This window comes from Leucoraja erinacea, chromosome 34, assembly GCF_028641065.1.
Source record: "Leucoraja erinacea ecotype New England chromosome 34, Leri_hhj_1, whole genome shotgun sequence".
Taxonomy (NCBI): domain Eukaryota; kingdom Metazoa; phylum Chordata; class Chondrichthyes; order Rajiformes; family Rajidae; genus Leucoraja; species Leucoraja erinaceus.
Window position 1 is genome coordinate 16,751,522 of NC_073410.1, and position 117,383 is coordinate 16,868,904.

The following is a 117,383-nucleotide window of genomic DNA, read 5'->3' on the forward strand; positions in this document are numbered from 1 at the left end:
ACCATAACCTCCTATAGCAGTCCTAAACTACTGTACCTCATTCCTCGGTTTCCTCCCACACCCCGCCAAGATGTGCAGGTTTGTAGATGAATTAATTTCTGTAAATTGTTCCTAGTATGTGGAATAGAACTAATGTACGGGGTGATCGCTGGATTCAATGTGCTGAAGGTGTAGAACAGAACTGCAGATGCTGGTTTACACTGAAGATAGACTCAAAATGTTGGAGTAACTCCGCAGGACAGGCAGCATCTCTGGATAGATGGAATGGACCCTTCGCCAGTCTGAATGGAGTGGAATACTTTATTGTCACCCGTGACAAGGCACAGTGAGATTCTCTGCGGCGTTCCCAATGTATACAAATAGCAGCCAACTACGACACTGACAAATTCCTCCTTTTCTTCTCCCCCCCCCCCCCCCCCACTGTTCTCCCACGCCGGGTTCGTCGTCCTGGCCGTCGTGGTCCTCCACGCTCTCATCGACCGCTGACCACGGGTCGACCTGCGAGGCTTCACCACCGCCAATGCCCCATCGTCACGAGGCCCCACCGCTGTCACTTCACGCCTTCGTGGTGCCAGCCCGGGCCTCAGCCGCGGGCTCCGTCGGCCACTCTCCACCGACCCGGACTCAGACCCGCGAGGCCCGGCTCCTCCATCCGACCGGCGAGGCTCGGCCAGGCCTTGTCCGGGCTTCTACACAGCGATCCGGGAGGCATCGAGATCTCGGCGCCTCGATAAAGGCCTCTGGCCACGTTCCCAGTCCACAGCCGCGGCCCATCGGGAAGCCTTCAGGAAAAGAAGCGTCTCCACCCGAAACATCCCCCATTCCTTCTATCCAGAGATGCTGCCTGGCCCATTGTGTTACTCCAGCTTTTTGTGTCTATCTTCAGTGGGCTGAAGGGCCTGTTTCCACGCTGTATCTCGAAACTAAATTAATCTTGCTCTCTGGTTTCCAGAAGCACAATGTAGAATATAGTGCCCTGAGATGTCGAGAGTAAATAAATGTTTCATTCACAGCAGGTAACGTAACCGTCCTCATTACAATGTCAGGGTTGTCTCAAATCATCTCAGATTGTGGTGAATTACCTGTGGTCAAACAGCACGGCAACACCCAAACATTTCAATGATTCCATGATACTATATTCTCACATGTACCCAGCGACAGCGAAATTCTTTATTTTAAATACAATCCAGTAAAATAGTAAGATTAAACGAGAACTTACCAGTTTGAAGTTTGATCTGTATTTTATGAGGAGTTGCGATGAGGGATTACGTGAAGAGCCCGCTCAGCACGCATGCGCGACATACTTCAAAGCAGCGGTGTGGAATCACAGATAGACACAGTTATTGAAATAAACATAGTAAAGAAAAGGAGACATCAGTTATCAGTTTGACCCATATTATTGAGGGTGGGAGCGGAGGGCACGTAATCCCTCATCGTAACTCCTCATAAAATACAGATCAAACTTCAAACTGGTAAGCTCTCGTTTAATCTTACTATTTTACTTCGGAGTCACGTGAGTGACTACGTGAAGATTTTAAAGCTCTGTGATTTCAAACCGTGTAACAGTTCTTACTTCACTCACTGCCGAAGTCCTTGAGGGAGAAAGTGTGTTATCGTAATCAACCAATGAATCTGTTTGTAAAAACAACAACAGTATTTATTAACAATAACAACAAAGAAATTAAATTGCTCCCCTGGGCTTAAATTAAATATTTGCAGACTGTAAAATTTTCTGTGCAAATGAAGCAGGTTTTGCCAACGGCTTATTATAGAAAGTTCGGAACATTCTTTCCCCTGACCACCCTGCTGTAGCCAGGATGTGGTCTATAAGCACGTCCATTCTTTTGGCCGTCGACGTGGATGCTGCCCTGGTGGAGTGAGATTTGTACATGTTAGTGTTTATACCAGCAGCTTTTAGCACCTGCTTGAGCCATCTCGAAATGGTTTGGCTCGTCACCTGACCATAAGGTTTTTTGTGAGTGACCCATAAGGCTTTTTCACTCCCTCGAATTATTTTGGTTGTGTCTATGTAGGACAGTAGGTGGGTCATGGCACATAACCGTGGTTCTGGCGGGTAAGCCCGGAATTCCACGACTGGGTTGGGTGTTCCTGGTCTGCTCTGTTTGATCAGCCCCTGGATAACGACAGAGATCTGGTCTGGAGCTGTGAGCATGCTGTCCAGTCGCAATAAGTGTAGTGACTGGACCCTCTGTGCAGATACAAGTGCCATCAACATGATAGTCTTGAGCGTAGATTGTTCCAGGGTGAGGGATCTGGCTGGTGGGCATCCCCTGAGGTATGTCAGGACCACACTGACATCCCATATATGGGTGTACCTTGGTCTGGAGGGTTTAGAGTTGTAAATTCCCTTCATTAGTTTAACCACCAGCGGATGGGACCCCATGGCCTGATGTCCTGGTGCCTGAGTTAAATAGGCGGACAGAGCACTTCTAGCTGTGTTGATGGCACTGTAGCTGAGTCCTTCATCGTGGTGAAGGGCTGCCAGGAACTCCAGTACGTTGGTAACTGTAGCGGTTGAGTAGGTGGTCCCTGTATCCAAGCAGTACTTCTCCCACTTTTTGATGCTGGACAAGTGCTGTTTTCTTGTGGATGTTCGGTGGGATGCTGACATGGTGTTGACGGTTTTTTCTGACAATCCCAGTCCCAGTAATGGTCTTTTCAAAATCTGCATCCCAGGAGTTTGATTTTATCATGGCATGGGTGGCTTATGCCAGATACTGGGTGGGTTAATAATTCTGGGTTACTGGGAAATATCATCGGGGTTTCAACAACCATGTCGTGGAGTAATGGGAACCATGGCTGTGTAGGCCAGTCGGGTACTTTCAAAATACCTGAAGCAGAGTCCATTTGTATTTTGCGTAGTCCCCGACTGATGAGGCAGAAGGGAGGAAATGCATAGAAGAAGAAATTTCCCCAATCCAGCACGAACGCATCTACCGCTGCTGCCTCAGGGTCTGGTTCCCAAGCGACATACATAGGTACCTGGTGATTTAGCCTTGACGCAAATAGATCGATATCTGGCGTGCCATATTGCTTGATAATTTTAGCAAACACTTTGGGGTTTAACATCCATTCGGTGTTGTCATTAAATTTACGTGACCTGATGTCTGCCACTGTATTTATCTTACCTGGCAGGTAAGTTGCTGATAGCCAAATATGTCTGTCGACACACCATTGCCAGATTGTGTTGACCAATTTGTCACATGATATCGATTTTATGCCGCACATGTGGTTAATATAGGCCACCACCGTAGTATTGTCTATTTGTAACCGTACATGCAAGTGATGCATATTTAATGCATATGCTTTTAAACCGTAAAAGGCACCCAACATCTCTAGATAGTTAATGCCCAGTGTAATTAGTAACGATGACTCTGGGTTAGTCCATCTACCACCTGTGCTGGATATGGAGTTAGTCGCTCCCCAGCCTTGAGCACTGGCATCTGTTTGGATAATTAAAGTAGGGTTAACGATGATGATAGGGCTGGAACTATGCCAAACGTTTTCTACCCACCACTGTAGTTCTGATATTGCTTCAGTGGGTAATTTCATGATACGATCATAATGACCTGCATGTCGTTTTAGTGCCTGTACCTTTGCTCTTTGTAACTTTTGATAGTGCAAAGGTCCAAATTGTGTAGCCGGAAATGCTGCTACCATTTTCCCAATTACTCTCGCCGCTTGTCGAATAGTTGGTCGCTCGTTAACCATATAACCATATAACCATATAACAATTACAGCACGGAAACAGGCCATCTCGACCCTACTAGTCCGTGCCGAACACATAATCTCCCCGTCCCATCTACCTGCGCTCAGACCATAACCCTCCATTCCCTTCCCATCCATATAACTATCCAATTTATTTTTAAATGATAAAAATGAACCTGCCTCCACCACCTTCACTGGAAGCTCATTCCACACAGCTACCACTCTCTGAGTAAAGAAGATCCCCCTCATGTTACCCCTAAACTTCAGCACGAGTCACTGTGGAGGGAGTGCCTGAACTCCCTCTGTGAAACTGCTCCTCACGAAGCACGTGTCGCTGGAGCATACGCTCCACGAGCCGCTCCATGCGGCTCAGGCGGCTGTCTCTGCCCCGAGTGGGCGGTGAGACGTCCCCATCCAACGAATCGGAAACCACCGGCCGGATGGTCTTCTTAGTGGCTTTACATCCAGTCCGCTGCTCAGGCGCTAGCGAGACTGGGCTCGGCTCGGTGTCGGGGATGGCGGAGCGCTGGGTTAGCGGTCCTACCGTCTCCTGCCCCCCACTGATGGAACGCTCCTCCGTTGGAGTCGAGCGGGGGACAGGCTTCTTGGAGAGCCTTGTTCTGTTCATTTTTCTTAGCTGTTGGAACAAAGCAAAAACTCTCCTTTTGCCAAGAAAAGCCGACCTCAGAGTAGACTTACCTGATGGTCCGTCTTTTTTAAACTGTAGCGGGAGCGCCTGACTCCCGCTGCGTCGCTGTTGCCTGCGTGAACGCAATGTCGCGCATGCGTGCTGAGCGGGCTCTTCACGTAGTCACTCACGTGACTCCAAAGTTAAATCATACTATGGATAACCACAATCATAGATAAGTACAAAAGTGCATCGATTGTAGTGTAAAAATAGAGCTAGGGGGCACAGTGGCGCTGTGATAGAGTTGCTGCCTTACAGCACCAGAGTGCCGGGTTCAATCCTGACTACAGGTGCTATCAGTACGGAGTTTATACGTTTTCCCTGTCAGTGCTCCGGTTACGTCCCACACGCCAAACACTACGGCTTTGTCTGTTAATTGGCCTCGGTAAAGATTATAAATTGTCCCTAGTGTGTAGTAGGATAGTGTAGTGTACGGATCACAGGCCAGTGTGGACCCAGTGGGCCGAAGGGCCTGTTTCCATGCTGTATCTCTAAAAAAACTAAAAAAGATACAGTCCTATCTTGGCTGTTGGCCTGGTGGCGGTACTAGCTCGGAGTTGCAGGCGTTGACCTGACCTGGCAATGCTGTTGGTGTCCTGCAACAGGTACATGGATAGAACAGATTTGGAGAGATATGGGACTAGTATAGATGGGACACGTTGGCCGGAGTGAGCAAGTCGGGCCGAAGGGCCTGTTTCATGCTGAATAACTCAATCATGCACATTGGGCAAAGAGATTTATGGGGGGAAATGGAACCAACATCAGGAAGACAACAACAGTTTTGTGTTGGTCTTGAAAGTGTTGGTAAAAAGACCAGCCCCTTACGAGAAAGAAATAAAGAGACATTGGTGACTATTTGAGATAAAGGAGAGGGGTGTGAATGTGATGATCACCAGTGAATCAAATCACATCAATGGATTTAAGAGGGATTCAGGAAAATAAGTGGGAGTTAAGGGCCCAGAAGAAAATGGGAACTGCGGAAATGGGAAAGCTGCATGACATGGTGTGGTGTACATCGGCTGGCAGAACGGCATGTTTCTATAAAAGGAAGACACAAAGTGCTGGAGTAACTCAGCGGGACCGGCAGCATCTCTGGAGAGAAGGAATGGGTGACATTTCAGGTCGAGACCCTTCTTCACAAAGTGCTGGAGTAACTCAGTGGGTCAGGCAGCAGCTCCTAATTTCATCTATTCACTGCCCTTGAAAGCAGATTCAGGGACAGTTTCTTCCCTGCTGTTATCAGGCAACTGAACCGTCCTCTCAGCAGCTAGAGTGTGGTCCTGACCTTCCATCTACCTCAGTGGAAACCTTTGAACTATCTTTAATCGGGTCTTTACCTTGCGCTGAATATTGGACCTATAACCATATAACCATATAACAAATACAGCCCGGAAACAGGCCATCTCGGCCCTACAAGTCCGTGCCGAACAACTTTTTTCCCTTAGTCCCACCTGCCTGCACTCATACCATAACCCTCCATTCCCTTCCCATCCATGTGCCTATCCAATTTATTTTTAAATGATACCAACGAACCTGCCTCCACCACTTCCACTGTAAGCTCATTCCACACCGTTACCACTCTCTGAGTAAAGAAGTTCCCCCTCATGTTACCCCTAAACTTCTGTCCCTTAATTCTGAAGTCATGTCCTCTTGTTTGAATCTTCCCTATTCTCAAAGGAAAAAGCTGATCCACATCAACTCTGTCTATCCCTCTCATCATTTTAAAGACCTCTATCAAGTCCCCCCTTAACCTTCTGCTCTCCAGAGAATAAAGACCTAACTTATTCAACCTTTCTCTGTAACTTAGTTGTTGAAATCCAGGCAACATTCGTAAATCTCCTCTGTACTCTCTCTATTTTGTTGACATCCTTCCTATAATTGGGCGACCAAAATTGTACACCATACTCCAGATTTGGTCTCACTAATGCCTTGTACAATTTTAACATTACATCCCAGCTTCTATACTCAATGCTCTGATTTATAAAGGCTAGCATACCAAAAGCTTTCTTTACCACCCTATCTATATGAGATTCCACCTTCAAGGAACTATGCACGGTTATTCCCAGATCCCTCTGTTCAACTGTATTCTTCAATTCCCTACCATTTACCATGTACGTCCTATTTTGATTTGTCCTGCCAAGGTGTAGCACCTCACATTTATCAGCATTAAACTCCATCTGCCATCTTTCAGCCCGTTCTTCGAAATGGCCTAAATCGCTCTGTAGACTTTGGAAATCCTCTTCATTATCCACAACACCCCCTATCTTGGTGTCATCTGCATACTTACTAATCCAATTTACCACACCTTCATCCAGATCATTGATGTACATGACAAACAACACTGATCCCTGAGGCATCCCACTAGTCACCTGCCTCCAACCCGACAAACAACCATCCACCATTACCCTCTGGCTTCTCCCATTCAGCCACTGCTACTGGAGTCTTGCTACTCCTGCATTTATACCCAACAGTTGAACCTTCTTAACCAACCTTGCATGAGGAACCTTGTCAAAGGCCTTACAAAAGTCCATATAGACACCATCCACTGCTTTACCCTCGTCAATTTCCAAAGTAACCTCTTCAAAAAATTCAAGAAGATTAGTCAAACATGACCTTCCAGGCACAAATCCATGCTGACTGTTCCTAATCAGACCCTGTTTATCCAGATGCTTATATATATTATCTCTAAGTATCTTTTCCATTAATTTGCCCACAACTGAAGTCAAACTAACAGGCCTATAATTGCTAGCCTTTATTTGTACACTGTGGACAGCTTGATTGTAATTTGACTGGATAGCATGCAAACAAATGTTTTTCACTGTAACCTTGTACACATGACAATAATAAACTAATCAATAAAATAATACATAAATCTCTGGACCATTTAAATCAGCATCTTTTAAGGCTCAGACAGAAGGAAGTGCAGATGCTGAAATCCTGCTTAGTCTGCGGTATAAACCAGTATCTGCAGTTCTTCCCAACACATTTTGTCATCTTTTGCAGTTTTTTCCAGTTTGATAGCATCTGGAATTTTTTTTTTTTTTGATTCTGAGGTTTAAATTATTAATGTAAATTCTGACCATCAGTCGTCTCGGCTTTGATCCTGTGCGTTGCTGTTAATCCCATTATCTGAATTTGTCTCAAACCTCGCTGACTATCCACTCTGCTGCCTGTTTCCTGACTGCACAATCTCTCATCAATCATCAGTCTATCACCGGACACCACATCCAAGGCCAAGAACAGGTGGAACAGTACAGCACAGGGCGGCACGGTGGCGCAGCGGTAGAGTTGCTGCCTCACAGCGCCAGAGACCCGGGTTCGATCCTGACCACGGGTGCTGTCTGTACGGAGTTTGTACGTTCTCCCCGAGACCGCGTGGATTTTCTCCGGGAATTCCGGTTTCCTCCCACACTCCAAAGACGTACAGGTTTGTAGGTTCATTGGCTTGGTATAATTGTAAATTGTCCCCAGTGTGTGTTGTATAGTGTTCGTGTGTGGGGATCGCTGGTTGGCGCGGACTCGGTGGGCCGAAGGGCCCGTTTCCACGCTGTATCTCTTAACTAAACTAAATGCTGGAACAGGCACGTCATCCCAAAATATCTCTGCTGAACATAGTGTCAAGATAGACAAATCTCTGTCCGCACATGATCCATACCGCTCCATTGCCTGTATATCCATGTACCAATCTAAAAGCCTCTTAGAAAAATGCCACTATTGTATCAGTCTCCACCACCACCCTTGGCAGCACGTTCCAGACACCAACTGTGTATAAAACTTGCCCTACACATCTCCATTAAACTTTGCCCGTAAGTTTTTAATACCAGAAGGATGACATCCAAAATAAGGGAAGATAAGATGATAAAATAATATAAGAGTGCTGGAGTAACTCCGCAGGTCAGGCTGCATCTCTGGAGGACATGGATAGGAGATGTTTCTGGTCAAGACACTTCTTCAGACTGATTATCTGGGAGGAGGGGAGAGAAGAGAGCTGGAAAAGGGGCGAGACAAGACAAAGTAATAGGTCTACTTTGGCAATGGGGGGTTTTGATAGTATTCGGTAAGTCTCAATGAGGTCCCCCTTAATTTATAATCCATTCCTATAATGAATTGGAAGTTATTGCAGTGGGAAAATCTGGGTCAATTCCATCAAAAATGATTTCATTTTCTTTCAGAAAATAATATTTAATGATCATTTAAGGCATCAGGCTGCAGTAAACTTGGCAGGAAGTGGAAAGAGGAAGGAACAGGAAGCCACAGTTGTTCCTGAAATTCTCTCCCATTCTCTTAATTCTGGATTTATTTCAGAAAGACTGACGGAGACTGACCTCCATCATGTCTTAAGTGATAGGAAAAGAATAAGGCCATTCGGCCCATCAAGTCTACTCCACCATTCAATCATAGCTGATCTATCTCTCCCTCCTAACCCCATTCTCCTGCCTTTTCCCCATAAACTCTGACACCTGTACTAATCAAGAATCTATCTATCTCTGCCTTAAAAATATTCATTGACGGCCTCCACAGCCGTCTGTGGCAATTCCACAGATTCACCACCCTCTGACTAAAGAAATTCCTCCTCATCTCCTTCCTAAAGGAATGTCCTTTAATTCTGACCTTCCTTGGTGGAGCGACTCACATTGCAGCGGCCCCTGCAGCCTGTCTGTCTTTTTTTTTGTCTATTTAAATGTAGTTGCTGTGGGTTTTTTTACAGTTTTTAACTGTGTATATGTGGGGGGCGGGGAAACTTTTAAAATCTCTTCCCTGCACGGGAGACTCGACCTTTTCCCTGTCGGGTCTCCGTTGTCGTTGGGGCCTAGTCCCGTGGAGCGGACTCCGGCCAGAACGACCTGGGGGCTCCAGCCGCGGAGCCTGCTGGACGGCCTCAGAGCCTTGGGAGCGGTGGTGGCTCGCTGCTGCGGCCCGACTCTGGAACTCGGAGGCTCCAGCTGCAGGTCCGGTGGACGGGACATCGGGAGCTCGTGGGTGCCTGGTGGAGACCGCTTTTCGGAGCTCCCGCAACGCAACTTCTCCCCGCCCGTGTCGCGGGGTTGGAACGACCCTGAGCGGGGCCATACATCGCCCGGCTAGGCTTTAATGGCCGCGGGACATTCCAGCGCCCGCTGGGGGCTCAAACTTTGAGACATTTAGGCCTGGAGCGGGGCCGTACATCACCTGGCACGGCCTTAATGGCCGCGGGATTTACCATCGCCTGCCTGGGGCTTCAACATCGGGAGAAAAATGGTGTAGGGGAGAGAAAAGACTTTGCCTTCCATCACAGTGAGGAGGAGATTCACTGTGATGGATGTTTGTGTGAATTGAATTGTTTGTGTGTCTTGTAGGAATTGTCTTGTTTGTATGGCTGTAGAAACAGATTTTTATTTGAGCCTCACTGAGGTTCAAATGACAATGAATAAACATTGTATTGTATTGTATTGTATTGCAGTACCAGACTCTCCCACTAGTGGAACCATCCTCCACACATCGCTCTATCGAGACCTTTCACTATTCAGTAAGTTTCAATCAAGTCCCCCCTCATTCTTCTAAACTCCAGCAAGTGCAGTCATCAATGGATCATGAGGACAGTCTGTGGCAGAAGCTAAACTCATGAAGTTAAACGCCCCCATTACAGGAAGGGTGTGGAGGATTTGCAGAAAAGCTTTACCAGAATGACACCTGGATTAGGGGGTACTAACTACAGGGCGAGGGAGACTAGAGATATGGAGGGGTAAGGTGTGAAAATGATAGATCAAAGCTGACAATGATAAGTCAATGTAAAATGGTTTATTGTTGGCTGAGGGGAAGGTGATAAGGAGGCACACAAACAGTAAAATTAATCAGAAGTGAAACGTTGGAGATCAATTGGAGGTCAATGTTCATACCACTGGGGTGTAAACTGCCCAAGCGAAGGATGAGGTGCTGTTCCTCCAATTTGCGCTGGGCCTCACTCTGACAGTGGAGGAGGCCCAGGACAGAAAGGTCAGTGTGGGAATGGGTGGGGAGGTTAAAGTGCTTGGCAATGGGGAGATCAAGTAGGCCAAGGTGGACTGAGCGGAGGTGTTCAGCGAAACGATCGCCGAGCCTTAAATATCGGAGTCCACACCTGGAACAGCGAATACAGTAGATGAGGTTGGAGGAGATGCAAGTGAACCTCTGCCTCACCTGAAAGGACTGTCGGGTCCTTGGACGGTCGAGGGGGGAGGTATAGGGACAGATGTTGATTTAGCTCATCTATACTGATAATATACAGCTCAGCAGTGCCTTATCGCTCACTCTCACGTATACATCTAGACCCACTGCTTTCTTCCCTCTGTTGCAAAGGCTACACGTGTGTTGATTGTTGTAGTTTTACACATGATGACAAAACTCTCTCCGCAAGGACAGACCCAGCCACTCAATCATTTGTAGAAATGCAGTGTGGTGTCACGGTGGCGCAGCGGTAGAGTTGCTGCTTTACAGCGAATGCAGCGCCAGAAACCCAGGTTCGATCCCGACTACGGGTGCTGTCTGTACGGAGTTTGTACGTTCTCCCCGTGATACGCGTGGGTTTTCTCCAAGATCTTCGGTTTCCTCCCACATTCCAAAGACGCACAGGTTTGTAGGTAAATCGGCTTGGAAAATGTAAAAATTGTCCCTAGTGGGTGTAGGATAGTGTTAATGTGCGGGGAACGCTGATCGGCGCGGACTCGGTGGGCCGAAGGGCCTGTATCCGCACTGTGTCTCTAAACTAAACTAAATTTAAGTCGCAGTCCGACCTTGACTTACATTATCTAGTTTCTTGGGTGATTTTAAGCAACTTATATCAACTGAGAATATGCCCACATTTGCTTTTAAGTTATCAGAAGTAAGATGCAAACACACTCGCTTACCAAATGGCAGCTTACAAATGTTTAAGTGTTCTTCAGGAAGAATATACAAAATATTTTACAAATGGACTCGCCTGTCAACGAAACTCAGATCACCAAACTGGAGCAATACCAGTGTGTGGAGACTGAAGTGGGGAAGAATGTCGAAGTTTAGTTTGTTGTCACGTGGACAGAGGTTTTGTTGTGTGCTAACTGGTGCGGAGGGACTATACATGATTACAATTGAGCCATTCGCAGTGTACAGATACATGATAAAGGGAATACCACATAGCACAAGATATAGTCCAGTAAAGTCCAATTAAAGATAGCCCGAGGGTCTCCAACGAGGTAGATGGTAGCTCAGGACCGCTGTCTAGTTGGTGATAGGATGGTTCAGTTGCCTGATAACAGCTGGGAAGAAACTCTCCCTGAATCTGGAGGTGTGCATTTTCACACTTCTGTACCTCTTGCCTGATGGGAGAGGGGAGAAGAGGGAGTGAGACTGATCCCGAGTCAGCGTGAGGTGTAGATGGAGTCAATGGAAGGGGAGGTTGGTTTGTGTGATGGGCTGGGCTGTGTCAACAATTCTCTGCAATATCTTGCGGACTTGGGTGGAGCTGTTCCCAAACCGTGCTGTGCTGCATCCCGATAAAATGCGCATCTGTTGAATGTCTCCTCGTCGGGGAAAGAAACATATCCCAGGGAATGTCCCAGCCAGCAAAGAACCGGGCGGACTGGATCACAAGTGGTTGCTTAAAGTCAGAGAAATATGCAAACAAAAAACTGGAGGAACTCAACTGGTCAGACAGCATCTGTGACGGGAATGAACAGATGATGCGTCAGGTCGAAATATCACCTGTCCATTCCGTTCAATGTTACTGCCTGATCTTTGCTGGTTTTACCTTGCACTAAACGTTATTCCCTTTGTCATGTTTCTGTACACTCGATTGTAATCATGTATTGTCTTTCCGCTGACTGGTTATTAATTTTAGTTTTTAGTTTTAGAGATACAGCGCGGAAACAGGCCCTTCGGCCCACCGGGTCCGCGCCGACCAGCGATATCCGCACATTAACACAATCCTACACACACCAAGGATAATTTTTACATTTACCAAGCCTGTACGTCTTTGCAGTGTGGGAGGAAACCGAAGATCTCGGCGAAAACCTACGCAGGTCACGGGGAGAATGTACAAACTCCGTACAGATGGTACCCGTAGTCGGGATCGAACCCAGGTTTCTGGCGCTGCATTCGCTGTAAAGTAGCAACTCTACCGCTGCGTCACCGTGCAGCCCTTAAACAGGCAACAAAAGCTTTTTCACTGTACCTCGGTGCCCGTGACAATAAACTAAACTGAACTGACCCACTGTGTTCCCCCAGCAGTCTGCCTTTTGCTCAAGGCTCCAGCATTTGCAGTAGCTTGTGTCTCCAAATAAACATCAATGTTTGGAGCAGGAATAGGACCTTTGGGGAGAAATAAAGAATGAATGAAGGAAGTTCTGATCCAAGGACCGCATGAGGAGTGGGTGGGGGAACTTTTTGTTCGTTCGATAAAGTAACCAAACCTCCGCAACAGTGTAATGAATGTTCACGAGAGCCAGTTATCGCGAGCATGTATTTACTGTCTCTCCTGCATAAATGTAATGGAACAAATTCAGGATGTCCTGCACTCAACGGGCTTGAAGTGTCAACGGCTGTTACATTGTTTAATAGATTAGAGACCATTTATTTGCCATACGCACCAGATAGGAAGTGGAACAATTAAATTCTTAAGTGCTGCAGCTTCACAGGCACAATAAATGCAACAACAGCGGCAATAAACAATGAATGAATGATTATTATTACTACATGTGATATGTCACAGTGAGATTCCTTATTCTGCCTACACAAGGTATGCAAAGAGTCGCTACATAAAGGGCACCGTTAAAATGGAATACAAAGTGTTCCATTTTAACACAAACCATTCCTTTTGTGGAACTCTTAGTTCTCGGCCGTTCCCTCATGCCGGGTCCTTCCTTGTTCTCGACGGCGTGTCCGACATTCGGACGTTGATGTGGTCACATTTAGAGTATTGTGTTCAGCTTAGGGCACCATGTTATAGATTTGCATGCAAAGTAAACCTAGACCATGATAGTGCAAAAACCAAACTACATAGAGCAACCCATCCTGGTGCAAGGCCCATGGTAGTTCAGGACTGAGGTAGAGTTAGGGTTAGGGTTGTGCATGGTGGTTCAAGAATCTCATGATTGATGGGAAGAAGCTGTTCTTGAAGCAGTTCTGTGATGCTTTTTCTGGCTCCTGTACCTTCTTCCAGATGGCAGCAGTATGGGCAGTACTGTGGATCTTTGATGATATTATCTGCCTTTTTGAGGAAGCAATTCCTGGAAATAGGCCCAAAGAGTGATACAGCATGGAAACAGGCCCTTTGGCCCACTTTACCCACACCGTCCAACATGTTCCGTCTACACTAGTCCCACTTGCCTGCATTTGCACTTATAGAGGTGTATTCATTCATTCATGCATTCATCCATTCATCATTCATTCATCCATCATTCATTCATTCATTCAAATCATCCATCATTCATTCATTCATTTATTCATTTATTCATTTATCCATTTATTCATTTATACATTTATTCATTTATTTATTTATTTATTTAATTATTTCGAACAGAATAAAAGAATAAAAAGCAAGTGTGAAACAGCATACAAAAAACAAAACTAGAATATTTATAAAGTGTCATAAACAATATCTATAAATAAATTAAATCATATGTGTCCGAAAAGGAGCAGGAAGAAGCCAAAGCTATAAAATCATGAGAGGAATAGATTGGGTAGATGCACAAAGTCTCTTGTCCAGAGTAGGGGAATCGAGGGCCAGAGGACATAGGTTTGGGGTGAAGGGGGAAAGATTTAATAGGAGCCTGAGGGGTAACCTTTACACACACAAAGGGTGGTGGGTGTGTGGAATGAGCTGCTGGAGGAGGTAGTTGAGGCAGGGATTATTGCAACATTTATGAAATATTTAGATAGGTACATGGATATGACAGGTTAAGATGGATATGGGCCAAAGGCGGGCAGGTGGGATGTGTGTAGATGGGAAGATGGTTAAATGGTTGGTAGACAAAAATGCTGGAGAAACTCAGCGGGTGCAGCATCATCTATGGAGCGAAGCAAATAGGCAACGTTTTCGGCCCGAAGGAAATACGCAACGTTTCTGGCCGAAACCCAAGGGTTTCGGCCCGAAACGTTGCCTATTTCCTTCGCTCCATAGATGATGCTGCACCCGCTGAGTTTCTCCAGCATTTTTGTATACCTTCGATTTTCCAGCATCTGCAGTTCCTTCTTAAACACATGGGTTAAATGGTTCTTTATTATCACATGTACACATGTCCAGTGAAATTATTTTTCTTGCATACAGTTCAGTAAAGTATTGCCATGCCTAAGCACAATCTCTGATTAGTACAAAGTGCAGAGAAATAGTAGAAATAATCCACTGAGACAGCGTGCAAGAGTCGCCTGGTTTTGGCGTAGTTTCCAAAGTCCAGGCCAGTCCGTGCGCTCGGTGTCCTGGAGCGGGGCCCGATCTAGGCGAGACCCAGGCTGCTGCAGGGCCTCTCGGCATTCTCTCAATCTATTAATAGATGAGAGACCATTCAGCCCATCCAGAACCAGGGCCCACAGTTTAAGAATAAGAGGTAAGCCATTTAGAACGGAGACGAGGAAACACTTTTTCTCACAGAGAGTGGTGAGCCTGTGGAATTCTCTGCCTCAGAGGGCAGTGGAGGCCGGTTCTCTGGATGCTTTCAAGAGAGAGCTAGATAGCGAGAAAGCAGGAACGGGGTACTGATTGGGGATGATCAGCCATGATCACATTGAATGGCGGTGCTGGCTTGAAAGGCCGATTGGCCTAATCCTGCACCTATTGTCTATTGTCTCAGTCTACTCCACCATTCAATCTTTAGACTTTACTTTAGACTTTAGAGATACAGTGCGGAAACAGACCCTTCAGCCCAGCGAATCCGCTCCGACCGGCGATCCCCACACACTAGCACCAGCCTACACATTAGGAACATTTACACCTTTATCAAAGCCAATTATCAACTATGTAGCTGGGCTGATTAGATGGTTTGCAGAGAACACAAACATTATTTGGCAGACTTGAGAACAGTGAGAAGGATTGTCAAAGGATTCAGTACCATATAGACCATTTGAACATATGGATGGTGGTGCTGGCTTGAATGGTGGTGGCCGATTGGGAAAGGGGGAGATGCAGCGAGACCTGGGTGTCATGGTACACCAGTCATTGAAGGTAGGCATGCAATGCAGCAGGCAGTAAAGAAAGCGAATGGTATGTTAGCTTTCATTGCAAAAGGATTTGAGTATAGGAGCAGAGAGGTTCTACTGCAGTTGTACAGGGTCTTGGCGAGACCACACCTGGAGTATTGTGTACAGTTTTGGTCTCCAAATCTGAGGAAGGACATTATTGCCATAGAGGGAGTGCAGAGACGGTTCACCAGACTGATTCCTGGGATGTCAGGACTGTCTTATGAAGAAAGATTGGATAGACTTGGTTTATACTCTCTAGAATTTAGGAGATTGAGAGGGGATCTTATAGAAACTTACAAAATTCTTAAGGGGTTGGACAGGCTAGATGCAGGGAGATTGTTCCCGATGTTAGGGAAGTCCAGGACAAGGGGTCACAGCTTAAGGATAAAGGGAAATCCTTTAAAACCGAGATGAGAAGAACTTTTTTCACACAGAGAGTGGTGAATCTCTGGAACTCTCTGCCACAGAGGGTAGTTGAGGCCCAGTTCATTGGCTGTATTTAAGAGGGAGTTAGATGTGGCCCTTGTGGCTAAGGGGATCAGGGGGTATTGAGAGAAGGCAGGTACGGGATACTGAGTTGGATGATCAGCCATGATCATATTGAATGGCGGTGCAGGCTCGAAGGGCCGAATGGCCTACTCCTGCACCTAATTTCTATGTTTCTATGTTTCTAAAGACAATTTACAATTTTTACAGAAACCAATTAACCTACAAGCCTGTTCGTCTATGGAGTGTGGGAGTAAACCAGAGCATCCGGAGAAAACCCACGCAGGTTATGGGGCGAAGGTACAATCTCCGTATAGTCAGCACCCTTAGTCAGGATCGAACCCTGGTCCCTGGCGCTGTAAAGCAGCAACACTAACACTGCGCCACTGTGCTCCCCTGCGCCCCTGGTGGTGAAAACTGATATAAATTCAACATTTAAGTCATTCAGACAGACACATGAACGGGCAAGGATTGTTGCAGAGGGATATAGATCACTTGTAGACTGATGTAAAGTTCTGGAGTAACTCGGCGGGCCGGGCAGTTTCTGTGGCTATCTTTGGTAAGAAGCATCATCTGTATTTCTTTGTTTCTAGATGTAAGGTTTGTTTGTTAGAGACGTTGTGGGCTGAAGGGCCTATTCCTGTGTTATGCTCCACGTCGTATGTTACTTGGTGCAGGGGCTGTGGTTCTGAGCATTGTTACAAAGTGAATGAAAGGAAACAAAGTCATTGTTTCTCCAGAAGGAAATCCCTGCATCTGGTCAGGTCTTCAGCTCAACCCAATACGCAGACCCATTGTAATTGGCAAACTCAGAGGGGCCAACAGGGAGCTCTCAAGGACATTCCCTCGTGCCGGGTCAATGACTGATATCGGGAGCCAGCTGGTTCATTGAAATTAACAATTCAGAGATGCGGCCAGTCCCGCTGAATTACTCCAGCTTTGTGTCCATCTTCAAATGACATCACGTACGCATTAACGGAGCAAATCTGTTTTTGCATGATAAGAAGGCTACAGGGTGAATGATTAGAGAGAAGCAGGCACAAGATGCCAGGACTGTTGGTCAACACTTCATGCCTCTACAAAGTCCCTGCTTGGGGCTGTGTGTATAATGTCTTTCTAGGTTTCCACTCGGGGTTACTGTGGTGCATAGATTCAGGGCCTGGTGTTTATAAAGTACTTCACTGTGTCAAAATATTTCTAAACAATTCACGCTCGCGAGCGATGGCTTGTGGCATGCAATTGTTGTTGTGCAGATTCCCCAGCTGAGCTAAGCTGAGACATACAGGTTTAGTTTAGCTTAGTGTAGAGATACAGCGTGGAAACAGGCCTTTCTGTCCACCGGGTCCACGTGGATTAGCGATCATCCATTCACACTAGTTCACATCCACTCCCTACACACTAGAGACAATTTACACAGGGCCAATTCACCTACAAACCCGCACGTCTTTGGGAGTAGTTTAGTTTAGAGATACAGCGTGGAAACAGGCCCTTCGGCCCACCGAGCCCGCACTGACCAGCGATCCCCGCAAATTAACACTACCCCACACACACTAGGGACACCAGGCCAATTATCTACAAACCTGTACGTCTTTGGAGCGTGGGAGGAAACCGAAGATCTCGGAGAAAACCCACGCGGTCACGGGGAGAACGTGTAAACACCACACAGACAGTCCCCCTTTTTAAATATCAAAATAAACAGAATAAAAAATATACACAAATTATGAACTGTGCAAAAATACCTCCACCATTTTCAGAGGCTATTCATTAGCATTGTATTTGGTAGCGTAGCATTCACAGAAATATCCTTCTGCCCAGTACCTTTACCACTCTTGTGCCCCCGAGGGTGAGATCCCTTCCCTTGTTTGAGTGGTGTCCACACCACACTGTGCCCCTCAATGTCCAGTCGTGGAAGGCCCCTTCACTGTGGTTCCCCCCACCCCACCACAGACCCTTGACTCTTGCAGCCCCTGTTCCGATATCTAAAGGGCTGCTCGCCTTCTGGCTGCACTTCACACCCACCATCCTCATCTGTGGACACCCTGTGTGTAGGGGAGAGGGTGGGGCTGAAGATGTCCTGGTCGGGTTGCTCCTGGGCCTGGCCAAGATGGCCATCCGCGAGTCATGGCGCCAGGCGTTGGAGGGCTCTGCTCGAGCCGGCTGCCTGCCCCTTTTCCCGTGCCCGGGTGGTGTTAGAGAGGGGACACGCGCTGTCCACGGGCACCCTGGAGGATTTCGGGGACCACTAGGCACCGCGGGGGGCGGAAGTCATCCTCAATGGAAGTTATTTAATGCAAGTTATTTAATACTCAGTATATTTGATAATTAAGAATAGTTTTGCTTTGTACTATGGAGCTGGGTTTATTTGTTATTGTATAGGAGCAGGGAGGTTCTACTGCAGTTGTACAGGGTCTTGGTGAGACCACACCTGGAGTATTGCGTACAGTTTTGGTCTCCTAATCTGAGGAAAGACATTCTTGCCATAGAGGGAGTACAGAGGTTCACCAGACTGATTCCTGGGATGTCAGGACTTTCATATGAAGACAGACTGGATAGACTCGGTTTATACTCTCTAGAATTCAGAAGATTGAGGGGGGATCTTATAGAAACTTACAAAATTCTTAAGGGGTTGGACAGGCTAGATGCAGGAAGATTGTTCCCAATGTTGGGGAAGTCCAGAACAAGGGGTCAAAGTTTAAGGATAAGGGGGAAATCTTTTAGGACCGAGATGAGGAGAACTTTTTTCACACAGAGAGTGGTGAATCTCTGGAACTCTCTGCCACAGAAGGTAGTTGAGGCCAGTTCATTGGCTATATTTAAGAGGGAGTTAGATGTGGCCCTTGTGGCTAAAGGGATCAGGGGGTATGGAGAGAAGGCAGGTACAGGATACTCAGTTGGATGATCAGCCATGATCATATTGAATGGCGGTGCAAGCTCGTAGGGCCGAAGGGCCTACTCCTGCACCTATTTTCTATGTTTCTATGTTTCTATTGTTTTGTAATGTATATACTATTCTTGTAATAATTGATTACATTAATTTTTGTAAGCTGGGGGGGGGGGGGTTCTATCCATTTCAGTAACGCGACAGTTTGTGTTAATCTATATTACTAAAAGTCTGATCTTGACTGTGCTGCGATTTCCAAGAGAACGGCACCACCTACGGCCATCAATTTTGGCCACCTCGCTCAGAGCCCCCCTCCGCCATCCGAGGAATTTTTCCCATTGATGAAAAATCAGAGAAATATTAATGTTTTTAAAATGTTCGCCATTATCTCTGCTGCCCCCGCTGACGGCAGGGGGGAGGGAGTATAAAACCCGGATGTGTAGTCCCTCACTCAGTCTCTGCCAGACCCAGGAAGTGAGAGGGTCACGGCTCTCTGAGCTGCGAATAACACTGAACACACGTCTACTCCGCGGTGAGTGCCCTCAATGCGGCTGTAAGGTGACTGCTGCCCAATTGTTTGCCTCGCCTTTTTTAAAAAAGTTTGTGTTCACAAAATGAATTTTGGTTGTCGGGTGGCTGCAGCCAAATTGTTTGTCTTTGCTTGGCATTGAAAATCATTGCAACAGTTGGCTGCCAGCCCAAGAATTTATTCGGCACACGATGTCTATACTAGCCCTCTGTGAAACTAGTACCTTTGGCCCGCAACACCCATACTAGCGCAACAGAAAGCCCCCCCCCCCCCACCCCACTGGCGATCAATATTGGAAATGGTGGAGAGGTGGAATATTGTGTTGGTGACCAGCCCTCCCGTGTGATGCTAGGACCCAACGGGTCCCACTTAGTCTAGTAAATTATAGTTCTGAAAATGAGGAGAAGATTTTTCCCAAAATTTGGTGCGGAGACGGAAGCCGGTTACGGAAATGGGGCCGAAAATTACCCATGAATCTGCCCATGACCGTACTACGTCTTTTCCATCGAGTGGACTATCTTGCTTGCTATAGGATCTTTGGTTGTGTCTATAATGACATGAGTTAGCAGGTGTGAGAAGTCTATTGGTGGTTGCAATGTGTCACAAAGCACACAGAGAAACATTTACATTTGAGATGCTGTCTGTATCATGGTCCCTTATCCACCAATACCATTGGAACCAATTCCCATTACGAAAACACACATTGACTGATTGATTGTAAGATACAGCATTGAAACAGGCCCTTCGGCCCACTGAGTCCATGTTGACCATCGATTACTCGTTCACACTAGGGGGAAATTTTCGCATCCATTTTCGCATCCACTCCCTACACACTAGGGGGCAATTTACAGAGGGACAATTATCCTTCAAACCCGCACGTCTTTGGGATGTAGGTGAACCTGGAGGAACCCCACGTGGTCACATGCAAACACCACACGGACAGCACTCGAGGTCAGGATGGAACCTGCATCTCTGGCGCTGTGGGGCAGCAGTTCTACCAGCTTGCTCCATGGAGTCCAGCTGTATCTCTTGGTCAATAGGGCTACCTGGGCCAGCATATCAGGTGCAAGTGAATGAATTAGTGGACAACATCTCCAGTGTGAAGAATTCCTTGCATTCTTTGCTGGGAAAAAAATACAGATTGTTTTACAATCTTCCCTCTTGGGAAGTCAGTTTGCAATTACTGCAGAGGTAAGGAAGTCCACTAGGAAATGTTATTTTTAAGTGTTCGTTTTATGTTCGGGCTTGAGTTATGCCTTGAAAGAGCGACATCTGGAGAATATCAATGGAGTAGGTCAAGCATTTACATCCTCTGTAAGGTTGCAACAGCGTCAGCATCAAACTGAGTCTCGTAATGTCCAAGTCCACCAAAGGCTATATGTGTTTTACAAGTCCATGCATTCCAGTGTAGGTAAGGGCCCCTTTCATTATAGGGCCTGATCTATGGGGTGGTACAGTGGCCTAACGGTAGAGCTAAATTTACAAGTTCACAAGTTACAGGAGTAGAATTATGCCATTCGGCCCATCTAGTCTCCTCCGCCATTCAACCATATTATCTAAATGGTGGCCGATTGGGAAAGGGGGAGATGCAGCGAGACCTGGGTGTCATGGTACACCAGTCATTGAAGGTAGGCATGCAGGTGCAGCAGGCAGTAAAGAAAGCGAATGGTATGTTAGCTTTCATTGCAAAAGGATTTGAGTATAGGACCAGGGAGGTTCTACTGCAGTTGTACAGGGTCTTGGTGAGACCACACCTGGAGTATTGCGTACAGATTTGGTCTCCAAATCTGAGGAAGGACATTATTGCCATAGAGGGAGTGCAGAGACGGTTCACCAGACTCTGGGATTCCTGGGATGTCAGGACTGTCTTATGAAGAAAGACTGGATAGACTTGGTTTATACTCTCTAGAATTTAGGAGATTGAGAGGGGATCTTATAGAAATTTACAAAATTCTTAAGGGGTTGGACAGGCTAGATGCAGGAAGATTGTTCCCGATGTTAGGGAAGTCCAGGACAAGGGGTCACAGCTTAAGGATAAGGAGGAAATCCTTTAAAACCGAGATGAGAAGAATTTTTTTCACACAGAGAGTGGTGAATCTCTGGAACTCTCTGCCACAGAGGGTAGTTGAGGCCAGTTCATTGGCTATATTTAAGAGGGAGTTAGATGTGGGCCCTTGTGGCTAGGGGTATCAGGGGGTATGGGGAGAAGGCAGGTACAGGATACTGAGTTGGATGATCAGCCATGATCATATTGAATGGCGGTGCAGGCTCGAAGGGCCGAATGGCCTACTCCTGCACCTAATTTCTATGTTTCTATGTTTCTATCGCTACCTCGTAATCCCATTTTCCGGCCTTCTCCCCGTAACCCTTGACACCCGTACTAATCAAGAACCAATCTGTCTCCGCCTGAAGATTGTGGAGGGGTTAGATAAACTAGAACAAACTAATGAGTTGCGAGGAGTTGATTGCTCGTCCTGTGTCACTTCCGTTCTTCTGTTTGATCCTGTTTTCTCTTTCTGTTTGTCATTCCCTTCCCCAGAATGAAAGGCTGCTCCAGGGTGGAACACAAGGCACTCAAGTCCAACCCCCTTGCTGTGTCCACAGCCTGGTGCCATTCGGAAGAACGGCTTTGCTTTTCAAAAGGACGACTGATCATCACCAGGCAATTGTATCTGAGAGTGTGGGGAGAGTTTGTCAGCTGGGAGTTAGAAAACAAAGTGCAGGCACAGCAATAGCACACACAATAGAATGAATGGCCGGGGTTCACAAGTTCATGTCAGAGGAGTAGAAGTCGACCATTCGGCCCATCGAGTCCACTCCGCCATTCAATCATGGCTGATCTTTGCCTCCTAATCCCATTTTCCTGCCGTCTCCCCATAACCCTCGACACCCGTTCTAATCAAGAATTTGTCAAAAAATATCTACTGACTTGGCCTCCACAGCCCTCTGTGGCAATGAGTTCCACAGATTAACTACCCTCTGACTAAAGAGGTGCCTCCTCACCTTCTTTCTAAAAGAGCGCCCTTTAATTCTGAGGTGCGAGACTCTCCCACCAGTGGAAACATCCTCTCCACATCCACTCTATCTATGCCTTTCATCATGGTTGGATAATAAGGGTTGGATTCTAGGCCAGTGAATTTAAATCATCACAACAGAAATGGGCAGCATGGTGGCGCAGCAGGAGAACTACTGCCTCATAGCACCAGAGACCCAGGTTTGATCCCGACTACGGGTGCTGTCTGTACGGAGTTTGTACTTTCTCCCCGTAACCCGTGTGGGTTTTCTCAGAGATCTTCCGTTTCCTCCCACACTCCAAAGACACGCGGGTTTGTAGGGAAATTGGCCTGGTCTAAATGTAAATCGTTCCTAGTGTGTGTAGCTTAGTGTTAGTGCGCGGGGATCGCTGGTCGGCATAGACTCGGTGGGCCGAAGGGCCTGTTTCCACGCTGTATCTCTAAACTAAACTAATGTAAACATATGAATGAGGAATAGCCTGAGCCTCCGCAGCCAATTTGCAGCTGAGACCGTATTTGGACTTTTCCCTGTTCATTCGCCTCTCTCCATCGTGCTCCAGGCTGTGTTGCCCTCTGCAGGCCCCGCTACAGAGACATATAAATCAAACAAAACCATGCAGAATCTGACTTGCAGCGCCTTGCAGCATTTACAACTCAAATTCTGGAATAATCAGGTCAGTGCAGACTCGATAGATTATCCTGGCTTGTCATTGAGATCCTGCCGCACAACTGTAGTTTTAAACATCTACACAAATTGTCCTTCGACAGTCAGCGTGTGTTCTTGTAAGTTGTCACAGAGAGGACCCGGTCCCTTCTCTCTCAGTCTGTAGTGGTCACTAGTTTAGTCGAGTTCTGTTTATTGTCACGTGTGCCGAGGTACAGTGAGAAGCTTTTTGTTGCATGCTGAACAGTCAGCGAAAATAAATTCCTCCTCGTCTCCTTTCTTAAGGTGCGTCTTTATTCTGAGGCTGTGCCCTCTGGTCCTAGACTCCCCCTACTAGTGGAAACATCCTCTCCACATCCACTCTATCCAGGCCGTTCAATATTCGGTGAGTTTCAATGAGGTAGATTCTATTGAAGCCAATTAACCTACATACCTGCACGTCTTTGGAGTGTGGGAGGAAACCGGAGCACCCGGAGAAAACCCAAGCGGCCACAGGGAGAACGTACAAACTCCTTACAGACAGCATCCGTTGTCAGAATCGAACCCGGGTCTCTGGCGCTGTGAGGCAGTAACTCTACCACTGCGCCACTGTTCAATGGTCTATAAACACATGTAATTTAAAAAGCTTTCTCCAGAGATTTATGCATTTGTTACCCCAGATCTCTTTGTTTCCAAATTGTATCTACTCGACACTCTGTGGAAGCTGAGGGGCAATCTTAAAGAGGTGAATAAGAGTCGTAAACTACCTCTTTTACTTTTCTACTAAAACGTTCAATCTTATAATTCCCTGTGCAGAAATTCATAAGCCTATTATTCCTCATACATCATTGTAGTTCTTCCTAGTTTGGTATCATTTACAAATTGATTTTGTTTAATTCTGGGGTCTAAATTATTAATGTCAATTGTGACTATCTGTGGTCTTGGCTCTGATCCGTGCGCATTGCTGTTATTTCCATTCCTCTGCCTTCTGTCTCAAATCTGACAATCTGCTCTGCTGCCTACTCCCTAAGCCCCTGTCCCACTTAGGAGACCTAAACGCAACGGCACGCCAGGCGGTAACGTCATCGCGCAACACCACGCGCTAGGCGTACGCCGTTAAGACGCTGCGTATGACGTGATGCGGCTGCGGGCCAACAGGCTGCTGACGCGCGGGATTTTCGGAGAGTGCAGGATTTTTGGGAGGTCGGACCAGCCCCGCACAACTCCATACGCCTCCGCCGATCGAAGTGGGACCGGGCCTGCAAGGCCACGTTTGGTCGCGCTAGCCGCATGCAATCGCATGCTGGTGGGACAGGCCCTTAAGGGTGTCGGGGGTTGTGGGGAGAAGGCAGGAGAATGGGGTTGAGAGGGAAAGATAGAACAGCCATGGTGGCGTAGACTTGATGGGCCGATTGGCCTAATTCTACCACTGTGACATGAAATTATTTGTTGCCTTTTTCTATTCTCTTTGCTACTTCTCCAAAACACTCAGCACAAGTTGTTCAAGTAAAACCTGCTGTTTGAAACGCACGTTGAATATTCAATGTATCTGGAAGTTGCAATGTTCTCTCCTTCAGAGGGAATTAGCTCGTTCATCCGACCAATGTTCAGCTGATTGGAATATTATTCCCCAGAGCTTTAATCTCTTGTAATTACAGGCATCATGTTAACTAACCACTTATTTTAATTGAATTATTAAATATGTTTTGTAATGTCTGCGGTATCTCTTCACCAGCTTGTTTATCTGCTGACTGGTTAGCAGGCAACAAAAGCTATTCACTGTTCCCCGTTACACGTGACAATAAACTCAACTCAACTCAACTAAAATATGTTTAAGAAGGATCTGCAGATGCTGGAAAATTGAAGGTACACAAAAAAATGCTGGAGAAACTCAGCGGGTGCAGCAGCATCTATGGAGCGAAGGAGATAGGCAACGTTTCGGCCCAAAACTTCGCTCCATAGATGCTGCTGCACCCGCTGAGTTTCTCCAGCATTTTTTTGTGTACCTTCAACAATAATATATCGATGCAGAGGGTTGTGAATGCAGCCTGGAACATCACGCAAACCAACCTCCCTTCCATTGACTCCATCTACACTTCACGCTGCCTCGGCAATGCCAGCAGCATAATCAAGGACCAGTCTCACCCCGGTCACTCCCTCTTCTCCCCTCTCCCATCAGGCAAGAGGTACAGAAGTGTGAAAATACGCACCTCCAGATTCAGGGACAGTTTCTTCCCAGCTGTTATCAGGCAACTGAACCATCCTCTCACCAACTAGAGAGCGGTCCTGAGCTACTATCAACCTCATTGTGAACTATCTTTGAACTATCTTTATTCAGACATTATTTTACACTAAATATTGCATCCTTTATCCTTCATCTGTGTATAAAGGACAGTTTGACTATGATCATGCGCTGTCATTTCACTGACTGGATAGCATGCAACATAAAAGCTTTTCGCTGTACCTTGTTACACTGGACCATAATAAACTACACTAAACTGAAAGAAACTAGATTGTAGACTTTAGAGATACAGCGTGGACACTTGGACACACCGAGTGTGGGTGGACCAGTGATTACCCCGTACACCAGCTGGTGAACTGTCATCCAGCCACCGCTCGGACTTCATGTCCCGGCAGTGCCTTCGCAGCCGGCCAAGAGCGCGCAGAAGGTAAAACCCCGGTTCTCGGGCCTGCTGGCGTCGCCATCTCTCTCCGGTCCCGCTCGCCATTCCCTGGTCCTCTGGGATGAGCAGAGGCCCTTCTCGACGGCTTCCCCAGTGAGGACGGGGCTTCTGGGCTCCACGGCGGGCGAGCCAGGCCTGCTGCCGTGAGAGAGGCACCATACCGCGTGGCACCAATGGGACTTAACTACGATTTACAAGTTTACAAGAATGACCCAGGGAATGAGTGGGTTAATCAATGATGAGCGTTTGTCGGCACTGGGTCTGTACTCGCTGCCGTTCAGAAGGATCAGGGGACTTCATTAAAACTTACAGAACAGTGAAAGGCTTGGATAGAGTGGATGTTTCCACTAGTGGGAGAGTCCAGGACTAGAGGTCATAACGTCAGAATTAAAGGACGTTCTTTTAGAAAGGAGACGAGGGGAAATTTCTTTAGTCAGAGGGTGGTGAATCTGTGGAATTCATTGCCACAGTAGGCCATGGGAGGCCATGTCAGTGGATATTTTTAAGGCCGAGATAGATAGATTCTTGATTAATACGGGTGGCAGGGGTTATGGGGGGAAGGCAGGAGAATGGAGTTAGGAGGGAGAGATAGATCAGCCACAATTGAATGGCAGAGTGGACTGAACGGAGATGGGCCGAATGGCCTAATTCTACTCCTTTCACATATGACTTGGGGATTGTGCTTATAGTACAGGAATACCAAAATGTACGCAAGGAGAGGGATTTCACTGTGCCGTGACAATAAAGTCAGCGAGCCTCGTCCCCGAGCACCGGAGAACCGGAGCGGAGGGGGGAGGGAGATGGCGACAGTGGTGGATGCAAAGAACAAAGGGGGGGGCGAGAGGAGAGTGAACCGGGGTCTCACGTTCTGCGGCCTCATGGTGGGCTGCGGGAGGCGACCCTCCCTCCCCCTGGGCACAAAGGCTGCAGGTGGCCGGGCGAGGAGAGGGCCCACGGTTCACTGGACGATCCAGACAGAGACGACGGCTGGAGGCCCTGCAGCAGCCTGGGGCTCGCCTGGATCGGGACCCGCTCCAGGGGACCCAGCGAGCGGACCGGACGTGGCCTGCCGCGGCACGGAGCGGTGGAGGATGTCTACAACTTTTCAGGGCTCCTGCAACGGCGACTTCTCCCGCCCGAGTTGCGGGGTCGAAGAGCTCCTGGAGCGGGGCCCCACGCGGCTTGCAATGGCCACGGGACTCTGCGAGCGCACGCCGGGGGCTCTAACACCAAGACCCGGTGTGCGACCTCGCACCACCCGGCGTGGCTTTAATGGCCGTGGGACAATCGCCATCGCCAGCCGGGGGCTTTGACTTTGACTCTGACATCGGGGGGGGGGAGAGTGCAGTGGAGAGATAAGTTTTTTTTGGCCTTCCATCACAGCGATGTGATGGATGTTTATGTAAAATGTAAATTATGTTGTGTCTGGGGTCTATTTGTTTGTAATGTATGGCTGCAAAAACGGCATTTCGTTTGGACCTCAAGGGGTCCAAATGACAATTAAATTGACTCTTGACTCTTGACTCTTGAACTTCACTTGGCCAGGCCGACCCTGCAACACCACCAGGACAACTGGACCTGATGACCAGATACACTTAAAGCAACTTAGACTTTGAAAATGGTGTCAAAGACATAAAGAGCTCCAGTTAAACAATGTGTAGGAAGGAATTGCAGGTGCTGGTTAAGAAGGATCTCGACCCGAAACATCACCCATTCCTTCTCTCCAGAGAAGCTGCCTGTCCCGCTGAGTTACTCCAGCATTTTGTGGCCAGTTGAACAAGACTGACCCCTAGTGACACAAACGCAGATTCTCCCAGCTGACAGCAGAGGCACGCCATTTTTTTAATTTTAGTTTAGTTTAGTTTAGTTTAGAGATACAGCGCGGAAACAGGCCCTTCGGCCCACTGAGTCCGCCCCGACCAGCGATCCCCACACAGGGACAATTTTACGCTTATACCAAGCCAATTAACCTACAAATCTGCACCTCTTTGGAGTGTGGGAGGAATCCGAAGATCTTGGAGAAAACCCACGCAGGTCACGGGGAGAAAGAACAAACTCCGTACAGACAGCACCCGTAGTTGGGATCGAACCTGGGTCTCTGGCGCTGTAAGGCAGCAACTCTACCACTGCGCCACCGTGGATTCTCGATATCTGAAGAGTAACCAGTGCATTTTAACTTTGATACAGATTTGGAGACGCAAACGACATAGATAACAGTGAATAATTTCTGCAATGTGTTCAGATTTCATCAACACTGGCCCAGTACACTGGGCTAGAGATTAGAATGATGAGGGGAGAATCTTATTGAAACCTCCCAGATAATGAAAGGCTCCAGAGTCCCAGTACTCCAAGCTCGCTGGAGATTAGAAGGATGAGAAGGGGTGGGATCGCATTGAAACCGACCGGATAATGAAAGGCCTAGATAGAGTGGATGTGCAACGGATGTATCCAGTCGTGGGAGAGTCTAGTAATAGGGGACGTATCCCCAGAATAAAAGGAGGTACCTTGATAATGGTTTGGGAATATCTCCATCCAAGACCTTAGGAAATAACAGAGAATTGTGAAGGCATCCCAGACCATCACACAGACTAACCTCTCTTCCATTGACTCCATCTAGTCTTTATGCTGCCTCGGCAAGGCCAGCAGCATAACCAAGGACCAGTCTCACTCCCTCTTCCACCCCTCCCCCATCAGGCAAAAGTTACAGAAGTTTGAAAACGCACAACTCCAGATTCAGGGACAGTTTCTTCACTGCTGTTATCATAGAAACATAGAGAGTAGGTGCAGGGGTAGGGCATTCGGCCCTTCGAGCCAGTACCTGAATCAGGCAACTGAATCTTTCTAACACCAACTCGAGAGAGGTCCTGACAACCCATCTACCTCACTAGAGACCCTGGGACTATCTTTAATCCGGCTTTACTGGACTTAATCTTGCACTAAACGTTATTCCATTTATCCTGCATCTGTACACTGTGGACAGCTTGATTTCACGTATAGCTTTTCAGCTGATTGGATAGCACGCAACAGGAAAGCTTTTCAGTGTACCTCGGAACACGTGTCAACATGAACACAACTAAACTGAGGACTCCACATCCTTTGTATAATACAGTCCACAACTGCACACAAACCTACAAATGTGCCCTAACAAAATCCTGCATCGTGACTTCCTGACTCTTTTCTCAATACTCTTTCCCCCACTCAGCTTAAAGCTGCGCTCTCCCCTCTAGTTTTTGACACTCCCACCCTGGGGAAAAGGTTCAGGCTATCTGCCCTATCTATGCCTCCCATAGCTTTATATACCTCGGCCATATCTCCCTTCAGACTTCAACTCCAAGTTTGTCCAAGCTCCTAACAATGGCAGAATAGGGCAAAGTGGTGTAGGACAGCACAGTGGCTCAGCGGGTAGAGCCGCTGCCTCACCGATCCAGAGACCCCGGTTCGATCCTGACCTCGGGTGCTGTCTGTGTGGAGTTGCACGTTCTCCCTGTAACCGTGTGAATTTTCTCTGGGTACCATGGTTTCCTCCCACATCCCAGAGACATGCGGGATTGTAGGTTAATTAGCCCTCTGTAACTTGAACTAGTGTGCAGGGAGTGGATGTGAAAGTGGGATAGCATAGAACCAGCGTATGATTGAGGGCCGAAGGGCCAAGTTTCTATGCTGCATCTCTAAACTCTCCTTACAGCTAATAGAAACATAGAAAATAGGTATAGGAGGAGCCCATTCGGCCCTTTGAGCCAGCACCGCCATTCATTGCGATCATGGCTGATCATCCACAATCAGTAACCCGTGCCAGCTTTCTCCTCATATCCCTTGACTCCACTAGCCCTTAGAGCTCTATCTAACTCTCTTTTAAATTCAAGCGAATTGGCCTCCACTGCCCTCTGTGGCAGGGAATTTCATAAATTCACAACTCTCTGGGTGAAACAGTTTTTTCTCATCTCAGTGTTAAATGGCCTCCCCTTTATTCTTAGACTGCAGTCCCTGGTTCTGGACTCCCTCAACATTGGGAACATTTTCCCTGCGTCTAGCTTGTCCAGTCCTTTTATAATTTAATGCGTTTCTATAAGATATCCTCTCATCCTTCTAAATTCCAGAGTATACAAGCCCAGTCTGTCCAATCTTTCCTCATATAACAGTCCCGCCATCCCGGGGATTAACCTGGTGAACCTACGCTGCACTGGCTCAATAGCAAGGATGTCCTTCCTCAAATTAGGAGACCAAAACTGACCACAATATTCCAGGCCCTGTACAACTGCAGAAGGACCTCTTTACCTCTATACTCAAATGCCCTCTAACCCAGTGATGTGATTGCTAGTTCAGTTCAGTTTACTTTAGTTTAGTTCAGTTCAGTTTAGTTTAGTACCAGGTTTGCACCAGGGACAATTTACAGAAGTGCAAGCCTGCACCTCTTTGGAATGTGGGAGCACCCGGAGAAAACCCACACAGTCACAGGGAGAACGTACAAACTCCATATAGACAGGACCCGAGGTCAGGATCGAACCCGGGTCTCTGGCGCTGTGAGGCAGCAACTCTACCACTGTGCCACCGTGCCGCCCATTGTGGGTCGAGCAGCATCTGTGTGGGGAAAGGAATTGGTGACATTTTGGGTTGAAACCCTGCATCAGGGCTGACTGTGGAGAGAGAATATGATCTCAAGAGGGAAACAATGTGGAGGACTGTCAACTGTGTGGAGGAAGGGGGGCGGGAATGGAAGAGGGAGCTTTAGTTTAGTTTAGATACAACGCAGAAACAGGCCCACCGAATCCATGCTGACCAACAATCCCCGCACAGTAACACTGTCCTACACACTCGTGACAATTTATAATTTTTATCAACGCCAATTAACTTACAGGCCTGCAGTGTGGGAGGAAACCGTTGCACCCAGAGAAACCCCATGTGGTCACAGGGAGTACGTACAAACTCCACACAGACAGCACCCGTAGTCAACATCGAACCCAGGTCTCTGGCGCTGCTTCTACCATGTCTTGATTAGTAATACGGGTGTCAGAGGTTATAGGGAGAAGGCTGGAGAATGGGGTTAGGAGGGAGAGATAGATCAGCCATGATTGAATGGCAGAGTAGACTTGATGGGCCGAATGGCCTAATTCTACTCCTATCACTTATGACCTTATGAGTTCATTGATCATAATTATCATTGGGGAGAGACAAGAGCTTCACCAAAGACAGGCTGAAAGAGAGAGGGAACTTTGTGAAAGCCAGACAGGAGACTCAAATACGTAGAGGGGCATGAGACCTGTGATTTGCATTGTTACTTTATTGATAGTTGATATTTTTCTGTGTTACACATGTTTTTCTGCTTGGATAGTGATTTGTCCTCTTCACCATGTGCTTCCTCCATTCATTGATCCAACTCCTTGAATCATGAACATATCTTGTTACAGATGGAGGGATCAAAGTGTGTGAAAGGGGGGACGTGTGAGAGAGGGCTCCATCGACCACAGTCGAGGGGCAGCCTTGCTTCCTGAAGCTGGAGGACATGTCAGGTGTCCTGGAATGGAAGGATTCACCTTCTGAACAGTTGCGCCGGAGATGGGGGAAATAGGGAGGTCGGGTACCATCTTCACAAGAGAGAGGGTGGGGAGAGCTGTAGTCAAGGTCGCTGCCTGCTGGAGTCAGTGGGTTAATAGTAAATGGCAGTGGGTAGTTTGCCTCCAGAGATGGAGACAGAGAGATTTTGAAAAGCGGCACAGTGGCGCAGCGGTAGAGTTGCTGCCTAACAGCGGAGATGGTTCAATAAAGAGAAATAAAGTAAAGTTTCCTTTATTGTCATTCAAACTTTTAGTTTGAACAAAATTGCATACCTTGCAGTCATGACAGAGAATAAAATAACAGAACACACAATGAACACAGTTTAACATCCACCACAGTGAGTCTACCAGGCACCTCCTCACTGTGATGGAAGGCAAAAGTCTTAAAGTCCTCGTCGATTCCCTCCTTGTTCTCCCTCTACGTTGAGGCGATCCAGGCTTTCGATGTTTGCCCCCCCCCCCCGCCGGGTGATGGTAAGTCCCGCGGCCGAATCTGAGCTCCGCGAAACGGGCCGGTTCAAACTCCGCGGCCCGGGGCGGACAAAGCTGCCACCCTCCAGTCCAGCGGACGAAGCTGTTGTTGCGGGAGCTCCGGAGAATCGGTCACCAACCTGGGACCCGCAAGCTACCAGCGTTGTCGCCCACCGAGCCCGTGGCCGAAGCCTCCGAGGCTCCGAAGTTGGGCCGCCGCCGCTGCCGCAGCGCCACCACAGACCCGAAGTCGGCAGCTTCGCGATGGTGAGTCCTGGCTCTGCCTCTGGAGCCTCGAGGTTGGACCCAGTTGGAGGCCGTCAGCTCCGCGATTAGGCCTCAGCGCAGGCGGAGACGGAGACACGACAAAGAAAAGGTCGCATCCCCCCGAAGGAAGAAACTAAAACAAGTTTCCTCTCCCCCCCCCCACACATACACAACTAAAAATAAACTAAAACACACGTCCAACAAGACAAAACAAAAAAAAGAGAAAAAGACAGACGAACTATGGATGCTGTCTGTGTGGAGTTTGTACGTTCTCTCTGTGACCGCATGCGCTTTCTTCGAGATCTTCGGTTTCCTCCTACACTCCAAAGCCGTACAGGTACTGTATGTAGGTTAATTAGCTTGGTGCATGTGTACTGTCTGTCAGGCCAACATTTTACAGCGATCCATCTAAACTTGTTGAAAGATTGTTGAGTCAGGAAAACAGTGGAAAGCTCAAAGCTTCAAAGGAAGAGTTAGATGAATATTTAAAAAGGACATACTCAGATCCAGAAAAGAAAAGGGGAATGGATTTCCCTCCAGATATACCACCATTACGAGAGATAGAGTATGTTAGATGTTTTTCCACCAAAGTGGAAGGAAATTGTTGTTCTTCTTCTTAGGTCCCCTTCGGTCATGGCTGACCATGGGTGTCTCCAGGGTGCTATTCCCTATATGGATGACGCCTGTGCGTGATTTTGTTTCACGTGGGGAGACTGGTGCACAGACAACCACCAAGTCAAGTCAAGTCAAGTCAAGTCAAGTTTATTTGTCACATACACATACGAGATGTGCAGTGAAATGAAAGTGGCAATGCCCGCGGACTTTTGTGCAAAAGACAAACGACAAAACAACCAAACAAATTATAAACACAATCATAACACACATATTCTTTTACATAATAAATAATGGAAGGAAAAAACGTTCCGTAGAGTTAGTCCCTGGTGAGATAGGCGTTTACAGTCCGAATTGCCTCTGGGAAGAAACTCCTTCTCAACCTCTCCGTTCTCACCGCATGGCAACGGAGGCGTTTGCCTGACCGTAGCAGCTGGAACAGTCCGTTGCAGGGGTGGAAGGGGTCTCCCATGATTTTATTTGCTCTGGAGTTGCACCTCCTGTTGTATAGTTCCTGCAAGGGGGTGAGTGAAGTTCCCATAGTGCGTTCGGCTGAACGCACTACTCTCTGCAGAGCCTTCTTGTCCTTGGCAGAGCAATTCCCAAACCAGATGGTAATGTTCCCGGACAAGATGCTTTCCACCGCCGCTGCGTAGAAGCACTGGAGGATCCTCGGAGACACTCTGAATTTCCTGGTCCTTGACACGGTCCTTGACAGATCTGGGTCAGGATCCAGTGACATGGAGTCCAAAACGACCGGAGACACTTTTGTGCTGCAGCCTTCATCCGCCTTCCCAGCCGTTGTGACGCTCCACTAAGGTCAGCCATCATCCACCGCCTGTTCCACCGTTGAGGTCTTGGTTGGATTGCTCTTTGTCAGAGTCCTCCCCCTCGACCTTACCACCATGGGTGGCCCTACCAGGAGCATAGCTCCAGACGGCATCGCTCTCAGGATCTCAGGACCACACAAGCTTCTCCACCACAACAAGGTGACAATCCATGGAGAAGGGTAGGAAGTAGAAGCTGTAATAAGGTGAGCAGAGGCTTCTTCGGACCCAGGGCCGAATGGAGTTCCTTACCAGGTATATATAAGCACACCTGATGTGCTTATATTCTTGTGGAGTTCTCACGTATAGTCCGGGAGAAGCAGGTCATACCAAGGGTTTGCTTAGAGCATGGGGAATTTACATTCCTAAGGGGAAAGAATCTTCAGAGTTTAGTCAGTTTAGGCCTCTATGTCTCCACAATGTAGAAGGCAAGATTTTCTTCAGCATAGTGGCTCAGAGGCTGGCAAGTTATTTAGAAAGGAACAGGTTAATAGATACCACAGTGCAGAAAGGCAGGAATCACAGGTTTTGCAGGTTGCTTAGAACACATGGCGTTGTGTCATATGGCACCAGGTTCAGACAGCCAAGCTCTAGAGAAGAGTATGTAGTGTTTTTGGAGTTGGCAAATGCATCTGGATCTGTGCCACATACTCTTATTTAGAGTGCTTTTGGTTTCTTTAGAGTTCCAGGATCAATAGTAAATTTAGTGAAAGCATGTTTCCAAGATGTCTGAATATGTTTTAGTACAGCAGAATTTATGAGGCTAGAGATGGCCATTCTGGCAGTGTGTACTATTTCCCCAGTGAAAGAGCTAGGAAATCATGGAAGTGATGTGAAGTTTAGTTTAGTTTAGTTTAGAGATACAGCGCGGAAACAGGCCCTTCGGCCCACTGAGTCCGCACCGACCAGCGACCCCCGTACACTAACACTATCCGACACACACTAGGAACAATTTACATTTATAGCAAGCCAATTAAACCTGTACGTCTTTGGTGTGTGGGAGGAGACTGAAGATCCCAGAGAAAACCCACGCAGGTCACGGGGAGAACCTACAATCTCCGTGCAGACAGCGCCCGTAGTCAGGATCCAACCCAGCTTTCGGCGTTGTGAGGCAGTGACTCTACCGCTGCACCACTGAGGTGCCCCAGATAGAGGTGGGAAGGGGCTGGACATGTATGAGAAGATGAGTTCTATGGAGCATGAGCGTGCGGGAACAGTGGGCCCATGTGAACTGTTTGCGGTTCTTGTGTAGAAACGGGGAATGGAGGGGACCTGGGGTGGTGGGTATTGCACCGGGGTGTTCCCTACAACCTGTTTCTCTCGCGGTTCACAGACTCGCCAGTCGCCTGCCAGTGTTGCGGGCTGGAAGAGTCTGTGTACCACGTGTACATGGAGTGCGTGAGGCTGCAGCCACTGTTTCAATACCTAAAGGGGCTGCTCCTTGCCTTCTGGCTGCACTTCTCACCCACCATCCTCATCTGTAGACACCCTGTGCGTAGGGGAAGGGTAGGGCTGAAGATGTCCTGGTTGGGTTTCTCCTGGGCCTGGCCAAGCTGGCCATCCGCCCGAACCCCTTTTCCTGGGTCACGTCCGTGCTCGGGTGGTGTTAGAGAGGGACTACGCGCTGTCCACGGGCGCCCTGGGGGTTTTCCGGGACCGCTGGGCACCGCGGGGATTGGAATGAATCCGTGACAAGCAGTGTAATAAAGTTGTATATTATATAAGAATATTTGTTTCAATAATTAGGTGATTTTGTATTATGGTGGTGGATTTGTTTGGCATTGATTTGTATTGGATATATTATTGCAATAATTGATTACGTTTATTTTTGTTAGTAAATAAAATAAAGTCAATATATAAATATAATTTTTTTTTTTTAATTAAAAAATTAAACAAAAACAAGCACACACAAAACAAACAAACAAAACAGAGGCTTTGGAGCCTCTCCTGTTTTATTAGTACTTCATTGTCACCTGCAGCAAGGTACAGTGATATTTTCTTTGCATATAGTTTAGTACAGTTATTACTGTGCATGAGCATACCTCAGATACAGTACGTGAACAGTGGTAGATCACCTAGTCAGTATACACAGTCACCAGGTTTGGGCACCATTTTCAACCATGGAAGTGTAGGGTTCTTGATCTGACCATGTAGGCTTGTTGCCCTGGCGGTGTTGCAGGGTCGGCCTGGCCAAGCGTAACTATGGTGTCATCCGCCGCTACTTCACCGCTGTAGGCCGCGTCTGGTCCGCACGCTCGGCCTCTTGGAGTGGTGCCCGGTCCAGGCGAGCTCCAGGCTGCTGCAGGGCCTCCAGCGGCCTACTCCACCGTCAAGGCACTACACTGCCTCCCGTGCAACCCTGCCGCTGCACCACTGCTCTGCCACGGTTTTGATGCGAGGAGGTCTGTGGCCGTAGGGGAGATGGTGGCCTGTTGTTCATTGTTGGATGATGATCCAAGATTAGGTAAGAGGAGGTAGTGGAGAGCTGCCATGTGGTCCCTACAAGGTAGGCGTCTGCCAGCCAGTCAGGGTGATAGTATTGCTCTGGTGCCAACTATCATGGACACAATGGGCTGAATGGCCTACCTTGTGCTGTATTAAGTGGTAAAAAGTTCTCTGAATTGTGCAATGACTTCCTGCACTTTTTCATTGATAAGGTTGTTACCATAAGGGCTCTCATTCCAGCTCCTGCCTCTGACCCCTCTGATTCTGTCCCATGCTTGATGGTATTGGATAGGTTTGTGCCTGTGACTGTCGCTTTTAGGGGATGTGGTTACCCATATTAAGCCATCAGGTTCCCCTTGTGATGCTGTCCCTCCTCATCTTTTTAAAGAGGTTTTCCCCAGTATAGGGCAGTCGGTTCTCGCCATTATTAACAGCAGTCTGTGTTCTGGAGTTGTCCCCATAAGTTTTAAACATGCAGTAGTGCAATCCCTGCTTAAGAAACCTGGCCTGGATCAAACTGTATTGGCCAATTTTAGGCCCATCTCCAAGTTGCCTTTTATCTCTAAAATGTTGGAGAAAGTTGTTTATGCTCAGTTAAAACTTTTCCTGGACGAGCATAATATTCGGGAGGTTTTCCAGTCTGGGTTTAAAACTATGCATAGCACAGAGTCAGCATTGCTAAGGGTCTTTAATGACATCCTCCCAGCTAATGATTCTGGTGATTATGTGATTCTTGTCCTGCTGGACGTAACTGCTGCCTTTGATACAGTGGATCATGATATTTTAGTGTCTCGGTTACAGCACCTAGTGGGCAGTTGTGGTGGTGCCCTGGAATGGTTCAGATCTTATCTGGCAGACAGAACTATGTGTGTAAGCCTGGGTTACACAAAAAAGCTGGAGAAACTCAGTGGGTGCAACAGCATCTATGGAGCGAAGGAAATAGGCAACGTTTCGGGCCGAAACCCTCCTCCAGCTTTTTTGTGTTCCTTCGCTCCATAGATGCTGCTGCACCTGCTGAGTTTCTCCAGCTTTTTTGTGTAACCTTCGATTCTCCAGCATCTGCAGTTCCCTCTTAAAAACTATGTGTATAAGCCTTGCTGGTTCTGAATCCTCCTCCGCTCCTCTGTCATATGGGGTTCCACAGGGCTCAATTTTAGGGCCCCTGCTTTTCTCACTGTACTTACTTCCTCTGGGTTCCATTCTTAGAAAGCATGGCATCTCTTTTCATTGTTATGCTGGTGATAGTCAGATATATGTGCCGCTGAAGAAGAAAGATGCTTTCTCAGTCAAACCACTTCTGTTATGTCTTGATGACATTAAATGCTGGATGGCCCTAAACTTTTTTAATTTTAATGAAAAGAAAACAGAAGTGACAGTGTTTGGTCCCAATGGCTCCCGTGAACCTCCCCTGTTGACTTGGGTCCCTTGGCACTGTATCTGAAGCCAACAGTTTTAAACTTGGGTTTTAAGATGGACAGTGATTTTAAATTAGATCGTCAAATTGACGCGGTAGTTAAGTCCAGTTTCTTTCATTTAAGGCAGCTGGCAAAGGTGAAGCCCATTCTTGAACGACAGCATTTTGAAACAGTAATCCATGCCTTCATCACGTCTCGGCTGGATTACTGTAACGCACTTTATTTTGGAGTTAGCCAATCTTCCCTTGCACGTCTCCAGTTGGTTCAGAATGCTGCTGCTCGCCTTTTAACTGGAACACGTAAGAGGGAGCACATAACGCCTATTCTGGCCTCCCTCCACTGGCTGCCTGTGTACTTTAGAGTTCATTTTAAGGTTATTTTATTTGTTTTTAAATCTTTAAATGGTCTCGCCCCGCCTTACCTCTCTGAGCTGCTTCATCCCTACGTTCCTGCCCGGTGCCTCAGGTCAGCTGATCAGCTGCTCCTGGAGGTACCGAGGTCTAAGCGGAAGCTCAGAGGGGATAGAGCCTTCTCTGTTGCTGCTCCGACATTGTGGAACACTCTACCTTTGCACATTAGACAGGCCCCTTCACTGTCCATTTTTCAAAACTAGTCTTAAAACCCTTTTCTATTCCTTGGCTTTCGACCCTGCATGAGTTTGCTCCTGTATTAGTGTTTCTATTGTTTTTATTGTTTTTACTCTTTTAATGTTTTTATTGTTTTGTTTTATGTTTATGATTAGTCATGTACAACACTTTGTTGCAACAGTGGTTGTTTTTAAAGTGCCCTATAAATAACGTTCAGTTCAGTTCAAAGTGGTAAGGTGGCGGCATGGTGGCACAGCGGTAGAGTTGCTGCCGTGCAGCGCCAGAGACCGGGATTCGATTCGAAACTACGGGACTACAGGTGCTGTGTGTACGTAGTTTGTACGTTCTCCCCGTGACCTGCGTGGGTTTTCTCCAGGTGCTCCCGTTTCCTCCCACACTCCAACGACATTTGTAAGTTAATTGGCTTCGGTAAAGATTGTAAAGTGTCCCTCGTGTGTGTGTGTGGGATAGTGTAAGTGCGCAGGGATCGCTGGTCAGTGCGGACTTAGTGGGTCGAAGGGCATGTTTCCGCGCTGTATCTCTAAAACTAAAAACTACAACAAAAAAGCATACACAACGGCAGTAGAAGACCAGAAACATCACGGAAATGTGCAGTGGTGATAATGGAGGATTTGAATGACCAATTATTGACTGGGGCAGTGGAAAGAACAAAGTAGGAGAGGAATCCGTAAAAGGTTCAGAAGAACTTTCTCGACCGAATAAGGAAGTGGCCATTGCTGGGTCTGAGAATGAGCTGGTCCAGGTATGCCAAGTGTCAGGAGGAGAGTTTCTTCAGGAGAACTAATGGAAGGAAAGAAAGTTTAGCCAGGATAAAATGGAAACAAAACTGGGAAGGAAAATGGTGGTGAAGGAATTGCAGTGGATGCCATCAAAGTAGAGTTTCAGAAGATGTTTGACAAAGTGCCACATGCAAAGGTTTGTCGGTAAAACTGAAGCCGATAGGAGATACATTGGGAGTGACCGTGTGGATAGGAGATTGGCTTAAAGGCACAAATTGGTGAAGAAGATTGAGGTGATTTGGTATTTGGTCGATGAATACGCTCTTGAACTACAGGTGCACCGTAGCATATTGACTAGTTGCATCATTCACTAGTTGGCACCTCAAATGAGGTTTAGTTTATAGGAATTAAGTTTATTTTAGTTTAGTTTAGTTCAGAGATACAATGCAGGAACAGGACCTTCAGTCCACCGAGTTCGCTCCGACCAGCGATCCCCGCACATTTACACCATCATACACACACTAGGGACAATTTATACTTATACCAAGCCAATTAACCTACAAACCTGTATGTCTTTGGAGTGTGTGAGGAAAAGCGAAGATCTCTGAGGAAATCCATGCAGGTCTTGGGGAGAACGTACAAACTCCGTACAGACAGCACCCTATGTCGGGATCGAACCCAGATCTCTGGCGCTGCAAGTGCTGTGAGGCAGCAACTCTACCACTGCACCACCTTGCCACCCAGAGAGTTATGATGTCCAAAAAGTTGTGGAAATCATCTGTTCCATCATGGATACTGACCTCACCACCATCGAAGGGATCTACAGGAGTCGCTGCCTCAAAAAGGCAGCCGGCATCATCAGAGACCCACACCACACTGGCCACACTCTCATTTCACCACTGCCATCGGTAAGAAGGTACAGGAGCCTGAAAACTGTAACATCCAGGTTCAGGAACAGCTTCTTCCCTGCAGCCATCAGGAACTTACACTACAAAAGACTAACTAAACTAGCAACTTGTCTTGGTTGTGCTAGGAGCTTTGAACTTTTTTGCATTAGTATTGGGGTTATTAGTTTATTGATTTTGTTTCTTATTTTCATGTTATTAATGCGTATGTGTAAAGAGGAACTGCAGGTGCTGGTTTAAACCGAAGATAGATATAAAATGCTGGAGTAACTCACCGGGACAGGCAGCATCTCTGGGGAGAAGGAAAGGGTGACAGGCAGCATCTCGAGAAGAAAGGTCTAGACCCGAAACGTCACCCATTCCTTCTCTCCGGAGATGCTGCTTGTCCCACTGAGTTACTCCAGCTTGTTAATTGGTGTTGCGTTTACAGACCTGTTCTGCTGTCGGTACAAATGACAATGAAACACTCTTGACTTGAATGGCTATTTTTCATCCGGTGGATTACTGTTGGAATAGTGTAGGAAGGAACTGCAGGTGCTGGTTTTAAACTGAAGATAGACACAAACTGCTGGAGTAACTCAGCATCTGTGGAGAGAAGGAATGGGTGACGTTTCAGGTCGAGACCCGTCTTCAGACTCTTGGAATAGTGAAGGTTTCAGGGGTTATGGGGAGAAGGCAGGATAATGGGGTTGAGAGGGGAAGAGAGATCTTCCATGATTAAATGGCGGTATAGACTTGATGGACCGAATGGCCTAATTCTGCTGCTATCACTTATGAACATGAATAGACATGGTCTCTCACAGCATGACTCAATGGCACTTCCTCCCACACCAGTCTTTGAGCCATGTATTTCACTCTGCGCCAATTTCTCTTATGAATCAACCCTGAGATTATTATCCTTGAGGCTTTGCATTTTAGTTACAGCTGTCGACCTCCAAGGTCTCTCAGAGACCCCTCACTTAGTTCACGCTTTGCCATTAATTCATTCATGCATCGCAATGCTGGGATGATTCCCACCATCATCCAAAGAGGAAAGATCTGGAAAAGCACCTCAGGCATATCCAGCTTCTTAGCAGTCCACCTTCTCCACTAGAACGTTAACCTGTCTTTCCAGTCGACCTGACCACCTGCTTGTCTGTACGAAGTTTGTACATTCTCCCCGTGACTTGCGTGGATTTTCTCCGACATCTTTGGTTTCCTCCCACACTCCAAAGACGTGCAGATTTGTAGGTTAATTGGCTTGGTGTAAATATAAATATTTTCCCCAGTGTGTGTAGGGTAGTGTTATTGTCAACGTGCGGGGATAGTTGGTCGGTGCGGACTCAGTGGGCCGAAGGGCCTGTTTCCATGCTGTATCTCTAAACTAAAAACTTTCCACCTTCAGCTGTCCAAGTTCTCAAATCGATTGTTCAATGATTATGTGAAGAATGTTGAGTTGCAACATGTTTTGCTTCATGGCGCACCCTAAAAATGTCTAATTGGTCCTCGAGATCTCCCTCAGGCATCGCCTCCTTGGGGTGTTCACCAGGAACGAGTTCCAACCACACACGCTCTCCAGCGAGGGTTCTGCCCTACCCTAAGGCAGACGGACGTATTGTAAGTAAGTAAGTAAGTAAGTTTATTGGCCAAGTATTCACATACAAGGAATTTGCCTTGGTGCTCCGCCCACATAACAACATGACATACAGTGACAGTTACGAATGACTCAGAAAACACTAAACATTAATAATAATAAAACATTAAGGATAAAACACCATTGATCAAGCATGTGAACCAACAAAATACCAGATCAAAGGGAGGCTACAGATTTTTGGCTGTTGAGTAGAGCAACTACTCGTGGATAAAAACTGTTTTTATGTCTGGATGTGGCAGCTTTGACAATCTGGAGTCGCCTTCCAGAGGGAAGCGTGGCCAGGGTGATAGGGGTCAGAGATGATCTTGCCCGCTCGCTTCCTGGCCCTTGCAGTGTACAGTTCATCAATGGGGGTAAGGTTGCAGCCAATAACCTTCTCTGCTGATCGGACGATTCGCTGCAGCCTCCAGGTGCCGTGCTTGGTGGCTGAGACAAACCAGACCATGATGGAGAAGGTGAGAACAGACTCTACGATGGCCGTGTAGAATTGGACCATCATTGCCTGTGGCAGATTGTGCTTCCTCAGCTGCCGCAGGAAGTACATCCTCTGTTGTGCCTTTTTGACTGTGGAGTCGATGGTAGCCCCCCACTTAAGATCCTTGGAGATGATGGTTCCCAGGAACTTAAAAGACTCCACAGATGTGACTATGGTGTTGTTGATGGTGAGTGGGATGAGGGGAGGGGGATCTCTCCTAAAATCTACAATCAATTTCACTGTACTATCACAGCCCAGATTGTCAATGTATCTGGGGAACACAGTTTAGTTTAGTTTTGATTATTGTCACGTGTACCGAGGTACAGTGAAAAGCCATTGTTACATGTAACCCAGTCAGCGGAAAGACAATACATGATTATCATCGAGCCATTCACTGTGTACAGATGCTGCATAAGGGAATAACGTTTAGTGCAAGATAAAGTCTGAGGGTCACCAATGAGGTGGATAATAGTTCAGGGCTGCTCTCAGAACTACAGTGTGGTAAGGTACACGGATTGATCCAAAGTCAATCACTACAGCTGTTGTAGAGACACAAAGGTGTCCAGGACTCCCTGGAAGTGACAAGGCAAGTGGATGGAGTGGTAAAGATGGCAGACAGGTGAAGTCTGCAGGTTACACAAAAAAGCTGGAGAAACTCAGCGGGTGCAGCAGCATCTATGGAGCGAAGGAGATAGGCAACGTTTCGGGCCAAAACCCTTCTTCAGGTGAAGTCTGCAGCCCTGTATCCCCCACACCGGCCTTCATGTGCCCCCACTGCTCCCGTGTGTGTGGCTCACACATCAGACTCATGAGCCACACTCCATCCTGCATGACACGAGACTGCACCATCTACAATGGGCCACCACCACCAAAGATGGCATATGGTACGCTTGCCTTCATCAGTCAGGGCAGTGAGTATTAGAGTCAGGAAGTCATGATGCTGCTCTGTAGGACTTTGAAGATTGACGCAGAAAGCTGGAGTAACTCACCGGGTCAATATAATACAATACAATACAATTTGACCCAAGACACAACACAATTTACACAGACATCCATCACAGCGCATCTCCTCCTCGCTGTGATGGAAGGCAAAAAAACTTATCTCTCCCCTGCACTTCCCTCTCCCCCCGATGTCAGAGTCAAAGTCAGAGCCCAAGTCAGAGCCCCTGGCGAGCGACAACAATTGTCCCGTGGCCATTAACGCCGCGCCGGGTGGTGCAAGGCCACGCTCCGGGTCTTGTTGTTGGAGCCCCGGGCAGCATCTCTGGAGAAAATGATGTTTCAGGTCGAGACCCTTCTTTTTGGTTATTTGGAATATTGTGTGCAGTTCTGGTCATCCCATTACAGGAACGGCTTTGGAAAGGGTGCAGAGAATGTTTACCAGAATGATGTGTAGAAAGGAACTGCAAATGCTGGTTTATACCAGAGATAGACGCAAAGTGCTGGAGTACTCCAGAACCTTGTATCTATTTACCAGAACGATGCCTGGATTAGAGGGTTTTAGCTACAATGTGAGGTCCTCAACACTTTTCTCTGGAAAGCAGAGGTTGCAGGGAGACCTAATATACAATGATGAGAGGCATAGATAGGGTAGACAGTCAGAATCTTTCTCCCAGGATGGATCAAATCAAATACTAGAGGGCACAGCTTCACGGTGAGAGAGGCAAAGTTTAAAGGAGATTTCCCCCCCCCCCCCCTCAAATGTATTCAATTATTAAAAAATAATATTGACACTACAATAAAACAAGCCAGAACCCACCACCATAATACAATACAAACATATATTCATAATCAACTATTATACAATTATGATACAATCCTTAATGAGGGTACATTCTGCACCCTGCGGATCCAGTTTAAAGGAGATTGGCGGGACAAGTCTATTTCACCACAGAGGGTGGTGAGAGACTGGAACCCGCTGCCAGGGGTGGTGGTTGAGGCAGATCCACTAGTGGCATGTAAAGTACTTTTAAATTATTGTAGATGGATGTAATTTCAAAGGTCAAAGGTCAAAAACGTTATTTGCCATTTGTGCTTGCACACATAGGAACTCTAGTGCGGTTGTTCAGAGGGTCAAGTCAAGTTAAAAAGACACACAGAAGACACATAATCTATAAAAACATATACTTCTCTAGAACTAAAAAATAAAGAAAATGCCTAAAACCCTATATAAAGGGGAAAGTGAGAGCATAGTAAATTACACAAACCCTATATAAAAAGTGTCAATTGCATTGTAAATTGCACAGGCCCAGGAGACAATATAATATAATATAATATGATGTGCTATGAGGTAGGTCAGGACATCAGTTCATTTTGTTTTGCTCTTAAAAAAGTGTGTTCTGATTATGTATTTGGTTCAAACAGGAGGGAACTGGGAACTAAATATTTCTGAATCAAACTGGATGCATAACGTGTTAACTTAAAGTAGGGAGTTGGACGGAGCTGGTCCCGACATCGCGCGGAGCTCCGAAAAACTGACCGTGTTCAAAAATTCCGCCCGGCAACGGCCTGCCGGCCCGCAGCCGCCTCGACGCCGTACGTCACGCGTGAACTTCCCGCGGACTTCGCTCGCACTTCATGTCACTCACTTGACCTCCGCGCGGCCCCCGATTCTGGTTAGGTCGCGCTTGCCGCATGGAGTCGCATGCTCGTGGGACCGGCCCTTAAGACTGCGGGAGGAACGAGAGCTGGCCACAACAGCCCAGGGTGCAGGAGATGCCTGGCGGAGCTGGCCATCCGCGAGTCACGGCGCCAGGCGGAAGAAGGCTTTGCTCGAGCCAGATTCTTGCCCCTTTACCAGGGTTACGTCCGTGCCCGAGTTATGTTAGAGAGGGACATAGTTGTATAGTGGTTATTTAGTATATTTGTAAGGATTGTAATATTGTTATTGGAAAATGTCGTGTCTCGATAATTTGGTGACTGTGTGCTATGGTGGTGGGTGCGTTACCACATTTGTTTCGTATCGTGATCGTAATTAAATAGATTCTTTTTTATACTAAAAAAGAAAAAGAGTGCAGGAGATAATTTAATGAGGGGCGTGAGAGCGAATATTGGAGACCATCCTGTCCAGGGGAGAGAGGCTGTTCTCTCCTGGTGATCTAGTTTAGTTTAGTTTAGTTTTGAGATACAGTGAGGAAACAGGCCCTTTGGCCCACCGAGTCCGTGCTGACCAGTGATCTCCGCATATTAACACTACCCTACGCACACTAGGGAAATTTACATTTATACCAAGCTAATTGTACCAAGCTACAAACCTGTATGTCAGATTCAGATTCAGATTCAATCTTTATTGTCATTGTGCAGTGTACAGTACAGAGACAACGGAATGCAGTTCGCATCTCACCCAGAAGAGCCAACATAGAATAATGAGCAATAAATATATATACGTACATACAGTAGTAGTAATTTTTCTGGGGGAAGGAGTGTCCCGGGGGGAGGGGGGGGGGGGGGGGGGGAGGATGGTGACTGGTAATCATCAAGGTGAATCTGAATCTGAATCTGTGTGTGTGGGATAGTGTAAGTGCGCGGGGATCGCTGGTCAGTGCGGACTCAGTGGGTCGAAGGGCCTGTTTCCGCGCTATATCTCTAAAATTAAAAAAAACAATGTCGTTGGAGTGTGGGAGGAAACCGAAGATTTTGGACAAAACCCACGCAGGTCACAGGTACAATGTACAAACTCCGTACAGACAGCACCTATAGTCAGGATCGAACCCGCGTCTCTGGTGCTGTAAGGCAGCATCTCTACCGCCACGCCTCCATGCCACCCTAAACAGCCTTTGCCGTAAAATTCAAGTTTAGAATGCTGCGCTGCCTACAGCTCCTGACAAGCCGCAGGCCATTACAATGCCCCGGCAACAGGCCTGGCCCGCCCACTGTAAAACTGGGAACCTCGCCTGCAGCGTGATGTACGAGGCGTTTTATCAGCGTGCATCACAGCTTGGTTTGGGAATAGCTCCATCCAAGATCACAAGAAATTGCAGAGAGCTGTGGACGCAGCCCAGACCATCACACAAACTGACCTCCCTTCCATTGACTTCATCTACACTTCACGCTGCCTCGCCAAGGCCAGCAGCGTAATCAAGGACCAGTCTCACCCCGGCCACTCACTCTTCTCCCCTCTCCCATCGACCAAAATGTATAGAAGTGCGAAAATGCACACCTCCAGATTCAGGGACAGTTTCTTCCCAGCTGTTATCAGAAAACAGAACCGTCCTACCACAACTAGAGAGCGGTCCTGAACTACGATGAACCTCATTGGTGACCCTCGGACTATCTTTGATTGGACTGTCGGCTTTACCTTGCACTAAACGTTATTTCCTTATCATGTATTTATACACTGTGAATGACTCGATTGTAATCATGTGTTGTCTTTCTGTTGACTGGTTAGCATGCTACAAAAGCTTTTGACTGTGCCCCAGTGCACGTGACAATAAACTAAACTGAACTAAGTTGGAGCCTCATCTCCTACTTGTTCTCGCAAACCCGGAATCGGAGAGTGGGTGGGGGGAGTGGGAGTCGGCCATGGACGATGGACATAGGACCGGCAAGAAAATATTGGGGGGGGGGGGGGGGGGGGGTCTTACCTTGCGTGCCCTCATTATCGGCTGCGGGAGGCGCCCGCAGGATACGAAGGCTGAAGGTGACCGGGCAAGGAGTCATAGAGTGATACAGCATGGAAACGGGCCCTTTGACACAACTTGCCCACACACTGGCCAACATGTCTCAGCTACACTAGTCCCACCTGCCAGTGTTTGGTCCACATCCCTCCAAACCTGCCCTATCCATGTACCTGTCCAACTGTTTCTTCGAAGTTGGAATAGTCCCAGCCTCAACTACCTCCTCTGGCAGCTTGTTCCATACACCCACCATCCTTTGTGTGAAAAAGTTACCCCTCAGATTCCTATTAAATGTTTTCCCCTTCACCTTTAAACCTATGTCCTCTGGCCCTCGATTTCCCTACTCAGGGCAAAAGACTGTGCATCTACCCGATCTATTCCTCTCATGATCTTATACACCTCTATGGGATCACCCCTCATCTTCCTGTGCTCCATGGAATACAGTCCCAGCCTACTCAACCTCTTCCTATAGCTCACACCCTCTAGTCCTGGCAACATCCTCGTAAATATTCTCTGTACCCTTTCCAGCTTGACAACATCTTTCCTATGAACATAATACTGAACTGAACACAATATTCTAAATGCGGCTTCACCAGCATCTTATACAACTGCAACATGACCTCATAACTTCTATACTCAATACTCTGACTGATGAAGGCCAATGTGCCAAATGCCTTTTTGACCACCCTGCGACTACACCTTCCAGGAACCATGCACTTGCATTCAGAGATCCCTTTGTTCTACAACACTCCCCAGAGCCCTATCGTTCACTGCGTAGGTCCTGCCCGTGTTAGACTTCCCAAAATGAGGGGGGACCTCATTGAAACATGCAGAATAGTGAAAGTCGAATAGAGTGGATTTGGAGAGCATGTTTCCACTAGTGGGCAAGTCTAGAACTAGAGATCATAGCCTCAGAATTAAAGGACATTCTTTTAGGAAAATGAGGAGAAATGTCTTTAGTCAGAGGGTGGTGATTCTGTGGAATTCTTTGCCACAGAATGCTGTGGAGGCCAAGTCAGTGGATATTTTTAAGGCAGTGATTGATAGATTCTTGATTAGTACAGGTGTCACAGGTTATGGGGAGAAGTCAGAATGAGGATGGAGGGAGAGATAGATCAGCTAGGATTGAATGGCGGAGTAGACTTGATGGGCCAAATGACCTAATTCTACTCCTATTCCTTATGACCTTATGATCTTAAAATGCAATGCCTGACGGGCCGCACGGCCAGAAGGCTTCACGACGGTGGGGCCGCGACTGTGGACAGGGAACGCGGCCAGAGGCCTTTATCGGGACGCGCAGTCTCGTATGCCTCCCGGATCACCGCGTAGAAGCCGGGGATGGGGTCTCGCGGGTCGGACGGAGGAGCCGGGCCTCGCGGGTCGGAGTCCGAATCGGCAGAGCGGCCAACGGAACCCACGGCTGAGGCCCAGATCAGCACCACGGAGGCGTGAAGTGGGGCGGCAACTGCGGTGAGGGCTCGCGATGATGGAGTCTCGGCGGTGGTGAAACCTTGCGGCGGCGGCGATGCCTCGCGGGTCGACCCGCGATCGAGTCGATGAGAGCGTGGAGGATCACCGTGGGGGGTGAGGGGAAGAACAATGGAGGAACTGGCCTGCTTTATAACTTTGTCTGCACCATAGCTGGCTGCTATTTGTATACATTGGGTACGCAGCAAAGAATCTCACTGTGCCTGGTCACATGTGACAATAAAGTATTCCATTCCATTCTCTGTATTAAATTCCAAGGGAAGGTCGATGGTTCGCGGGAAGATCTGGATGGAGGCAACATCTGCAACGGGCTTTTATAGTCGGCCTTAGCACTGTGAAAATGGTGCCCAAACCTCGCGACTCTTGTATATGGACTCAGTGGGCTATTTCTATATATTCTGTTCTTGATTGGGGATTGTACTTATGTCTGGTAATAATAATCCACACTTTCGTCGGGATCTGGGGATGCAGACATGGGAGCGGGGGGTTTGCAAGAGCTAGGTTTGGCTTTTGGGATGTCTGGAGCCAGTCTTTGCAACATTTGGCCGTGCCGTCTAACAATTGGGAAGTCTGAAAGATGTGGTGGCAAGGAACTGCAGGTAATGGTTTGCAAAAAAGACACAAAGTGCTGGAGTGACTCAGCAGGCCATGCATTGTCTCTGGAGAACATGGATAGGCGACGTTTCGAGATGGGACACCTCTTCAGAAGAAGGGTCATGACCCGAAACATCACCAGCCCGTGTTCACCCGAGATGCTGCCTGACCCGCTGAGCACTATCTTCTCCTCTGTTGTCAGACATCTGTACGGTCCTTCCATAAGGTTGGGTACAGTCCCAGTTTTCCCAACGTACCTCATTGTGGATATTGGACTTTGGTCTTTGGAACAGTCACACTGCAATGCTGAGAAACTACAGTCTGTTGGTTATAGATAGTGGCTCTGTGCATTAGTGGCTCTGTGCATTAGTGTCTGTGGATGGTAGGGGTCAGATTCCAGGTGCTGGCTGACATATCTCTAGATAGGTATCCTACATGTGCAGTGCTTATGTGTGGCAATACCTGGAGTTTGTAGTGTGTGGGGTGGGGTGCGGAGGGGAGAGAGTCTTGCAGATTTTAGAGATGGTGTGGCAACAGGCCCTTTGGCCCGCTGAGTCTAGGCTGACCATTGATCAGCCCCTACACTAACATTATCCTACGCACTAGGGACAAATGACAATTTTACCAAAGCCAATTAACCTCCATACTCGCACGTCTTTGCGATGTGGGAGGAAGCCAGAAGAAACCCATGCGGTCACTGGCATCTGTGGAGGCCAAGTCAATGGATATTTTTAAGGGGGAGTTTGGCAGAATTTTGATTCGTATGGATGTCAGAGGTTATGGAACAAAGGCAGGGGAATGGGGTTGAGAGAGAAATATAGATTAGTCGTGATTGAATGGCGGCGTAGAAATATGGACTGAATGGACATTTAGCTCCTCGAACCTATGACCATATGAAGAACATGGGAACTCCACACAGACAGCACCTACAGTCAGGATTGAACCAGGGACACTGTGAGGAAGTGGACTGGTTGTGCTTGACACTAGTTCTGCAATGGTTGTGCATTACACTAGTTCTGCACTAGTTGTGTATTACACTAGTTCTGCACCAGTTGTACGTTACACTAGTTCTGCACTAGTTGTGTGTTGCACTAGTTCTCCACCAGTTGTGCATTGCACTAGTTGTGCACTAGTTGTACGTTACACTAGTTCTGCACTAATTGTGCGTTACACTAGTTTTGCACTAGTTGTGTGTTACACTAGTTCTGCACTAGTTGTGCATTGCACTAGTTCTGCACTAGTTGTGCATTACACTAGTACTGCACTAGTTGTGCATTGCACTAGTTCTACACGAATGTGTTACACTAGTTCTACACTGTGTTTAGTTCTGCATTAATGTGGATTACACTAGTTCTGCACTAGTGCATTGCACTAGTTCTGCACTAGTTGTGCATTGCACTAGTTCTGCACTTATGTGTTACACTAGTTCTACACTAATGTGTTACACTAGTTCTGCATTAATGTGGATTACACTAGTTCTGTACTAGTTTTGCATTGCACTAGTTCTGCACCAGTTGTACATTACACTAGTACTGCACCAGTTGTATGTTACACTAGTTCTGCACTAATGTGGATTACACTAGTTCTGCACTAGTTGTGCATTGTACTAGTTCTGCACTAGTTGTGTGTTACACTAATTCTGCACTAGTTGTGCATTGCACTAGTTCTGCACTAGTTGTGCATTACACTCATTTTGCACTAATGTGTTATACTAGTTCTGCACTAATGTGGATTACACTAGTTCTATACTCGTTGTGCATTGCACTAGTTCTGCACTAGTTGTGCATTGCACTAGTTCTGCACCAGTTGTTCGTTGCACTAGTTCTGCACTAATGTGTTACATTAGTTTTGCACTAATGTGGATTACACTAGTGCTGTACTAGTTGTGCATTGCACTAGGTCTGCACCAGTTGTACATTGCACTAGCATTACACTAGTTCTGCACTAATGTGTTACACTATTTCTGCACTAGTTGTGTGTTGTACTAGTTCTCCACCAGTTGTGCATTGCACTAGTTGTGCACTAGTTGTATGTTACACTAGTTCTGCACTAGTTGTGCATTGCACGACTTCTGCACTAATGTGTTACACTAGTTCTGCACTAATGTGTTACACTAGTTCTGCATTAACATGGATTACACTAGTTCTGTACTAGTTGTGCATTGCACTAGTTCTGCACTAGTTGTGCATTGCACTAGTTCTGCACCAGTTGTACATTACACTAGTTCTGCACTAGTTGTGCATTGCATAGTTCTGCACCAGTTGTACGTTACACTAGTTCTGCACTAATGAGTTACACTAGTACTGCACTAATGTGGATTACACTAGTTCTGTACTAGTTGTGCATTGCACTAGTTCTGCACTAGTTGTGCATTGCACTAGTTCTGCACCAGTTGTATGTTGCACTAGTTGTGCATTACACTAGTTCTGCACTAATGTGTACACTATTTCTGCACTAGTTGGGTGTTGTACTAGTTCTCCACCAGTTGTGCATTGCACTAGTTGTGCACTAGTTGTACGTTACACTAGTTCTGCACTAGTTGTGCATTACACTAGTTCTGCACTAATGTGTACACTATTTCTGCACTAGTTGGGTGTTGTACTAGTTCTCCACCAGTTGTGCATTGCACTAGTTGTGCACTAGTTGTACGTTACACTAGTTCTGCACTAGTTGTGCATTACACTAGTTCTGCACTAATGTGTACACTATTTCTGCACTAGTTGGGTGTTGTACTAGTTCTCCACCAGTTGTGCATTGCACTAATTCTGCACTAGTTGTGCGTTACACTAGTTCTGCACTAATGTGTTACACTAGTACTGCACTAATGTGGATTACACTAGTTCTGTACTGGTTGTGCATTGCACTAGTTCTGCACTAGTTGTGCATTGCACTAGTGCTGCACCAGTTGTGCATTACACTATTTCTGCACTAGTTGTGCATTGCACGAGTTCTGCACCAGTTGTGGGCTGGCTCTCTGCGCCGGTGCCGCTCCGCCTGTGTTGCGCCGCGGGGGCGGGCACTCGCTCGGGAGACGGAAGTGGTGGGACTGAGAGGAGCGGATCGGGCGGCGCCGGACAGCAGGTACCTGGGGCTGGGCTGGGCCGGGCCGGCAGGGGAGGAGAGGGGGGGAGACGCGGCAGCCTGGACCCAGGGCCGGGGGTGTGGGCCGCGGAGGAGAGTCTGTCCCTGTCCCCGGGCAGCGGCTGTTGCAGCGGCCGGGGTGGGAGCGCCAGTCCCCGGCTGTGGGAGCGGCCGCGCAGCGCTGGGCCCCGACCCGGCCCTCGGCTCACACTCACACTCACACTCACCCACACACTCACACTCACGCAGACACACTCACTCCCGCAGACACACTCACTCACTCACACTCACGCAGACACACTCACTCACGCAGACACACTCACTCACGCACACACACTCACGCAGACACACTCACGCAGACACACTTACTCACACACTCACACTCACCCCCACACACACTCACTCAGACTCACTCAGACACACACTCACACTCACTCACTCCCACACACTCACCCCCACACTCACACACTCACGCAGACTCACTCACACATCCGCACACTCACCCCAACACACACACACTCACTCACACAGACACATACTCACATACTCACCCCCACACACACTCACACACTTTCTTACCCACCCAGTGACCCTCACACTCACTCACACCCACTCACCCATGCACACCCTCACACTCACACCCTCTCATTCATCTCCTCACACACACTCAGCCCCACCCACTCACACTCACCCTCACACACTCACACTCATACCCTACCCCTCACCCTCACACTCGCACTCACACCCACCCACTCACCCTCACCCTCACACCTACCTCTGTGTGCTCTGGCAGTCACTGGAACTGCTCCAGCCTTCAGAGACCCGAGTTTGATGCTGATCTTGGGTACAGTCTGTGTGGGGTTTGGGAAATCATGAGGGGAATAGTCTCTTCCCTAGAGTAAGGGAATCAAGAATTGGAAGACAGGTTTAAGGTGAGGGGTGAAAGATTTAATAGGAACCTGAGTGGTAACTTTTTTATACAATAATGGTGGATGTATGGAGGAGGTAGTTGAGGCAGGGACTACTGCAACGTATACAAGTATACAAACTTAAAGCACACGGCATTGGGGGTTCAGTATTGATGTGGATAGAGAACTGGCTGGCAGACAGGAAGCAAAGAGTAGGAGTAAACGGGTTCTTTTCACAATGGCAGGCAGTGACTAGTGGGGTACCGCAAGGCTCAGTGCTAGGACCCCAGCTATTTACAATATATATTAATGATCTGGATAAGGGAATTGAAGGCAATATCTCCAAGTTTGCGGATGACACTAAGCTGGGGGGCAGTGTTAGCTGTGAGGAGGATGCTAGGAGACTGCAAGGTGACTTGGATAGGCTGGGTGAGTGGGCAAATGTTTGGCAGATGCAGTATAATGTGGATAAATATGAGGTTATCCATTTTGGTGGCAAAAACGGGAAAGCAGACTATTATCTAAATGGTGGCCGATTGGGAAAGGGGGAGATGCAGCGAGACCTGGGTGTCATGGTACACCAGTCATTGAAGGTAGGCATGCAGGTGCAGCAGGCAGTAAAGAAAGCAAATGGTATGTTAGCTTTCATTGCAAAAGGATTTGAGTATAGGAGCAGGGAGGTTCTACTGCAGTTGTACAGGGTCTTGGTGAGACCACACCTGGAGTATTGCGTACAGTTTTGGTCTCCAAATCTGAGGAAGGACATTATTGCCATAGAGGGAGTGCAGAGACGGTTCACCAGACTGATTCCTGGGATGTCAGGACTGTCTTATGAAGAAAAACTGGATAGACTTGGTTTATACTCTCTAGAATTTAGGAGATTGAGAGGGGATCTTATAGAAAGTTACAAAATTCTTAAGGGGTTGGACAGGTTAGATGCAGGAAGATTGTTCCCGATGTTAGGGAAGTCCAGGACAAGGGGTCACAGCTTAAGGATAAGGGGGAAATCCTTTAAAACCGAGATGAGAAGAACTTTTTTCACACAGAGAGTGGTGAATCTCTGGAACTCTCTGCCACAGAGGATAGTTGAGGCCAGTTCATTGGCTATATTTAAGAGGTAGTTAGATGTGGCCCTTGTGGCTAAGGGGATCAGGGGGTATGGAGAGAAGGCAGGTACGGGATACTGAGTTGGATGATCAGCCATGATCATATTGAATGGCGGTGCAGGCTCGAAGGGCCGAATGGCCTACTCCTGCACCTAATTTCTATGTTTCTATGTAATATGTACTTAGGTTTATGAATGGCACAAGGCGGGGTGGGAGGGTGAGGCGTGAGTTTGCAAAGCAGTTCCCGGTTGATTTGTCAAGGCGGAGGGAATGGCATGGCAGAGAATCAACGAGTCATGCAGCACGGAAACAGGCCCTTCGGCCCAACTCATTCATGTGGACCGTCATGCCCATCTACACTAGTTCCACCTGCCTGCATTTGGCCCATATCCCTCGTGACCTTTCCTATCCATGTACCTATCCAAGTGTCTTCCAAGTGCTGTTATAGTACCTGCCTCAACCCTCCTCTGGCAGCTCGTTCCTTATATATCCACCATTCTTGAGTGAAATCGTTGCCAATCAGGTTCCTATTAAAACTTACCCCTCTCACCTTATACATATCAGTTTAGTTTAGAGATACAGCGCGGGAACAGGCCCCTCCGCCCACGGAGTTCACACCGACCAGCGATCCCTGCACACTTTAACATTACCCTACACACACTAGGGACAATTTTATGTTTTACATTTATACCAAGCCAATAAACCAACAAACCAGTACATCTTTGGAGAGTGGGAGGATACCGAACATCTCGCAAAAAACCCGCGCAGGTCACGGGGAGAACGTACAAACTCGTTACCGACAACACCCGTAGTCAGAATCAAACCCTAGTCTCTGGCGCTGTAAGGCAGTAGCTCTACCCCTGCGCCCCCACCGTGCCGCTCACAATGTCCTCTTTATTTTGACTCTCCTACCCCAGGTAAAAAACGTTGCGCATTAACACTATCAATTCCCTCATGATTTTACACACAGTAGGTCTGGTACAATGAAGAGAAACGTTGGTAGCAATAACAGGAGGGCAGCATGATCTGAATGTCAAAAGCCTAGGAATGGGAAGGTGCAGTGAACCGTCGATGCCCTTGTGCATTGGTCACTGAAGGTACCGCAGGAGAATGGGAAGGTGGGAAGGCAAACGGTACACTGAGCTCCATTGCTTCGAGTCAAATGTAGGTCTACCACCGATTTTCCGCCAACTGGTATCCGGCATTTCCTTTAATCGAGACAAAATTACGAGAAATTCTCACTTGGAAGTCTCCCCAGAAACTGGAAGCCCCCCCGCCTAAGTAGCGCCTAAGCCGGGTGAGACAGTTGATTTCGACCTCATCGGAACTTCCACAGCCGATCGGCGGGTCGAATTTTCACCCTCCAGCCAAAAATCTGAAACTCTGGCGGACAGGTCTGGTGACCTCTGTTGGTTCGGCAAAACAGATAATCCAGAAAGACTCTGGAACCAAGGGTGCCAGAATATCGATGGTGGACCCATATAGGGACAGCATGTGACAGTGGAGGCTCATAGTAAAACTTCACCCTGAGTTAATGAGGGAAGTTGAATGCCTTTATCTGAGAATGGCAGTACTTGCTCTGGATGGAATTCAACAAAGATTTGTCAGACTCATCCCTGGGATGGCAGGCCTGACATTTGGCCAGAGATTAGATCAATTATAGTTTAGATGAATGAAATCACAGACACCCTCCGAATTATAATAGGACGGGATGGTCTATATGATGGGGAAGTCCTGGATTGGCAGCACAGCTTAATAATAAGGTGTAAGCCATTTAAGAGATGAGGTACAGATCCACCAGCAATTTTCAGGCACGCTTGGTTCCAGAGCCTCTCTGCCGGATCCAATTTACAGGACCAAACTCCACCCGCTGATCGGCACCACATTTTTGGGGGGATTTCTGAGGGACATTTCAAGGTCGCTTTTGTAATTTTGTCTGGATTTATGTTGCTAGAAAATCGGTGGTGGACTTGTATTTTTAGTTTAGTTTAGAGATACACCGCGGAAACAGGCTCTTCAGCCCACCAAGTCCACACTGACCAGCGATCACCCCTTGCACTAGCAGTAGGGACAATTTATCATCTTTACCGAAGCCAATTAACTTAAAAAGTTGTATGTCTTTGGAGTGTGGTTGGAAATCTGATCACCCGGGGAAAACCCACATGGTCATGGGGCAAACGTACAAACTCCATACAGACAGCACCTGTAGTCAGGATCAAACCCAGGTCTCTGGCGCTGTAGGGCAGCAACTCTGCCGTTGTTCCACCATGCTACCCAGCACCATTATAACGAACATTTAAAAAAAAAAAAAAATCCAGGTTATTATATTAATGAAATTTAAATTCCATGGCTGCCTTAGCAGAGATTGAACTCTTCTTTGCATTGTTGGTCCTGCCCTCGGGATTATGACTAATTTAGTGTTGCACCCACAATTGTATGTGATAATGAGTAAGCATCTCACCTCGTTCTGGAGTCAAAGACAACCCAAGCATCTGGACTGGAACTAATTCCCCTGAGTTTTGCTAACAGTCTGAATGAGGAACCCGGCCCAAAACGTCACCTATTTGTGTTCTCCAGAGATGCTGCCTGCCCCGCTGAGTCACTCTAGCCTTCTGTGTCTATCTCCTGAGTTTTTCTGTGTGGTAGCAAAGGCATTAACAAGCTGGTAGTTGCTGCTTTATGAACACTGGTTTTCCGGCACCCTTGGTTCCAGAGCCTATCTGGATGATCTGTTTTACCAGACCAACAGAGGTCATGGGCTCTGAGAGCCGTCCGGTGGTACCAGGGCAGTCCGCCTAGGCAGCCGCGAGCGGGGCCGAGATACTGGCCCACAAAGTCGGCCGTGGAAGTCAGCTATGGGAACGGATCAGCCGGCTCTGGCCGGGCCGGAGTTCCAGAGCCCCGGGACAAATTCAACCCACCGATTGGCCAGCGGAAGTCCCGATGAGGTAGAGATTGGCAGCCTCACCTGGCCTTGGAGCCACATTTTTGGGGGGGGGGATTTCGAGTGCTCGTATTTTTGTCAGGAATAAATGAGGTGCCAGACCGCCAGTTACCGGAAAATCGGTGGTGGACCTGTATCATCTGGTGCAGAAAACTCTCCAGCATAGACCCTGATGGGTCTCCACCCGAAACGTCACCCACATTCCTTCTCTCCAGAGATGCTGCCTGACCCGCTGAGTTACTGCAGCATTTTGTGTCTATCCCTGTGCAACATCATTCCAAAACGCCTCAAAATATCTCATCCACAATGCACTATGTTAGATCTCCTTATGATCTATGTTAATCCCGACCTCATAGGGACTCTCCCCTTTTCCTTTCTTCTTCCTGCCCCCACCACCCCCACATCAGTTTGAAGAAGGGTCTTGACCCAAAATGTCACCTATTCCTTCACTCCATAGATGCTGTCTCACCCGCCGAGTTTCTCCATCATTTTTATCTACCTTCGATTTTTCCAGCATCTGCAGTTCATTCTTAAACATGTTAGATCTCTAATGATTCATGTTGTGTAGACAAACAGTCCATTTTGTGCATTGCAAAATTACGTGTACCAGTTAAAGAGGGATTCATGTATTTCTGGAGGAATCCAGATCAAATTAGGCTGATTCTTTGATTAGTGTAGAGAAATGATGCAGGAGCTTCTGGGAGCAGAGCGCAAGATCTGAGCCATTGGCAAGTGGAACAGCCAGAGATAAGGGAGATTTATTTTGAGTATAGTGTAGATTAGTTTATAGTTTAGTGTAGATGACAGTGTAGTTTAGTTTAATGATATTGGGTGGAAACAGGACCTTCGGCCCACCGAGTCCACGCTGACCAGAAAAAGTACACTATTTCTCTTCCACACACTAGGGACAATTTACAGAAGCTAATTAAACTACAGACCTGAACATCTGTGGAAAGCGTGAGGAGACCAGATTATCTGTGAAAGCCCACGCAGTCACAGGGAGATCGTACAAACTCAGTACAAACAGCACGCAAGGTCAGGGTTGAACCCGGGTCTCTGGCACTGTGGGGCAGCAACTCTACCGCTGAACCACTAAGGCATTGAGTATAAGACTCAGGAAGTTATAATTCAGCTTTGTCGGACTTTGGAGTATTATATGCAGTTCTGGTCGGCCTAATACAGGAAGGATGTGGGGAGGCTACAGAAAAGATTGACGAGAACATGCATTGATTAGAGGGTTTTAACTATAAGGAGAGTTTGGACTGACTTGGATTGTTTTCTCTTGAATGCCAAAGGTTGAGGAGAGACCGGATTAAAGAATGTGGATCTCTAGTGTTGTAACACAGTGGAATTGTTATAAAATGCACTATATTGAAGGATGCAGGAAGTAAATTCAAATAGGCGATATGATAAATACTCAAATTACAGAGGTGTACAACATCGAAAGCTCCTTTATCCCAATGATAGACACAAAATGCTGGAGTAACTCAGCGGGACAGGCAGCATCTCTGTCTGTCCCGCTGAGTTAAGGGCCTGTCCCACATACGTGTCCTTGGCACACAAATTACGCACCTCGTGGTCGCATTGAGCCGCGATGGTCCCGCAAAGGTCGTCGCGATTACATGCGTACGCACAGCCGTCTGGAGCTCGTGACGTCATTTGAAGATGGACACAAGGTTGGAGTAAATCAGCGGGACCGGCAGCATCTCTGGAAAGAAGCAATGGGTGACGTTTCGTGTCAAGACTCTTCTTCAGTCTGAAAAGAAGGGTCTTGACCCGAAACGTCACCCATTGCTTCTCTCCAGAGATGCTGCCGGTCCCGCTGATTTACTCCAACCTTGTGTCCATCTTCAATTTTCTTGGCCCCGCTCTGGGAGTAGAAGCGGGGGCGGATCCGGACCACAACGGCCGTGAGCCCCAGGCCGAGTTCGGCGATCGTTTGCCTGCTTCTGCTGCTGTTGAAGGTGAGACGTTGCGTCGTGCCAGGGTCTTGGGCCTGTCCCACTTTGGCCGTCAGTTCAGCGACAGGCCGTTGGCGCACGAAGATTTTGTTCACTACAAACATTTCGGAACCCCGTGCGATGTCGCACACAACTGCATACCCCTCCGCGCTTCTCAGTGGGTCGGCCCTGTGTAGCCACATGATGCCCGTGCACCTCAACGCGACCACGAGGTTGCATAATTTGCATGCCAAGGACACGTAAGTGGGACAGGTCCTTTATTCCAGCGGGACAGACAGAGAAGGAATGGGTGACATTTCGGGTCGAGACCCTTCTTCAGATGCGTTGTGTCTTCAGTTTAACCAGCATCCGCAGTTCCTTCCTACACCCTTCACCCCAAGTCCATGTCCATCATCAAAGACCCATTTTACCCACCCCATCATATTCTATGCTTGTATTTCCATCAACATCCCCCACACAGGGAGAACGTGCAAACTCCACCTAGAGAGCACCGGAGGTCAGGATTGAACTTGGGCTACCGAGGGTGTAAGGCAGTAGCTCTATCGGTTGCGCCACTAAGGTGGGAGTACTTTTAGGGGTTAGAGATGATGGAATCAGATGGGTAGCTTTTGCAAAGAGTTAGTAGCATCAGGATGGGCTGAGTCTGTGAACTATTAACCTGCCTGTCCCGCTGAGTTACTCCAGCATTTTGTGTCTATCTTTGGTGTACACCAGCTTCTGCAGTTCCTTCCTGCACAAACTATTAAGATCTGTCAGCAATATTGACATTGGTGTTGCTCTATCACCTGGTCCATGAAAAAATACCTCTGTCTCTGCAGGGATTTCCCAGAGAGTTACACGACCAATATAACTTGCTGCCAGCAGGGAGTTGCTAAATATAACTGTGGAGCATTGTCACGTGCAAGATTTTCTAGTGTAGTTACATGAGGTTAAAATAGAATGGATTGGAAAGAGCTGTTTCCCTTTGATGAAGAGTTGATAATAAGGGAGGGGTGAGTTTAAAGCTGTCACAGGAAGAATTGTAGGGGAATTGAGAACTTTCTATCGCTGAGAGAGAGGAAAGTCACTACCGAAAGAATGGTGACAGGAGAAAATTGAACTTAAAATATCGAAAACTGCAAAAAGCTAAACATAAGAACAGAAACGTTGATATTGTTATGTGTATTATGTGTGCATGTATTTTACATATATATGTGTTTGTTATATATAATACATACACACACTGAATATTTTTTTTAGTTTATTATATTGATAACAGAGAACTATGTTTAAAGAAGGGTCTCGACCTGAAAAATCACCTATTCCTTTGGTCCACAGATGCTGCCTTACCCGTTGAGTTTCTCTGTTTGCATAGTCTGTTATGCTGCTGCAAGTAGGAATTTCATTGTTGTATCTTGGACATCTATATCTATATACTATTAAAACTGTGTGCGTGTGAGGGTGTATGTCATATTCCTGCCCTTTAATTCGTTACTCCGCCAAAACCACACGCATAAACGCCGAGATTTTCACCATTTTGCTAGCCATTTCACTTTTACATTCGCTCATCCACTCCTCATTAAATGTAGTCTTTTTTCAGTACACATTTTTAATAAAATCTACCCAAAATCTACCTGATAGAAGTATATACCCGGCTCTGTCACGCTGGCCGAAGACAAAGATCGCTGTCCTCGCTGGCTTGCACTGTCCGAAAATCCCGCGTGTCAACGGCCTGTCGGCCCGCAGACGCATTGAGGGCGTACGCAGCGTCTCGACGGGCGTACGCAGCGCTTTGACGGCATATGCCTAGCGCGTGGTGTTGCGCGATGACGTCAGGCCTCCCCCTCCCCTTGCAACCGCGCGTTGCAGGAACAGACCCAACGGGTCTGCACTTGGTCGAGATTTATGTTCTTAAGCTGGTAAAGAGTGCAGAGAAGATCCATGAAGACATTGCCAGGACTTGGCCTGAGCTATAGGGAGAGATTGAACAGGTCGGACTTTACTCCTCTGAGTGGAGGAGAATGAGAGGTGATTTGATAGAGGTGCACGGGATCATGAGGGTAATAGATAGGATGAATACATTGAGTCCTTTACCCAGAGTAGGGGAATCAAGAACCAGAGGTTTAAGGTGAGGGGAAAGATTGAATAGAAACTGAGGTGGGGGAGTGAGCTGCTAGAGGAAGCATTTGAGCCAGGTGTTATAACAACATTTAAAAGGCATTGGGATAGGTAAATGGGTAGCAAAGGATCAGAGTAGGGGTGGGGAACCTTTTCATGGTGAAAGGCCGCATTAAGTTAGCTGTAATCTAATGGCCGCATCCAAGAAACTTCAATTAGATATACTTCGAAATGTACATTATTTTGTTAAAATAGCCCTCATAACTTACTGATGTTGTAATTGTGGCCGTCAGTCGGGGGAATTATTTCGTTGAATCTTCTTTTACTCTTTGGTATTTTAAATACGTTCATTTTCAGATTAAAATAAAAATAATAAAAGACGAACAAAAATATATGAATAAAAATAAAAGATTTGTTCTATAAAATTTGGATTCGTTCAAAAGGCCGCACTTAATTTGTGGCCTTAAGGCCACAGGTTCCCCACCCCTAGATTAGAGAAATATGGGCCAAACTCAGCCAGGTGGGTCTAGTGTAAATGGGGGATCTTGGTCGGCATGGGCAAGTTGGGCCGAAGGGCCTGTTTCCATGCTGTATGATTCTGACTCTTATCAGGCTGAAGTGGCGGTGCTGGCTCGAAGGGCCGAATGGTCTCCTCCTGCACCTTTTTCCATGTTTCTATGAACAAGAATCAGAGATAACGTTCCAAGTCTTTGACAACGATGTCTCTTTGGTCTGAAATGTTAACTTGAATTCTCTTTACACATTTGCAGCTTGACCTGTTGGGTGTTTTTCTGTGGGTGAAGAGGTTTCTGCCAGAAATGTTAATTCTGTTTCTCTTTCCACAAAGGGGAGTTTAAAAGTACTTGGATTTGCACTTGAAGTGCTGAATCCTGTGGTAAAGAGGGCGTGTGGTGTGCTTGCCTTCATCGGTGGTGGTGTTCAGTACAAGAGTCAGGAAGTCATAATGCAGCTCTCGAGGACTTTGGTTAGGCCGCATTTGGATTATTGCGTGCAGTTCTGGTCGCCCCCATTACAAGAAGGATGTGGAGTCTTTGGAGAGGGTGCAGAGGAGGTTTATCAGAATGATGCCTGGATTAGAGGGCATTAGTTACAATGAGAGCTTGGACAAACTTGGAGTGTTTTCTTTGGAGCGTCGGAAGACCTGATAGAAGTATAGAAACATATAAATTAGGTGCAGGAGTAGGCCATTCGGCCCTTCGAGCCTGCACCGCCATTCAATATGATCATGGCTGGTCATTTAAGTTATAAGAGGCATAGATTGGGTAGAATGTATTATGCAGGATTGAAATATCAAATTCTACAGGGCATAGCTTCAAGGTGAGAAGGGCAAAGTTTGAGGGAGATGTGTGGGGCAGGTTTGTTTTCCACACACAGAGTGGTGGTGCCGGTACCTATTGGCAGGGATGCTGGAGATGCTGCTGAGTTACTCCAGCACTTTGTGTTTATCCTCATTATAAACTAGCATCTGCAGTTCCTTTCTGCACACTCTATGTAGCGTATTTTCGTTATAGCACTACGCCCCCACCCCACCACCGTTTCCGCCAGTTACCACCATGCAACAGCAACTCCCGGTTGAGCTGTTGGTACCAGGCCCGTCTCTGGCACACTGCGTGTGGGGCCGGGGTCTGAATACCCCCCAGTTTAACCACCACCAACGCCGTGTTTCTTCCATCTCGGCCTTGGGTTAAACTTTATCCTCCCCTCACTCTTATAGTGGACACCATCTCCTCCCCCCTCCCCTTGTTATTGCAAGGGTTTATTGTGATTCTGCCTTGAGAAGTTGCATATTTATTAATCTTATTACTATTAAGCTGCATCTGTATTGTTATATCAGGCCCATGTAAGGCCAAGGAGGGTGTAGGATTATCCTGAGTTCACTGTACAGGTATTTCCAAGAAAGCGAATGGTATGTTAGCATTCATAGCAAAAGGATTTGAGTATAGGAGCAGGCAGGTTCTACTGCAGTTGTAAAGGGTCTTGGTGAGACCACACCTGGAGAATTGCGTACAGTTTTGCTCTCCAAATCTGAGGAAGGACATTATTGCCATTGAGGGAGTGCAGAGAAGGTTCACCAGACTGATTCCTGGGATGTCAGGACTTTCATATGAAGAAAGACTGGATAGACCCGGCTTGTACTCGCTAGAATTTAGGAGTTCTGAGGGGGGATCTTATAGAAACATACACAATTCTTAAGGGGTTGGACAGGCTAGATGCAGGAAGATTGTTCCCGATGTTAGGGAAGTCCAGGACAAGGGGTCACAGTTTAAGGATAAGGGGGAAATCCTTTAGGACCGAGATGAGAAAAACATTTTTCACACAGAGAGTGGTGAATCTCTGGAACTCTCTGCCACAGAACGTAGTTGAGGCCAGTTCATTGGCCATATTTAAGAGGGAGTTAGATGTGGCCCATGTGGCTAAAGGGATCAGGGGGTATGGAGAGAAGAAGGTACGGGATACTGAGTTGGATGATCAGCCATGATCACATTGAATGGCGGTGCAGGCTCGAAGGGCCGAATGGCCTACTCCTGCACCTGTTTTCTATGTTTCTATGTTTCTATGATGGCTGCACAGTGGGGCAGCTGGTAGAGCTGCTGCCACACAGCGCCAGAGACCTGGGCTTCGATCCTGAACTCAGGTGCTGTCTATGTAGAGCTTGCATGTTCTCCCTGTGACCGCATGGGTTCCCTCCGGGTGCTCCGTTTCCTCTCACACCCCAAACACGTGCGGGTTTGTAGGTTAATTGGATCTCTGTAAATTGCCCCTAGTGGATGAGAAAGTGGGGTAGAACTAGTGTGGAACGAGTGATCGATGGTCGGCGTGGACTCTTAATGTATCTTAATCACTCAATGTGTCTTTTCGTAATGTGAATTTGATATAATGTTGGTTAATTGGCTTCTGTAAATTGTCCCTAGTGGAAAGAGAGTGGATGAGAAAAGGAGATAATATAACATAGAATGGGCCACCGGTGTGGACTCGAAGGGACATTTAGATGCTGTATCTGTAAACTGATGTGTTTTACCCAGGCTATGTTAGTTATGGCACAAACACGATCGTGAAAATCTTTGCTTTGAAGTCAGCTACAGCTTGATCTGCTGCATCGTGACGTTCTATAATGAGAGGTTCGTTAGGAATGTAACCATCACATTAGAGCAGAATTACCTGTATCAAGCTTGGACGGGAGGAGTTTTGACAGAAGAACATTTATCAATCTACAGAAAGTATCAAACTATCTGAATTTATCAAACTTTATTTATCAAACTGTCAGAAAAAGGCACTCGACCTGAAAAGTCACCAATGCACGTTCCCCGGAGGTGCTGCCTGACCTGCTGTGTTATTCCAGCACTTTGTGTCTATCTTTCATCACCTATCCACGTTCCCCAGAGATGCTGCCTGACCCGCTGAGTTTCTCCAGCACTTTGTGTCTATCTTTGGTATAAACCAGCATCTACAGTTCCTTGTTATCACTGCAAGTATGTTTGCTTACTCATACACATGTGAGGGCACAGTTTTAGATGTCTTTTTGTAGTGGAACATCCGGGCAAGTCAGCTGAGATCATGGTATTGGAGTCGTTTAGTTTAGAGACACAGCGCAGAAACAGGCCCTTCGGCCCACCGAGTCCGCATCGACCAGCGATCACCCTGTATGCTAGCACTACCCTACACATTAGAGGCAATCGTTACAGAAGCTAATTAACCTACAAACCTGTCTGTCTTTGGAGTGTGGGAGGCAGCAACTCTACCGCTGCGTCACTGTGCAACCCATGTAAACGCCCAAACCCATGGAACTATTTCCTAACAGGAAGCATTTGCAGTAGCAGCACTGTGACGATGCGACGAGTACAGTTGCTGCAGGAAATAAAGCTTCCAGCAGCCAGCCTCAACTCTGCCTCGACACAGTGATCATGTGAAGTGTGGTGGTATCCTGGAAACGCCGTTGTGTACACACTAATATTGCTAATCCAATAATCTTCAGATCAAGAAGGTTCTCAACCCCAAACGTCATCTATTCCTTCTCTCCAGAGATGTTGTCTGTCCCGCTGATTTACTCCAGTATATATTTGGTTTAAAGCAGCACCTTCAGTTCCTTCCTACACAACCCTTTCAGATCAACTGTAAACAATTTCAAATTGACTGCTGTACCAACCTAGAACTAGGTCGAGGTGCATTTCACAATCTGGGTGTCACGGTGATGCTGCGGTAGAGCTGCTGCCTCACAGTGCCAGAAACTTGATTTTGATCCTGACTACGGGTGCTGTCTGTAAGGAGTTTGTACGTTCTCCCCGTGACGTGCCTGGGGTTTCACCCAGTTACTGTGGTTTCCACCCACACTGCAAGGACGTGCAGGTTTGTAGTTTAATTGATTTTGATAAAATTGTAAATTGTCCCCAGTGTGTGTGTGTAGGATGGGATGGTGTTAGTGTGCGGGGATCGCTGGTCTACGCTGATTCAGTGGGCCGGGGGGGGAGGGCCTGTTTCTGCGCTGTATCTCTAAACTAAACCTCACAGGCAGCCCGAGCCGATTAATGTTAGTTGGGATCTGCAGGAAGGAAGCAATCTGAAGAAGTGTCTCGATCTGAAAAGTCACCCATCCATGTTCTCCAGAGATGGTGCCTGACCCGCTGAGTTATTCCAGCACTCTGTGTCAAAGATCCTCTGCTATAAGATCTTTGCTCTGAGTTACTCCAGCACTCTGACTAATGCAAGTTGGATTCGGACCTTGGGATTGTGTGCTGGGCAGGGTGTTGATAGACTGCCCCACCCTCTGCTGCCGTTGCAAACACAGCTTCAGCCGGTTTCAAGTTTCACTGTGGTGATTTCCAAGGCTGAACCACGTGGCTATTATGTAATTGTGGCACGTCCATCTTAAGAATGGAAGAATCTACTTATAATTTGGAGGGTGGACACAAAATACTGGTGCAATTCAGTGGGTCAGGCAGCATCTCTGGAGAAAAAGAATAGGTCATGTTTCGGATCGGAGGAACCCTTCTTCAGACTGAAAGTAGAGGTGGGGTTGGGAGGGGAATAAATAGGCGAGAAAAGACCACACCTGAAACATCACCTATTCTGCTTGATTATGCCTGACCCGCAGCGTTACTCCAGCATTTTGTGTCTATCTTCAGCATAAACCAACATCTGCAGTTCCTTCCCCCATACAATTATTTGGAGGCATTGCCAGCAATTGTGGAGAGTTTTGCTTCCAACTCAAGAAGTTGTCAATTCCAATCCTCTCCAGAGAGTTGAGCATGTAATCCCAGCTAAAGTCAGGCTGGAGTGGGAGCTGGGACCAAACACAGAGTCCACCCCTCCCTGAGAGTGGCATCACTAGGAGACAGAGTGATAAAGAAGGTGTAGCCGACATTGGTCAGGCTTTAGTCTCAGAGATACAGTGTGGAAACAGGCCCTTCGGCCCACTGAGTCCGCACTAACCATCGATCACCCATTCACACTGGTTCTAGGTTATCCCACTTCGCTATCCTACACACTAAGGACAATTTACCGAAGCCAATTAATGTACAAACCCACACGCCTTTGGAATGTGGGAGGAAACCCTCGTGGTCACAAGGAGAACGTGCAAACTCCGTACAGACAGCACCAGAGGTCAGGATCGAACCTGTTAACTGATCTTCAATCCAGTATATAAGGCCCAATCCCATGTGCTCTGTTTTTGTTTCATAATACCTTATGTAGCATCTTATCGAAGGCCTTCTGAAAGTTTAAGTACACCATGGCCACTGTCTTTATCTGTCTTGCTGATTAGAGCCCCTAAACCTCAAACAGATATATCCAATATGATTTCCCTGTCATAAATATCTATTGACTCTGCCCCATCCTATTGTCATTTTTTTATACTCCCCCTTCTCAAAGCTGAGGAGTAAGTGCAGGGGAGGAGAGCAGGAATGTCAAACGCCAATAATATGGAGACAATATCCTCCTTATAGCATAAATGTTTACGGGAAATTTAATATTGCACACAAACAAGAGGTTTCCTAGAATAAAGACAAAATAATGCCATTTTTATTTAGAGAAGGCAAGTTTAGTTTAGAGATACAGTGTAGAAACAGGCCGTTCGGCCCACCGCGTCCACGCCGACTAGCACTAACACTATCCTACACACTAGGGACACTAACACTATCCTACACACTAGATACACTAACACTATCCTACACACTAGGGACACTAACACTATCCTACACACTAGGGACACTAACACTATCCTACACACTAGAGACACTAACACTATCCTACACACTAGGGACACTAACACTATCCTACACAATAGGGACACTAACACTATCCTACACACTAGGGACACTAACACTATCCTACACACTAGGGACACTAACACTATCCTACACACTAGGGACACTAACACTATCCTACACACTAGAGACACTAACACTATCCTACACACTAGGGACACTAACACTATCCTACACACTAGGGACACTAACACTATCCTACACACTAGAGACACTAACACTATCCTACACACTAGAGACACTAACACTATCCTACACACTAGAGACACTAACACTATCCTACACACTAGGGACACTAACACTATCCTACACACTAGAAACACTAACACTATCCTACACACTAGGGACACTAACACTATCCTACACAATAGGGACACTAACACTATCCTACACACTAGAGACACTAACAGTATCCTACACAATAGGGACACTAACACTATCCTACACACTAGGGACACTAACACTATCCTACACACTAGGGACACTAACACTATCCTACACACTAGAGACACTAACACTATCCTACACAATAGGGACACTAACACTATCCTACACACTAGAGACACTAACACTATCCTACACACTAGGGACACTAACACTATCCTACACACTAGGGACACTAACACTATCCTACACACTAGAGACACTAACACTGTCCTACACACTAGAGACACTAACACTATCCTACACACTAGGGACACTAACACTATCCTACACACTAGAGACACTAACACTATCCTACACACTAGGGACACTAACACTATCCTACACACTAGGGACACTAACACTATCCTACACACTAGGTACACTAACACTATCCTTCACACTAGAGACACTAACACTATCCTACACACTAGGGACACTAACACTATCCTACACACTAGGGACACTAACACTATCCTACACACTAGGTACACTAACACTATCCTACACAATAGGGATAATTTACAAAAGGCAATTAACCTACAAACCTGTACTTCTTTGGAGTGTGGGACGAAACTGGAGCACCGAGAAAAACCCACGCGGTCACGGGGTGAACGTACAAACTCCGTATAGACAAGCATCCATGGTCAGGATGGAACCCCGGTCTCTGGCGCTGTGAGGCAGCAACTCTACCGTTGACCCCGGTCTCTGGCGCTGTGAGGCAGAAACTCTACCGTTCACCACCGTGCCGGCTCTGTCGCTGTATCATTCAACGTGGGGACGGGAAGAAATTCCCAAAGCCCCCAGAAGGCAGGCTGTGGACAGAGGAGAGCGTAGAGTCATAGAGTATTACAGCGTGGAAACAGGCCCTTCCGCCCAACTTGCCCACACCCACCATCATGTCCCAACCCCACGAGTCCCATTTGGCCCTCACCCCTCTAAACCTGTCCTATCCATGTACCTGTCCAAATGTTTCTTCAATGTAGCGATCGATGATTATATTAAATTTGGTGTAGCACGGTGGCGCAGCGGAAGAGTTGCTGCCTTACAGCGCCAGAGACCCTGGTTCGATCCCAACCTCGGGTGCTGTCTGTACGGAGTTTGTACGTTCTCTCTGTAGCCGGGTGAGTTTTCTCCGGATGGGCTTCTACCGCATCCCAAAGACGTGCAGGTTTGTAGATTAAATGGATTCTGTGGATTTTCCCTAGTGTGTAGGATAGAACTATTGTACAGATGATCGTTGGTTGGTACGGAGGGAGGGCCTGTTTCCAGCTGTATCTCTAAAGAAAACATCAAGTGATTATGAACCTTGTAATGGAAGCAATGCACAACATTTCACCAACAGTGCCAGATTGGTTCTGTTACTTCTAATTTGGGCTTCATTAGAGAATGTGAGCCCGAGTACAAGAGCAGGTCAGAGGCCTGATGCCCCTGGTAAATGACTCTGCTCCCGACACTGCAAGGCCATTCCAGCATCTACAAGGCACAAATCTATAGGGCGACTCAGTAGAGCTGCTACCGCCTTAAAGTGCCAGAGAGCCGAGTTCGATCCTGTATGGAGTTTGCACGTTCCTCTGTGACCGAGTCCTGTTACCCCACATAGTTAGTTCTATGGTTCTATGTGGCATGTGTTTCACTTGTGTGCAGGTGCAGTCTCCGACCCATTGTGTGTTAATGCAGGAAGAGTTCATCTTCTTCCCTTTCCCTCAGGCCACTTCCCTCTCCCAGCTTCTGCCAGCTGTAAGCTTGACTTTGTACCCAGTTGCTCCACCAGTCACTGTGCTTCCCACAGTTGTATTTAAAAGAGAGGCAAGAGTGTTTTATTGTTTGGAGATACAGTGCGAAAACAGGCCCTTCGGCCCATCAAGTCTGTGCCGACCAGCGATCCCCACACATTAACACTATCCTACACACTATCCAACACCAGTTACAGTGCTGTCCACAGTTGTATTTAAGAGAGGCAAGAGTGTTTTATTGTTTAGAGATACGATGCGGAAACAGGCCCTTCGGCCCATCGAGTCAATTTGGCCATTTGGAAAATTTACATAATCCAATTAAACCACAAACCTGTACATCTCTGGAGTGCGGGAGGAAACCGGAGCACCAAGAGAAAACCCACGAGGTCACATGAAGAACGTTCAAACTCCGTGCAGACAGCACCCGTTTTCAGGATTGAACCCGGATCTCTGCCGCTGTGAGGCAGCAACTCTACCGCTGTGCCACTGTGTACTATGTACCGAAATGGAAAAAGGAAATTCTGGAGAACATGATAGGTGATATTACGGGTTGAGATGGGTTCAAACAAGAGGACATGACTTCAGAATTAAGGGACAGACGTTTAGGGGTAATATGAGGGGGAACTTCTTTACTCAGAGAGTGGTAGCGGTGTGGAATGAGCTTCCAGTGGAAGTGGTGGAGGCAGGTTCATTGGTATCATTTAAAAATAAATTGGATAGGCATATGGATGAGAAGGGAATGGAGGGTTATGGTATGAGTGCAGGAAGGTGGGACTAAGGGGAAATTTTTTTTTCTTCGGCACGGACTTGTAGGGCCGAGATGGCCTGTTTCCATGCTGTAATTGTTATATGGTTATATGGAGACCCTTCTTCAGACTGATTGTAGGTGTGGGAGGGTGAGGGTGGGGGGGGGGGGGGGGGGGGGGAAGAAAGCTTGAAAAGGGGAGAGGCAGGACAAAAGCAGTTGTATAGGGCTCTGGTGAGACCACATCTGGAGTATTGTGTACAGTTTTGCTCTCCTAATTTGAGGAAGGACATCCTTGTGATTGAAGCAGTGCAGCATAGGTTCACGAGATTGATCCCTGGGATGGCGGGACTGTCGTATGAGGAAAGATTGAAAAGACTAGGCTTGTATTCACTGGAGTTTAGAAGGGTGAGGGGGATCTTATAGAAACATATAACATTATAAAAGGACTGGACAAGCTAGATGCAGGAAAAATGTTCCCAATGTTGGGCGAGTCCAGAACCAGGGGCCAGAGTCTTAGAATAAAGGGAAGGTCATTTAAGACTGATCTTTTTCACCCAGAGAGTTGTGAATTTATGGAATTCCCTGCCACAGAGGGCAGTGGAGGCCAAGTCACTGGATGGATTTAAGAGATAGTTAGATAGAGCTCTAGGGGCTAGTGGAGTCAAGGGATATGGGGAGAAGGCAGGCACGGGTTATTGATAGGGGACAATCAGCCATGATCACAATGAATGGCAGTACTGGCTCAAAGGGCCGAATGGCCTCCTCCTGCACCTAGTTTCTATGTTTCTAAAACATGGCTGATAATGTTGACATAACTGTTGGGAGGCAACAAAGTACCTGCCACAACTGCCTCCTCCAGCAGATTGTTCCTTGGTTGCAACAATTGGTTCCTTGGTCATGATGGTGCAGCGGTAGAGTTGCTGCCTCACAGCGAATGCCGCGCCAGAGACCCAGGTTCGATCCCGACTACAGGGTGCTGTCTAGACGGAGTTTGCTCGTTCTCCCCGCGACCTGCGTGGGTTTTCTCCGAGATCTTCGGTTTCCTCCCACACTCCAAAGACGTGCAGGTTTGTAGGTTAATTGGCCTGGTAAATGTGAAAAAGAAATTGTCCCCAGTGTGTGCAGGATAGTGTAGGATGGTGTTAATGTGCGGGGATCGCTGGTCGGCGTGGACCCGGTGGGCCAAAGGGCCTTTTTCCGTGCAGTATCTCCAAACTAAACTCAAGTAAACTAAACAAAGGTCAGAGTTAAGAACAGTAGGTGTGAGATAGGTTTGGAGAGTCACAGGGTAGGGTGGATGGAAGAAATAGGTGGAGTCCAGATGGGGCTGGTGGAGAGAAGTGGCAGAGAAGAGAGGGTGAGTGTGTGGGGGGAGAAAAGCCGTGGTGGTTAGTTAAAGGTTACTTAAAATTGGAGAATTCAACGTACATACCATTGGGTCGTAAGCTGCCCAAGCGGCATATGATGTGCTGTTACACCAGTTTGCATGACTCTGGCAATGGAGGGGGTCCAGGACAGAAAGGTCAGTGTGTGAATGGGAATGGGAAGGAGAATGGTTGGCAACCGGTTCATGGCAGACAGAGAGCAAGCTTTCAGCGAAACCAAGACCTCCAGTCTGGAAAACTACCACAGCGATACGATACGATATGATACGATGGAACTTTATTTATTCCCAGGAGGGAACTTGGACCGCCAACAGTCATAAAACACAACAAGATACATGAAACCTCAAATTATAGTGATGTGTAGAAAGTCCAGGATTGGGGGTGTGCAAAGATTGGGTGGGGCGGGGGGAGGGGGAGTCAGTCTCAGTCTGCCCCACGACAGAAGGGGGAGGAGTTGTACAGTTTGATAGCCACAGGGAAGAAGGATCTCCTGTGGCGTTCTGTGCTGCATCTTGGTGGAACCAGTCTGTTGCTGAAGGTGCTCCTCAGGTTGACCAGTGTGTCACGGGAGGGGGTGAGCTGTATTGTCCAGGATGCTCCGCAGTTTGAGGGGCATCCTCCCCTCCAAGACCAACCTCCCATGAATCCAACTCCAACTCCGCCCCCAGGATGGAGCCAGCCTTCCTGACGAGCTTGTTAATTCTGTTGGTATCCACGGCCTTCGCCCTGCTGCCCCTGCACACGGCAGCGAACAAGATGGCACTGGCCACCACCGATTGATAGAACATCTGTAGCATCTTAGTGCAGATATGGAAAGAGTGGAGCCTTTCAGAACCGGAGTAAGTAGGATAAAACCCTATGTATCCTACTTACAAGCAAGGTTCCTATCTCTCCTTTAGTCTACTTTTTTGATTTTGAGCAGCCATGTTGGTACTCAGCTGCAGGACTACATGCCTAGTATTTTGCTGATACCATCCTCCATGCCTTTTTTATTTCCAGACTCATTTAGTTTATTGTCAGGTGTACCGAGATACAATGAAAAGCTTTTGTGTTGTGTGCTAACTAGTCAATGGAAAGACCATACATGATTATAGTCAAACCGTCTACAGCGTACAGATACAGGATAAAGGGGATAACGTTTAGTGCAAGGTATAGTCCGAGGATCTCCAAAGAGGTCGATGGAAGTTTAGGACCAGTCTCTAGTTGGTGATGGGATGGTTCAGTTGCCTGATAACAACTGGGAAGAAACTGTCCCTGAATCTGGGTCTAGTGCAGAATCTAATGTTTAGCGCAAGGTTAATTCCGATTAAAGTTAGTTCGATAGTCTCCAGTGGGGTAGATGGGAGGTGAGGGCCTTAGTGAGAGGACGGTTCAGATATTCCAGCTCTGCCCTAATCATTTCTACTCGTTGTAAACTTACAAATGCTGCTCCTGCACCTTGTCCACTCATCGCTCCTTCTTTCTGTTCCTGGTTGAGTAATAACCTGATTTTTAGAATTTGCATTCTTATCTTCAGAACTCTACATGGTTTTCTGCTTTTTCCCCAAATGTAGAAGTTCCAGGTCTACAACCATCAGAGGTATACAGGCTGCATTAATATCACGTCACTCGTCTGTTGCTGCTGCCCTTAAACTCTCAAATTACTTCCTTAAACTTCATTGACTTTCCACATCCTTCTCCTCATTTACGATGCTGCTTAGGGTGGCACAGTGGCACAGCGGGTAGAGCAGCTGCCTCACAGCACTAGAGACCCCGGTTCGATCCTGACCTCGGATGCTGCCTCTGTGGAGTTTGCGTGCTCTCCCTGTGACCGCGTGGGTTTCCTCCAGCTGCTCCGGTTTCCTCTCACATCGTGTGGGTTTTGTAGGTTAATTGGCTTCTGTGTGCAGGGAGTGGATGGGAAAGTGGGATAACATAGAACCAGTGTGAACGGGTGATCGATGGTCATGCTGTACCTCTAAACAAAAATAAGCTTTGTGTTACCTGCCGTATGGTACAATATTAAATCTTGAACAGAAATTAAAAAACGCAGAGAAAAATTGATAACTTTTCAGCTCTATGGCCATTATGAAATCTTTGATGTTAAATCTTTGATGAAATTCCAAAAAAGCAGCTGAGAATGTTTTACTGTGCAAATTGGTGTAAAAGGTATTGATGGTACTACGTGAATTGATGGTACTACTTGAAACATATAAGATTGTTAAGGGCTTGGACACACTAGAGGCAGGAAACATGTTCCCGATGTTGGGGGAGTCCAGAACCAGGGGCCACAGTTTAAGAATAAGGAGTAAGCCATTTAGAACGGAGACGAGGAAACACTTTTTCTCACAGAGAGTGGTGAGTCTGTGGAATTCTCTGCCTCAGAGGCAGGTTCTCTGGATGCTTTCAAGAGAGAGCTAGATAGGGCTCTTAAAAGTAGCGGAGTCGGGGGATATGGGGAGAAGGCTGGAACAGGGCACTGATTTGGGATGATCAGCCATGATCACATTGAATGGCAGTGCTGGCTCGAAGGGCCAAATGGCCTACTCCTGTACCTATTGTCAAGTCAAGTCACATTTATTTATTTAGCACATTTAAAAAACAACTCTCGTTGGCCAAAATGCTTTACATTTGTTATAAGAATATCACAACCAAACAAACTACATACATATATACATGTAGCCCTCAATTGTTTATTGTCTATTGTGAATCTAGGTTGTTGTGGTGAGTCTAAGTGACCAACTCCTGTTTGTACTTTCAGAAGCTGCAGAATATTCACTGAACATCTTTGGATTTTTGTCTAACCATCCAGAATGTCGTACCCTGGCTACCCCTCGACCGGCTACCCAGCCTATCCTGTAAGTAATGTTATTAGTTTTCCCATCAGTTAAAACACAATACTATCTTTAATACATTAGACGCAGTGGGAAGAGAGCCGTCTGGCGGTGTGGTCACGGAGCTAAATAAAAGGGATGAGAGTTAAGGGCCTGTCCCACTTGGCGATTTTTTTTGGCCACTGTCGGCATCATTGACTGATGTATCAGATCACCGAAAAAGTCGCGGCGCGATGACGCATTGACGCGCGGTGTTTCCTCAAGTGTCGCAACATTTTTTTTGTCGCCGCTGGATTTTGAAATGTTCAAAAACGTTCGGCGACCCTAATACGCCGGAAGTCGCCGAAAAAATGCCAAGTGGGACAGGCCCTTTAACAGTGCAATAATGCAGTGTTTGGTTGGAACTTGCGGCTAGTAGATGTGGGTGGGGCTGTTTCCGTGTGGCCTTGACAGGGGGCTGGGATAAATACAGTAAGCCCTTGTTTTAACGGACTTTAGTTTAGTTTAGAGAGACAGCGCCAAAACAGGCCCTTCCTCCCACAGAATCCGCGCCAACCAGCGATCACCCCGTACACTAGCACTATCCCAGGGACAACTTACAATTTTACTGCAGTCAATTAACCTACAAACCTGCAAATCTTTGGGATGTGGGAGGAAACCGGAGAAGCCGCACAAAACAAACGTTGTCACAGGAACAACGTACATAGTCGGGATCGAACCCGCGTCTCTGGCTGCAACTCTACCGCTGCGACACAAAGCTTTTATCACTGATTGCTGGAATTAATCCCGGCATCGAATGATGTTTGATTCTGTAGCCTGTGACATAATCAAATATGTTTTCTTCCATCTTTTCCTGCATTAGTTTTTGTTTTTGAGATACATCTTGGAACCAAGCCTTTCGGCCCTCCGAGTCCAAACTAACCATCGATCACCCAGTCATCCGTGTTACTGTGATGTGGCTAGCTGGCTTATAGCCGATGTTGTGATAGTCCCTGCCTCAACTACCTCCTCCAACAGCGCGTTCCATACACCCACCACCCTTAGTGTGAAATAATTACTCCTCAGGTTCCCAGTTAAATCTTTCCGCCCCACACCTTAAACCTATGTCATCTGGTTCAACATTCTTCTACTCTGGGCTTTTACCTGATGTGTTCCTCTCATGGATTTGTACACCTCTATAAGATCACTCCTCATCCTCCTGCGTGGATTAGAGTCCTACCCTGCTCAACCACTCCCCATAGCTCGGGCCCTATGGTGTTAGTTTAAAAAGTTATGTCTATGCCCAGAACATGGTGTGGATTGGAAAGAGTGCGTTTTGGTTCAATTCTGATTAAGGCTTTTTTTTACCCCCTATTTTCTTTGTGTTTCAGCAAACAGACGGGCAGCCTGCGTATCCCCAAGCTGGAGGGCAGTACCCATACCCTGGTGCTCCTGGCGGGGCCTATCCTGGTAGTGCTGGCGGTGTGGCCTACCCTCAAGGGCCTGGCGGGGCCTACCCAGCGGCAGGTGGTGCGGCCTACCCTCAAGGGCCTGGTGGGGCCTACCCAGCGGCAGGTGGTGCGGCCTACCCTCAAGGGCCTGGTGGGGCCTACCCAGCGGCAGGTGGTGCGGCCTATCCTGGCGTGGCAGGTGGGGCCTACCCAGCGGCAGGTGGTGCGGCCTACCCGGCAGGGACCGGAGGGAGCTACCCCCATGCACCGGGAGGGAACTACCCTCAAGTCCCTGGTGGGGGGTATCCACAGGCTCCAGCAGGGGGGTACCAACAGCCACAAGCTGGGGGGTACCCGCAGGCCCCAGCGGGGGGGTACCAACAGGCACAAGCTGGAGGGTACCCGCAGGCTCCAAGCTGGCCCGGACAGGGGGCCCCGGGCACCTACCCAACTGCACCTTCAGGGGGATACCCCACACCCCCAGGTAACCAGCCAGCATACGGCGCTGGTGGGACTGGATACCCCACCTATCCTGCAGGTAACTTACAACATTAACAACATTTTACTGAGATTAAAAACTCCAGTACCGTACACAAATGTATTTGTTTCTATTCAAATAGCCTCTGAAAACAGCCTGGAATCCTATAATGTACAAATCGAATATCTTGATTCTTCCATTCACTGACATAACATTTATTAACCTGCGCATGCACGTGTGTAGCTTTGTCAGCGCTGTATGTGGCGACTATTTACACACCGTGGGTACGCAAGCAAAGAACTTCACCGTGCCGCGTCACATGTGACAATCACGTGTTCCACATGTATGTGAGTTTGTCAACGTTGAGAGAATGGATGAATGACTCCAGGTAGTTTTAGTTTTTTTTGACACCTGTACCGAGGTACAGTGAAAAGATTTGTTTTGCATGCTATCCAGTGAAAATCAGATATTGTTATACATGAATACAAATCATTGCTATACATGAATACAGGTAAAGCAGCAAAGGTGAATGTACAGAGTATACAATATAGTTCCCAGCATTGTCACGCATTATCAAGTCAAGTCACTTTTATTTCTAGAGCACATTTTAAAAAACAACTCTTGTTGACCAAAGTGCTTTATATTGGTGGAGGATAGAAGATTGAGGGAGATCTTATAGAAACTTACAAAATGCTTAAGGGGTTGGACAGGCTAGATGCAGGAAGATTGTTCCCGATGTTGGGGAAGTCCAGAACAAGGGGTCACAGTTTAAGGATAAGGGGGAAATCTTTTAGGACCGAGATGAGAAAAACATTTTTTACACGGAGAGTGGTGAATCTCTGGAATTCTCTGCCACGGAAGGTAGTTGAGGCCAGTTCATTGGCTATATTTAAGAGTGAGTTAGATGTGGCCCTTGTGGCTAAAGGGATCAGGGGGTATGGAGAGAAGGCAGGTACAGGATACTAAGTTGGATGATCAGCCATGATCATATTGAATGTCGGTGCAAGCTCGAAGGGCCGAATGGCCTACTCCTGCACCTATTTTCTATGTTTCTATTTACTAATGTTATACAACGTTGGTTCATAGATTAAGTACATACATAAATACATACATGTAGCCCTCCCTCAAAGGACGTCAAGAAAGGCTTGAGAGTAAAGATGAGTTTTAAGTCTCGACTTAAAAGAGTCGATGGAGGGGGCAGTTCTGATGGGAAGAGGGATGCTGTTCCACAGTCTAGGAACTGCAACCGCAAAGGTGCGGTCACCCCTGAGCTTATGCCTAGACCGCGCGCGGGATGTTCACTAACCCCAAGTCGGCCGATCTGAGGGACCTGGTGGTGGTGTGGTGGGTAAGCTGACTTTTGATGTAGGTGGGGGCAAGCCCGTTAAAGGCTTTGTAAACATAAAGAAGGATCTTGAAATTTATTCAGAACTGCACAGGGAGCCAGTGGAGAGAGGCCAGAATCGGGGTGATGTGGGTCCCTTTTTCGGGTGCCCGTCAGGAGTCTCGCTGCGGCGTTTTGGACCAATTGCAGGCGGGACAGGGAAGATTGGCTGATGCCAGCATAAAGGGAGTTGCAGTAATCGAGGCAGGAGGAGATAAATCTGTGGATGATCTTTTTGAGGTCATCAAACTGGAGGGATTGTTCTATTTTAGCGATCGTCCGAAGCTGGAAGAAGCTAGCTTTTACCACGACATTGACTTGTTTGTCAAATTTCAATGCTGGGTCAAATATCACGCCAAGGTTTTTGACCTGAGGTTTGAGTAGTGGGGTAAGGCTTCCAAGGCTGCCTGCTATCGTTTTGATTGAGTCCGAGGGACCGAGAAGGATGACCTCAGACTCACTCTCGTTTAGTAGGAGGAAGTTCTGGGCCATCCAACACTTTATATCCTTGAATCGGTGGATAAGGTTAGGCAGATTTGATTAGTTTTTAGGCTTCAGGGGGAGATAGAGTAGCAATGGCATAGCAATGGAAGGAATTGCATATTTCCAGAGACTGTCCAATGTCCGCAATGGGGTAGAGGTGAATAGGACAGTACCCTTGCTTGTGGAAGAACCGATCATAAGCCTGATAAGAGAGAGGAAGAAGCTATTCCTGAGTGTGTGATGTGCCCTTTCGAGCTTCTGTACCTTGTGCCAGATGGGAGCGGGGAGAAGAAGGAATGACCAGGGTTGGAAAGCACTTTGGTTATCTTGGCTTCTCTCCTGAGGCAGAGTGAAGTGTAGATGGAATCGATGGTGGGGAGTCCGCTCTGTGTGATGGACTGTGGTATACATGTGTTACCTGTGGTTTTACATTGGGGAAAGGTGTGTGCTGAGGAATTGTGTGTGTATGCGCTGGGAGACAGTGTGTCTGCTTGTTTAAGTGAAGACATGGTGAGAGCGTTTAGTTTAGAGATACAGTGCGGAAACAGGCCCTTCAGCCCACCGAGTCCGGGCCGACCAGCGGTCCCTGTACACTGCCCTATCCTACACACTCGGGACAATTTACATCAAAGGCAATTAACCTACAAACCTGTACGTCTCTGGAGAATGGGAGGAAACCGGAGCACCCGGAGAAAACAACTCACGCCGTTACAAACTCTGTACAGACAGCACCCGTAGTCAGGATCAAACCCAGATCTCTGGCGCTGTAAGGCAGCAACTCTCCCGCCGCAGATTTGTATTTGATTCTTGTGGGGAAATTATTGGCAGTAATTGAATTCTCGGGGAGCTGAAAAATCACCAGAAGGTTCAATTTAATCTGCATCGCCATATAGTGAAGACAAGTCTCAGGAAGCAGACTGTAACTCCGGGCCCAGATTAACTAGTTTATTTAAGAATGAGGCAAGAAATGATGTGAATGTTAAAGCTGAATACAGACACAAAATACTGGAGTTACTCCAGGCAGCATCTCTGGAGAGAAGGAATGGGTGATGTTTCGCATCGAGCCTCTGCTGCCTGTACCACTGAGTTACTGCAGCATTTTGTGTCTACCTTGTGCTGGTTATGAATGGATGTCGTGACGAGGGTGGTGGAGTACACAACTGACTCTTTCTCTCCCTCGTAGGTCAAGGCGGTACTGCTCCGGCCCCGGGCGGTGTTCCTGGCTACGGGACTCCTGGTTACGGTGGACCCCCTCAGCCGCCTGGTCAAAGCTACGGCGGTGGAGTCCCGACCTCAGGTACAGTGATCAAAGAGTAGTTGACGTTGGGACTATCCCAACAGTTAGACAGGTACATGGATAGTACAGGTTTGGAGGGATATGGACCAAGCGCGGGCAGGTGGGACTAGTGTAGCTGGGACATGTTGGCCGGTGTGGGCAAGTTGGGCCGAAGGGCCTGTTTCCACACTGTATCACTCTATGAACAGTACGTCTAATCCAGACAATGCAGCAGCCGATTGGCCTAAGAGGTTTTATACAAACTAACACTTAAAGAAAGTGTAGGAAGGAACTGCAGATGCTGAAGAAGGGTGTAGATCTGAAACGTCACCTGTCCATGTTCTCCAGGATGTTGCATGATCCTATTTCTCCTGTTAACAGCTCCCTTTATTCATCCTTAATGTTACCCAGTCCCCTCTCACATATTCACCAATACGTTGATATCCCATGTAGTCCGACTCTTCCCCCTCCATCTACTATTATCTCGCCCGCTCAACCCCCAGTCATCCACTCATTTGATATCACTTTTAACTTCTTCCTTATGCCCCTAGTGAGACCACACCTGGAGTATTGTGTGCAGTCTTGGTCTCCAAATTTGAGGAAGGACATTCTTGCTATTGAGGGAGTGCAGCGTAGGTTTACCAGGTTAAATCTTGGAATGGCAGGACTGTCATATGTTGAAAGAATGGAGCGACTGGAACTTCGAAGGATGAGAGGGAATCTTATTGAAACATATAAGATTACTAAAGGATTGGACACACTAGAGGCAGGAAACATGTTCCCGAAGTTGGGAGAATCCAGAACCAGGAGCCACTGTTTAAGAATAAGGGGTAGGCCATTCAGACTGAGATGAGGAAAAACATTTTCACCCAGAGTTGTGAATTTGTGGAATTCATTGCCTTGGAAGGCAGTGGAGGCAAATTCTCTGGATGCTTTAAAGAGAGAGTTAGTTAGAGTTCTTAAAGATAACGGTCAGGGGATATGGGGAGGGCAGGAACGAGGTACTGATTGTGGATGATCAGCCATGATCACTGTGAATGGCAGTGCTGGCTCGAAGGGCCGAATGGCCTCCTGCACCTATTGTCTATTGTCTATTATCTATTGTCGTCCTATGCAGGTTTAATATCTCTCTTGTATTCTGTTCCAGGTGGATATGGATCTGCCCCAGCTTCCCAGGTATGTGTCGGAATTGCCCACAGCCCAGTATCACTGGACTACCTTTGTGTTGTATATTAATGGGGCATTGAATCTAAACCACCATGTTACATCCTCAAAAGAAGGCAGGCACAAAACGCTGGAGTAACTTCAGCGGGTCAGGCCTCATCTCTGGAGCTGTCCCCAGTTCTACTCAATAGAAATCCTTCCATTGCAGTCACTGTCATGGTGAACCATTGTTAATTAGTGGAGCTTAAAACCAACGGCTGCAAGTAAAACGTAACGGGCGGCACGGTGGTTCAGCGGTAGAGTTGCTGCCTCACAGCGCCAGAGACCCGGGTTCCATCCTGACCACGCGTGCTGTCTGTATGGAGTTTGTACGTTCTCCCCGTGACCTGCGTGGGTTTTCCCCGGGTGCTCCAGTTTCCCCCCAACACTCCAAAGAGGTACATGTTTGTAGGTTCATTGGCTTGATATAAATGTAATTGTCCCCAGTGTGTGTAGGATAGTGTTAGTGTGCAGGGATCGCTGGTCGGCGCGGACCCTATGGGCCGAAGGGCCTGTTTCTATGCGGTATCTCTAAACTAAACTAAACAAGAAACTACTCATCCCTCCCCCTCCCTTTTTCCCCCTGTATTACCCCCCCCCCCCCCCCCCCCCCCCCCATTCCTTCTTTTCCCCTCTGCACCCCCCCCAATCCCTTACACCTTCTATGACCCACCTTTCCAGCCATTTGCACAAATATCTTTTCCCTCTCCCCAGTAAATGGGAATTAGGGAAGAGTACCAGCAAATTCTGCCTATCATTCCTCCCTCTAGCTTCATAACACTGAATACTGGCTCTTCAATCCTTTTGTCTCACACCTTCTGGCTTTTCATATCTGACCTTTGTCCAGCCAAGGAAATAGGCGACGTTTCGGGCCGAAACCCTTCCATTAACCTATCTGAATGCTTAAATGTATGACTTATGAACTTGTGAAATCCCTCCCTGCATGCTCCTAATGCTGCCATTAACATATTCTAGAGAACAGCTGCATTTAATAAATCAGGTAAATAAAATAACATACATATATATGCATCCAACCACATTTACAGGTGCCCTCCCCTAATACCCCTCCCCTATTTTTACAGGTGCCCTCCCCTAATTCCCCATTTACAGGTGCCCTCCCCTAATTCCCCATTTACAAGTGCCCTCCCCTAATTCCCCATTTACAAGTGCCCTCCTCTAATTCCCCATTTACAGGTGCCCTCCCCTAATTCCCCATTTACAGGTGCCCTCCCCTAATTCCCCATTTGCAGGTGCCCTCCCCTAATTCCCCATTTACAAGTGCCCTCCCCTAATTCCCCATTTACAAGTGCCCTCCCCTAATTCCCCATTTACAAGTGCCCTCCCCTAATTCCCCATTTACAGGTGCCCTCCTCTAATTCCCCATTTACAGGTGCCCTCCCCTAATTCCCTATTTTCCCCCCTCACTAAACACTAAGGTTTTAGTTTTTTAGTTTGTGAGCGTGTGGAAACAGGCCCTTCGACCCACCGAGTCCACACCGACGACCCGCATTCATTCACCCGCATTCATTTACTGCTGTGCCACCCACCATTTTGATGTTTTGAGAAATGCCTTGAAGGATGATAGAGATAGAGCGAGTAGTGAGGACATTTGAATATCAAAATAACTATGGAAAACGTGCTGACCATGTGAAAACAACACAGCCGTGTGCAAATGACATTGGTCATTATAGTGCTGAAGTGTTGGGTGTGGCTTCATTGGGATGAGCTATTTGTCACAAGTACCTTGTACAGTGAAAGTTTTTATTTTGCATACAGCACACAACTATGCAAAGAGTCGCCACGTGTAGGGTGCCGACAAGGTTCAGAAGTATTCAATAAAGCCCTTATGGTTCACTCCCCTCCCCCCCCCCCCCTTCCCTCCCTCCCTCTTCCCTCCCTCCCCCCTCTTCCCTCCCCCCCCCCTCTTCCCTCCCCCCCCTCTTCCCCTCCCCCCCCCCCTCTTCCCTCCCCCCCTCTTCCCTCCCCCCCCCTTCCCTCTTCCCCCTTCCCTCTTCCCCCTTCCCTCCCCCCTTCCCTCCCCCCTCTTCCCTCCCCCCTCCCCCCTCTTCCCTCCCCCCTTCCCTGCCCCCCCCCCCCCCCCCCCCCCCACCCCACGAGTTCCCTCTGTGATCACACCGGAGCATCCTGGAACGGCCACCGTGGACACAATCGCGTGATGGTTCTCCGACGGCCCTCCACCCTCACCAGCGTCCCTCCACTATCTCCGGCCCCCCATCACTCTCCGACAGTCCCCTCACTCTCTGATGGCCCCCCTCGCTCTCCGATGACACTGCTTTCCCAGTGTTTCTTTGCTTATGTCCCCAGTAAATCATTGTTGTGCTGTCTCACAGAGAGCTGCACATTGGAAACTTAGCTCAGTATTACACTGATAGTCCACGGAGGCATATGGGAAATTAATGTGTAGATCGATACATGACCCCTAACATTGGGAACATTCCCCCAACATCGGGAACATGGATTGTATTCCCTGGAACATCAGAGGTTGAGGGGAAACGATAGAATTATTTAAAATTAGTTCCTGACTTACTGGAGGTGCTGATATGATATAACGCTAGTTTTTGACTTATTGGAGGTGCCAAGATGACGTATCAGTGCGAACCGTGACAAGAGAAAGCACTGAATAAAGCAATAATATTGGAGCGTACAGAGGCATGGGTTAAAATGGGCTTGTGCATGCTAAAAAAAGACAAAATACTGGAGTAACTCAATGGGCAAGGCAGCATCTCGGGAGAACCTAGATAGGTGATGGTTTTGGTCAAGACCATTAGTTCTGTGAAACCGTCACATAGCCTCTGAATTAAAGGACAATCCTTTAGGAAGGATGAGGAGGAATTTCTTTAGTCAGACGGTGGTGATTCTGTGGAATTCTTTGCTGCAGAAGGCTGTGGAGGGTAGTTTTATGGCAGAGATAGATAGATTCTTGTTTATTATGGGTGTCAGGGGTTATGGGGAGAAGGCAGGAGCATAGGGTGGAGAAGGAAAGATAGATCAGCCATAATTGAATGGCGGAGTAGATTTGATGGGCCGAATGGCCTAATTTGCTCCCAACACTTATGAACTTTTCAACTGCATGCCAAGATAGCGTGGGCAAATTGGGCAAGGTAGTTAAAGGTCAGTATTACACTGGGATACAGGACTGGTGGGCATAAATCTATGATTAAGGGCAGCACATTGGAGCGGGAAAACTGGCACGGTGGCGTAGTTGGTAGAGCTGCTGCCTCACAGCACCAGAGACACGGGTTTGATCCAGACCTCGGGTGCTGTCTGTGTGGGGGCTTACTGTACAGAGTTTGTACATGCCGACAAAGATGCTTAATTTACACAAGGTTTTGTATTTGCTCCTGTGGCAACTGTAGATTTATAAGTTTATAAGGTTATAGGTGATAGGAGCAAAATTAGGCTATTCGGCCCATCAAGTCTACTCTGCTGATCTATCACTCCCTCTCAACCCCATTCTCCTGCTTTCTCCCCATAACCCCTGACACCCATACTGATCAACAATCTGTCAATCTCTGCCGAAAATATAGCCCTTGACTAGGCCTCCTTGACTAAATAAATTCCTCCTCATCTCCTTTCTAATGGTATGTCCTATTCTGAGGCTGTGCCTTCTGGTCCTAGACTCTTCCATTGGTGGAAGTAAGTTTCCATTAGGTTCCCACCTCCCTCGTGCTTCTTTTTACTCCAGCGAGTATAGGCCCAGTGCTGTCAAACCCTCATCATGTGACTGACTTTGGTGCCTTCCCTCATAGTGAGAAACTTTTTAATTCTGCTGTGTGGGGATGTTTTATGTTGGACTCTATTGTGTGTTGTGCTCTTTATTTTATTGTATGGCTGTATGTAATAGCAAATTTCGCACTTCGGTCTGGCAATAAATTGCCATTGTATCGTATCAACCCAATCGTTCCTGATTACTGGTGAGCTAGGATGTGCTCAGCGTCACAGGGCTCCTTGAGAATATTCAAGAGGATGAACCTGGAGAGAAAGCAGGAGCATAAGAGGAGAAACATCATGTATTGTGATGGGTGAAGGAGGCTGAAGGGTGATCTTATGGTGTACATGAGAGGAATAGACAGGGTAGATGCACAGAGTTACTCAGTAAAGGAATGGAGAACCAGAGGAGAAAGGGAAAGATTTAAAATGAGCCTGAGGGGCAACGTTCATTCAGATGGTGGTGGGTGTATGGACCAAGCTGCCAGTGGAGGTAGTTGAGGCAGGTACTATAACAACATTTAAAAGACATTTGGACAGGTATATGGATATGAAAGGCTGGAGGGATCTGGGCCAAACATGGGTAAGTGGGACTAGTGTAACTGTCATTTAGTTTATTGTAGGTACAGTCAAAAGATTTGTTGCGTGCTAACCAGTCAGCGGAAAAGCTAAACGTGATTACAACCGAGCCGTCCACGGTGTACAGATATGGGATAAGGGGAAAAGTGCAAGATAAATTTCAGTAAAGTCTGATTAAAGATAGTTTGATTGTCTCCAATGAGGTAGATGGGAGGTCGGGACCGCTCTCTAGTTGTTGATAGGATGGTTCTGTTTCCTGGTAACATCTTGGTCGTAATGGGAATGTTGGGGTGAAGGCCCTGTTCCCGTGCATGAATCACTCTACGACCCTCAATGGGAACTCTCTTTCCCGCTCCTCACAGGTTACCTGACATGCTTGGTGTTTAGTTTAGTTTGGAGATACAGCGTGGAAACAGGCCCTTCGGCCCACCTAGTCCATGCCGACCAGCGATCCCCGCATATTAACACTATCCTATACACATTACATTTATACCAAGCCAATTCACCTACATACCTGTCCGTTTGGAGTGTGGGAGGAAACCAAAGATCTCGGAGAAAAACCACGCAGGCCACGGGGAGAATGTAGAAACTCCGTACAGACAGAACCCGTAGTCGGGATCGAACACGGTTCTTTGGCGCTATAGCAGTGCAAGGCAGCGACTCTACCGCTGCACCACCGTGCCGCCCTTTGTATTTCTAGCATTTTCGTGTGCAGACTCTTGCTGTTCATTTACAACATAGCCTGAGTGTGGTAGTTACTGCCTTATTATAGTCGCGTGAATCATGATATTATGGAAAACTTTCAGTGTTGCATGCCGTGAAGGCAAATCATACAGTGCTAGAGTACATCAGGTTGTACAAAATAGAAAAATAAACTCAGTGTATATACATTGTTATAGGTACGGAGAAAATGCAGATGAAAAAAATGAAAGGGGTGCAGCAGGGTAGGTTGGAAGATGGAGAATTCATCTGTAAAAGTTGGTAAATGTCAATGTCTTTAAAATTGAAGTGGATGATTTTATGAGAGGAGTAATTTTAAAGTTTTCATTAACTTGTTTCATCTTCCTTGGGCACAGCCTTCAATGCCCAATATCGGAGGCCTGTCCCTTGGAGGGGGGACGCAGGGCACTATCAAGCCTGTTGGTAACTTCAACGCCCAGAGTGATGCGGAAATCCTGCGGCAGGCCATGAAGGGGGCTGGTGAGTTCCATCACGTTAGTGCTACTTTGGTTCAATCTAGGGTTGGAGTGAGAACAATCTCCCCTTCCTCTCTCCCCTCACCTCCCTCTCTACCCCCCTCTCTCTCTCCCCCCTCTCTCCCCTCCATCTCTCCCCCCCTCTCTCTCTCCCCCCTCTCTCTCTCCCCCCCTCTCTCTCTCCCCCCCCCTCTCCCCCTCCTCTCTCCCCCACTCTCTCTCTTCCCCCTCTCTCTCTCTCCCCCCTCTCTCTCCCTCTCCCCCCTCTCTCTCTCCCCTCCTCTCTCTCTCCCCTCTCTCTCTCCCCTCTCCCTCTCTCTCTCTCCCCCCTCTCTCTCTCCCCCCTCTCTCTCTCCCCCCTCTCCCCCCTCTCTCCCCCCTCTCTCTCCCTATATCACCCCTCTCTCACCCTTTCTGCCTCTCTCTCTCTCCCCCTCTCCCTCTCTCTCCCCCCCCACTCTCTCTCCCTCTCTCTCTCCTCCCCCCCTCTCTCCCCCCCTCTCTCTCCCCCTCTCTCTCTCCCCCCTCTCTCTCCCCCCCTCTCTCTCTCCCCCCCTCTCTCTCTCCCCCTCTCTCTCTCCCCCCCTCTCTCTCCCCCCCCTCTCTCCCCCCCCCTCTCTCTCTCCCCTTCCTCTCCTCTCCCCCTCTCTCTCCCCCCCCCCCTCTCTCCCCCTCCATCCTCCAAACTCTCTCTCTCTCTCTCTCTCTCTCTCTCTCTCTCTCTCTCTCTCCCCTCTCTCTCTCTCCGCTCTCTCTCCATCTCCCTCTCTCTCCTCTCCCTCTCCCCTCCCTCTCTCTCTCTCCTCCCTAACTCCCTCCCTCTCTCCTCCCCCTCTCCCCACTCCCCTCTCTCCCTTCCCCTCTCTCGCCTCTCTCCCCCACCCCCCCTCTATCCCCTCACCCTCTCTCCCTCTCTCCCCTCACCTCTCTCCCCTCACCGCTCCTCCCTCTCTCTCCTCCTCCCTCTCTCTCCTCCCTCTCCCCTCCCTCCCCCCATCCCCCGCTGCGCCTGCATGCCGGCCCATGTTTCTGATCTTGAAACGTTTAATTTATTGAAACCAAGAAGGGCAGATGCTGGTTAATACACAAGAGGACACAAAGTGTGGAGTTACTCAGCAGGTCAGGCAGCATCTCTGTAGAACATGTACAGGTGAGGTTTCTTAACGTTCTCCAGAGATGCCGGCTGACCCGCTGAGTTCCTCCAGCAGTTTGATGCGTTGCTTTGATGGTTCATTTCTTCTGGCCACACACGGGTATAAAAGAGCTTTCACTTCTCCTCGTACAGGGACCAACGAGCAGGCGATCATTGACGTAGTCGCCAACCGTTCCAACGACCAGAGACAGAAGATTAAGTTGGCATTCAAGACCCTATATGGCAAGGTGCGTGTAGTTGCTCCACTGCTATCTATCTATCTCCCTGACCCATCTCACCACCTGCCCATTGCTGGGAGACCTCACTGATTCACCCACTCTAACACTTCACCTTTACACTTTAGAGATACAGTGCGGAAACAGGCCCTTCAGCCCATTGTCCGCTCCGAACAGCTAACAGCATCCTGGGGACACACACTGGGGACAATTTACAATTTCATTACCAAAGTAAATTAACCTTGTTGGAATGTGGGAGGAAACTGGAGAAACCCCCGCGGTCACAATGAGAACGTGCAAACTCCGTACTGACAGCACTCGGGATCAACCCGGGTCTCTGGCGCTGTGAGGCAGCAACTCTACCGCTGCGCCACCGTGCCGCCCCTAAGGTATACGCAAGGATACTATTCCTGAGACTCAGACCCACACTGCTCCACACCCCACAGACAACACCCAGCGGGACAGTGCTCACTGACTGGCACTGGGGGGCAGCTCCACTGGGAACAGGAACGTGGGCACTGAATCACTGGTGTACTGATCACACCTGGCTGGGGTACAGTGTCACTCACACTGGTTTACAGGAGTGGTCTCCCACTGTCTCCCCCTCTTAGCCTACCCTCCCTCCCTCCTCCCCATCCCACCCTCGCTCACTCTTCCACCCCACCCTCTCTCTCACCCCCCCCCCCCTCTCCCTCCCACCCCACCCTCTCTCACCTTGCTGCTCTCCCCCACTTTTCTTCTTCCTACCCCTCGTCTCTCCTATTCTCCCTCTCCCCACACTATCTCTCACTCTCTCCCTCCCACCCACCTCAGCCTCTCCATATTGTCCCTCACAGACACACACAGCTCCTTTTGCTCCCATTCTCACACTGCAACTCTCTCTCGCTTTCACCTGATCGCAGCCTTCCTCTCATCCCCATTCTCTCCCGATGGTCGAGCCTTGTTCTTCCACTGCCCTCCCTCCAAAACCTGCCTCCTCCCTCCCAGAACCGTCCCGATCTACTATCTACCTCACTGGAGACCCTGAGACTATCCTTGATCAGATTTTACTGGTTTTACCTTGCACTAAACCCTATTCCCTTATCATGTATCTATCTATACACTGTAAATGGCTCGATTGTAATCATGTATTGTCTTTCCGCTGACTGGTTAGCACGCAACAAAAGCTTTTCACTGTACCTCGGTACACGTGACAATAAACTAAACTCAAATCAAGTATCTCCTGCCTCTACTGCAGGTGCTTCACCTCACTGCCGCACCCCCCCCTTTATTCCCAGCGGCCCCCGGTTAGGTCCCCCCATTGTTCTCGGCACTGCACCTCGCTCTCGTGTTCCTCCTCGGTCTCGGCGGTTGCTCGCAGGTCCCGTCGACCCCGGTGGCTCGGGGCCGAGTTTGGAATGTGCGGTGGGCTAGCCAGGCCCCCACCCTGACTGGAGACCCTCGGACTATCTTAAACCGGACTTCATCTTGGCCTTTATCCTGTATCTGTACACTGTGGGCGGCGTGATTGTAATCGTGTACAGTCTTTCCGCTGACGGGTTAGCGCGCTACAAAGTCTCTTACTGTCGCTCGCTACACGTGACAATAAATTAAACTACTGACACGTGTCTGTGTTTTATCTTTTAAAGGATTTGATCAAAGACCTGAAGTCCGAGCTCACTGGGAACATGGAGGAGATCATCATCGCCCTGTTCAAGCCGACCACCTACTACGATGCTTGGAGTCTCAGGAAAGCGATGGAGGTACTTACTGTTCATTAATCTGTTGTCAGTAATCAGTAACACAACTGGGGAAAAATACACACAAAGTACTGGAGTAACTCAGGGGTGACAGCATCTCTGAGGGACATAGATGGGTGATGTTTTGGTTCGGGACTGAAGATAGGTACCAATCTGAAATGTCGTTCAGGAAGCAGTCTCGTGAAGGGTCCCGACCCGAAACGTCACCTATCCATCTCCTCTAGAGATGCTGCCTGACCCGCTGAGTTACTCCAGCACTCTTTTTGTAAACTTGCATCTGCCAGCAGTAGAGTTGCTGCCTCGCAGTGCCAGAGAGCCGGGTGCGATCCAGATTACAGGTGCTGTGTGTGTACAGAGTTCGTATGCTCTTCCTGTGACCATGTGGGTTTTCTCTGGGTGCTCCGGTTTCCTCCCACACATACAGGTTTGTAGGTTAATTAGCTTTGGTAAAATTGTAAATTGTCTCTAGTGTTTAGGAAAGTGTACAGGGTGATTGCTGGTCAGCGTGGAATCAACGGGCTGAAGATTAAAAACTTTCTTGATTATTATGGATGTCCGGGCTTATGGGAAGAAGGCAGGAGAATGGGGTTAGGAGGGAGAAATAGATCACCCATGATTAAATGGCGGAGTAGACTCAATGGGCCGAATGGCCCAATTCTGCTCCCATCACTTATGAACTTATGAGCTGAAGGTAACATTAGCCAATGCTCAGCTCTGACTGGGAGGTGCATGTAGACTTATCTGTGAAGCACCCTGCAGTTAAATAACCATTCTAGAACATTCCAGAGGGTGCCGGAAGTGTGTGGAAGGACTGCAGTTTTTCCTCATTCTTTGAACAATAAATGAATCTTCGATTCTGAAATGATCTACCCATAGTTGAGCAATGTTGGTAGATCCCTCCTCCCACCTTGTCCTCTGGCTAAGCCCTGCTCTGACAGATAATAGCACTCGGATTATAGTTTCCTTTCCAACCCTTGTGCCTGGCTGTTGTACCGTTGCCGGCACGTGTTGCCGCGGTGTACCGCCGGTGATTGCCGCAGCCGCTGGAGATGGTGAGGGTGTGAGATGTGGAGGCCAGCGAGCCTCAGTGTAAAAGGCCCACACTCGCCACTCCCAGCCTGGCCTCGATCCTACTGCCTGCCGTGACAGCACAGGGCGGCGCCCTTCATCTGCAGCTGCATGGAAAATAAGTGCTGGTTTTAATGTTGTCCTCAGCACAAAGGACACACCCAGGCAGTGTTTGTTGGAAAAGTATTGTGAGAGCTTGCCTCTCACTGCCTGTGGGTGTTCAGAGTTCAGCCTTACTTTAGATATTAGAGATACAGCGCGGAAACAGGCCCTTCAGCCCACCGAGTCCGCACCGACCAACAATCACCCCCAACACTAGCCCTGCCCTACACACTAGGGACAATTTACAATGTTTTACTGAAGCCAAACAAGCCAGCACATCTTTGGAATGTGGAAAGAAACCGGTGCGGCCTGGCGCGGGTCGACACGGTGGCACAGCGGTAGAGTTGCTACCTCACTGCGCCAGAGACCCGGGTTCCATCCTGACCTTGGGTGCTGTCTGTGTGGAGTTTGTACGTTCTGCCCGTGACCTGGGTGGGTTTTTTCCGAGATCTTCGGTTTCCTCCCACACTCTAAAGACGTACAGGTTTGTAGGCTCATTGGCTTTGGTTAAGAATTGTAAATTGTCCCTAGTGTGTTGGAGAGTGTTAGTGTACTGGTCGGCGCGGATTCAGTGGGTCAAAGGACATGTTGCCACGTTGTATCTCTAAACGAAACTAGACACCCTGAGAAAACTCCCACGCTCACGGGGAGATCGTGCAAACTCCGTACAGGCAGCATCCGTAGTCATGATCGAACCCGAGTCTCTGGCACAGTGAAGCAGCAGCTCTCCCGCTGCACCACCCTGCCGCCCTCTATTTCTAACCTGTGCTGTGCGTGAGCTGATAAAGCGTTTAAACATAGAAACATAGAATCATAGAAAATAGGTGCAGGAGTAGGCCATTCGGCCCTTCAGGCCAGTACTGACATTCAATTTGATCATGGCTGATCATCCAGAATCAGTACCCAGTTCCTGCTTTCTCCCCATATCCCTTGACTCCATATTAGTGGCACAGGGGCCTGGTTCTGGTCTAAAGCCTTGCTTGTCGGAACGGATGATGATCTGCCAACCCATCCACATTTACATCCAAGACATTTATACATATCACAAACAACAGATCACTGTGAAACTGCACTGGGCACAGAATACCACTCTCCCACCACAACCCTCTGCATTCAATTAGTAAGCCAGTTCTAAATTCAAATGAGCAAGTCACCGTGGATGCCATATATCTTAATCTCAGTCCATTGTGAGGGGGTGGCACGGTGGTGCAGCGGTAGAGCTGCTGCCTCACAGCGCCAGAGACCTGGGTTCGATCCTGATTACGGGTGCGGTCTGTACGGAGTTTGTACGTTCTCCCCGTGACCTGTGTGGGTTTACCCTGGGTGCTCCGGTTTCCTCCCACCCTCCAAAGACGTACAGGTTTGTAGGTGAATTGGCTTTGGTAAAATTGTCAATGGTCCCTAGTGTGTATAGTATGGGTGGACCGAAGGAAACCAGAGCACCCGGAAAACCCACGCAGGTCACGGGGAGAACGTACAAACTCCATACAGACAGCACCTGTAGTCAGGATCAGACCCAGGTCTCTGGCGCTGTGAGGCAGCAACTTCACCGCTGCGCCACCGTGCCGCCCAGCCGCATAAATTCCTGGGAATAGTGGAATATGTGGGAATGTAAAGTGCATTATGGGCCTGTCCCAGTTAGGCGATTTTTCGGCAACTACAGGCGACTAGTTTGTTGCCACATGTTCACCGGTGGTCACCCGGAGTCGTCCCCTCAGTCGCACAAAAAGTCGTAGCGTCTTTCTGATCGCCGCTAAATTTTCAACATGTTGAAAAAATGTCAGCGACAGTGGGTTTGACGCCAATGAGCGTGGCTTGACTTCTCCTGACGTAGGTGCTGTCGTAGGTTGTCGCCAGTTGTTCGACGACCTGCTGCGACTATGACAGTCACCGGCACTTGCCTAAATAATCGCCGACTGGGACAGGCCCATTATATTGAATGTAATCTCCATCTCCCAACTTAAAACAAGGGATGTTTCAGTATTCCAAGATTACTCATTGTTATTTCCAAATAGTGCTGGAAAGGGTGGAGAGGAGACGTACTAAGATGTTGCCAGGACTGGATAGTTGTAGCTATGGGGAAAGATTGGATAATCTCTTAAATGCAGCAATTCCAGCAACAGTCATTATGTCATTTCCCCCGAGTCTCAGTGGATCAGAGTTACTTCAGATTAATGTAATGTTGGCCAGCAGCGGCCCTGGGCTATCACAGTGAACAGTTCAGCAGTGCAGCCCCATGCCAGAGCAAGGCCTCATCTTATGGAACATAGAGGGGTACAGCATAGGAATAGGCCCTTCAGCCCACAACGTCCGTGCTGAACATCATGCCAAGACCAACTAATCTCCGCTGCCTGCCCATGATCCATATCCCTTCATTCCCTGCACGAGCCATCCACAGTGTACATGATAAAGGGAATAACGTTTAGTTCAAGATAAAGTCCAGTAAAGTCTGATTAAAAATAGTGAATTAGATGGGAGGTCAGGACTGCTCCCTAGTTGGTGATAGGATGGTTCAGTTGCATGATAACAGCTGGGGAGAAACTGTCCCTGAATCTGGAGGTGTGCGTTTTCACACTTCTGTACCTCTTGCCTGATGGGAGAGGGTAGAAGAGGGAGTGGCCGGGGCGAGGCCTCTGTCGTATCAGCCTCCACTACCACCACTGGCAGCGTGTTCCAGGCACCCACCACCCTCTGTAAAACAAAGACTTGCCCCACACATCTCCTTTAAACTTTGCCCCTCTCACAAAGCAATGCCCTCTAGTGTTTGATGTTTCCACACTGGGGTAAAAGGTTCTGACTGTCTACCCCATCTAAGCCCAATTTTGGTGGTGACAGAGCCAGGTTAAGTACTCTGCCACAGGAGTGATCTCCAGGAGGGGTAGAGGCTGTTCAAACACCGTCTCCTGCATCCCTGAGCCAAGCTCACCTCTACCTCTGTCCTCGTGATATTAAAGCATAGGACAGTAGAGTAGGCTGTAGTGAAGAAGGGTCCCAAAACATCACCTATCCACATACTCCAGAGATGCTGCCTGACCTGCTGAGATACCCCAGCACTATTGTGTCCTTTTATGTAAAGCAGCATCTGTAGTTCCGTGTTTCTACGGGAACGGGCTGTACAACCCACAAGGGCTAGACCCATCATATAGGTATGTTACAAAACCTACCTGAATCGCCATTGGGAATCTGCCCTCGGCCAGGCCCGCGTTTTGGCGCTGTTTGGAGGGGGCGGGTTTAAAACGCGATTTTTACTAGGCTGTACTAATCGCACATGTTCAGCCTAGTAAATCATTAACGATAAATCGCTGCAAGACCCGGTCGCAAAAGGTATTATTAGTTTTATAGGCCTCGATAATATAGTTATAATAGTTTAAAATTACTCTCTGATTCCGCAACATCTCGCAGCCCCAGGGTTTTATAAAGCAAACAATTAAAGGTATGTACCTTATTTTTACATTAAATGGGGTATATATATAACCCTATATATCAAGTTATCTATAGCGAGTAGTTCATTTTGGGCTTTTTATATCCCGCAGCATTTTTCTCGGCATTTGAGGGCACTAATCCAGCGCGCTGTCAACGTTCTAAACCAGCGCGTTCCACATGAACCCACTAGAAAGCCGATTTAAATGGGCATTTATTTACAGCAATTGAACACTAAATTCCTTCCATTTGGCCTATAAATTAATGTAAATTAGATATAAAAATCATGTTATATTGTGAATTATTTGTGAATAATCTTTGGACACTTAGGCTATTTAAAAATGTTAATCTTTCCTTAAGAAATGAGCCTTTGATTATCCAAGATCACAGCTTTTTTGTAATGTCCATTGAAAATCAATAGGGAACAAGATGCTAATTTCCGAGTATGAAAATGGCCATAACTTTTTTAATACTTGAGATATGAAAGTGAATTTGGTGTCAAATTAAACTTATTGTTATGCTTTATCTGATGGGATAAATTGCAGACTTGATTTTTTAAATCTCAAAATTTTGTAACATTGCTACATCATAACGCCAGGTTAAACTAATCTGCTCTGCATGTACTTGATCCATATCCGTCCATTCGCTGCCTGTTCACCTAAAGTCCTGTCATACGGCACCACCATATCTGCAGTGGAATACAAAATGGTATTCAATGACGGCAAGGGTGGCACAGCGGCGCAGTTGGTCGAGCACCAGAGAACCAGGCGCGATCCTTGCTACGGGTCTCTGGCACTGCGAGTCAGCAGCTCTACCCGCTGCAACGCTGTGCCGCCCTGTAGCTGCGACACTGCTCTGAATAACAAAGTTGTGGAGGAACTCAGCGGGTCAGGCAGCACGTGGGGTGGGAATGGACAGACGGCATCTTAGGTTAGGATCCTTCTGCAGTCTGAAGAAGGGTCCTGACGAAAAACGTCTTCTGTCCATTTGCTCCCCGGATATTGCCTTGCCCGCTAAGTTTAGTTTAGTTTAGAGATACAGGGAGGAAACAGCCCACCGAGCCTGTGCCGTCCAGCGATCCCCGCACACTAACACTACCCTACACGCACTAGGGACAAGTTTACATTTATAACAAGCCAATTAACCTACAGACCTGTACGTCTTTGGAGTGTGGGAGGAAACCGGAGATCACGGGGAGAAGGTACAAACTCTGTACAGACAGCAGCCGTAGTCGGGAGTGAACCCGGGTCTCTGGCGCTGTAAAGCAGCAACTCTACCGCTGCGCCACCGTGCCACCACTCCAGTTGCTTGAGCATTTTGTGCTTTGCTCAGTATTCCAGCATCTGCTTCTTGTGTCCCCTCTCTGATACCACTGTGTCGCTGTGTATTACTGACCCGTCTTACCTGGAGTACACTCAAACGCAAAATCTTGGCTGAGAGGCCAGTGCGGTTACTGTGAACCAAACCATTCCTCCTATCACATCTACAGTATTCGTTGATTCTGGTGTGGTGCCCCTAAAAACCGGGTGAGACCAAGCGCTGGCTGGGCGATCATTTTGCTGAACACTTACGATCAGTCCAACTTGGCCTATGCCATCTCCCGTTTGCCAAACACTCTATCTTCCCTTCCCATTCCCACACTGACCTTTTTGTCCTGGGCCGCTTCCACTGTCTGGTTGAGGCAAAGTGAAGGAACAGCACTGCATATATTTGCTTGGGCATCTTACTACCCAGCGGCATGAACGTGGATTTCTCTAATTCCCTTAAATTCCCTCCCTCCCCCCTCTCCCCGTCCTAGTTCCACTGTTCACACCCCTGTATCGTTATCACCTCCCCCAACATCGGGAACATGTTTCCTGCCTCTAGTGTGTCCAAGCCCTTAACAATCGTATATGTTTCAATGAGATCCCCGCACATCCTTCTAAACTCCAGAGTGTACAAGCCCAGCTGCTCCATTCTCTCATGGTCCATTCTCTCAATATGAATAGTCGAAGGGCCATTCATCTTGAATTCGATCTTCGACCATTCAATATGATCATGACTGATCATCCAAAATCAGTATCCCGTTCCTGCATCTTCCGCATATCCCTTCATTCCGTTGATTCACGTCCTCATTTCCTCTACCTCCTCTTCCGCAGGGAGCCGGGACACAAGATCGGGTGCTCATTGAGATCCTCTGCACCAGGAACAACCAGCAGATCCGCGACATTGTGACCTGTTACAAGGTAGAGCTGGAAAGAGATCTGGAGAAGGATTTGAAGAAAGACACCAGCGGACATTTCAGGAGACTGCTCATCTCAATGTCACAGGTCAGTCAGTGGTGTCGATTGTGCTCTCTGTGTAAACTGGCTGGACAGTGGACGCAAGAACGTCTGATCAGTTTAGTTTAGAGATACAGCGTGGAAACAGGCCCTTCGGCCCATCAAATCAGTGCCGACCAGCGATCCCCGCACTATTCTACACTCTAGAGATAATTTGCATTTATACCAAACCAATTAACCGACAAACCTCGACGTCTTTGGAGTAAACCCATGTGGTCACAGGGAGAACGTACAAACTGTGGACAGACAACGCCCGTAGTCAGGATGGAACCTGGGTCTCTGGCGCTGCAGTTCAGCAACTCTACCGCTGCGCCACCGTGCTGCCCTCTGCCGATCACTGGAACGACTTGAGTATAGGCTTCACATTTCCCAATCCCACCTAACATCAGCCACGCTTCAATAAGTTCAAGTTGACCTAATTATTCCATCAACTCTTTAAATTTGTAAAAAAGAACAATTATTCTAGGCACACAAGATAAATACAAAATCTTGGAGTAACTCATCGGGTCAGGCAGCATCTCTGGAGAGAAGGATTTGGTGACGTTTCGGGTGGAGACCCTTCTTCAGACTGAGAATCGGGGGAGAGGGAGACTAGACATATGGAAGTGTTAAACACATTCCTTTTCTCCAGAGATGTTGTCTTACCCGATGAGATAGCGTTATAGAGTGAAACAGTGTGGAAACAGGCCCTTCGGCCCAACTTGCCCACATCGGCCAACACATCCCAGCTACATTAGTCCCACCTGCCTGCGTTTGGTCCATAGCCCTCCAAACCTGTCCTTTCCATTTACCTGAAAAAAACTGTTCCTTAAAGTCCCAGCCTCAACTACCTCCTCTGGCAGCTTGTTCCATACACCCACCAACCTTTGTGTAAAAAAGTTACCCCTCGGATTCCTATTAAATCTTTTCCCCTTCACCTTAAACCAATGTCCTCTGGTCTTCGATTCACTACACTGGGCAAGAGACTCCGTGCATCTACCTGATCTGTTCCTCTCATGATTTAACACCTCAATAAGATCACCCCTCATCCTCCTGCGCTCCAAGAAATAGTCCCAGCCTACTCAACCTCGCCCTATAGCTCAGACCCTCTAGTCCTAGCAACGTCCTCATAAATCTCCTCTGTTCCCATTCCAGCTTGACAACATCTTTCCTATAACATTGTGGCTAGAACTGAACACAATATTCTAAATGCAGCCTCACCAACGTCTTATACACCTGCAAAATGACCTCCCAACTTCTCAATACTCTGACTGATGAAGGCCAAAGTGCCAAAAGCTTTTTTGACCACCTTATCTACCTGCGACACGATCTTCAAGGAACTATGTACCTACTCTTAAATCCCTCTCTAATACTCTATAATACTCCACAGAGACCTCCCATTCACTATGTAGGTCAAAATGCCTCACATTTATCTGTATTAAATTCCATCAACCATTCAATACAATACAATGAACTTTATTTTTCCGTTAGGAACTTTGGTTTCTGCAGCCATATGACAAAAAGAAACAATTATACAAGACACACAACCAACTCAATTCACACCAACATCCATTACAGTGAATCTCCTCCTCACTGTGATGGAAGGCAAAGTCTTGTCTCTCCCCTGCTCTCCATCCTCTCCCAATGTTAAAGCCCCCGGCAGGCGACGGTAAGTCCCGCGGCTGTTAAGGCCGTGCCAGCGATGCCCGGCCCCGCTCCGGGTCTTAATGTTGGAACCCCCAGCGGGCAATGGCAAGTCCCGCGGCCGTTAAAGCCGCGCCAGCGATGCCAGGCCCCGCTCCGGGCCATTTTCAGCCCCGCAACTCAGGCGGGAGAAGCTGCCGCCGCGGGAGCTCCTGAAAAGCGGTCTCCCACCAGGGACCCGCAAGCTCCCGATGTCACTGTCCACAGGCGTGCAGCCGGAGCCCCCAAAGCCCCGAAGTTTGGTCACAGCCTCACGCCACCGCAGCTCCCCACACTCTGAATTCGGCCAGCCCCACGATGGTGAGCCCGCAGGCTCCGCGACTGGAGCCCCCAGGTCGTTCCGGCTGGAGGCCGCTCCACGATGCTAGGCCCCAACGACAATGGAGACCCGACAGGGAAAAGGTCGGGACTCCCGTGCAGGGAAGAGATTTAAAAGTTTCCCCCACATATACACAGTCAAAAACAATATAAAAACGACAGCAAACGGGACAAATATATTTTTTTAAAAGGACAGACGAACTGCAGGGACCGCTCCATTACAGCACCTCCATTCCTCTGCCCACCATGCCGTCGATCCAGATTCTGCTGCAATCTTTCACAAGCATCTTCACTATCTGCAAAACCACTCACTTTTGTATCATCAGCAAACTTGCTAATCTTGCCCTGTATGTTCTCATCCAAATCATCGATGTAGATGACAAACAGTAACGGGCCCAGCAACGAACCCTGAGGCACACCACTAGTCACAGGCCTCCAGTCTGAGAAGCAACCTTCCACCATCACCCTCTGCTTCCTTCCATGAAGCCAATTTGCTATCCATTCAGCTATCTCTCCTTGGATCCATGCGATCTAACCTTCCAGAGCAGCCTACCATGTGGAACCTTATCAAATGCTTTACTGAAGTCCATGTACACAACATCTACAGCTCTGCCCTCATCAACCTTTTTGGTCACGTCTTAAAAAAAACCCAGATTTATAAGACACGACCTCCCACGTACAAAACCATGCTGACTATCCATATCAGCCCTTGCCCATCCAAATGTCTGTATATTCTATCCCTCAGAATACTCTCTAGTAACTTTCCAACTACAGATGTTAAGCACACCAGCCTACATTTCCAGCATTTTCCCTGCAGCCCTTCATGAATAGAGGCACAACTTTTGCCAACCTTCCGGCACCTCTCCTGTATTTAAAGATGACTTGTAAATTTCAACCAGGGCTCCCGCAATTTCCTCTCGGGTTTCCCACAATTTCCTCGGATATATCTGATCAGGCCCTGGAGATTTGTCTACCTTCATACAAGAGTTACTCCAGCATTTTGTGTACCTTTGTTATAAACCAGCATCTGCAATTCCTTCCTACACATTGTCCCTTTACATTAATATCTTTGTTGCACAGTCCTAACCCACAAGATCCTTTCCTTTAATATATCCTCTAGCTTCAACAAGATTACTAGCTCCTCTCTTCTTCTGCCTCTATAGTTTAGTTCAGCGATACAGCGTGGAAACAGACCCACCGAGTCCTCACCAGCCAGCGATCCCCACACACGAACACTACCCCACACACACACTAGGGACGATTTACACATGTAACAAGCCAATTAACCTACAAACCTGTATGTCTTTGGAGTGTGGGAGGAAACCGAAGATCTCGTAGAACACCCACACGGTCACGGTGAGAACGTACAGACAGCACCCATAGTCGGGATCAAACTGGGTCTCTGGCGCTGTGAGGCTGCAACTCTACCGCTGTGCCACCGTGCACCATTCCCACGTTGTTTGTGCTAACTTGAAAGACAACAATGTGATCCTCCGTTCCCCTCGTCAATATTCTCTCAACCTACTTCACCATGTCTCACCCCCTTATATATATAACATGATGCATACCGATTCTAGAGTCATAGCCACATAGTACAGACACAGCCCCTTCTGCATGACTTGCATATGCCAACCAAACTTCCCCATCTACACAAGTCCTAATGGCCAGAGTTTTGTCCATATCCCTCGAAACCTTTCCTAACCATGTACCTAAATACTAATACCGAATAGCCTAATTCTGCTCCTATAACTTATGAACATATGACAATAGATAGGAGTAGGCCATTTGGCCCTTCGATCCAGCACCACCATTCAATGTGATGGCTGATCATCCACAATCAGTACCCCGTTCCTGCTTTCTACCCATATCCACTTATCTTTAAGAGCCCTATCCAGCCCTCTATGAATACAGTTCCTTGAAAATGGCATCACAGATAGATAAGGTAGTCAAGAAAGCTTTCAGCATATTGTTCAGAGTGTTGAGTATAGAAGATGGAAGGTCATTTACATTGAAAAAGACGTTGGTGAGGCCACACTAAAGACTATTGTGTTCAGTTTTGGTCATCCATTATAGGAAAGATGTTAAATGGGAAAGTGTACAGAGAAGATGTACGAGGATGTTGCCAGGACCCGAGGGCATGAGCTATAGGGGGAGGTTGAGCAGGCTATGACTCTATTAGAAACATAGAAAATAGGTGCAGGAGTAGGCCATTCGTCCCTTCGAGCCTGCAACGCCATTCAATATGATCATGGCTGATCATCCAACTCAGTATCCTGTACCTGCCCACTCTCCATACCCCCTGATCCCTTTAGCCACAAGGGCCACATCTAACTCCCTCTTAAATATAGCCAATGAACTGGCTTCAACTACCTTATGTGGCAGAGAGTTCCAGAGATTCACTACTCTCTGTACAAAAAATGTTTTTCTCATCTCGGTCCTAAAGGATTTCCCCCTTATCCTTAAACTGTGACCCCTTGTCCAGGACTTCCCCAACATCAGGAACAATCTTCCTGCATCTAGCCTATTCTTTGGAGTGCACGTGGATGAGGTGTGATCTTATTTGGAGGTACAAGATCATGAGAGGATTAGATGGGGTGGATACACAGTATTTACCCAGAGTAGGGCAATCGCGAACCAGAGGTTTGTTTAAGATTTAATAGGAACCTGAGGGACAACTTTTGAGTAGCCATAGTGGCAGGTACTATCAACAGCGTTTGGGAAACATTTAGACAGGTACGTGGATAGGACAGGTACGTGGATAGGACAGGTACGTGGATAGGACAGGTACACGGATGGGACAGGTACATGGATAGGACAGGTACATGGATAGGACAGGTACACGGATGGGACAGGTACATGGATAGGACAGGTACATGGATAGGACAGGTACATGGATAGGACAGGTACATGGATGGGACAGGTACATGGATAGGACGGGTACATGGATGGGACAGGTACATGGATGGGACGGGTACATGGATGGGACGGGTACATGGATGGGACAGGTACATGGATGGGACGGGTACATGGATAGGACAGGTACATGGATAGGACAGGTACATGGATAGAACACGTTTAGAGGGATATATCGGCCAAACACAGACGGGTGTAGCTGGGACATGCAGGTCTGGATGGACGTTGGGCTTTATCACTCTATAACAACACAGAGGGTGCCTTGGCTTGAGTCCACCTTGCCGTTCACCAGCTCCTGCACACTACACCACTAACCTGCTTAACCTGTTTTTCAGCCTAGTTTCTATTATCTATCTACGTTTGATCTCGCTGCACACCAAGCCCTAAAACACCGACTGAAATCTAGCTCGGGCTCACACAGATCATTGCACATGCTGAAAGCAAAACGCACAAAAGCCTTTCCAGTTTGCACCAAATAGAGTTCTTAAGCTCATACGTAATAGGAGCAGATTTGGCCATTCGGCCCATTGTCTACTTCATCATTCAATCATGGCTGATCGATCTTTCTCTCTCAACCCCATTCTCCTGCCTTCTCCCCATAACCCCTGACACCCGTACTAATCAAGAATCTATCTCTACCTTAAAAATATCAATTGACGACCTCCACAGCCGTCTGTGGCACTGATTTCCACAGATTCAACCCCCTCTGACCAATGAAATTCCTCTTCATCTCTTTTCAAAAGAAGTCCTTTAATTCTGAGTCCTAGACTCTCCCACTAGTGGAATCCTGTCCACATCCATTCTATCCAGGCTTTTTACTATTCGACGAGTTTCAATGAGGTCCCCTCACATCCTTCTAAACTCCAGCGAGCACAGGCCCAATGCCGACATCAAACACCCTCATTCCTGGGATTAACCTTGTAAACCTCCTCTGGACCCTCTCCAGAGCCAGCACTTCCTCAGATATGGGGCTCCAAACTGTTTGCAATATTCCAAATGCAGTCTGACCAAGCGCCTTATAGAGCCTCAGCATTACATCCTTGCTTTTGTATTCTAGCCCTCCCAAAATAAATGCTAGCATTACATTTGCCTCCCTCACTACCGATTCTTTCAAGAGAGAGAGCTAGATAGGGCTCTTAAAAATAGTGGAGTCAGGGGATATGGGGAGAAGGCAGGAACAGGGTACTGATTGGGGATGATCAGCCCGATTGAATGGCAGTGCTGGCTCGAAGGGCCAAATGGCCTGCTCCTGCACCTATTGTCTATTGTCTATTGATTCAACTTGCAAATTAATGTTTTGGGAATCCTGCACCAGCATTCCCAAGTCTCTTTGTACCTCCAATTGCCGAATCTTCTCCCCATTTATAAAACAGTCTATGCTTTTATTCATACTATCAAAATGCATGGCAATAGACAATAGGTGCAGGAGTAGGCCATTCGGCCCTTCGGGCCAGCATAGAAGATTTCACAGAGAGAGAGAGCTGGCATTTAAGAGATGGTGTTGGTATCATTGTGATGGGCACAGATGCGGTGGGCGAAGGGCCTGTAGCTGTGCAGGTAGTGCTCTGCCCTCTGTTTATAGATGCCTGCCACAAGGAGGGCCTGTCCTGAACACCCTTCACCTGAGGCAGAGAGAGCCAAAACCCTTAAAGCCCAAGAGAGAGCTTGCCATTACATGGGGGGGAACCGCACAGAAACCTTGGGGAGCAAAGTCTCCAGAGGTTTCCGTTCAGGTTTCCGTTCAGGTTTCCGTTCAGGTTTCCGTTCAGGTTTCCTAAGTGGGACAGGGGCATAAACGCAGATGGACTGAGTAATTCGCTGGGGAGAGAGAGAGAGAGAGAGAGAGATTATAGCGCCATGGGGGGGGGGGAGCTACATCTACATGGAGGAGAGAGAGAATGACCACATGGGGAGAGAGGGAGAGAGAGGGAGAGTCTATGACTGCATTGTCTTAGCACAACAATAAAAGCTTTTCACTGTTCCTCGGTCCACGTGACAATAAACTAATTTGAACGTCACTAAAGCTGATCTACCCCCCCCCTCCGTGAATTAAAGCCTTAATTGTGGACAAATCTAACACCTCTGTGCTTTCCTGTGGCAGGGTAACCGTGACGAGACCCAGACGGTGGACATGCAGAAGGCCACGGCAGATGCGCAGCGGCTGTTCAATGCCGGGGAGGGCAAGCTGGGCACGGACGAGTCCACCTTCAACATGATCCTGGCCACACGCAGCTTCCCGCAGCTGCAGGCTACCGTCCATGAGTACGGGAAGGTAAGTGCTTCAGTAACCTAGCTCGGGCGCAGAGGCCCCTTGCTACCTTTCACTTGAGTTTACAGATACAGCGCCGAAACAAGCCCTTCAGCCCACCGAGTCCGCGCCGACCAGCGATCCCCGCACACTAACACTACCCTACACACATTGGGGGAAATTTACAATTTTAACAAACCGATTAACCTACAAAACCGCACGTCTTTGGAGTGTGGGAGGAAACCGGAGCACCCGGAGAAAACCCATGCTGTCATGGGGAGAATGTACAAACTCCGTACAGACAGCACCCATAGTCGGGATCGAACCTGGGTCTCTGGCGCTGCACTACCGTGCCCCCCCCTGCACTATCGTTTGACAGGAAGAATGGCTGGGGCCGTCACACAGTACTCCAGAGGTTTGTAGAGTGGTGTAGGTTTACATTGGGTGAATGGGAAAGTCTGTCATCTCTGGTGGTGGAGCTAGAAGCAGTGAGAACAGTCACAACACAGAGACGTGCAGTAGTTTTAGTGCTGTGCTGGGTGTGCAATCACAAGGTGAAGCCCTGCACACTGGTGTAGACTGTTACAGCAGCAAACCTGGACACAGCCTGATTGTCAGTGTTATGGTCTAAATGCTGTACAGTAAGCCCTCGATGTTATGGACCTCTGCACAACGGATTTTGGTGATAGAGGATGGAATTGCCGACCTTCACCACCAGACTGTGTCTGCGGCCACCTGCACACCCAAACGTCACCTATCCAAGTTCCCCAGAGATGCTGCCTGACCCGCTGAGTTACTCCAGCACTTTGTGTACTTTTGTGTATTAACTAGCATCTGCAGTGTTTATTTCTCCAACTTATACAATGATAATCCCATAGGTAGACATAATATGCTGGAGTAACTCAGCGGGACAGGCAGCATCTCTGGAGAGAAGGAATGGGTGACATCTCGGGTCGAGACCCTTCTTCAGGCTGTTGTCAGGGAAGGGGGCTGGACAAAGATAGAATGTAGTCGGAGACAGTAAGATTGGTGGGAGAAGGGGGAGGGAATGGAGAGAGAAAGCAAGGGCTATCTGAAGTTAGTGAAGTCAAGGTTCATACCGCTGGGGTGTAAACCACCCAAGCAAAATATGAGGTGCTGTTCCTCCAATTTGCGCTGGGCCTCACTCTGACAATGGAGTCAGATTGGGAATGGGAGGGGGAGTTGAAGTGCTGAGCCACCGGGAGATCAGGTTGGTTAAGACGGACTGATCGGAAGTGTTCTATGATCGCCGAGTCTGCGCTTGGTCTCGCCGATGTAGGGAAGTTGACACCTCGAACAGCGGATACAGTAGATGAGGTTGGAGGAGGTGCAAGTGAACCTCTGCCTCACCTGGGTCCTTGGACGGAGTCGCGGAGGAAGGTAAAAGAACAGGTGTTGCATTTCCTGCGGTTGCTGGGGAAAGTGCCTGGGGAGTGGGTGGTTTGGGTGGGAAGGGACGAGTTGACCAGGGAATTACAGAGGGAACGGTCTCTGCGGAAAGCAGAAAGGGGAGGAGATGGGAAGATGTGGCCAGTAGTGGGATCCCGTTGGAGGTGGCGAAAATGTTGGAGGATTATAAGTTGTATGCGACGGCTGGTAGGGTGAAAGGTAAGGACTCTGTCCTTGTTACGAATGGGGGAGAGGGAGAGCAAGAGCGGAGCTGCGGGATATAGAGGAAACCCTAATGAGAGCCTCATCTATAATGGAAGAGGGGAATCCCCGTTTCCTAAAGAATGAGGACATCTCCAATGCCCTGGTATGCAACACCTCATCCTGGGTGCAGACGGAGGAATTGGGAGTAGGGGATAGAATCTTTACTGGAAGCAGGGTGGGAAGAAGTGTAGTCTAGCTAGCTATGGGAGTCAGTAGGTTTGTGGTTGATGTCGCTCAATTGTCTGTTTCCTGTGATGGAGACGGTGAGATCTAGAAACGGTAGGGAGATGGTCCAAGTGAATTTGAGTGCAGGATGGAAATTAGTGTTGAAGTTGATGAAGTAAGTGAGTTCTGCATGGGTGCAGGAGGTAGGGCTAGTGTACACCTGGATCAGGGATTGTTCGACGTACCCTACAAAGAGGCAGGCATAGCTGGGGCCCGTGCGAGTGCCCATAGCTACGCCTTGGATTTGGAGAAAGTGGGAGGAGTCAAAGGAGAAGTCCCATATATGGTTATAGCGGACAATCGGTAATAACGGACACCATACCATGGTCCATTATAACGAGGGTTTATACATATATATTTATTACTAGACCTGTTGGGTCTACTCCCCCCAACTCACCCGTTCCCTACCCGTAGCCCCCCCCACAGGGGGCGTGATCCTCCAACGCAAGCCGTTCCCGAACGTAAGTGAAGCTGATCACTGCTAGCCGAACCATTGTGACGTCATCAGTTGAAGCTGGTCGTTTTAAATTCAAAGTCTTTAGATTTTTTTAAACTTTAATCAGTAATGTCGAGAAATAAAGCATAAAATGTTCAGTGAAGGTGTCCTTGGCCTCGAGGGGGACAATGTCAATCAGAATATGTAAACGTAATCGTTACTGCGTAGTGTTTTTGCAAAGATGTAAAGGCAACCACATGTACACACGCATATACACACAAACAAGATCAGAGCTTTAATAAGTGTTGGAAATATATATGTCTGTATGTGTGTGTGTATGTGTGTGTATTTGTGTATATATATGTTTGTGTGTGTATTTACGTGTGTGTGTACATATATATGTATATGTGTGTGTGTGTTGATATATATATATATATATATATACTAGACTAAGTGGGACAGGAGGGCTGGTCCCCCTACGCAATTTCCTGCCACTTTGAGCAGGGTTCAAAGCCACCAAATTCATGTGTAGTTTCATGCCACTTCGAGCAGGGTGCAAGACCACCAACTTCATTTTTTCTAAGCTCAATATACAGCGCAAACAAGAAGTGGTCAAGATTAGACTTTTAATAATTATATAGATTTTCAAACCATAATTTCATTTTCAAACCAACCATAGTTTCAAACAAACAACATTTTCATTTTCAAACTTCATTTTCAAACCACATTTAGGGCACTCATGGGTCAGTAAAACCACACTCACAGTTTAGTAGACATGTGTTCAGTGTTATTCACAGCTCAGACTTAGAGTTGTGACCTCTCGCTCCCCCATCTTGCAAAGACTGAGGCACGTCCACACTTCCGGGTTTTATAGTCCCTCCCCCCTCCCACCTTCATGGCATGATTGACAGGAGAGAGTATCTCAACATTTTTTAAACATTAATAAGTCTTTTATTGTTCATTGATGGAAAAATCCTCTGGCCCTGACAGCTGGAGGGGGACTGAGTAAGATGGCCAAAGATCACAGCCATAAGTGATAGCGTTTTTTCTAAAATCAATATACAGTGCAAACAGGAAGTGGTCAAGTTTAGACTTTTAATTATATAGATATATCTATCTATAATATATATATATATGTGTGTGTGTGTGTGTGTGTGTGTGTGTTTCTATCTATATTTAAAACTGTGTGTGAGTGTGTGTGTTTTTGCCTGTCTTGTGGGTGCCAGCCTTTGATTCGTTGCTACGCCAACACCACACGCAGAAACGCCGTGATTTTTTTCCATTTCGGTAGAGATTTCACTTTTCATTCCAAGTATCCACTCCTGATTAAATTTGGTCGTGTTTATGTACACATTTTTTAATGAAATCCTTCTCTCCCCCCCCCCCCCCCCCCCTCCAATTTCAAAATGTTAAAAAAAAAACAGGCCTCACACAATGCCCAATGCTCACAGATGTCCAATCGGAATGGATTGTGTGTGTGTGTATATATGTGTATGTATATATGTGTGTGCGTGTATGTATGTGTGTGTGTGTGTATGCATATATGTGTGTGTATTTATGTGTTTTGGTGTAAATATATGTGTGTGTGTGTGTGAGTTTATGTAGAAAAGAACTGCAGATGCTGGTTTAAACCAAAGATAGATACAAAGTGCTGGAGTAACTCAGCGGGTCAGGCAGCATCTTTGGAGAAAAGAAATAGGTGATGTTTCAGGTCGAGACCCTTCTTCTGACAGATACATGGGATTAGATTAGATGGGGCATCTTGGTCGACATGGGCGAGTTGGACCGAAGGGCCTGTTTCCGTGCTGTAGGACTCTATATGGTAAATGTACCCAGTGATGGGAGCTGGTGGATGGAGCTTGAGTTGCGCTGGTAGATCACAGCACAGCTGACCTTCTCTTGAAGGTATGAGAGAAAGTCTCACTCAAGTTGATTGGGACAGGTTGTTTGAGGGGAATGGAATATCCGCCATGGGATGTCTTTAAAATTGTGCTGACATGATCTCAAGATATCCACATCCCTGTTAGAGTGAAGGGCAAGGCTGGCAAATGTCAAGAAGCTTGGCTGACGAGGGAAACGGAGGCATTGGTCAAGAATAATAAGGACGCAAGGGACGGGTGGGATCAAGTGCATCCCTGGAGGAGTTTCGGAAACTAAGGAGCAGACTAAACAGTAAATCAGAAGGACAAAAAGGGGCCAGGAGATAGCGCTGGCAGATATCGTGTATGGTAGACAAATCTCCAGGACCTGATCAGATATATCCAAGGACATTGTGGGAAACTAGAGAGGAAATTGCCGGAGCCCTGGTTGAAATCTACGAGTCGTCTTTGAATACAGGAGAGGTGCCGGAAGACTGGACGGTGGCAAATGTTGTGCCTCTATTCAAGAAGGGCTGCAGGGAAAATGCTGGGAACAAGAGGCCGGTGAGCTTAACATCTGTAGTTGGTAAGTTACTGGAGAGTATTCTGAGGGATAGGATATACAGGCATTTGGATGGGCAAGGGCTGATTAGGGATAGTCAGCATGGTTTTGTATGTGGGAGGTCGTGTCTCACAAATCTGATTGAGTTTTTTGAAGACCTGACCAAAAAGCTCGATAAGGGCAGGGCAATAGGGTATATACAGGTATTGACTTCAGCAAAGCATTCAACAAGGTCCCACATGGTAGGCTGCTCTGGAAGGTTAGATCTCATGGGATCCAAGGAGAGATTGCTGAATGGATAGCAAATTGGCTCCATGGAAGGAAGCAGAGGGTGATGGTGGAAGGTTGCTTCTCAGATTGGAGGACTGTGACTAGTGGTGTGCCTAAGGGTTCGGTGCTGGGCCCGTTACTGTTTGTCATCTACATCAATGATTTGGATGTGAACATACAGGGCAAGATTAGCAAGTTTGCTGATGATGCAAAAGTGAGTGGTTTTGCAGATAGTGAAGATGGTTGTGAAAGATTGCAGCAGGATCTGGATCGACGACAAGGTGGGCAAAAGAATGGTTGATGGAATTTAATACAGAGAAATGTTACCTGTTGCATTTTTGTGAGGTCTAACATGGGCAGAACCTATACAGTTAATGGTAGGCCTCTGGGTAGTGTTGTAGAGCATAGGGATCATGGTTCTTTGAAGGTCGAGTCGCAGGTAGATAAGGTGGTCAAAAGTGCATTTGGTACATTGGCCTTCATCAGTCAGAGTATTGAGTATAGAAGTTGGGAGGTCATGTTGCAGTTGTATAAGACGTTGGTGAGACCGCATTTAGAATATTGTATTCAGTTCTGGGCACCGTGTTATAGGAAAGATATTGTCAAGCTGGAAAGGATACATTGAAGATGTTGCCAGGACTCGAGGGTGTGAGCTATAGGGAGAGGTTGACAATCGATAATAGGTGCAGGAGTGGGCCATTCGACCCTTCGAGCCAGCACCGCCATTCAATGTGATCATGGCTGATCATCCACAATCAGTAGGCTGTGACTCTATTCCTTGGAGCGCAGGAGGATGAGGGGAGTTTTAGAGAGGTGTATACAATCATGAATAGATTTGGTAGATGTCTCTTGCCCAGAGTAGGGGAATCTAGGACCAGAGGACATAGGTTTAAGGTAAAGTGGAAAAGATTTAATAGGAATCTGAGAGGTAACGTTTTTCACACAAAGGGTGGTGGTGTATGGAACAAGCTGCCAGAGGAGGTAGTTGAGGTAGTGACTAATTGAACATTTTAGAAACAGTTTGGCAGGTACATGGAGAGAGGACAGGTTTGGAGGGATATGGACCAAAAGCGGGCAAGTGGGACAAGTGTCGCTGGGACATGTTGGCAGGTGTGGGCAAGTTGGGCCTGTTTCCACACTGCATCACTCGATGACTAGATAGATCGAATGGCCTCCTGTGCAGTAACCATTCTGACACTAGTTCTCCAGCAGACGCTGCTTTGTGTGTGTGTGTGTCTCACAGCGGCCGTCTCCCCGTGTGAGCTGAGCTGTGGCGTGAGCCTTGTAACTCACGGTTTTGGTTTTGCTTCCTCCACAGATGGCCAAACGTGAGCTGCTCAAGGCCATCGACCGGGAGTTCTCAGGGGACGTCCGTGATGGGATGCACGCCATCGGTATGATCAGCACCTCGCTCCCCCACTACTCCCCACCCCCCCCCCCCACACCACCCCTACCCCACCCACACCACCCCTACCCCACCCACACCACCCCTACCCCCCCCACACCACACCCCTACCCAGGTGGGTCTGGGCCAGAGTGTAGGGCCGACGATATGGCCTCCTCTGTAGACCTGTTGGTCCGGTAGGCAAAATGATGGGGTCCAGTGTGGGGGGGAGGCAGGCTTGGAGGTGAGCCAAGATCAGCCGCTCAAAGCACCCACACCTCCCTCACCCACACACCCATGTCCCCCACCCTCACCCCTCACCCACACCACCCCTCCCCCACCCACACCACCAACCCCATCCCCCCACCCCTCATGGGAAGGTAAGAAGGTTCCCTCCCCCACAGTGGCTGAATGGAGAGATGCACCCCCAAGTTGGAGGCCATCCCCCACCACACCACCCCTCCCCCATCTACATCCACCCCCCCCCCCCCACCCACACCTCCCTCACCAGAGGGACACACCTCCCCCACCCCACCCCTCACCCACACCACCCCTCCCCCACCCACCCCACCCCTCCCACACCCACACCACCAACTACCCTTCTCCCATCCCATCCTCACCCTCACCCCTCCCCCAATCCCAGCTACGCCGCACAACACAGACCCTTCACGTGGCGAATGCCCGCTCCTTGCCCCAACCACACACCCTCCGCATCCCCCTCCCCATCCTAACCCGAAATTCCACCACACTCCCCCTCCCCCCCCCTCCCCATCATAATGCAGCCCACCCAACCCCTCTCATTCAACTCAGCCCCTCTCCACATCATAACCCACCTCACCACCCCACTGCCCCCTCCCCTCACCATGCTCCCCCCTCTCCCTTCACAACCATCCTCTCTCCACCTCTCCCCCCTCCCCCTGATCTCCCTTCCCACCTCATTCTCCCCCCCCCCCCCCCCTTGCTATTAACCAGCTCCCTCTGCCTCGTCCCACCCCCTGGACCCGCTAAACCCCCTCCCCACCCCCCAACCCACCCAACCGCTCCCCTCCCTGCTCCCCCTCCCACCCTGCTCCACCCCATTCCCCATCGCCACTACCCCCCCCCTGCTCCCTGCTCCCCCTCCCACCCTCTCCCCCACCCCTCACTAACCCCCCCCCACCCTGCACTCCCCACTCTTCCCCCCTCCTCTCTAATCCCTCTCCACATTCCACCTCTCCCCTCCTGCGGTGCCCGTGTTGAAGTTGCCGTGTTTGCTGCTGCTGCTGCTGCTGTGTCTAACACTCTCTCTCCCCACGTCTGGCCTGCAGTGCAGTGTGTGGCGAACCGGCCCACATTCTTTGCTGAGAAGTTGTACAAGGCGATGAAGGGAGCGGGTACCAGCGACTCTACGCTCATCCGGGTCATTGTCACCCGCAGTGAGGTAGGCACTCGGCGGGTTCACCCGTCTCCCCTCTCCGCTATCCCCCACATCTGCCTCCTTGCCCCCACCCCACTCCTCACTGAAACCCAACACTCCCCCTCATCTTGGCCCCTCTGTCCTGTAACTGGCCGACACCATACGGCGTTTGTCCACCATCCGGTCGCTGCCCGGGTTTGGTCCTGACTACGTGTGCTGTCTGTACAGAGTTTGCCCGTTCTCCCTGTGACCGCGTGGGTGTTCCCTGGGTGCTCCGGTTTACTTCCACACTCGAAAGACGCACAGGTTTGTTGGCTAATTTGGCTTTGGTAATAATTGTAAATTGTCCCTCGTGTGTGTGTGTGGCACCGTGCTAGTGTACGGGGAACTCTGGTCAGCGCGGACACGGTGGGCTAAAGGGCCTGTTTCTGCGCTGTATCGCTAAAAGTTTTTTTTATAGTGCAAATAGTTAGGCGTCTGTGATTGTGGACATTTAGTATAGTTTTTAGTGTAAAGATTCGGCATAGAAACCATCACCGGCCCAACACCGGACACAAAGTGCTGGAGTAACTCAGCATCTGTGGAGAACGTGGGTAGCTGACCTTTGCGCTCAGTGACACTGTAGAAGGTCTGAAGATCTCGACCCAAAACGTCAGTCATTCCTTTTCCCCACAGATGCTGCCTGACCCGCAGAGTTACTCCAGCGTTTTGTATCTATCCTTGGTGTCAACCAGCACCTGCAGTTCCTTCCTACACATAGTGTGAATGGGTGATCGCTGGACGGCACGGACTGGCTGGGCCACGGGGCTCGTTTCCACGCTGTCTCTCTGAACTCGCCTGTTGTGGTAATGCTGATTCTCCTCTGTCCCCACAGATCGACCTTGTTCAGATCAAGCAGGCGTTTTGGGAGAAGTACCAGAAGACCCTGCGTACGATGGTGGAGAGTGACACCAGTGGGGACTACAAGCGCATGCTGGTGTCCATCATCGGCAACTAGCCCTCCCTCCCTCTCTCCCCACGCTCCACCTCCCTGTGGCTGCCTGCTCTCTCTACAATCCGTTACCTGAACGACAACCAGACGATATTCCTTTTTGCCATTGTATGCTTCAATAGATCGATACTGGGGTCAAACCAGAGCCACACAAGGTTACAATCGCAGTGCTGGTTGTCAGCCTCTACCCCCCCCCCCCCCCCCCCCCCCCCCCCCCTTGAGGAAGGGGTCCTCCCACCAGTTCCCCCCCTCCCCTCCCCCCCCCCCCCCCCCCCCCCCAACAATCAGCTGCCAACCCCCTGATTGTTAATTCAAGAATAATATCTGCTTCTGTAATGCCATACTCATAGATTCATTGTTGTACAGCCTGGAAACAGGCCCTTCAGCCCAACTTGCCCACATGTCCAATCTACACTAGTCCCACCTGCCTGCATTTGGTCCATATCCCTCCAAACCTGTCCTATCCATATACCTGTCTAACTGTTTCTTAAATGTTGGGATAGTCCCTGCCTCAACTACCTCCTGTGGCAGCTTGTTCCATACACCCACCACCCTTTGTGTGAAAAGGTTACCCCTCAGATTCCTATCTTTTCCTTAAAAACCTATGTCATCTGCTCCTTGATTTACCTACTCTGGGCAAGTGACTCTGTGCGTCTACCCGATCGATTCATCTCATGATCTTATACACCTCTATAAGATCACCCCTCATCCTCCTGCGCTCTAAGGAATAGAGTCGCAGCCGACTCAACCTCTCCCTATAACTCAGACCCTCAACATCCTCGTAGATCTTCTCTGTCCCTGGAATACAGCGAGGAAGTTGCCAGGAGATGATCAATCTACAGGAGAAACTCAGCGGGTACGGCAGCATCTATGGAGCGAAGGAAATAGGCAACGTTTCGTGCCGAAACGTTGCCTATTTCCTTCGCTCCATAGATGCTGCCGTACCCGCTGAGTTTCTCCCGCATTTTTGTCTACCTTCGATTTTCCAGCATCTGCAGTTCCTTCTTGAACACGATCTGTCTACAACTGTGCCTTGGAGCAACTAATCTCACTGGAGATTTCAATCATTCCGTGGTCTTTGTTGATCATGCTAAATCTGGCATTCAGCTCCACTCACTACCTGTGCAAGAGCCATCATTAATCATCGTTAGTATTCTTCTTCTTTCATGTCCATCTTCCATGTTTCAGATGTTGACATCGCTGTCATCGACCGTCCTGAATAGGACGCAAGACTCAGTGGGTCAGGCAGCATCTGTGGAGAGCATGTCTGAAGAAGGATCTCCTCTTTCTCCCCGAAACGTCTCCAATCCTTTTTCTCCAGAGATGCTGCCTGACCCGCTGAGTTACCCCAGCACTTTGTGTCTATCTTTGGTATAAACCAGCATCTGCAGTTCTTTGTTTCAACGTTCTCACACAATGAAGTCTTGTTTCTGCTTTTTGCCCAGTGTAGTCCGCGCTTGATGTTGAAAGTGAGATGGTTTTGAATGGTCCTCATGAAAAGCAATGTTTTCTGGTCCTGTGTTGAGGAATGGTGATTGTAGCCGGGATTCTGGCCGAGGTGTGCGTTAAACCTGTGCTCGGAGTCACTGCTTAGTTACCTGGACACTTGTGTGTCCCTAATACCTGAACAGTGAAAAGTTGCTGCTGTTCTGCCCCAAATAATTCCTGGGTTTCTCCCTCCAGGGTGATCTTACTGTTTAGTTTAGAGATACAGCGCAGAAACGGGCCCTGCTGCTCAGTGATCCTTCGAGGGGACAATTTACATTTTTTTTCACCAAAGCAAATTAACCTGCACATACGTCTTTGGAGTGTTGGAGGAAACTCTGGGGAAAACCCACGCGGTTACGGGGAGAACGCACAAACTCCGTAGTCGGGATCGGACCCAGCTCTCCAGCGCTGTAAGGCAGCAACTCTACCACTGCGCCACCGTGCCAACCCTAAATGCTGCTTGTGAGAGGGTGAGCCCTGTCTATAGACACCGTCCTGTCACCACAACCGCCAAGAGTGGCTATTTGACAGTGAGATGGGGTCACACTTTCCCAGACTCCTACAGCCAGGGTCTAAGCTGCACACACTCCCCCTTGACATAGACATCATTCGATGAATTATATCCAAAGCCATATATTCCTCTGCTAAAGTGTAGCCACAGTATATGCAATGCGTGCTTTGTGCCTTGAAAAAGAAAATTAACTTTTTTTAAAATATTTGTAGTCTAGAAAGATAAATGTTGTCTCTGCACTTTGTTGGTGACTTCCAGCACCCCTTTGGTGAAATTAGCTCACAGCTTCAATTCTGGACCCAATCATCAAATTTGCCATGAATTAATATTTTTTCTTTCAACCGATTAATATTTATGTGTTTCCATAACTCACTTGTGACGTTTCTGGTGCCATCGTTTGGTAGAGTTTTAATTGAGCTGTGGTTAAATGTGTAGAGTGTGTGTTGTGGCCGCTACCATTGTCCAGGTGTATTGAATTGATGCCCTGCTATATAATCAGGCACACAGTTCACAGTGACAATTATGCATGTGTAGAAAAAACGCAATATTGGTAAAACATGGAACGGCTGTAAACGGTGCGATAATGAGAAGGATGGTGAATTCTGGTGGTTTCTGTAGTTTGATTCTTGGTGTGTTTTGCCATTATTTACACATAAAATAAAAATATATAATATTAATAAATTGTTTTGTTTGCTTCTTGACCAGATCACCCAGAGAATGACATAGAATTACCTATGCCCTCTGGTTCTCCATTCCCTTACTCTGGGCAAGACACTGTGTGTCTACCCGATCTATTCCTCCCATGATCTAATACACCTTTATAACTTCCCTCTCCTGCGCCCCAGTCGGAGCTGGCTCAACCTCTCCCTCTGTGTCTGCCTGATCTTCCAGCTTCTAGCAGTTTGTTTTTATTTCAGACTTGCACGAAAGCGATTGACAGAACTGAAAGAGGCTTGCAGAAGGACATGTTACACCCAGCGAGTATTTAGCGACTGAATGCATTGGGCAGGGATAATGGTGATTTATGTGTAGCGTTGAAAGGGAGCTGGACTCCAGTTAATACGTCCCTTAATATCATTGACTTCTTCACGAGTGGATGGTCTATCATTCAACATTTGCAACGTTATCTACACTGGGTGGTGCAGCGGTAGAGTCGCTGCCTTACAAGACCAGGGACCCGGGTTCGATCTTGACTATGGATGCTGTCTGAACGGAGTTTGCATGTTCCCCCTGTGACCCTGTGAACGGTAATGGCCGTTAGTCGGTACCCGGGGTTCTCGTGGACATTTTTCATCGTGTTAAAAAATCTTCACGAGTCTTCTCGTGCTTACCTGCCGTTAGCGAATCTTCCCGAGAACCTGCCGTTGATGTTAAGAGACGTCCCCGAGCTCCGACGTACCCTCTACGTTCATTCCCCGTGCTTACCATCAGTCTGATTTTTTTAACTCAGGAGAGCTCTTGGAAAAGCACTGTGGGACAGGGCTATTAAGAATCCAGACAACTTTTAATAAGCCAGGGATACACAGCTGTGAAGTTCGGCGGACATTTAACATTACTGGTCCATTTTTCTTGGTTCTGATTACAAAAAAATGCCCGGTCAGCAAAGGCGATTAACTAAAACTACCTGGACTACCCGTAACTACATGGCGACCCCACTATAACTGCGCCTACCACTACAGGATTATCGATTTACTCCATGGCGACTAATTTTTGGTCGCAGAAAATTTTGAAAACATTTTGAAAAATTTGCTCCGACAATACTGAGGCCGCGACTAGTTCCCAAAATGCGGGAAATCCTCGCGACCATGAAGGAGATTCACCAGCGAACATGTGACGATCTCCTGCACTCGCCTAAAAAGTCGCCTAAGTGGGACAGGCCCTTTACATTGAGGAGTGGATGCGGAGAGGATATTTCCACAAGAGTCTAGCACCAAAGGGCAAGGCCTCAGAAGACTATAATAAACCTATTGTAGACAAAATGCTGGAGAAACTCAGTGGGTGAAGCAGCATCTATGAAGCAAAGGAAAAAGGCGACGTTTCGGGTCAAGACCCTTCTTCAGACTGATGGGGGGGGGTGGGCGGGAAAAAGAAAGTAAGATGCGGAAACAGTGGGCTGTGGGAGAGCTGGGAAAGGGAGAGGAAAGAGGGAGAAACAGTTTGTTTTTTTCCTTCGCTCCGTAGATGCTGCCTCACCCGCTGAGTTTCTCCAGCACTTTTGTCGACCTTCAATTTTCGAGCATCTGCAGTTCCTTCTTAAACATAATAAACATATTAATCAGTTACGACAGCTCTTGGGTTTTCTCAGTTTTAATGAAGGGTTTTTGACCTGAAAGAAGAATGATTTTTTTGTAGCAGCCTTCCATGGGACAAAGGGAATGTTTCATACAGCGTGTAAACAGGCCCTTCGGCCCAACTTACCCACACCGACCAACCTGTCCCATCTATACGAGTCCCAACTGCCTACATTTGGCCCATATCCCTCTAAACCTGGCCTATCCATGTACCTGTCTAAATATTTCCCACACGTTGCAATAGTCCCAGCCTCAACTATCTCCTCCGGCAGCTCGTCCATTCGTCCAACATCCGTTGTGTAAACAAGTTACCCCTCCAGGCTCCTATTAACTCTTTCCCCCATCACCTTAAACCTATGGTTCTCCATTCCCGTACTCAGGGCAAGGGACTGTGTGGCTACCTGATCTATTCCTCTCATGATCTAATACACCTTTATAACCACCCTCCTGCGCCCCAGTCGGAGCTGGCTCAACCTCTCCCTCTGTGTCTGACTGATCTTCCAGCTTCTAGCGGTTTGTTTTTATTTCAGACTTGCACAAAAGCGATTGACAGAACTGAAAGAGGCTTGCAGAAGGGCATGTTACACCCAGCGAGCATTTAGCGACTGAATGCATTGGGCAGGGATAATGGTGATTTATGTGTAGCGTTGAAAGGGAGCTGGACTCCAGTTAATACGTCCCTTAATATCATTGACTTCTTCACGAGGGGATGGCCTTTCATTCAACATTTGCAACGTTATCTACACTGGGTGGCGCAGCAGTAGAGTCGCTGCCTTACAAGGCCAGGGACCCGGGTTCGATCTTGACTACAGGTGCTGTCTGAATGGAGTTTGCATGTTCTCCCTGTGACCATGTGCCTTTCCTCCAGTTTCCACCCACAAACCAAAGATGTGCAGGTTTGTAGATCAATTGGCCTCTAAATGACCTGTGTCGGCTAGAACTAGTGTGCGGGTGATTGTTGGTCCTCGTGGACAGCCCTGTCTTGGTGCAGTTACCTGCATCTCTGGCTATCTGAGGAAGAACGTTTAAAGATACAACCTCAGGCCCAATGCTGAATTCATGGTGTGTTGGACCTCCACCTCGATCGGGAAGAAGCAGAGATCCTGAGATAGTCCCAGTGGGAGATGGAACTGTCATAGGGAAAAGGAGCAGCCATCATCTCCTGCTCTTGTGAGGTTTAGGAAGTTCAGCATGTCCCCAACAACTCTCACCAACTTCTACAGATGCGCCGTAGAAAGCATTTTATCGCGACGTATCACAGCTTGGTTTGGGAACAGCTCCACCCAGACCGCTACAAAATGGCAGAGAATTGTGGACGCAGCCCAGACCATCGCACAAACCAACCTCCCTTCCATTGGCTCCATCTACACGTCACGCTGCCTCGGCAAGGCCAGCAGCATCATCAAGGACCAGTCTCACCCCGGTCAC

At 48.0% G+C, this 117,383-nt stretch overlaps 1 protein-coding gene across 1 annotated transcript; it reads left to right on the forward strand.

The window, feature by feature from the left end:
* Positions 1-51,380: 51,380 nt before the first annotated feature.
* LOC129713054 (annexin A7-like) lies at positions 51,381-111,928 on the forward strand. Its single transcript, XM_055661933.1, has 13 exons — positions 51,381-51,528; positions 73,858-73,954; positions 75,301-75,898; positions 78,889-79,002; positions 80,129-80,157; positions 85,569-85,692; positions 86,974-87,068; positions 88,685-88,798; positions 95,524-95,694; positions 102,722-102,892; positions 109,213-109,288; positions 110,586-110,698; positions 111,549-111,928. Exons 2-13 carry the CDS (start codon positions 73,910-73,912, stop codon positions 111,669-111,671), a joined length of 1,773 nt encoding a protein of 590 aa, XP_055517908.1. The 5' UTR covers positions 51,381-51,528; positions 73,858-73,909; the 3' UTR covers positions 111,672-111,928.
* Positions 111,929-117,383: the final 5,455 nt, after the last annotated feature.

Coding starts and splice junctions, on each gene's coding strand:
- LOC129713054 (XM_055661933.1), top strand. CDS start 73,910: ATGTCGTACCCTGGCTACCCCTCGACCGGCTACCCAGCCTATCCT. Junction 79,003..80,128: donor CGGTGGAGTCCCGACCTCAG/GTACAGTGATCA, acceptor ATTCTGTTCCAG/GTGGATATGGATCTGCCCCA. Junction 102,893..109,212: donor CCGTCCATGAGTACGGGAAG/GTAAGTGCTTCA, acceptor CTTCCTCCACAG/ATGGCCAAACGTGAGCTGCT.